The sequence below is a fragment of the Chinchilla lanigera genome, unplaced genomic scaffold, assembly GCF_000276665.1.
Source record: "Chinchilla lanigera isolate Chin_1 unplaced genomic scaffold, ChiLan1.0 scaffold00018, whole genome shotgun sequence".
NCBI classification, from domain to species: Eukaryota; Metazoa; Chordata; class Mammalia; order Rodentia; family Chinchillidae; genus Chinchilla; species Chinchilla lanigera.
This window is the reverse complement of record NW_004955419.1, coordinates 21925460-22069638: the sequence shown is the minus strand read 5'-3', so window position 1 is coordinate 22069638 and position 144179 is coordinate 21925460.

Here is a 144179-nt window from a genome sequence, read left to right as displayed (position 1 = left end):
AAGCGTTTCTCAGATGCAAAATAACCAGCCACAGACAAGATTAGTTTTTTAAAAAAGAATGCACTTGAATAATTGCTTTTTTGAGAGAACCAAAAGTTTAGGTCAGAGTCATTAAGGAGTTGCATTTCAGGACATTGAACTCCTTGTTTAACTCTAACTTGACTCTAATTGCTCAAAAATCTTACATATTGTTTATCTCAGTGTAATACATCCTTTCAAATTCTCTGTTGAGACTTTCTAAATATCAGAAACATCACCAAATGAGCACTCTAACTTTCAAGTAGTTTAAATGAGATGATTTTAAGTTTTTTCAATGGTGTACTATATTCTGCAATCTCAAAGCATGGGATGACTTTTACTAGTCTGCGTATGCTGTGTTGGTGTGTTGCTGGTGTCCTCATAGATAACAACAAAGCAAGAGAAGCTGAAATACTTGCAGCTTGCAGCATATTTCAGGTACATTTCTATTTTGATATCATATTCATTCAAGCAACAGTAGGTACAGTAATTTGCAGTTAGCCTAGCTAATATACCAGAAATTTTTCTAACAGAAAGTTAAATCAAGAAATATAAAATGTTAAGTCTCCAGTCAGGCAGGGATTTTGGTCTATTTATAAATATATCCCTAGCCTTTATGATAGCATTTCAGGAAATAAGAGCTAAATAAATATTGGTTGACTGAATGATTAAAGACATGAATAGAAATTTCAGATTGTTATGTTATATTTTTCTATAAGTTTCATTGGAATTTGAATCCATAATAATTTTAATTTGTTTTTATTGTCTATTGCCACTATACAATTCTGCCACACAAAATAATGCTATAGTCGCATTCTAAAAATTAAAACTTCGTAAAACCTCTTCTCACCTAAATCAATTCATCATGTCAGAAAATCTCGTAACTAAGGAAGATAATCAACTAAAATGATATTGAGAAACCAATTTATACTTCCAATCTTATTTATTAAAATTTTTATGTTCGTCATTTATTTCTCCCACTGGTTTTTTTTTCCTATTCATAAAACCACAGCTAATCAAAAACAGAAGCAAACAGATTGTCAGTTTAAATGGCCCACACCCTTTTGTAACTAAACATGTGAACTCACTTGAGATTTTTCAGCAATGTCAACCAACTCTGAGTACACTCAGATTCTAAAGAACAGCCATTTCTCAAGGTAATTTTCTAAAAAAGCAGAAGAATTACTGCTTTTCTGGAACTCTAGTAGAAATTATTTTGTGGTTGAAACTAGTTAAAGAATAGGAATATAGATATTTAAGGAGAATCAACTTAATTATTATTGTCAATCAGTCTTAAATGTATGATTAATACTAATTAGTTCAGTATTTTTGTTATATTACACACTGAGGTAATTAAACTGCTTTTAAACTGGGCCTGCCTATACATGCCTAGAAAGCAAACATATTTTAAAAATGATTTCTAATGTTAATTTTCAGAAAGATAAAAAGTTCTGAACTTAGAACAGAATTTTGAAAATTAAATTTTAAACTTTCTTTTCTAAATAAAGAATCCAAGACTTATTCTCACATGAAAATAAGGACATATGATTTAGGAAATGCCTGAGTTCCAAATCTATCGTAGAAAAACATAGCTTTACATAATAAATTTTCTTAAATTCCCTTAAGTTAATCATTTAGCTTGCCTAGGAATCTTTTTAAGAATATAATTCTCAGCTAAGCAGAGGAAGGGAATGGGAGAGAGGAAGGAAGAGGAAGGGAAGAATTTTGCCAAGATCTACCAAGCTGTAGTCCAGAAATTTGGATTGTTTTAAAAACTAATTTCTCCAGGTAATTATGATATGCAACCAAGTGTCAGAGTAAAATATTCTAGGTACTTAAGAGAATCCTACTATGACTCCCTATCCTCACTGTCATCCTGTCACATACTGCAAGAAGCAATTCTGTGTGAAAATTAAGCCAGTTAAGAAATCTGAAAAGTTTGGGTTGGTCTAACTTAAACTAGTTTACAAAGGATAGCCAAATTCACTCTATGGCTCATGGGCAGTCCAACCACATGATCTTTCATCATGCATAGCGACTGCAACATCATCAGAGTTGAATGGCCTCTAATCAGAGTTTACATTATAAAGAAAACCCACGGTAAGATTTTAAATATAGACCCAAATTTCAAGGCTTGATACTCTCAACTGCCAACTTTCCTCTGTGCTGCTTTGCTTCTTAAACACCAGCAGCTCTTTTTAGTGTACCACATTGGGAAAGATTTTGGGGATTTCTTAGTAATAAGAAGGTCCCTTAAACCACAATGAGATTCTAGCTGTGAAACATAGAAGCCAGCATATCATTTTGGTAGTCTGGGCTTTCCCAGAAATAAGAGTGTGAGATAAAGTTTTAAGTGCAGGTAATTGGGAAGTAAGCCCTTGAAACAAAAGTCAAGTATCAGGGAATGAAATTAAAAAGAGAAAACAGTCAATACAAGAGGTGTTCTTGAGTTGTTCATTGTAGTGAGCACCAAGCCCGAATTCTGCTGGGATATTCTCAGTAATAATAGAGAATATGTCTCTCTCACAAGAGGACGGAAGAGGAGGGCACTCTTTCAGCAGCACCCACCTGGCATTAATCAAGGATTTTCCAATCAAGTGTCTATTCCCTGGTACCCTAGTTTGTGCACATATGAGTGCTGTTACTTTCCACAAACACCATAATATCAGAGACCCAGCGATGACGGCAGAGGTGAGTTGTTCTCAGATTGCATGTGTGAAACTTGTTACTGTACAATGGCCTGATTAAAAGGTGGGCCAAGAAGATCAGCAATAGCACAGAAGTTTCTAATAACTGTGCACTGAAAGCTACTGCTCCCCAGTGGAGCTGATAGAGTTATGAGGCCCCAAGGAGAGTATACTTATTTACGCATTGAAATGCTTCCAGAATTCTCGGAGTTACCCAAAACAACTGAAGTTATGCTCCTTACATATTGCTACATTGGCAGGCTCTGAGTGAGGTTAATAACCTATTCCATAGAATTTTCCCTTGTGTTCCTACTAAGCATGGCTTTGCATTTCACCTATAACCAATAAAAGCTAATTAACCCACAAATATATGATATGCACTTAGCAAACAGACAAGGTATGCAAATTACATATCCCCTCCTGATGATCTTGGACAAAAGTCTCCTCTATGACTATCAACACCACCAGAGGAAACCTGGTGCTCTTAGAGTTGGCTCCTTGCTTCCCAGGGCATCCAATTAAACCAGAGGGGTGAGCACACTATTCTGAAGATTTGTGATTAATGGCACTTGTGGGAGGAATTTTCACAAAATTTATGCCTGACTTGTGATTATGTTACGTTGTTGGAGGATAATCACTGCTCCTTCTGCTTTCAAACATATTTCCTTGAGGTGATCTTGCTTCGCCTGATGAAACACCATTGTCACCACTTTGTACTTTGAAATTCAACTTTCCATTTAATTCCCAGGACCAGCTATATTGACCTACTTTCTAATTCTACTGTTTGGACATCATCTCTGACTAAAGATCACTCCCCTATAGTCATTGACTGTCTGCATTTGATCGGTTGTCCTGGGTGCTTCTATGCAAATCCTCTTTCTCTTAGCGTGGTTGTCCCTTTATTTCTCACAAAGCATGGGGTCAGCATCTGGAAACCTCTACCTTAGTCCTTTGCTGAGAGATTTGTTGTTACAGGAAATTGTACCTTGGAGTAAAATATATCTGTTGTATAAAGGGATTCAGTATTTCATTGAAATAGAAATGTTAGATTCACTTGTGCTTGTTCAGTTATTAATATGCTATATTACTGTTCAGGAGCTCATCAAATTGAGTCTTATCTAAAATAATATGAAAACAGAAAGAAATATTCACTTCATAACCTCTTCTAGTTTTGCAGTTCATATGGACACCTCACCCTTAATTCCATGATTTAATCATATTAAATCTCACTGCTTTTCTATTTTAAGATGCAGAAAGTTATACTGAGCCTTAAGAATAAAAGAGAGTATTTGAGCTGATATAACCGAACAATTAAGGATGTATTTGACTTCAGATATTACTTTACACCATGTTCAACTATAAGCAAACAGACAGTTCTGTCTATCTTTTTTGATTCGGCTTCCATGGTGTTTTATTCATTTTTGGCAGACTCCCACCTCCGCCCAGTGGCTGTAAGCTGAATATGACACCTCCAACCTCTGCCTGTTCTTGTCTAGAGAAGGAAAAATTTTTGAGCGCATTTCTGAGAATTTACAGCAAGAATCTTCATGAGCCTCACTGAGTCTGACTGGTATATGATTCATACTGGACACTATAAGTTGAATTATATTTCCCAAAATGTCATATGTTGAAGTTCTAGCTCCTGTGTGAATATTATCTTATTTGGAAATAGGATCATTGTGGTTATAATTTGTCAAGATGAGATCCTATGGGAGCAGGGTAGGTCCCTAAGGAAATATTGCTTAGTATCTTTAGGAAAAGGGGTCATTTGAAGATAGACCGAAATGAGAAATGCCATATATAAATTAAAGCAGAAGTCAGCATGAGGCACCAGAACCCAAAGAAAGTGAAACTTGCCTCTGAACTTCAGACAGTGGAAGAGAATTATAGAAAAGATTCTCCTTTAAAGCCTTCAAAGGGAACTAACTCCATTAACATTAGTACCTTGGAACTGTAATGCATTGAATTTCTGTTGCTTGGCTACCCAATTCCGTCCTTTGTAAGGACAATACCAGGAAACTAATACATGACCTCACCATTATGCAACGACAGCCGTAGGACAGGCAAAGGGAAAGGGTAATGTTCAAGGCTAAGTTTGAGCTGGAGGATGAGTGAAAGCTGTGTAGAATAAATTTCACCCCTAAATTACATAGTTCATGAACAATTTTTGGAATGCCAAGGTTTGCTTCCCGCTTTATCTGTGTGATAAATCTTTGTCCTCCTTTCGTCTTTCAATGACACCTGATATTCCCTTCTCTGAACAAAGCCAACTATTTACCACGCTGCAAAACACGTTGTTAATGGCCACGTTTTCCTTCTCAGGGGGGAGGTATATTTTGAATGGAACTCTTTGTGTTCCTTTCTCATCTCAGCTGTCTCCAGCAGCCACTGGAGGCCCAAACAGAAAAACATCCACAGGGGATCCACCTGCATAGGCTCTTTCCAGAGTCTCTGTTGTGGGGTTGAATTGCAGAGAGGCCTTCATTGAAATAACCACAGTGTGAAAGTTGGAGTTTTAGTCCTTATAGACACGGGAAGAGTGTGCTACAAGTCATACCTGGAGGCCACATGCAGAGGTTGGGGAGTGCAGGCAGGGGAGATGAAACTGAACCATTATCCATGCTTTTATGGAGTCCAGGGATTTATCCAAACAGATCTTCTGTGGGGTGTTTAGACTCATGGGGTTAAAGCAAGCAGGTACAGGTTCAGGAGGTCACACGTGACCGAGAAGGAGTGACTACCGCATGTCTGCAGTCCCTGAAAGGAGTGAGGACTAGCTGGGCCAGTCAAGCACATGGCATCTAGGGGTCATCAGGGAGCAATTGTGAGACAGACAGCTGGATCTTCCACAGTGAAGAACTGGGGGGAGGAGTGCAGTACTTAAAACTGACAAAGGCCTCTGAGCCCTGCTTCTGGTGTGAGAAAATCCAATTTTCATTTGAAATGAACAGTGGGACAACAAAATTACAAGCATTTCCCACAAGGCATTAATGGAAGGCAATGATAAAACAAGACCCCTGGTTACAATTATATTTCAGCAATCACAGTACTTGATCAAAAAGTTCTATTTGCTGTTTATAATGAGATAGTTTGCTATATTAAATATACCAATGCAGCAAATGGAATGTCTGTAGAAACCGTGTAGTAGCTGACATTGGGAATGAATGTGCAAAGTAGTTCTCAGGTGGAGACAAATTCTGTGCAGTACTAGTATGTGTGACACATAGAATTGCACTTGAGAGAAGAGTTGAAGTCACTGATATTAATGTGCACGTTGTGATAACAAAGGTTGAGTATATGGATTCATGAAACACACCATTAACATTGTCTTTGTTCTCATATTTAACTCTATAGGGTCTACTAATTTACAATTAAATTAAAAAATCTACAAGGACTAATGAGCTAATAATTGCAAAGAACTCCAAGCAGGGATAAAAGGCACCAAGGGAGGGTAAACCTCTATTTGTGAAAATCAAAACATCTGAGACTTTAATTACATCTCTTACTAAAACTGACTGGTAATCAGCAATGGGGACTCGCTCATTAATACTTTGTGATGGGATTTCTAACGAACGTATCGAAAACCATTTTACTGATCAAATTTGAATATACTTGAAAGCAAGAATTTCCTGATAATTCTGTCCCACCAGAGTAGTTCTTCTGTTTTCATTGAAGTCAATGGAGTCTAGTTAGTTTCATAGTATAAAAAGCCTCTGCATTGTCAGAATTTTCATTTCAGCTATTTTTGAGGAGAAGGTATGTTCCTGGGGTGGTATCTCTAGGAGACAAGGAGAAGGACAAAGAATAAAAGAATCTTTTCATCTCTGTTATAGATGCAGAACAAGACTCAGTATACTGTAGAGCCAGACACCTGACTTTCCATGTTTTAGAACCCTGAAGTTCCCAACAAAGCTGGGAAGAAAGCACCAAAGTTTCTCCAGGGGTAATATTTGTCAACCAGATGTTCTGGATATCTCTGCAGGCTTACATGTATTGCATGTATTTATATAACTGCATACATTATATATGTGTGTGTGTGTGTGTGTATAGTATGCCCATATACATATATATCTACATATATGTGCATATAAAACATCTAATTTGAAAAATTTCAAACCTACAGAAAAAAAGATGTAGTACAATGAATATCCTTATATCACTCACTTTAATTTCACCAGGTATATTTTGATCTATTTTTATAAAAGTCTAAATCAAATATATACAGTATTTCTGTTTATACTTTATATTTACTTTGGAAATAACCAATTGTTACACATCAGAAGTGAAAATGTAGATGATGGTGACTTATTTCAATTGACTGATATGTATATTCTGAAACAATGTCATGTATTACTTGTATGGATGAAAGAAGTCCAAGCAAAACATCTCAGAATGTCATTCTTTCTGTATTATTCATAAACAGTTTCATTAGGGAGCTAGCCAAGGTTAAATAAACAGCATGTTATACATTTTAATCTATGTGTAAAGTTAAGATTTGTGCTCAACTGTGAGTGATAGTGTGAAAAATGGTAAAAACAAGAGGTTTTCATTTTCTTCTGCACAGAGGTGATTGGAAGTAGGAAGTGCAAGGCTAGTGCCCTGCCCCCACAAAATCACACAATGCTTTGGCCGCCCCCATCCTTTCCCGTTATCCCTATGTATTCAAGATCAGACTGTCTTATGTCATATTTTCAGTTCAGTGCAAAAGAATGAAGTACCATCTGGCAGTAAAGTTTGTTTCTTTACAAGGTTTTTCTTTGTTTTTACTTTGTGGTATATCTCAGTGCTTGGAACTGAGCTCTGTAGGCATCTCGGTGTGTAAGGAAAGTTGGGCACAATGCCTCCTCCAATAAAACTAAATATGAAACGCATTATTTTATGTACCACTAAGAAAGAATTAAAACGTTCCTTTGGCTAACACCATTGCATGATTTTTTCTCTTTACTTATTTTATAAACATTGAAAGAGAAATTTTAGGTTTTCTTTTTAGTTTTTTTTTTTTTATTTTATAAACATTGAAAGAGAAATTTTAGGTTTTCTTTTTAGTTTTTTTTTTTAGATTTTTCTTTTACACAAAGAATACTATATCATCCTTTCCTATGGCTAGGACATTGCACATATCCTTTTATTTCAATGGTAAATTATAGCAGTCTTTTAAAAATTAAGGTTCTAACAGTCTTTTTGAGGAAATAAAAGCATCTAAATTCAAGGTGACTGGCACCAATTATAGTTCAGTTGGTGTGATGACAATATTAATAGCACTGACCAAACTGATACAACATAAAGTGGTGACAGTTATGTCATGATGCCTCTTGACCAAAAGGGGGTGGCAAGCCACCAATAATGGCAAGAGCAAGAAGCAAAATCAAGTTTACCCTGGAACTTCTCGGTATGACACCTAAGAATTAGCACCTACACTGCTTTTGGGTAATACAAATTGAACCAGGAATACTTGTGTCTGTGTTGCAGAAGCTTTAAATGCAGTTTGGATTCTTAAAAAACCGTGGTGTTGTCTTTTAATATGGAACTATTTGAGAATTAAATATAATTATACAAAATGAGAGTCTAGAAATAGCATTTTAGATTTCATAAAGAGAATTGGACAAAATAGGGAATGTACCAGGCCCTAAGTAAATAAAAGAAGAATGAATTAGAGGATAGAATAGAAGATATAGTTTCTCTATGCAACTTTGGAGGTGATAAAAGCACTGAAAACAAAGCATACCCAAGCACTGAAATTGCATCCCTGAACATGTAAGGGATACAAAATTCACTGAGAGTTAGGGGCACGGAGGCTGAAAGGATGATGATTATCTCAGACCTCTTCTGTGCTCTTGTACGATTTTCATCAACATAATTAAAGTTACCAGCTCCACCACCTTCACAAAATATCCCATATAGAGCAGGGTTCAAAAGTTTTTTATCACATTAAATTAGAAAATTGATTTTTTATTGGAATGAGGAATAGAAGAATGCATCAGGGTGTTCGTGAGCATTATTTTCAGCAAAATAAGTTAAATACAGGTTATACTTAGGGATATTTATTTGTTTACTTATTCGGTAGGGAGTCATATTCAGGCGGGAGCCAAAAAGGAGGAGTCAAACATGTTTATCAAAGCTAAAGAAATTGGCCTAAGTATTATATGCTGAAAGGACACTTTCGTTTTCTCTCTCCTTACAAGACGACTACAGGGTATATTCTCAGTGAAGGAGTGGATTGTGAATTCACACCGCATGTTATTTAGGCTCATTTGTATGCCCGTGTTATCCGGGTCTTCTTGAATGTGCAACTGTGGGAAGATAACAGGAGAAACTGGTGGCGTGTCAAGAGAGGCGTGCACTCGACGACGGAGCTTTTTGGGTTCTGCTCCAGATCTAAAAAATCAACATTTCTGCAGTTTTGACGCCAGGGCTTGTAATTTGAAACTCTGCCAGTGTGATTTGATTTGCAGCTATGTTTAGGATTCTCCAGACTGGATCATTTCAGCAGTTCTTTCAACTCTCAAATTGTAGATTTTAACACATTCATCATGGATTCAACAAACCTAGTGGTTTTTCACTGGCAGCTGGCAGTTCTGCTAGCTCTTACCTCTGTAAAATATGGAAGAGAATGAAAAATGCACAAATCCACAGAGAGGCTCAGATTTAGGAAGCTCTGGAGCCAACTAAAGTCCCCAGAGATGCGGAGCCTGAAGGATTCTCAGAAGCATGAGAGGAGAGTGAGAGTGCTCCGATCTTATAACGTTAATATTTCCACATGATATCTCCACTTCCTTGCCCATGTGTTTTTCCATAACCTGGTAACTCTTCAGCCACTGCAATCATAATGGTTTCTTCACCATTGGATGAAGGTTGGTCTGGCTACATCGAACTGTTCCCATGGAAGAACAAAATTACTAAACCATAAAGACTATGCTTTCTTAAAAAATATATATATATATATATTTATTTATTTTATTTTTGAGACAGGATCTCACTATGTAGTCCAGGCTGGCCTTGAACTCATTATGTAGCCCAGGCTGAGCTCAAACTTACGGTGATCCTCCTGCCTCAGCTCTCTGAGTGCTGGGATTACAAGTGTGTGTCACCATACCAGGCTAGACTAGGATCTTTTGGTACTCAGCCCACATGGCCTGCAAGGAAACTTTCTGCCAGAAGAGTTAGAGTGGTGGGTTTTATAATTGAGAGTCACATCAGGAGAACTCAATGAATGAATGAATATATATATATATATATGTATGCCTTTAAGTGATAGTAAAGTCAGACATACTTCTGGCAGTCTTTGGAACCATCATATAATAAAACAAACATGGTAGAGTATTTCCTCCAAATTAGGAGGAACAAAACACTGAAACATCAGGTATTCGTGAATATATGCAGTTGTAGCTACACGAAAGGTAATGAAAGAACATTGTGCACTTGTCAAGAATTTTCCAACAAAGAAACTACAAATATGCCATGTAGCTTCTTGAAGCTCAAAAGACCTCTATAGATATAATAATTTCTGAAGAATAAGCAGGAAGTGGCCTGGAGGAAAATCAGGCACAGGATTCTGGAAGATTAAGAATTTGAGACTCGGGGCTGGGGATTTAGCTCAGCGGCAAAAGCGCCTGCCTGGCAAGCGCAAGGTCGTGAGTTCGGTTCCCGGTACCGGAGAAAAACCAAAAAACAACAACAACAAAAAGAATTTGAGACTCTTGAGTAAATAAGACACATTACAGCAAGATATGAAAAATAATGTAAAGTCTTCTTAACTGGAATATTGAAAAAAATCACCTCATGGAGAAAAAATAGAGTGAGATGTTGCTTCTTTTTTCAACATTCCTCCCTGAAAAAAGATTATATTTCATATTTCATTAATATTTTGCTTTCTATGTTACTTCTTTTGCCCAAAAATAAATGGAGATAAAAGTGAGGATTGCCATTTCAATCAAAAGTTTTAAGAACAAGCATGCAGTCCACTATGCATGCATTTTCTTTTCTTGTGCTCAGATTGGATTTGCTCCTTCCATTTGATTCTCAGAATATAACTCTGAAACACAGCCACAGCCAATTTCATGGCTTGTATGATGAGTGAGGGAAAATTGCTGTTACTACATGTCACTGAAATTTGGGGGATGTTTGTTTGGGTTACAAAACCTCACTTAAGATAACTGAAACAAAATGTTTTGTATGTTGATCTAAGAGATGGATTTAACCCAGAAATTTGAAAGGATCACTGAAGTTTTTTAAACTAACTAGCAAAATGAATAGATGCCTCTGTTAAAACTGATGGATAAAGCATAGACTGGAGGCTACTTCTACTACTTGTAAGGTCTAAATATGCTTGCACAATAAATGGTAGTATACTGTACATTACTATGTTTCTCATCTAAAAAATACAGTAAATTACTTAGTGAACAAGTTAGCATATATATATCACACATTCTCATGATTTAGCATTATACCAATTGCTCTATTGCACTACTTTTATTTTTAAACTAGTGCATCTTAATATTAGAGAGTCAAGATGAATTAACAATAATTGTTACTTTTCTCAAATCTGTTTTAACTTTAAGATCACAGGAAGTTCTGTGTTCCTAAGGTGTCAGGTTAAAAATTTGCTCTTCTGGTGACTATTGTATGACCATGGTTTTAAGTGGTATCACTCATTTGAAAGGTAGCACTTGTCTTATGCCTCTTGTTACTATACTAATCTGTTCAGGTTCCTGATGGAAAACAAACACAAGCTGTTTTCTCAAAAAGTAGTATTGACACTCTCAGTTATCTATTAAGGTAATTACCTTAATAGATATTGAAAACAAATAATAGAGACATATAGAAAAGTTCACTTAAATATATTGCATGTATAAATACTGATTGAGATACTCAGATCAAACTATAGAACAATTGCCTAGCTGTTTCCAATAGAACAGTTGCCTAGCTGTTCCCAAAATCCTGGCTATTTAGCAGTTTTATCAATCAAATGTTTGATTATCTTGTGAAAGTTTTCAGTTGTTCTGAACATATTTTATTTGAAAAATGACGTTACCAAAATCAAGAGTAAAGTCCATTCTAACTAAGTAGAGGAAAGGTCTTTTAAAATCAGGCTGACTGTCTAGTTTCATTAGATTTACCAAATGAGTCTGTAGTGCTTCCCTTCACTCTTTTAAACTGCTCTTAAAGGCATAACAAGATTTTCACCTCAAACTAAAGCAGTCTAAAAGGAAATTTCCCAAATTGCAAAATAGGTTCTCAGGAAGTGAGATGCTTCTACAACTGGTATTTGGTGCATACATTCTGAAATGCAAAGGTCTGAATAAACTTTCATCTAACTTACAAAGGCATCTTTAACTTCTTCAGGGATAGTTCCTTGTGCATTTTCCTGCAAGCATGTCCTTAATGATTGCAAAACATAAACTAATTCCTGTATCTTGTAGACTAAATGCAAGCTAGTTTAATGCTAAATCATGAGAATGTATGATATATATATGCTAACTTGTTCACTAAGTAATTTACTGTATTTTTTAGATGAGAAACATAGTAATGTACAGAATACTACCATTTGTTGGATATATGTCTGGGAAAGATGACTAAAGCTTTCTTCTCTAAAGATAAAGATAATCCAATGTGGAAATCATTAGTAGCAGCTGAAACAGGACTGGTGTTCCTAGTTTATTCTGTTTTGAGCCTTGGATTACCTGACCCATAAAATGATTCTGAAAAAGGTTTAAAAACAATATAGAGAATAGTTTAAGAGATAGCTGGTGCTAAAACATGGGAAGGCACTAAGCAAATATCACAAAAGGCTGCTGATAAAAACAAATACGTTCAGAAAGACAGGTAGAAGGGCAGGAGGTAGCTCCTAGGGTAGAAGAAATCAAAGCACTGCTAAAGAAAGGAGCAGAGGTGACTCGGCAGAGGCAAGTTAATAAGACAAAAAGCAATGATGACCTAGAAGGCTCAGTGTGCAGAAACCTTTAGTGAAAAAAACAAATGAAGATATTTCTCAAAGGCAACAATATTCAGAGACTCAAATATCTTCAGCATCTCTGTAGTCACAATATAATTGTATGTGTGTGTCTGAAACCAGAAAATAATTTCTTTTCAAACATATCTAAATCTGGAAACAGTGGCTTATCAGAGGAGAGGAAGGAAAAAAGGAAGAAGAGAAGAGGAGAGGAGAGCAAACGGGGGAGAGGAAATGAAATAGGGGTGACGAGGCACGAGGCTCCAGGATGAAGATGAATGCCACACATTAAAGAAAGGAAAAAAATGTGCCTTCTTTTAAAGTTCACTGGGGCTGAGGATTTAGCTCAGCAGCACAGCACCTGCCTGGCAAGCACAGGGTTTTGAGTTCAATTCTTGGCACCGGAAGAAAAAAGCAAATAAATTTCACTATTTTTATTTTTGGGAAATTACCATAGTTCATTAATTTATATTCCTTTCATTCATTCTGTCACTGAGACATCTTTCTGTGATTTCGTAGTAATGTATTAATTTCCCTCCACCAATAAATATTTAAACCAAGTTCTATTTTTAGCAACAAACCAGGGTGAAAAAAAGCCTGACCTATATATCCACAGAGCAACTAATGAGTCACAGAATGTGTTCGCATTTAACTTGTTTCTCTGAAAGAAAGAAAGTTTCAGTTAATGTTCATAGCAGTAAGGAAAGAGAATTTCCTTTTCTCCACATCTTTAGGGATATTTGGTACTGTATTTTCTGTTGTAAAATAGTGTTTATTCTACATATTTCTTACTGATCTGCGAAGACTGTGTTTGACCTACAAGGATTAAGGGAGGCAATATAGGCAGCAGACAAAGGGAGAGAGAGAGAGATATGAGAGAGAGAGATTTTGGATATATGTCTTACAAACACATCCTCCCAGGGGTGTTTGTTACCTTTATTTGCTCTATATTCTCTAATTTCATTATCTGTGCTGCATTCTGAATGAATAAGTTATGTGTAGATTTTAATCTCTAAATGGTTTGTGTCTATTCTTTTGAATATCACATAGAATTTTTTTCATTAGCGTAAAATTTAGTTTTTAATTTTACTAAATTTGTACATTTCTCTACTAGATTTTCTTTGGTTATTTTCAAATCCACATGTTTTAGTATTTTCCTGTTTTTATGGCTCATTTTCACTTTTTAAATTTTTAATTTGATGACAAATTTTTCATTTTAGTTGTGTTTCTTTTTACCATTCCTCATGAATCTTTGCTTTGTGGTGCGTACCCTGTGATTATGGGTTCATCTTTATTTTGGTTTTATTGTTTCTTTCACCTATTGGAGTCTTGTTTTCTCTAGGTTTAGAGAGTGTCTGTAAGTTGTACTATAATATTACTTGGAACTGTGTTTTGTTGGAACTTGAAAGTTTTAGTAGGGTTTGGCCATTTTTTTCACCTAAAATTTATGACTTTGATTTCTCCTGCCATACTTACACTCCTTGTATAATAAAGCTTTGTATATAGACTTTCTACAGATCCTAGAAGGTAGGTTGCACTTATAGAAAGGGTTTCAGTGGAGATAATTTTTCACTGAGTGCTGTGAGTCTCCACTCCTAGGAGAAGGATGGCTGGTGTTCGTCACTCATCTGAAGCCCACTGATAGCAGCTTCAAGCAATCACTGAGACTTATATGACCACAGGAATTTTCAGGACATAGTGGGTTTGCATATGACTTGAGAAATCTGAAAAGAAACAGGCTGTCAAAACTGACCCACAACATCAGAGTGGAGAGATTCAGTTAGGAAGCAAGTTTACTGCTGTTGACATTAAAGTCTAAGGAGTGGGTTTCACTGCACCAGATACTGATGGTGCTATCAAAATATGTGTTAGGAGCAGCTCTAAGCATTCATCTCCTGGGCAGAAACTTCATATGAAAGGAATCTATATATAAGAAGCCCTCAGATGTTGGTAAACTTCCTAAACAGCTTTCTAACTCAGCACATGATAATTCAAAGAAAATGAGAAGTAGTTCTTATTCTACTATCTTGGGGAATGTGATAAACAACTTAGAATACAGCCAGTCAAGAAAAGCACAGTCTGTTCTGTTGTGGCACCCTCTTTTATCTTGCTTCCTCTGCACATGAAACTTAGACATGTCAAAAACTTTGGTCAGCAGTATGAAAGAAAAAAGATAAAAGTTTTAAATTAGGAAAATGAAGAGGTAGGCATAACCATGATGCCCCTGAACACTGCCATCCCAAAATCAGGCCAAGTTACAGATAAGAAGACATTGTGATCCTGCCCGATGCTTTCAAGTTGAATAAGGACCTGATTATTATTTCTCCACTAATTTCATTTTGCCACGATGTATTATAAAGAAATGAGATAAAGTTTTAAAATATTACAATGAATAATCAAATACCTAGCACCTAGATTCAACATGTGGCTCCCAAGTTTGCCCTGAGCATTGGCATTTAGCCAGCAGATGGAAGAGTGAAGAGGGGAATAGATCTTTGCAAAAGAGGAGAGCACCAAGAGATGAAGGGAACAGTTAATGCTTAATATTTTGATCAATTTTGTATGCCTATATCTGGTAATCTGAACAACTACTTTGAAGATAGCAATATGCAATATAACAACCATTTTTTTATTTGTTATCGTCTTATTTTGAAATTCTGCATCATTTTTAATATTTTTAAAAATTTTCATTCACCTTAAAATTTAAAAAAATTGATGGAGAGAGGAGGGAAAGGGAAAGAAAACTTAATTAAGATGTGTTATACATATGTACCAATTCCTCACAAGGCATATAATCTTTGTCTACAGCAAACAATACTAATAAAAAATAAAAACTGAAACAACAAGAGTGGAGGATATCTTGGCATAATGCTTCAGCACTGGAAGTGGAGTATGTAAACTTTGCTCACATTTCATTGGTAAGAATGCATTCACGTAGCGCTATCTTGTGGCAGTGAGACTATAAAATGTAATAGACTCAGCAACAATTCTAGACTATAGGAGTATGACTTTATACTATTCACATGGCTGCCTCATCACAATTTTTTGATAGTACTATTTCATGCATTTAAAACATATTTGTATGTAGGATATGAGTTAATAATATAGAAATTTAAAGTTTTGATTATTTCCTGTTATTCAATGTGTCATGAACTGAGACTCTTCGGGCTATGAGGACAAGGTGACTGAAGTTTTTGTATTGAATGAGAAATTAGAAAAGCCCTAAGCATAAATTTGGAAATTAAATGAGAGACACAAAATTAACCTCACAAATACAGTCTCAAAAGGTAATAGAGAAAGAGGAAAATAATTTTTTTTCTAATGTCCCTGATCACCCATACTTGTCTGTACCTTAACATTTTTTTTAAAACTGTGCAATCCTTGGTTTTAAATTTAGCATGTCTCTTTTTCTTCTCTAGTGATTCTACATTCAGAATAATTAAAAGGAACAAATCCACATGCAACCATCTCCACTAATTGAAAGACTTTTTTATGTGCGGTAATAAAATGCAAAGATAAAAGGCAAGATCTAATCAGGAAAAAGTCATCCATGTAGGATGTACTGTTTGGTCTTTAATTCAAGTGTTTGGTAGTTAGGTGTTTAACTCTTTTGTGTGTGTGTTGTTTGAGTTAAATGATATTTAATTCTCCTCTCCATAAGAGCTCTATCATATTTAGGACATATCTACTCACAATATACCCTGTGTGCCTGGAAATTTGTGTTGTAAAACTAGCCTAACAATCTGATAAATTCTGTAACAAAACATGTATTACCATCACCATTTTCAAGATATTTTTAGGGCTTTAAAATTCAGTTATTCTGATAAAAAGAATTCCATATTTAAAACCTATGTTTATATTTTATTGTAACATTTGTAAAACATTGTGTCTTAGCTACTTTCTTATTGTTAGAACAAAATACCTGACACCCACAAGTTAAAGGAGGAAAGGTTTATTTTAGCTCACTGTTTGTAGAGGTTTTAGTTCTTAGTTGAATGGCTCCAAAGCAGGGCAGCAGGGCAGAGGGGCACTGAAGAAGAGAAATAGGGCATGGTATGGCAAGCTGGAAGCAGCACAGCAGTAGTGAGACTTCCTCTCTCTTTTATTCCATCCAAGCTACAAGCCTATTAGTTGGTGTCACCTACAACCAGGGGTGGGCCTTCCCATTATCCATACCCAGAACTATACTAAAACAATCAGTGGACTAATTTAGTTCATATACCCTTAATCCATATTTGCACACCCTAGATCCAGCCACCTATGAGCACATGAGTCTTGCGGGGAAGACATCTAGATATAAGTCACAACACACTGATTGTCCTGAAGACAGAAAAATATATGCTTAAATTATACCGAAAAGAATTAAGTTAGAGACTTAAGCCTTCAAAACTATTCAACTATAGAATCACTACAGAGACTTGCAAAGCCTTATTTGGCAATAAGATATGCACTGTCCAGACACAACTCTCAAGTTCCATTTTAAATTCCACGAAGTAAGAATAAGAATTATACCTTGTATTATATTCTTTATTCCTGTTGGGATTAATTAGAGTAAAGTTTTGATTCCCAAAAATGTGATGTAGGGAAATAGTCATATGAAGAATAATCACTGTAGTAAATACATAAAGTCATAAACTTTAAATTTGCCTTTAAAGAAATTGATAGTACATGATAATATTTACAAATATTCCCTTTAATAATAGATTGTGAAGTTATTTTCACCATTCAATACCATTTCTCACACATGCAATGGCCTTCCTTTCTAGAAATAGCCTTTCATGGATAAGTTTTAGATTTAAGTAGAAGTGTTTTTCTGCCTTATTCTTTTCTCTCTTGAATCTAAATAATTAATTGATCAAAGTATAAACAACTGCCCTAAATTTCTCTAATTTTCCCCCTTGGAAAAATCTTGGAGTCTGAAACTTTGAAGCAGAATAGATGGGAACTATGTAAGGTAGCATCTGACATGACTTCCAGTGATCTTCATTCTGGGATTCATGCTATTGCATAATAACTTCCTGAAGTATGGACTGGACCTAGTGATTTGCTACTAATGAATAGAACAGCCCAAGAGATAGCACACGACATTTAAAAAACTGCAGATGTCATGGCAGAAAACTTCAATGGCAGGTAAAAAAGAATTTTATGTACAGAGAAATGAAGTGTATAGAACTCCAACTAGCCAGGATAAAAAAAAAATCTATGTAAAGGCATATCATAGTCAGGATTTTAGAAATTCAGCCCAAGAATAGAAAATTAAAGGCTATTAGAGAAAAGAAGCAAATCACCTATAAAAGAAAGCCCATCAGAGTCACAGCTGACTTCTCAACACAAACATTTAAGTCAAGGTGAGCTTGGAGTGAAATATCTAAAGCTCTAAAAGAAAACAACATCCAACCAACATTGCTAAACCTCACAAAAGTACCTTTTAAAATTGATAAATAAGACACTTCCATACAAAGAACACCTGAGGAAATAATTCATGACCACCAATTAGGACTGCAAAGTGTTCTGAAGGACATTCCAGACAGAGATAACCAAGACTACAACTCCATGAACCCCAAAAGAATCTAACAGACAAGGCAAACAAGTAAACAGAGCAGAAAAAAAGGAGCCACTATCAGGAAAATAACATGACAAGGATAAATCAGTACATATCAGTTAAAACTGTCAAAGTTAATGGTCTCAATTCACCAATAAAAACAAACAGATTGGCAAAATGGATCAAGAGGCAAGATCCAACAATGCACTGCATACAAGAAACATATTTAATTTTAAAATATTCAAGGGGCTGGGGATTTAGCTCAGCAGCAAAAGCGCCCGGCTGGCAAGCGCAAGGTCGTGAGTTCGGTTCCCGGTACCGGAGAATAACCAAAAAAAAAAATATTCAAAGAACAAAAGCCAAAGGATGGAAAATAATACTCCATGTGACAGGAACCTAGAAAAAGCAGAGGTAGTTATTCTTTTTACAGGCAAAGTGGATTTTAAGCTAAGACTGGTTAAGAGGGACAAAGAAGGTCCTTACATCCTTGTAAAGGAGCAATCCAAGAGGAAGGACTAACAATCATAAATATATATATACAAAAAATACCAGTGCATACAGCTATATAAAACAAATACTAATAGACATGAAAAATCAAATAAGCACTAATACAATTGCACTGGGGGAGCTCAATGCCCCACTGTCACAGACAGCTCAACTAGACAAAAAAATCAACAATTAAATATTAGAATTGAACCAAAGTTTTGAACATGGACTTACTATATTTCTACAGAGTGTTCTACTACACAACATCAGAACACACATTCTTCTCAGCTGCACAGACCACATACTACCTCATAGAATGTACTTTAGTAAATGCAAAGAAATTGAAATTATCTCATGCATATTATCAGATCATAGTGCAATGAAATTGGAAATCAATGACAAAAGAAAGCACAAGAACTTTATAATTGACTGGAAATTAAATACCAATCTCATGAACAACCAGTAGATAGCAAATAAGAGTAAAAAAGAAATTAGAAAGTTTCTACAACTAAATGATAGCACCAGTAAAACATATTGGAACTTATGGGACACAATGAAAGCAGTACTAGAAAGGAAATTTAGAGCAGTGAATTCTCACATCAGGAAAATAGAGCAAACTCAAATAAGCAATTTAATGTTGAACTTCAAGCTTCTAGAAAAGGAAGAGCAAGTCAAGCTCAAAGCTCATATGAAGGAGGAAATTATAAAGATCAGAGCAGAAATTAATGGAATGGAGAATAAGACAGCAACACAGAGAATCAAATTATTGAAGAGATGGCTCTTTGAAAGATTAAAAAAAAACTGACAAACCCTTAGCCAACCTTATCAAATCAGGAAAGAAAAATTCAAATCCATGTAATTAGGAATGAAAAGGGTTAAATCAGAACAGACCCTGCAGAAATCCAAAGATCACCTATACTTACTTTAAGAACTTATATTATGATAAGATAGAAAAATGCAGAAGAAATGGACAGATTCCTACATATATATGAACTACTAAAGCTGAATCCAGAAAGTATGAAAATCTAAGGAAACCAATATCAATGAAATGGAAGGTGTAATGTAAAACCTACTATCAAATAAAAGCCCAGGTTCTGATGGATTCACTGCTGAATTCTACAAAAATTCAGAAAAGACTTAGTACTGCTACTTCTCAGACTATTTAATGAAGTTGAAAGAGAAGCAGCTCTCTCAACTTTATTCCTGGGAGCAAACATTATCCTGATACCAAAACCAAAGAAGGAACCAACTAAGAAAGAGAACCACAGGACAATCTCACTAATGAACATAGATACAAAAATCGCCAATAAGATACTGGCAAATAGAATGCAGCAAGTCACCAAGAAGACTGTACACCATGATCAAGTAGGATTCATCCCAAGGATCCAGGGATGGTTCAACATATACAAATCAATAAATGTAATGTACCATATTAACATAGCCAAAGACAAAAGATATGTGATCATCTTAATAGATGCAGAAAAAGCATTTGACAAAGTTCAACAACCATTCATGATAAAAACTTTATAGAAAATTAGAATAGCTGGTCTTAATCTCAATCTAATAAAACCATCTATGACAAACCAACAGCCAACATCATAATATATGGAAGAAAACCCAAAGCTTTCACTCTAAAATCAGAAACAAGAAAACGATGTCCACTGTCACCACTTTTATTCAATATAGTTCTGGAAATATTAGCCACAGCAATAAGATAAGAGAAAGAAATAAAGGAATAAGGACAGAAAAGGAAGCAGTGAAATTTTCATTATTTACAGGATACTCTACATAAGAGACCACAAAAGTCCCCCAAAATACCTCCAGATTTAATAGTTTCAGCAGTGTAGCAGGAAACAAAGTCAGCCCTCAAAAATCAATAACATTCTTGTATACAAACAACAAAATCACTGAGAGAGAAATTAGGAAAACATCTTTCATAATAGCATCAAAAAAAATGAAGTACCTAGGAATCAATCTAACAAAGGATGTAAAAGACCTCTGCCTTGAAAACTATAGTACTTTGCAAAAGGAGATTGAAGAGGATATCAGAAGATGGAAAGATATCTCTTGTTTTTGGGTAGGAAGAGACAGTATAGTGAAAATGGCCATACTTCCAAAATTATTATACATATTTAATGTAATTTTGATCAAAATTCCAATAGCTTATCTCACAGAATTAGAGAAAACAACCCCAAAATTCATATGAAAGCAGAAGAGACCTAGAATAACAAAGGAAATTCTGGGCAACAAAAGCAAGGCAGGATGCATTATAATCCCAAAGTTCAAATTATACTACAAAGATACTGGGATAAAAACAGAATGATACTGGTGGGAAGCAGACCCAAGAATCCATGGAACAGATTAGAAGATGCAGAAGCAACTCCAGACATACTTAGTCACCTTACCTTTAACAAAGGTGCCAAACACATTCACTGGAAGAAAGATAACCTCTTTAATAAATGGTGTTGGAAAAACTGGCTCTCAATATGCCAAAGATTAAAATTAGATTCATATCTTTCACCATGCACTAAAGAGGAAATGGATTGAAGACCTAAATATTAAAACAGAAGCATTAATTTGCTGGATGATTAAATAGGTAGAACTCTTGAAGATATTGGTGTAGACTTTATGAGCAAAACCCCCAGTTGCACAGAAACTATCACAAAGAATTAACAACTGGGTTCTCCTCTTGTTAAAAAACTTAAACACAGCAAAAGAAACCACCAACAAAGTGAAGAAACAACCCAAAGTGTGGGAAGAAACTGTTGCTAGCTGTTTCTCAAAGGATTATTATCTAGAATAAAGAACTGAAAAAAATCAGATACAATTTTGAAGACCTAATCCAGAAATGGGCATCTGGGGGTTGGGGATTTAGCTCAGCAGCACAGCGCCTGCCTGGCAAGTGCAAGGTCGTGAGTTCAGTTCCTGGTACGGGGAAAAAAAACCCAAAAAGGAAAAACAAAAATGGGTATCTGAAATGAATGCATACTTCTCACATGAAGAAATACAAATGGCAAATAAATATATGAAATGTGTTCAGCATCATTGGTAATTCATGAAATGTAAATTGAGGTAACTCTGAGATTCCATCTCACCCTATAAGGAAAGGCTCTTATCAAGAAATCAAACAATAATAAAAGTTGGTAGGGCTGCAGGGAAAGAAGAACCCTTCTCCACTGTTGATGGGAGTGTAGACTGGTGCTACTGTCTAAATCAGTGTGGAGCTTCCTCAGAAAACTAGGAATAGAGGTCCCATTTGACCCACCTATTCCCCTTCTTGGTATCTTCACAAAAGAATTGAAAGCATCAGACCAGAGTGATATATGCACACACATGTTTATAGCAACACAGTTTGTAAAAGCTAAATCTTGGAAAGAGTCCAAATGCCCATCAACTGGTGAATGGATAAAGAAGATGTGGTTTATTTTTTTAATACAATGGATTACTACTCTTCCATAAAGAAGGATAAGTTTGAGACATTTCAAGGTAAAAGGATGCACCTTGAGACCATAATCTTAAGTGAAATAAATCAGACATATGTGTAAATACTGCATTATTTCTCTGGTGTAAGAAACCAAATTGTAAATAAGGACCAAATGTATAATAGATATTGTGAAATAGGAAGTAAATGTTCAAAGGGAAAGGGAACAAAGGAGGAGGGAGGAGAGAGGAGGAAAGGAAGGAAGGGAAAAGTAGAAGAAGAAAAGAAAGAAAAAATGGTAACAAAGCTTTTGTAAATAAGGAGGGCAAGAGGGGTTGAAGGGATGGTAGGGGAGTGTGAACAAAAAGAATCAAGTTATATCATGAACAGGTACAAATTCCCTATGATGAATGTGATCGTTATGTATACCTAAGAAGTACCAATAAAAATCATTTTCTTTGAAAAAAATGATTGAATAAAATCACTACTTCCTATTTTACTACTGCATGAGCATGTAATTTGCTTTGGCTTTTTGGTTTTTTTTCTTTTTTTTTGGTACCAAGAATCGAGCTCACAACCTCGCCCTTGCCAGGCAAGCGCTTGCACCGCTGAGCTATATCCCTGGCCCTGAGCATGTAATTTGATTTTAGCAACGAATTAAGTAAACTTGTGCCAATAGAGCCGCAAGTCATTCGTATGACAAACCTAGAGATGTAGTTCACGAATTCTCATGACACCTGCATTTTTACCTTATATTTTGGTAACATATACTTTTAAAATTGGCTTCACTTTTGTGTTACAATTCTGTCCCTGTGACAATACCTAGAAAAATAATTTACAGAAGAAAAGTTTGAGCTCACAATTCCTGAGGCTTCAGTCTATGGTAAACTGGCTCCATTAAAAAAAGAATGTGTCAAAGGAAAGCTGTTCACCTTAGGAATGAGATAGAGAGAGAAAAATAGTCAGAGTGGTGTGGGGGGGCGTGCTGCAGATAAGAATGTAACTTTTTAGTTATGCCCCAGTGACCTACTTTCTCTGATTATGCCCCACCTTTTAAAAGCGCACTCAGCTATGAATTCATGAACTGATTAACCCATCCATGAAGTTACCATTCAATGATCTCATCACTTTCCAAGATCCCTCCCTGTGAACACTTGAGCCTTTTGGGATCATTTGTTGATCGAAACCATTGTTTAACCTGATTTAAACATTAGCTGATGTCTACATGTTTTAGACATTACATAGTACCTCATGATCATGTGCAACTTTTATGATTTTATGCATCAGTTAAAAATTAAAAATTAGAAAGAAAATGATTTTTAAATGGAACCCTTTCTTCTGTGATTTTTGGTAAAATGCTATGAATAGCCAGCATTTATCAGTAGAGCAATGTAGGTTAATGCTCAGATTGTGGAAAATAATGTCCAGTCAGTTAGAAAGACGATCTTCAATTATTTTGACATCAAATCCATAAAAGCATAGCTGTAGACCTGCTTAGGATCACTTAGAGATCCGAAGATCAAAAATGGTAGTTTAAAAACATTCAACAATTTCTTTAAAAAAGAATAAAAGTCAACAAACCAGATCTTGTTCTTCTTTACATTATGTTTTATCTATTTTTCCATTCAAATTTTTATCCTAATTTTAACTGGCATTAAAATGCTGCTCAAACTGTTTTTCCTTTGGGGAAATTAAGTTGAAACATTGGCCTAACAACATTCAAGACATTTTTGTTCCTCTAAGTCTCTTCCTCTCTTTTCAAAAGCTTGGCTACTTACTTTGACAAAAGATTCCTACTGCTATCAATATATCTGCTGGTTCAAAAAATTCCATTCCTAACGAAGGACAATTCTGTGAAGAATGCTTTAAATCCTCTTTATAATATTACAGCGTCAAGGATGGGAATTTGGGGTTTGTATTCCTAGAACAGAATTATTTCAAGTTTTTCTTCAATTCTTCTGCATCCACCTCCTCATTCCTGTTGAGATAAATGTTGGAATGAAAGAAAAGCCTATTGGAAAGGAGAAAATTTAAGACTATCTAGTCTCACCCAAGGGTTCTTCAGAGTTCTACACAGTCTATTCTACCATATTACTACCAAAGTTCCATATTGGAGCTTGAGAACAAATCTCAGGGAATAACAAAGTATCACTCCCATGATCTTGTCATCCATTCATACATAGTTCTTTTCAAAATTCCCTAATGGGAAAACATTAAACTGTGGGTGATTACTGTGCCTCGGCGGTATGCTCAAACAAAAGTACATTTTATATATTTTCATGGAACAGGTGAGAATATATATTAAGGACAAAACTTTGAGATACAGACAATACAAATTTTAAAAAGTTATTTTTCTGTCTGATTCTAAATCATGGGAGCTAGGCCATCATTATATTTGGTTTACATCCAAAGTGAATCTTTCAAATTAGGCTTGTATAGCAAAAAGCTCCTTTGCCTATTGCAATACAATATTTCATAATTCCTTTCTAAGTTAGTGCCTTTTTTTACCATTGATTCAGTAGTGTTCATTTTAAACATTAACAGGAAATAAGAGTTAGCATTAATGTATTAGAATCAGTATGCACCATTAGAGAATTAGAGAAATTTACTTGGAGAATTTTCTTTGTATATTTTTTTCTTAGCTCTCAATATTCGGTGGTATTCTATTTTACATCTTTAGTTTGCTTGGGTTACCCCTATACAAACAGGGTTAATACAGCAAAAAAATTTTAAAATAAGAGAGGACATATACAGTCACTAACAAAAAGAAAAGAAACATTCCAAAACAAAAAGAAGCATGGACTATCACTTGATATTTATTTTAGTAGACAAAGAAATAAAAGGTACTTTTAAAAGTGCCAGAAACTTTCTTTATCTTGAAGTGGCTTTTATTTCAGGACACTGCTACTTGAGCTTTGAGCCAGAAAATCTCCGCAATGCTGAATAAAATCCATTTTGACACAGAAAAAAAAAGTTCTTCTTTTATATCAATCTTTACATCTTGCTTTATTGAGGGTAGGCCATTTGCTCAAACAAATAACTTCAATATCTTAGTGTCTTTAAAAAAAAGATTTCTAGCTTTTACTCATGAGAAGTCTAGTAGGACATAGAGAAAAAAGAAAAGTTAGTTCTGCTACATGGAATCCCTCAGGAACTCAGAACCTTCCTAGTGTGTAGCACAATTGTTTCCTAAGGCAGTGAAAAATCCCATTTTTGAATGAGAGAAAGAAGAAGAGGAACACACACAGAGGATCACGCTTCGGCATTTTAATGAGCAAGGCCTCTGGGTGCGATACATGTTACATTTACTCATATACCAGATGACAGGCTTCTGTAGCTGAAAAGAGACCAAGAAATGTAATCTAATTGTTAGCCCAGGAGGGGAAGGGTAGCTTTTTGTGAAAATGTAGTCTCTGACATACTTCTACTTATTGTAGCACCAGTGCTCATATTCATTTCCAAGATCCTAGAAGACTCACTTCAGAATTGTCAGAATTCCTATGTAAAGGTTTTTGACTTTCAGATTGATGTATTTTTTATAAAATCTTTTTGTCATTTTTTTTCCTGTCTGCAGCTATGTTCTGAGGGACCAATTTATTGCTAAATCTTGATAACGGCATAGACTTAAGAAGACTCAGATCCCCAAGGATGCCTTGTAGCACAGTTCTTTTCTGGAGTTCACCAATAAAGATAAAGAGGAATGTGACTCATTACTCTATAGAAGTTGTACTGTCTTCTTACAGTGAGGTGAAGGAAAATTGAGTGCATTTATAAAAAATTCAATTGCTATGAAGAGAATAAATGGTGCATTATCCACCACAGTGACTCTAGTTATCAGAATTGCTGATAAGCAAATGGATAAACTACCACCAGCAAGGGGGAAGACTGGCAAAAATAAAACCTGTTGTTTGTATTTTGTAAGGAAATTATCGGGCCATGTGTGGTGGCGCACGCCTGTAATCCCAGCACTCTGGAGGGTGAGACAGGGAGAGCGTTTGAGTTTGAGACCAGCCTGGGCTACAACGTGAGCTCAATACCAGCCTGAACTGCATAGTGAGACCTTGTCTCAAAAAGACAAAAAAAAAAAAAAAAGAAAAAAGAAAGAAAGAAAGAAAGAAAGAAAGAAAGAAAAAACAAAAGAAAATTAACGGAAGCTTGAGGAGTAAAGAAACCCTCTTATAAAATGTTTTGATCTGTCAGGTAAAATATGACATGTGGGAAATAGTAAAAGAAAGGAAGAAAGACATTCAGACTCAGCATCCATTAGTTATACATACAGTCAAGGAGAAATCGATCAAATTAAGCAACACATTGAGAAACACATTGAACTGCTAAGATCTCAACTGGCTTTTTCCAAAGGGTATTGAGAGACACCAAAGGGAAGAAATGGATTTGTAGAGTGAAAGTGATCAGATTTCTCTGCTATAAATAACAAAATATCAATGCGAGGAATATTTTCTTCTGCAAGCAGAATGGAGAAGTTTCTGAAGGTCAAGGCATACCAGGAAAGATATAAGACCTAACCCCAAGGCCCAGGTTAGGAATGCCAAGGGAAAAGCACGTACAGTTTGTAATTTTGTCCTCCAGCTAGAACAAATGTGAAGCCAGGGAGAAGTCTTCTCCGGGAGAATCCAAGAGCTAAGAAATTCAGAAGATGAGGATCTGATTCTGCAGCTATTGCTACACAGTAATATAAATGTCAGCAAATGACTAATGAACGAGATGATTTTTGCAGAGATGGAACAAAATTAGAGAGAAGCAAGAATTTTGGAAAGTAGGAAATGTGCTGCCACATATTATGTTGGTCTTTGTTCTTAATAAAATTTTGAGCTCATGTGAGAATGAAAATTCTAGACCCAATCAGAAATTCAGATTCCAAGAACTCTGGAGTAAAAAAGAATTTTAAAGACCAATCAGCTATTTATGACATGTAGGGCAAAAGTTGGCTTTAATATCAAGAAATTTCTGAATGCTGTGCTCTCCCTTTCAAGCAGTGGGTTATTTTAACACATCACAACTTAATTTATGGTTGCAGGAATTATTTTTAAATTATTTCCTCCTCTTATTTTTTATTATTCCCTCAGAGCATAAGAAGCAGATCGTCACAACTTCTGAGTGTGAGATTATTCTCATATAAGGATTAAATTCACAGACTCTGGACTCAAGAAACATGACATTCTGGAAAAGTTTAAATAAACTGACAATGATTTTTTCTCTGAATTCTAATTTTTTCTTCTTGTCTTCTCAATTATTAAAATGTCTATGATATTTTCCATTATTTGTAATAGATGGTGAGTCTGTCTTATGATAGCTTTTGTTTTTTAGAAATATGGTTTTCTCCCCTAGAAAATACTTTTGTTCATGGAAATATGCTTACATTTTAGGGCCTCCCAACGTCACATCTGTCCCAAGAGTTTTGTAGAGTCCCTCAGGAACTCAGCACCTTTCTGGTGCTGGGATACTCTTGTGTATGCTATGTTATGTGTTTTATGTGTAGTAGCCAGAATATCTGACTGCACATATAAACTTTGAAAGAATATGGAAGAGTATTCCAGTCAGAAGTAGTCTGTGTACATGTGCTAAAAAGGAATCTGTATCAGTTCTAAAGGAAAGGAACCCAGGGCATTGCTGATGAGACCAAATTATTTTTCTACCAAGACATTTAAGTGACTTATCTTTTAAAGGAGACTCATTAAAATAAGAAGACAGTGAAGGAAAGAAGACGCCTTCCAACATAATTTGGGACATTACTCTCTATGTAAAAGGAGACAAGGTTTCATTTCGGTTGTTAAATTTCCCAGTGGTAAAATAAGACAAGGTTTGTATACTAACATGAGGGTTAATACTTTTAAAGTGCACAGATTTAGCATCCACTTTGGGGCCTGTTTTAGGGCTCTGCTATTTGCTATACCATGCATAGACTTGCCTGGTAAGTAAGTAGGAAGGGGAAATAGAAGCCTGGATAATTCATCCTAATGTGTGGCATACCCTTGGGATCACACATTAATTCCTGTACTGACCCATTTTAGAGGCTTTGGGGACAAAATTAAAAGAAATTTTCATGAAGGCCTAAGGGGATGATCATTCTAATTGGCCCCTGCTAGACTGTAAGCTCCATGAAAATCAAAATTAGGAAGTTCTAATTATGCTGATATGCTCTAGTTATAAAAATGTAGGTTAAATCATATTTATGGACATAAGTAGTTGAAGAATGCAAATACTCTGCTGAAAATGTCCTTCCAAGCAAGACAAGAAGTTGAAAGAATGAGAACTTATATATTTTGTAACCACAGGAGTAATATAAATGGAGATGCTAGCCAGACGGAAAATGGTTTTCTGAAAGATGAAATTGTGCGTGTTTCATTTCTTGTCATTGTTGATTAAGAGACCTTTTCTATATTAATCAATAATTAGTGTAACAAAAAAGACTTTGTGAGCAGCTAGAATATCGGACTACACATGTAAATGTCAGAGTTTACACTCTTAGTTTTCTAAGCATTTCTGTGATAGAAGGGTATACATGTTTGCTTAAATTATATATTGGTATTAAAACATGTATTTCCTCTCTTACTTTGTAAATAACTGTGTTAAGATTGTTTTAATGAATTTCATATTAACCCTGGGGTTAAGTCTCTTTTTCTAATTAGTACATGTTTGCAGTATATAATGATTACATTTATCATGGGCATTGGTATAAATCTCTTTTTAGACTAATACAATTTTGGTCTCCTACATTATTCTTGATTTTGTGCTTTTTAAATCCCCTCTGACTGATTTGACCTGAGCACAATTTGAAGCCTAATTTATTTAGTTGCTCCCTGCAAGCTAAACCTAGTTTTGTTTTGTCCTCCGCACTGCATTCCTAATGCTTGAAACAAATTAGATGTTCAAATGTTCAAAGTGTGGGACTACATATGATTTGTTAAAAATTAGTAAAGGGGCCATATGCATATGCAAGAGGGCATTTGCTAATATTTGCTGGTCTTTGATACCCTTTTCCAAATGGCTCAGCAATGTCTCTAGTTGACTGCTGATCTCTCTGTTAAGCTCCTTAAATTATTAAAAGAAATGATAAAGTTGACCTCTGAAGGCTGCCCTGGCTTCTTTTTGTAGCCCATTGTCACTGGTCCTTAAGAATGAGATAAAATCAAGGAAGTACATGACTGTATGTTGCTAGGGTCATAAGATATGTATCTCCATGGTATATTCTTTTCTTCTTCACAGCTAAAAGAAAAAAATATAGGGAGCTCGTTGGTCTCTCGGTGTATTCCAGAAATGAATGGCTGCTGTGGGTATGAGGAAAAAATAGACAAGAGACAAGAGCTGAGTCAGGCAGAGGTGACCTCTACCCGGTAGGTAAGAAGACCCAAACAACAGTGGGGACATTTATTTATACTCTTGCAAAGTTACCTTTAGGAGTCAAGATTGCCTAGGGACTAACAACTGGATTGTGTAGGCTGGATGCTTTTCTCAAGACTGAGATGGCTTGACTGTTTGAGGCACAATGGCTCTGTCCTGTCCTCACACACATGATCAATTTCCAGCTCCAATGGTACCCAACAAAAAAAAAGCTGCCAAGTTTCTTTACCTAAAAGACCTTGTTTTGTGATATGAGCGTCGATAACTCCAATATCTCTGACAAATCATTTCTAGTTGTCTTGTAATTACCTTTAACTAGTGGTCTTGTAATTACCATCATATGTTAAACCTTGGATTTGTCCTTCTTAGTCAGAATACAAGAATCCTGGCCTTCCCATTAATGGTGGAGGCCATTTAGGCTTACACACAGTGTAGGCAATAGGAGTCATCCAAAAAGATCAACCCTGACTCCCCATACCTTGAGTTATGGGGCAGAATTTCTTTGGGAATGGTGCTCAGGCTACTTGAAGGATCATTTATATCAAAAAAAGTTTCCTAAATCACACATTCAGAATTAACCAGGTCCTCCCTTGAAGCATCCTGGCAAATTTGTATCTCTATATTTATTTTATCCAATATATTTATACTTCCCATATATAAGACATTGTTGTAAGAGCTTTATAAATATTGACACAACCCTAAATTTTAATACTATCATTACCTTCAATTTAGAGATGAAGAAATTGACCCTCAGAAGTATTAAGCAATTTGCTTAATGTCAGAGAGCTAATAAATGACAAGCAATGTAAATCCTACACCTGTGCCTTTAACCAAAAAGCTAAGCTCCCACACTCTTACCCTTCTTGTCTAGTTGTGGTATCTGTGACTATACTATTATCTCTGAATTTCTTCTTCCTTTTCAAAGAATACCATCAATGCTCTTTTCATAAATGTATTCTTGCTAGTTGTGTTGCATATTCACTTAATAGAGTAATAAAAAAGCTGAAGAAAACTACAATATATTTTAACTGATAATCTAGGCCTCTAGCTTTATAGTAGGGAAGCAGTATAATCTAGTGACCAGGACCTATAGTCTACAGTTATAAATATGAGACTTCCCACTGATCTTTCACATATTGGTTATCTTCTAAGAAAATCTCATTTCCCCCATGTAAAAAAATGAAAATAATAAGTAACTATAACACTCTATTCAGTGCATCACTGTGAAGATGAAAAGAAACTTAGTACGTTGCGTACGCTGTGATGTGTTATTTATCCAATGAAAGAACTTAGTATATTGCATACGCTGTGATAAGTGTTGATCAGCAGTCAGCTGTTGTTGCCTCTGTATCATTTCACACTCCACTGGAGTCAATCATCTTGTGTAGGTACACCCTGGAATCATTTAGATTTTACTATTATGTATCCTTAAATTTCTAATCACCAGAAATTTTTGTGTGATTGATTTTGGGTAGTTCTAAAATGAGAATACTAAAAACTTTGTTCTTCCACAATATTTTGTACATAGTAGGAGCATGCACTATAAATAGCCATTAAATAAAATGAGCATATTTGAAAATTCTAACAGTGGAGACAAAACACTCAGCAATCTTTAGTTGGAGACTAGCAGGTGTTTATTTATTTATAAGGAAAAGACCAGTGTTCAAAGGGCAGAGCAAAGAGCAGCAGTGGGTGAAAGGACTATGTCCAAATAAACACATCAGCCAAACATACTAATCAGCCATCAGGTGATATACCATCCCCATGAACACTTTTACAGGTATATGGAGGAAGATCTTAAAATATTGTAAAAATTTTTTTTGGATGTTATTACTTATAATCATTATATGAATGATGGACTAATTATGTGGAGTTATAGGGTCAGAAAACCTGGTTTCTCATAAGTCGCATTTTTTACCTATGAGACCAAGTTCAGGTTCTTCTTTGCAAAATCTTATTAATATCTATACTACATGGTCCCTGAAATGTGATGGGATATACAGTGTAAACCACTGTACATTGATAAAGTTTATACACATTACATCTTTCTTCAGTATATTTTACATGCTCTACCTGGCCCTTTAGTCTTACCCATCAGTCTGTGCTCTGTTCCATAACTCCTTGTTTAAACCACTGCAAAGGGCTACTTTCTTTTATCAATATGGATGCTTCTTCTTCTCTTCCTCACCTCCACCTAGGTCAAGAACTGACCTTTTTAAGTTCTATATGCCCAGAATCCAAATCATGACTGGGTTCATAAAATATGTTTAATAAATGTTTGATGAAAGAACAAATGGAAATCAAGAAACCATAATTATGAGCAAGTACATTTTTACCAAGGCCATTTCATTGGAATAAAATTGTCAGGTTATACAAATATGACTGGAGAATAGCAGCTCCAAGACCTGATTTGGTTTCCCTGGCATTCAAAATTGATAATTGTTTTGAAGGTAAGACTTTAGAAACTGCCATCTCAATTCACAATTCATTCAAGTCTCATTTATGAGGTATGATAAAACTCAGGATTTAAGACCCTGGCTAATTAACTAAGTGTGCTTTCTTTTTCAATCCCTGTTACCTACAAATATTTGAATTAGCATTTAATATTTATTTGGAGTTATCACTTCTATTCTTAGACCTGTGCAACTCAGTGAGAATTGCTTTTCATTTCCTTCTAGTTTAACCAAAGGAAAAACATGGAGTCTCAGGAGAAGAGAGACAGTTTAGATCCAACAGTCCATAATTGGAATTAATATTCATGTAAGTTTATTCCTAGGACTTGCATAGTTCTTCATATCCACTGCCTCTGGCCTTCTGCCACTAAATGCCACACCGAAGTCAAACTATTTTATTGATCTTTTAATATTCAAAGTAAGTGTACTTTCCTTCCCCTGTTTTATATCTCACTCTTTGAGATCATATACTTTCCACATTTGCTTTATAATAATAAAAAATTGGATTATGGCTCTAGAACTCTAGAGATCTTTGCTTTTTTTCAGCTACATCCTCCATCAGTTACTGAACCTTAATGTACCTTTAAACCATCTGAGGATCACATTAAAATGCAAATTCTGATGCTGTAGGTCTGTGGTGAGGTCTGAGATTCTGAATTTTTAACATATTCCTGGTCAGTATTGATGATGGTGAGCTGGGACATTTTTAGTACTGTATGTAGATAATATCAATTGTTTGAACTTATTCTTCCAGATACCTTGATTTTTTATGTTGAAAGCCATTTGATTTTATTCTAGTGATAACAACATCCCTTAGGTGGAATCCTTGGACCATCTACTCAACCAGTTTTGATTCTGATTGCCCCATCTCCTACGTCTCACTCCTATGAGATTGTATATCAAGGTAGAGTCACACAAGCAGAAAGTAGAAATTCAGTGACAGTGACTGCTGAGACAAATCAGTCTGTCTGCATCCCAGGTTCCTTTTTCCTTTGAAACAAGATATGCAATTTTAAAACATACTCTGAATTCTTGAAAAATATGTATGCATTTCTAAATTTGCAAATTGTGTTAAGTTCTGTATCTTGTGTTTCAATTGTAGCTCAGACAAAAATGAGTTTTGGTTTCAAAAGTATATTATTTAAGTTTTCATGTGTTTATCACATTGTTTTCAATTATACATTTTCTAATACATCATGTATTTTGTCTTGTTTTTTAAAGTTTAAGAAAATGAAACACTCCACACTGTGTGCTCATTGTCTTTTTTAAAAAGGATACCAGATTAATCTTATAATATTTGGATAGATTTTACAGAGGAAAAATTTCTCTAAAAGGCTAAGATACTATCAACTTATGGTTATAATGGTCAGTTCCCAAGACAGGAGACTTGGAGTGTATCAGTGTTATGTTTGATACATTGTGTCAACTTGAGGGGTCTAAAAGCTTGGCTAAGTGTTTCAGCAGTTCTACATTCTGAGCCTGTGCAAGAAGAGGCCACAGCAATGGTGTGGGTGTGGTCCAGCAGCCAATGTACAATATCAGGAGAGAAAAGAGGCTTGCTCCCCCACTCCCTTTTTGCTCTTGCTGCTTTTCCTGTCTTCAGCTGCCTTGGACTGCTGCCGTTGTACCATGACACCCTGCCTTGGAGCGAAGTGCTTATGGACTGAAACTGCCAAAAACTGAGCTAAATAAAACTTTCTTTCCTTAATTTTGGGTGTTGGGTATTTTGTCTTAGCAATGAGAGACAAATAACTAAGATAATCAGGAAGTGATAAATGATGAAGAATAAATTTAAGTAAGAGGCATAACTCTTATTAGATATTTGTTAGGTTTGCCCTCTTGAAGCGAGAGTTCTTTTTTTTTTTTTTTTTTTTTTTTTGGTGTTTTTTTTCTCCGGTACCGGGAACCGAACTCACGACTTTGCGCTTGCCAGGCAGGCGCTTTTGCCGCTGAGCTAAATCCCCAGCCCCGAGAGTTCTAATATAAATAAAGATTAATTTTTTATGTTCTAGTTACTTATACATTGCACTATTCACATTTATATTTACTAAAGTTTCACCTTTATGTTAAAGATACTTGTTTTAAAACTTAGATTGGCTTTATATGTACAAAATGAAAATTTATAACAGAGAAATGGTAATGCAATATAAACTTGGGTCTTGGTTGGGGAAAATACATTTGGATATCTCAGGGTCAGAGATTCTATCTGTGACTCCAGACAGAAGATGCAAGTGCAAGGAATTTGAAGGCTTAACATTCTGCGCAATTATGGTGTGTGGTGGACACATATTAGGAAACTAGTGAAGAATCCTAACACACCCATCATTCTTTAGCCAGAATACCTCAAATGGCATGTGTGCTACTGAAGCATATACTTCTTTCTAACACATACACACAGAAATAGGAAAAGTCAGAACTGACCCAACTATGATCAAGACTAAAAGTGTGAAATAGGCTCACAATATTAAAGGCACTATTTCAAATTGGAAGAGACAGAAAGCTACAGTCTGCAGTTTAATTTTTTCTACTATAAACATGGAAGAGCAGAAAGCTCATGAGCTAGGTGAGAGGTGTTATAAAAATAAATTCTTCTGGACTCAAATCTGAATCGACTTTTCCTCTTAGGTTCACTTTCTTTCAAAAAAAAGTGAGAGATTTTAACAAATATTTATTTCTGGATCTAATCCCCAGAGTCTTGGAGTTGATTTGGGATAGTACCAAGCATGTAGATCAAAATTTTCAATGAGTGATTTTAATGTGAAATAAATAGAACCACTTTCCTAGTTTACATTTCTCCCTATTGGTAAATAGCAATTTTTGTCTTTCTGCTCCAGACCTCTTTTTTAAGATCGAGATTGCTGGAATTCTATTGACTACATTGCAGAAGAGTTTACACTGTACTGTCTCCTGTCAATAACAATTATAAACCCTATGCAGACACAGATATACCTATGTCTATATCTTTATTTAAATCAACTAAAGCCAGGTGTAAGCTGGAACTGATACTCTGAAAAATGAAACCACACTGGAAGATCTATATTTAGCTGGCTGTTCTCATGACAGCACTCCCAGTCTGCTTAATGCAAAGATTAAGTGCATAAAAGGATGGAGTCATAGAGAGGGTAGTCTCCACATGTGCATGTAAACTCCCCCCAGAGTTGGCTGGATGTGTGTAGTGAGATTCCAATGAATCTCACAGAAAGCTACTTGAAAGGCAGAAAAGCTGCATGTGGGGTGGTGCAGTTTGAAGTGTAAATCATGCCTGATGAAATGATTTTAATCTAAGACTTATCACTGATATCCTAGAAAGTCTGCAGCTTATAGTATTAATGATCATTCCCAAAACTAAAGTCCATATCTTGGGACTAAAACAGCAAATTTCTGTTACATTTGTAAAACCAAAACATAGGGTCAAATTGTTCTTCCAGCACTGAATTAGCTCTATACGAAAATTAACACTGTAATAGGCTATCTTTAACTTATTCAGGAAGATACCTAGAAGGGGAAGAGCTGAGTCAAATGGAATTTATAGTTTATGTTCCCACCAACAAAGTAGAGGATTCCTTTTTCCCCCGTGTCCTTATCAGCATTTGTTACTATTGGAGTTCTCGATGATGGGCATTCTTTCTGGAGTAAGATGGAATCTTGGCATTGTTTCAATTAAAGGAGCACAATACATAATATCTACATCTTGGAAATGGCCTATACGACCATCAACAGATGAATGGATAGAGAAAATATAGTAGTTACACTAAATGCAGTGCTACTCTGCCAGTAAGGATAAATTTCAGTCATTTGTAGGAAAATGGAGGCACCTTGAGGCCATATGTTACATGAAATGAAGCAGTCATGCAAGCTTAAATATCACACAATTTATCTTATATGAGAAACTCAAAACAAGTGGATTAATTAAAGAGCAAGAATAAGGCCAGGCATAGTAGCACACACCTGTAGTTCCAGCACCTGGAAGGCTGAGGCAGGAGGCCAGCCTGGGGTACAAAGTAAGTTCAAGGCCAGCCTGAACTACATAGTGAAATGCTGTCTTGAAAAGACCAAAAAAAAAGAAAGGTATGTAATAAAAAACAGGGAAAGAGATATTTTACAAAAGGAAAGGTGACCAAGAGATGTAGGTAGGGGAAAGGGAGAGGTGGAGAAGGGAACAGAAAAAAGAATATGCATTACGCACATGTACCAGCTCCCCACAATGAATATAATCATCACCTACTGCAATAACACACTAATAAATAAATGAAAAAAGAAAAAAAAACACTCTGTTTTCAAGTAGTAAAAGCAGAAAAAGAAAAAGGAAATTATCTTTAAGAAGTTAACTGAATTCAGAACCTTTGCAAAATATCAACCTATGTACAATAAAATTTTGAACATATAAAGAAGCAGAAAATTTGACCCATGCTCTAAAAAAAAATCATTCAATAAATCACATGCACATACATATAAGATATCAGAATTAGGAAATAATTTTAGATGTCTGTTATAAATAAATATATGGAAGAGTTAGGAGGAAAAGATGATATGAATACAATTATAGGATTTTTAGAAAAATATACCAAATCTGAAAACAAACCAAATGGTTATCCTGGAACTGAAAAATACAATACCTAAGATTAAAATTAAAAGGACTTTTAGAGGCAAATTATCAATGCAACTGAAAACCAAATACATGGCAGTGACCAAATTCATACATAGAAATAAAAATATGAAATAAACTGGGCATAGTGAGGTACAACTGTAATCCCAGCACTTGGGAGATTGAGGCAACAAGATTATCACAAGTTCAAGGCCAGCCTGGGTTACATAGTGAGGTCCTCTCTCAAAAACAAAACAAAACAAGTGAAACAATTGAACACAGGCTCAATGACCTGTGGAATAATGTCAAAAGTCCACAATACAGAAAATAGGAATTCCAGAAATGGAAGAGATAATGGAACAGAACAAGTACCATTTAAGAGACAATTATTGAACTAACCCAAATGTGATGAAAATAACCAATAGATCCCCCAAAATCAACAAATTTCAAATAACATATATTTACTGACAACCAATCCTTTCAATTTAAGCTAATCATAGATCGTAAAGTGAGCGAATTCAAAAATGATGTCTCAGTATGTCTTTGATATGGCCTCATCCTTCAGTCCTGCCTACTTATCCCCCACTATTTCTGATTTAGTGAAAGAAATTGCTCTCATCCTGTTGTTCAAAATAAAATTCTGTAAATCATTGTGTTAGTTTCCTGCATTGGTTATAACAAATTACTACTAACTTTGTCGTTTAACACAACACAAAGCTACTACCTTACACTCCTGGAAACCAGAAACCCTACCATGGATTTCACTGTGCTACAATCAAGGAAGCAGCAGGGCTGCACACCCCTGGAGAGTAAGAGTAAGGACAGGGAAAAATCCTTTTCCTTTCTTTTCCAGTTTCCAGTAGCCACTGCATTCTTCGGCTCACAGCACAGCCTCCATGTTCAAACTCCCTCTACCATCCTTCTCTGACCTGCTTCCCTCTATTTCTGTCATAGGGCTTTCTCACACGTATAAAACTTTCTGCTTCCCTCTCAGAAAGATATTTTTTATTGCAGTTTTGGCCTACCTGAACAATCCAAGAAAATCCTCCCCACTTGATAATCCCCAACTTTATCATATCTGCAAAATCTCTTTTTGAAGAGGCAGTGACACTCACAGGTCCCAAGGATAGGTGCCCATTTGGGCCCATTATTCAGCTTGCCACACTGTCTTGGAAGGTTCCTCTCCTGTCCCAGCATTCTGTTTTTTCATAAGTGATTCCTTTTGGTTCTACTTTAAAAGTACATCTTGAGTTCATCCTCTTAATATAGTGGTGATATAGGACCTCAAAATAATCCAAATAATACAAGGGAAAATATTATAACTCCCAACCTGCTAGATGTCTGATATGCCGAGTTCGTGTTCCCCAAAATCAAAGAATGAATTCTGAGGAACAACAGAGGTTCTGAGTAGGACATATTTGTTAATTAATGGTGGGTTAGGAAACACCGGGAGACCGAGACTGTGGGAAACACTAGGTTTCATTCCATCTACATACAGGTAGACTGCAATTGGAGTGCTACCAGTGAATGTCTGCAGGGGAGGATATGTGTATATATAGGGTTTGGGTTTGTGAGTCATAGTCCCAAAGAATCTAGATAGAATGGTTGAGGTCTGTTGGGGACTACTACAAAGTGGCTCTGAGCTGGATTTAATATTAACCAATTGGCTTTCCCTGTTTAATTGTGGGTTGTCTGAAGCTTAGGCACCTTGTCTGAAAATAGGCAATGGACTCATAGTAAATAAACCTCTGTGAGTCCCTGGTCACCCTGAGGCCTGTATTTACCTGTAAAGCTGTGATTCCTCAAAGGACAAGATAAGGCCACAGCTGAGGACATTTGCCTCCAACCCCAATGAACAACAAGGAGACTGTAGCTACAGGCATCTCACTCCTGCTGTGAAGGCCTTCCTGGAGATATCATAGTTCTCTAAATTAACATAATGTGTTACTTGGAAAAGTTCTGCCCAGATTCCTGCCTTTTCTTGAGTATCCTCCTCCTTTGTTTGTAAACCAAACAAATACAGGCTGCCCAGAGAAGTCTTGACTAAACTCAGAGAATATGGAATCTGTAAAAGAGTTATTCCCTCCTGGAGCCCTGAAATCATTTCCATTTTCTCATTTATTTAAGCTTTCATTGTCCACTCACTTGGGAGATTGCAGGCCTGATCAGCCCGCAATAACTAAGGGTTATTTAACCTGATATTCAATAGAGGTTAAAGCTTCAAGGATAATCAGCACAGGTGTGCATATAAAGCTGGACCTTCCAGTATCAGAGAGATGGCAAGTCCAGTCCTAAATTTCTTTATAGCCATCAATTCTTGTTTGCTGAGGGCAGCATGGATTCCTGTTGTTTATAGAAGGCACCATGTGGTTTGGGAAGGTCCTTCTCAGGTCAGGAGAATATTTACTGAGGGAAAGACAACTTCTATCTATGAGAGCTAGCAGGGGACCTGGAAAGTGGGTTGCTGTGGAGTCCATTTACAGGGGAGGCTTTATAGAGCAAAAATCAGAAGGTAGATATGAAATGAGGGGGGTGTAGGGTAGGACAAAACTATGATCAACCAATAAGATTACAAGTGTAGCTGCTTATGTAATATGGACCCAATGGAAAATCATGAGGTGGGCATAAGATGGGACAAAACTACGATCAACCAATAAGATTACAAGTATAGTCATTTAGGTAATATTGGTCCAGTGGGAAAGCAAGGCAACTAACAAGTGCACATAGAAAGAACAGGGCTTTTTCCTGGAAGGCATGGGTCAATGTCCTGGTCCCCCTCTCAGGTGATTGGTGCCTACTTAGAATATCAGTCATTATTGTTGATCCCTAGGGGCAGCATGTAGGTGTAGTCATTGTGTCTTGGTCTTGAGACCTGGCCTTTGAGGAATTTGCCTCCCCCCATAATTGTAATGTGTCTTCACTGACTCTCTCAAAGGCCTAGCCCTGTCTGACTACCTATAATATTTCTACCTAAGTTAGCTGTCTTCATCTCTGATGCCATGCCTCTAATCCTAGCTACCACTAATCGTCATTCACAGAAGATTCCCTCTCCCTGAAACCCACTTCTTTCAGATCTTCTTATTTTTATCTCCTTATGATCTTGGCTGAACCTCAAACAGCTCTGCTTTTAAGAGGTTTTGATAAATTTAAAGAACTCCATTTTACTTTGTTTATTTCCTTCAAAGCAGTTGACTCTTTAAAGTCAACATTAATTTCTTTCCTCTATCAATTACATTAGACTAGAAAAATAGAAATCCTTTTAAGATTTTTAAACAGAAGGAATTGTCCCAATAGTGTTGGAAGATTAGAAGAGTGAAAATGATGAGAGATTCTGGAGGAATAAAATGAAGGAATAGTAACCAGAGATGACTTGCACAAAGCAGGTATCTCTCCTCAAGATACTGAATAACTGAGTCAAAGAAGAATTGAAAACATCATACCACAGCGGTATATGTGCACCCATGTTTATAGCAGCACAATTTATAATAGCTAAATCTTGGAAACAACCCAAATGCCCATCAACTGAGGAATGGATAAAAAAGATACGGTATTTTTATATAATAGAGTACTATTCCACTATAAAGAAAGATTAACTCGAGGCTTTTATAGGTAAATGGATGCAAGTAAAGGCCATGCTCATAAGTGAAATAAATCAGATTCACATGTGCAAACATTATATTGTCTCCCCAGTGTAAGAAACTGAAAGACCCAGACTGTCCAATAGATGAAGAGAGGGAAAGAAACAGTTACTTTGAAGATATGCAGTATAACAACCACTGTTAATTTCCTATCATCTTGTTTGAAATTCTGTATCATTTTTACTGTTTTCTTCTCCTTTAAAATAAAATAACACACTGAATAAAAGGAGAAATGGTGAAAAGGAAGAGAACAGAAGGAAGAAGCTTTGCAGGAGGAAAGCCCAGGAGGAGTTGCACTCCTGGGAGTGCTCACAGAAACCTCAAGAACCACTCGTGAAGATGAGCTAGAAACACAGGAAGAGTATTACTCATTGTTTGAATTTTAGTAAAGCACTAATTTGAGTGGCCTATATTGTCAGTAAATGGCACATTTGGGTGGGCGGCATCTACTGAGTAAATATGGGACTGTTTAGATGTGGAATGACAACCACAGTGCAGGAACATTGATTTTTTTCTGAGAGCTGTTAGTCCTCAGTAGTAAATATGTTTGGAAAACTCCCTTTAAAAGCATCAGATGATCTCTGTTTCCCTTCCGGAATCTATCCATAACAATTGACCCTGCTGTTCTAAATGCTGATTTTAGAGTAACATTTCCTGAGAAGAACTTTTAAAAATGTAGAGGTTTAAGCAGCATGAACAGACTCGGGTGAATTTATCTTGTTTCCCAATAAAGGAAAATTACAATTGGCAAAACAAGTTTGTAATACTGTAGACAGGGATCAAAATATATCTCTTCCCACCACCAGAAGTCTTGCTCATTATAGCAGGAGCCCCATGGAAGATCTCAGTTGGGATCTTGGCCTTTTAGAACAAGATGTTAAATAATTTGCATTACCATAGCAATAGGAGCTGAAAAGAAGCTGTATTAACAGATCACCTCCTGTGCAAAGAAAGCAGCTAACAGAAGAACAGCACAGGGGCTTAGAAGATCGATGTTCATGGAATACCTACTATGTGTAGGAATTTTAAAAGTTATCTTTATTTAATTGAAATAATATCCAGGGGGAGGAGGAAGGGATGAAGAGTGAATTAAAATGCATTATGTACATGTACCAATTCCCCACAAGGGATGTAGTAATGTACTGCAAAACAAAAATAACGATAAAAATAAAAACTGAAAACAATTCAAATATGAAATACAGAACATGGGAACAAGAATCAAAATACCTTTACCTAGGTCCCTAGTCTGCCATTTTAAAGCTCCATAATTCTAGGAGATGCATTCAATCTTTCAACTTCAGTTTTTTAAGGCATACAGTGGGAGTAAAAGCTGGTATCATGTACAGGTTGTGTGACAACTTAAACTTAAGTGACTGTAAAATTGCTATATGAATATTTCTGTTGAAAAGTATAAATTACTACTTAAGTGTTCTATTCTATGATTGTTAACATATGAGTTTTGGGTTTTTTGGTTTTTTGGGGTTTTTTGGTTTTTTTGTTTTGTTTTGTTTTGTTTTTTGGCTTTTTGAGACAGGGTTTGGCTATGCAGTTCAGGCTGAACTTGAACTCACTTTGTAGCCCAGGCTGACCTCAAACTTGTGGCAATCCTCCTGCCTCTGCCTCCCAGGTGCTGGGATTATAAGTTTGGACAGCAGTGCCTGGCCATATTAATTTTTTTAAAAGCTAACCATTTTTGATGTTTGGATGTAAAAACAAATGGTGATGGTTAAGACGGTATTTTGAAGGTATTTGTTGGTATTGTGGCCAAAAATGTAGACACCTGAATCCATTCTGCAAATCAAAATCTATCCCTATAGATTCTACAGGGTGACAGACACTGGAAACAAAGCCAAGGGGAAATAAATATTACGTTATTATGGCTTGAGCAAGTACCTAATTCTCACAGTGTGAAATGTTTGTGAAGCTGCGTGTGAGGTCTGCAACTCTTTTCCTGCCCCTACTGTAATTTCACACCTTAAATTTTTATCAGTTGACCAGCCACATTGTGCGGGACCTGACACACTGACTAGGTGGCCAGGGTGGTTTTGGGGAAGAGTCAAGTGTGTCAGAATTCCTCTCAATAACAAAGTAGGAAAAATCAAAATTGAAAGAGAAAAGGTATAGCATTGTTTTTTGTTATTTATAGCAGTGTTCCTACCTACTAACAAATGTGGATGAAACTATGGCACAGAATTTGATGAATAAGCTTAGTAATTTTTTCTTCATTGGAGGGATTGGGAGCTAGAGTGCATATGGACAGAAACAAGCTAAAATTCCTTCCCTGCCTTTGGAAGTCCACAGTCCTAGAGGGCCCTTCCAGGACCTAGGCCAACTATCTCTATTTGGACATTCACACCTATATAAATCACAAGGTAAGATTACACACTTGATGCATTCCAAAGCGAAAACTACATTAGTTTGGATAATCATTTCAATGCCTCTCAGCTCCAAATCTATTTTTCATTTCTTGATTTGTGCAATTGACTTGGGATCTTGAGTTATGTTTTCTTTGCTCTATGGGACACTGTTAAGCTCTGCTGATAGGTTGCTGGAGAGACAATTAATGGAGGAGGAAAGGGATTGACCTTCTTTCTAGTTCCAGCATGCTCTACTCCATGATCTCCTGCATGTGTGGAGATGTTTTGGTGCCCAGTCCCTGCAGTGCACACAGCATCTCCAATCCTGGCTCTTGCAGCACAGGAAGCTTCTCCAGCACTTCACTCCTACCACGCATGGCTTCTCCAGCACACAGTTCCTACAACAATGAGGCTCCTCCAGCACCAGTGTTCTGTAGCCCAGTGTTATGGTTTGTGTCTGGGTGTCCCCCCAAAGCCTCATGTGGTCATGGGGCAGGCTTTTAGAGTTTGATTGATTATGGGTGTGAGAGCCGCACCAGCCCTGGGGTGGATAGTTTGCATATGTAAGGGAGAGCAAGAGGCTGCTTGCGGGCATTCCTGACTTTTGTGCTTGTTGCTTTGCTGTGTTCTGCTGCCATGAGCTGTAGCCCTCTGCCATGTGCCACTCTGCCTTGTAACCTGCCAAGTATGGACTAAAACCTCCACAAACTGTAAGAGAAATAAACCTTTCCTTCCTTAATTTTGGGCATCAGGTATTTTGTCCCAGCAACGAGAGAAAAGTAACCAAGACACCCAGATAACTTCCCCACCACCTAGAACATTCAGTGCACAGTGACCAACAGCACAAAACCAGCAGCTTCCTCCACCACCCTTTGAGGTTTGCAACGGACTCCATCAGCCAAGATATCTCCCATGAACAGTTTTCCCAACATCAGAGAGGACAGATTGCAGTTATTTTCCCAGGGTGTGGCACATGGCAACTTCTCTGCTCTCCAGTGGTTCAGAGCCACTCCTCCAACATGAGACCTATGTGAAGCATTGCATCCTCATTATTTTACTGAATCATCATAGCAACGTAATGGTGCAAAATACTCTTATTAGTGTGATTTTGCATTTTAGGACCTCAAAGCTCAGAAATATAGGTGAGATTCCAAGGTCCTTCAGTGGCTAAACTGCAGAGTTTGGGATTAGGTTCATATTTGCCTGGATTAACACCTATGCTAGTAGAACCAGTCATTTTCCAATAGTCACTTGAACTATTCTTTAGGTTTACTTCCTTAATCAGCAAGATGCCCTTTCTAGTTCTCATGGAAGTAGCAATTATATTCTTTTGTAACAAGGAGAAATTGATTTTTATTAGTTAGGTGTTTTTTACCACCAACCTGTACACCCCTCTCCTGGTGTGATAAGGACGCTTTAGGAGCAGCATGGGTCGAGCTATTGATAGCCAAGCTTCAGAGCAATCATCACTATGTTTCCTTTTTTTACTGATCTTTTAACTCCAATTGATTTTTCAAACTTTACCATTTCTCCTTGATTCCCTATTTCCTTGTACTTCTATCTTCCTCCTAACATCACAAACTTTATTTTATATGCTGTGGCCCAGTGGGGTGATCGCTCCAATGCAGTAACTTGTTTTCTTTCTCTAGTTCTAAAATCATCAGAGGAACTAGTAGCATGAAAGGGAATTTGTGCAATGTATTTTGAGGATCATAAATTACTCATTGGAAAGAAAATGATGGCTATGTTTTTCTATTCTCTGAATATATTTCACATTTCTCAAGCCTCATTTTTAAAATGAAGCTTCTATAAAGCTTCCCTTGAATATTCCAAACATAGTTGGGTAGTCACTAACTTATAACTTCTTTACATATCATTCCTCTTTTAAATTTAACTAAGTCTATTGGTGCAGTTTAGGTACCTGCTATGATCACATTCATCATAGGGAATTTGTACCTGTACATGATATACCTTGATTTACCTTTTTTTTCATTCTGATCAAATGTTCCAGGATATGAGTGCAATATTATCAAATAATTTCATCTCCTTTTATCTGAATGCCACACAATGTTAAAAGTAGTTCTTAGGTATGTTTTCCCATTTCACACATAAGCAAATGAACTAAAAAAGAGGAAAATTTCCTGCAGAAATACCAAAAAATAGTCAAAAACAGGATTTCTGACTTGCTCTAATTCTTTCCTTTGATATGACAACCTGAAGCTAATAAAGTTAATTGATCTTGTCCTAATGTGGACAAGATTAAGTAGTTTACTTTTGGGTTTATACGTATGATATTTTTTCCTTGGCTACTAATATTTACCAATATAGTAAAAATAACATACATATTCTAGTTGTAGGGCTTACAGCTAGAGATATATATTTAAATATCAATTATATTTTTCAAATTATTTATGTACTTATTTCATATCTGCTTTTTTTATATGCAATGACAGAAACTGGGTTCTTAAACTTGCTCACTCTAATAGTAATTTTTTTCAGCTTTAAATCTCTGATGTTTTTGTTTTACTGTTCTGTATTTACTCTTATTATTATAATAAAATGATTTGCTTAATAGTAAGTGTGATAGACATTTAGAAAAATATTCTTCCATGTTGGTAGATGTCCTGTATAAAACCTGAAATTTTGAAGTGTGTGTATGTATATATATATATATATATATATATACACACACACATATATATATATTACCCTGCTTGCAGTTTTCTTTTCCACATCTCCAAAATCTTTCAAATTTACCAGCTCTCATGAATGTTGAGGACATTACGTTAGTGAAGTAAGTCAGACACAAAAAGATAGACTGCATACAATACCTGATCATATATGGTTCCCAAAGTAATCAAATTTATAGAGACAGAAAGTAGAATAGTGGTTTCCAGCGAATGAGAAATGGACAGGCTAGCTGGGGATTTAGCTCAGCGGCACAGCTCCTGCCTGGCAAGTGCAAAGTCGTGAGTTTGATTCCCGGTACCAAAAAAAAAAAAAAAAGAAATGGACAGGCTATAAAGAATGGGAAATTGCTTAACAAGTATATGATTTCAGTTTTATAAAGTAAGAAGAATTCTGGAGGTTGGTTGAATGCTAATATGAATATATTAGCACTACTACACTTTATGCTACAAGGGTTAAGATGGTAAATTTTTGTTATGTACACCTTACAACAATTTAAACAACAGAAAACAAGAAATTTTCCATCTCAGAGTTGTGTTTAATAACTCTAATCCTGACTTTTCTCTCTATCAATTCTGGACACCCAATACCTGTACTTTTATTTATCACTTTATCACTGCATTATATATTGTCAGAATCTCAACTTGTTTCACAGTGAATGACAGCACCCGGACACCTAGTAAAAGACTCATTCTCTTATTTCTATTCTAATCATAAATTGGCATGGGAGTCTCAGAGGACAATTGCTGACAGAATTAAAAGTCTATGTAAACAAAAAGATTTTGAAATTTCCAGTGCCACAAATTCAGTAACTGCACATTTTTGTTGATGCAATCTGGACAAGTGCTTGTAGAAATGGTTTTAGCCGGGTTAATTAGTGTTTCCTGTCCTCCGCTATGTCCAGCCTAATGTGTATAAGTTTAGGCAAGTCATGCAGGAAATGCTGAAGTCACTGCTTTAGTTCACATTCAATTCGGAGAACAGAATTCCCCTTTGTTGTCCGCATTTGTAGGAGTTTAAAACACAGATTAGACCCTCATAAACCCACTGAGCAACCTGGGCCAGCTAAAGTCAGAAAAGTTACCACCAAAGGTCTCAGTTTGTTCTGCTGAACTGGATGGCTGGTTCTGCTCCCTAGGGAACTGTTATGAATGTCTTATCTAATTAGATGTCTGCCTGCAAGTCTCCAAGAAACACTTTCTAAATAGTTCTCACTGGCATATTTTAAATCTGAGCCAGGGAAGAAGAGCAGATGAATTTGCTGCTTGTCTTCTACTGTCATTAGAAATGATATTTGAAAGAGATGGTGGTGATGCATACTTAATCTTGGAAATTCAGTACAGTCACACAGACTACATACAATGACTAGAATATACCTCATACTCTGCTTTGTTGAATCTTTCCCTCCTATACCGCTATTCTTAATCAAAGGCTTTGGCAGATACATAGTTTCTTTACCCTCCAGGGTTTCCAAAGTGTCAGGTCCATCCAAAGTCATTGATACAGCCATGCAAAAACCTTGTGCAAGTCATTCCTCAAATTTCTAACTCCTGTTCTTGATATTTAAGACATCCAGGTTTTTGTAAAAGCCAGGTCTTCTGACACTGTTATAGACAACTAAGATAAAAATATTATAGGCAGTCAGATAGGGCCAGCCCCTCAAAGGAGTCAGTGCAGAAGATGAGACACCTTACAACTATGGGAGAGACAGGCACCTTTGCTGTGGGTCCGACCTCAAGATAAAAGATAAAAACAAATGCACCCACATACTTTCTAAAGATAAACGTCAGTGACTGATATTCTAAATAGGTATTGATCACTCCGAGAAAGCCATGTAGAGCCAGCCCCCTCAGGAAAAGCCCCTGCTCTGAATTCATGCCTTCTTGCCACATGACTTGCTTTCCCATTTGATCCTGATTTAATCAATTTTACCTGAGTAATAATACTCATAATCTTATGGGTTGACCATAGTACCGTCTCACCTCATGCCCACCTTGTGATTTCCCATTTTTCCTTACCATGGACCCGCCTCACCTTGTGGATTTGCTCTATAAAAATCCCTAGAAAAGGCAGAGTCCTTGGCAACCCACTCAGGACCCCTTCTGTCTCTTTCTCGAACAGAAGCTATCTTTCCCTCAGTGAATGAATATATGCTGCTCTTAACCTCCATTGTTCCTAAAATTCATTCTTCAGTTTTAAAGAACATGAACTCATACTGGACATCCAGCAGGTTGGGAGTTTCTTTCTAACTCTTGTCCTTGATATGTAAGCTGTCCAAGTTTTTGCAAGAGCCAGACCTTCTGAGACCATCTCCAGTTAGTGGCACTTGTCCCAATCCTTGTAGCCAAGGAGACACACTGGCATCTCCCCCACAGTACTTCGGTACAGTACTCTGACCGCTAGAGTAGATTCGCTGGTCTACCTCAGTATTAATGGTGGAGTCACACACGACAGTCTCTCCATTAATTTCACAAGCACCAGGACATTGACATAGCCTCTCACAGTGAAGCAAACAAATCCAGCACGTGCTTCACTACATTCTGAGTAATCCCAAAGAAAGCTACAAACACCACATTCCCGCAACTGAATGAGACAAACTACTCTTCCCACCCAGAGCTCTAGATAATTTCTCTTTGCTCCAACAATGAGAGATAGCAATCTCATTCATAGTAGTGACCCAGAGTGAAGGGGACCACCTATTCATGTTGCTGGGCAAACTGTGGCCTTGGTCATCTCACCCTGAGGTCTTTCAGTCTCCTCCACAATCTAGTTCCTGAGACTCACCGTTCCCTCCCCTGTTTCTGATACATTTGAACATCCAGTCCTTCCTCACTCAGGGCTGCAGAAACACTGGCCCTTGACCTGTGAGTTCTTCAAACATCTGAGCTTCTCTCCTGAAAACTTTTATCCTGTGTTGTCCATGTTCTGCCTCCCAACACCAGAATTTATCAGTCACTCCCTTGTCAAATGCTGCAGAAACCTGGCTCCTTTCATATTCAGTGGGGCAAGCAAGTCCTCCCCTCTGACCATACCTTCAGGCTTTCTTAGCTTTATTCATCCAGTTAAGCTTAAATGTCTACTTGATTGGTTTGGAAAGCACCTAGGGGTTTAGGAAGGTACACTTCTGGGTATGTCTGGGTGGGCTATGGAGGCCTGATCGTGGATACTCCGTCTGGTCCCAGGTCCCTTTCTCTCTGGCACTCTTCCCCTGCTCTTCTTCCCAGCCATGGTGATGTGAGCACCTTTGCTTTCCAGACCGTCCTGCCTCTGCTGTAGTGTTCTTGCTCTGGAGCCAGCTGCTCAGAGACGGAAATCTTTGAAACCATGAACCGAGGAAATCATTTTTTTTGAAGTTGTGCGTATCAAGTATTTAGACTCAGAGACAAGAAACGTGACTAATGTCCCCCCTTTCCCACCTATGCTGAAGTCACACAGAACTCTAAATATTGCATTGCCAAGAAGTGCAGAGAAACCAACCATTGCCTCTGCAGGGCTACTGATATCTCTGCACTCCAGCGCATGTGTCAAATGGACTTGGCTTCCCTACCTACTGTACACACTCCACTTTCATATTGCTGTCCTCACCCACAACTCCAGAAATCTCTGCTGAACTAGTTTAAGAAATATCCTGGACATCTGCTGTGGTGGATTGACAACTGGTGGTCAACTTATCACACCCAGGTGAACTGCATCATCACGATGCTGGGTGTGGCTGGCCCACCTGAGGATTGTTGCCAACATCGTAAAAGGGAGAACTGAAGAGGAAGAGGTGCTGTGAGGTGTCGGTTGGTTCTTCTGGAGGACCTTGTCATGCTGGCTTTCCTGATGTGAGCTCAGCAGTTCTCATCATTGAAGGAGCTCAGGACCTTGTTGCTGAGGTTGGCTGAGGTACTTTTAGGGGGATCTTTGGTCCTCACTTTGAGTATTGTTTCTTGGATCCAGTGCAGATCCCTCTGCCTGCTGGCACAGACTTTCTAGCTCCCACCACTGACCTTAGGGCCTTTCTAGCACAAATCTGTGAAAAGAACTTGCATAAGGCATTGTCATGGGCTCTAGGTCTTCAGCTAGACTCATGCATGACATTATCATGGGATCTAGATCCTCAGCTGGATTCTTTGGGTCTTTAGTGTATGGACAGATTTCCTGCACTCTCTTTATATATGACTCTTTGGGAGACTCTTATAAAATAATCCTATAAATTATGTGTTTTGTATTGTTGCTCCAGCAAACCCTAACTACAACATCTATTCTCAGATGCACATTGGCTATTTTTTCAAGTTGTGAATATTAGACTTACTCAAGATCACCAAACTCATTACATAAAAATCTTTCACAGAATCTCCATTGTCTTTGAATATATTGTTTTAAGGACATCTAATCTAGGTTTTGCTTACTATCAACATTATCATTTCTACCGGGCATGGTGACACATGCCTATAATCCCAGCACTCAGAAGGCTGAGGCAGGAGGATCGTTGTGAGTTTGAGACCAGCCTGTGCTACAAAGTGAGCTCAAGACCAGCCTAAACCACCTAATGAGACCCTGTCTCAAAAGGACAAAACCAAAAGTATCATTTCTGTTTCCCTTTAGAATTCCATGAGCCATGTTAAACTTCTTGCACTCCCCTACGTGTACAATGTTATGTGTAGCAGACACAATCTCTTAATTGTTTTATTTATCTTCTCTCTTCCAACCACCACACCTATGTTTCTTCATGGCCAACAGAACCTTAGGTTTGTTTAGATAACCTTATACTTAGATCTAGAAAAAGCTTTGTAATTGGTCTAAGAGAATCAAGGAAACTCCATACATTTCTCCCACAGGTTGGCTAGAGTTTAAAAAATCTGGTTCTGGCCAAAAACAATGTGAGAAATGTGAGCTAGAAGATATCTATACAGAGTATTCTCCCTAAAATAAAGAACAAAAAAGAGGTGCAGGAAAGGGAGATTCCTCCCCACTTTCTCATTTAGTTCTGGACGTTGTTACAGGAGATACAATGCTGAAGAATCCGTGGGGAGTTGTTGAACAAATGACTTCTTTTTTGGAAAAACCACATTGTTTCTAGTTGACTTGGTATGTTTTAAAAACAATTTTCCACAATCTGTTTTGGTAGTCAAGAGAAAGAAGACTCAATCCCCAAGTGATCCTTTAGTAGTCCCTCTGGAAGAAACCAATTAGAATTAGATTGAGATGGAATTTAAGTTAAATAAATGCAGAACGCATGAGAGAGAGTAGTCACTTGGGTTATTCTTCATTGTAAGACACCCTGATGTAGTCTTAAGTAATAAAAGAAAACCCTGTGGGGCTTTGTTTCTTTATCTTTAATATTTACTGAATTCCAGAAAGAAATTTTCAGATCATCTGCATTTTAGCTCTCTCTTTTTACATCTTGCTTTCAGAATAATCTTAAAATTGGGGGGAAGGGACATGTGCCAACTATCACGACAAAGAAAGATGCTAAAATAAAATTGCATTTCTGAATCCATCAGAGATATTATATTTACCAAAAGTATTCAAGAAACAAAAATACACAATTTCAAAGATCAAGGGTTTCCTTAGAATTTAATTCAATTTCTTTCCCCAATCTTTGAGTTATCCAGAGCTATTAGTTGATAAAGTCATTAAAGGCAGAGAAATCTGGCGCTTATCTGTGTGGGTTTTGGACGTGGCTAAGGGTCATACCAAGTAGCAATTTGTGCATTGTTTCCACTTACCTACATGAATACTTTTGCAAATTGAAACAAAACAGCCCATGAAAGGATTAAATTATGTTGTGACCCTATTTCAAAAGAAAATTATGAGATATTTTCTGGAGGTATTGGCCTGAGGAGTGGTTCTTGCTATACAGGCATTACCGTATCTTTAATTCTTTTTTTTTTTTTTTTTTTTTGGCTCAACAGCAGAAGCATTTTTGCAGGTTCTCTTGGTAAAGATGTTCCATGTAAAAGAAGTCCAACAGCTCTCAGTTGTGGTTAGAAAGCTTTATGTGAATATACAGCACTACTCAGGGAAAGGAGAAATGTACAAGTCTCACTTCTGTCATCTGTGTATTTATTTGTAGCTGTGCATATGTTCTAAAGCCATGAGGCTAGAAGGAAGGAGGAGAGAAAGAATATCGGAATCCTACAGCAAAGTGCTGCAATTACCTTTAAGTTTCCATATGCAGACCTTTATGGACTCACAGCTTAAAATAAAATTTTTTATTGATTTTGCTATAGTGATTTACGGTTCCAAGATAATCAAATTGGCAGGTAACTGTTGAAATTGTCACAGATATATACAAGACACAGGCACAGAAATGCACTTTCATTAGTAATATCAATCTAAGAATTCCTAAAGCTGACATGCCTTTTCTTGGCAAATATCTGCAGATGTAACAATCATTCTAGGTGCCACCTTCAGGACCACTAGCTAGGGAGTATGCCTCCAGAAGAAAGAGTAATGTAGAGCTATTGCCATCTAGTGGCTAGTAATAGAATCGTCAGATGCCTTTTCACTGCCTTCACAGAGAAAATATTTTTATGAAGGTGTAAACATTGTGCAATTTTATCCCACTGCTCTGTGCATGCATGGCTGAATTAAAGCATTTCTGAAATAATTCAAGGGTACTTATTTCTATATAAGAACAGGTGCAACCTCTAGCCATTTTTAAACTTTTATTCATTTACCAAAAATTTATTGATCATAGCAAGGCTTCATGCCTAGCACTAGGGATATAGTGATGAGCTAGCATCAGAAACACTTCAAGTGGTAGTTCAAAAGCCATGGCTAGTTATTCTAGAACTCATATCCATCTCTGCATTTTTTTTATTTTATAGGTAGACATGGACATAGCTAGATAAATGCACATAGGAAACATGCATGCTTATGTAAAACAGTACTAGATATAATGCACACTGCAAGCCATTAATCAAAGTGGGTATTATACAAAGAATAAAATTAATATAAATATTTAAACCTATAAACTACATTAATTAATCTAGCAAAAATCTGCATTTGAAACCTCACTACAGCAGGGAGTGGTGGCACACACCTCTAATCCCAGCACTCCGGAGGCTGAGGCAGGAGGATCATTGCAAGTTCGAGGCCAGCCTGGGCTTGAAGTAAGTTCAAGACCAGTCTGAACTGCATTGTAAGACCCTGTCTCAAAAAGAAAAAAAAAAACTTCACCAAAATTAATATTTTAATAGGTGTTATTATAAAATGTCCTTCATTATTTAGACAAAATTTTGATTTTATGTTTTATGTTGCAGAAATTGAAGGAATGTGTTCATTTTACTTTAGTACTTGGCTTTTATGACCACTATAGCTGCAAAATATTTCTCAAAAGATCTGTGGACCCAACAGAAGAGATGAAGGATTAGCTACTCTTTCTAAATCCTATTAATTTCTTAGCCTCCCTGACAACATATCTTACTATCACTTGTACTGTTAAAACTTAATAAATTTACTCTTCCTTGATGTCAAAATCAGATTTTAAAATATATATTTAAAATAGTTTTAACTTTTGATTGACAAATAATGATTACATATAGTTTTAAAGAAACAGTCTAATGTTTCAATACAAGTATACATTGTGGAATCAGATTCTTGTAAATAAATCAGAAGAGATACTTCATTTTAAGATTTTCATCAAATGTCTTCAAAATCTCCTGAAAACCTTCATCTGAAATGTCTTAAAATGAATTAGAAAAATATCTCAACTTTTTAAAATGGATGATATGACAAGTTAAGTGTAAGAAATGAGCTTTATCATTTTTTACAGTCATGATATAAACATTTCCAAAATCCATTTCCAACATTCTTTTCCCAAAGTAGTATTTTTACAAAGTAGTATTTTTATTTTACAAAACAAATCGTTACTTTTCTTTCACTATTAGACCATCACTTTTACCTTGAAAGGAGACTATACCCAGTGTCTTAATCTATTCTGAGAATTTCTTGCAGGTAGTGGTCTATTAATACCTACTCACTGTCACAGAAAAGGTCACCAAATGTGAAACTCTTGTCATTTAGTGTAAGAAAAATGTTATTCTTTCATTTTTTTGCCAAAAGATAACAAAGGAACTGTACTGTTTAAAGCAAAAAAAGGTATGAAATACATTTATGTGGTCAAATTTTATGTCATTAAAAATTCCAGTGCTGTGTTGTGTTATAGTGAGTGTACACTTTTGGAGCCCAAATTCATAAATCCACAAGATCGTGTGCATATGAACTGCTGTGATGTGAACGAACTGCAGTGTACCCTGTGAATCTGAGCAGATGTGTGAGTGTGCAGCCATTAACCTCTTGGAGTTCTCAAATTTACTTTCCATCCTCTGGATACAAACTTTAGCTTAGAGGTACATGAACGAAATGAGGAACCCACTATTGATCATATATATTGTTAAAAATAATTTTTTTCATTCGAAATAAATATAAATAGCAATTTTAACATTGTCTTCCTGTGCGTCACTTTGGAGATCTTTGAGAGACCTTTGAAACGTTTCCTGGTTTTGATACTTCTTTCCCAGCCCTCAGGGTCAAAGACCTCTCCCTGATCTGAGTCTCAGCGGGAAGCTCCCAAGTAGAAGCTGTTGTCTCTGAAGATACGTTGAACTTAAGCCAGTCCTAAGTATAGTTAAGTATCTCTCGGGGCTGGGGATTTAGCTCAGCGGCAAAGCGCCTGCTTAGCAAGCGCAAGGTCGTGAGTTCGGTTCCCGGTACCGGAGAAAAACCAAAAAAAAAAAAAAAAACAAAGTATCTTTCAAAGACCGAGATATGCCTGTGGATAGTTTGCTGGTGTTCTGTGTTGCACAGGAGCTAACTTTAAATCTTCGTGAACTATTGGAAGCTTCCTTTTATGACTGGTTCAAGGGGGCAAGCTGTCTCCCCAGAGTTGCCCCTCTTAGAGAGCATGGGCCTCTGAAGCCTGTTGCAGGCCCTCCAAGTGGTGCTCCGCTTTCCTCCGGGATGAATTTTCAGCATTCAGTGCATGGGAGTGTCAGGCACCTTGTCTGAAGAAGGCGGCCTGTTGGCTCAGATTTCTGGGGCTGCTCATCTTGCAAGTTCTAGGGCAGAATTAGAAAGAGGCTTCCAACTCAGATGCATCAGCAAGTCTGACAGCTCTTGGGCTTCCAGAAAAGCAAGATTCTAATCACCAGGGAGCTCTGCACTCTGATGGGGCTGCCCCAAAAGCCAGCAGGACTCGGGAGAAGCTGGCAACTCAGGACAGCTGCTTGTACTGAAAGCTGGATACAAGGGAATTTTTTTTTTAATTTGAATGAAGTCCAGCCTACAGATAGAGAAGAATTCAGGCCAGCTTCTTCTAGTTGGGCGGGCCAAAGCCAGCAGGATCACCTGCATCTTCAATCTTTAAAGGTTCTGAGATTCTAGGTGAATCCTAGCAGAGCGTTGCCTGGAACTTGAGCAAGCAGGAACACTTCATTACATTTTTTATAAAAAGGCTGTAAACCAAATACCTTTATTGGGCAATAACTTTATTGATAGCAAAAGATGTGCCTGTTGTTCCAAATGATTAGTCTGTCCTCACAAAAATATGATATATTTATTCTGTTTCTATATGAGGATGACTGAATTCAAGTATTTTGAATTCTAGTAATTTTGTTTATATCCAAAATAGCTGTAGGATCTTGATTAAATGTGGAACATGCACATCACACACGTTGCCACTTCTTCTGTCTCATCCCATGGCTGGCAATGCCACTTAGACACTTTCTTGACACTGTACTTTTAGGCTCTTTCCCCCATGGCCTGCATGGACCTTTGATCTACATAATAGAGGTGCATAAATCGCTACCAAACTGCATTGTCTTTTTAAATGTTCTATTATGAAAAATTGCAAACTTACTAGCAAAGAGAATGGTATGCATCCCCACATAGCCGTCATTTCTTGTCAACATTATTTCCAACATCATTTCATCTATCCAACCCTCTTCATAAGCATACTTGCATATATTACTGTTTTTAAATAAAATTAAATTTGACTTCAAGTTTCTACCTGTTATCTGTTCAGAATACTAACCTTTTGGACAACTTTCTTCCTGCCTTTGCCTTGATGGGAAGGTGGTGATGGGGTTCCTCCAAAGTGGTACTTCACAGAGACCTCCCCTGCCTTCGGGAAATCTTGGAAAAGTTAAAAAATCCATTACTCATCCTGCACTGAACTTACAGTTCTGTTGCTCTGGAGACCTTCTGTACAGGTCAAGATACCTGAATTTGGCCTGTGTTCGAGCTCCAGTGTATAGGGTCGGTCTGGTCTCAAGAGAGTTATCAAGTGGTCATTCACCCTCAGAGATCCTCCTTCCTCCCAGGAGTATTGTAATGGAGATGATGTCACATCCAGAATATTCCATACATTAGCAAAATTAGCAAATTATCATCTGCCCTTGGACTCTTGTACACTCCAACTCTTTCATTGCTTTTAGCTATTTCACCCCATTCTGGAAATTCTCATTTCTCTTCCCTCCTGCTCATGTTATCCTCCGTGAATTTAAGCCTCCACAAAGACCATAAAAAGTTATTTTCTTCTGGTAATTTTGCTTTGACTCAGCAATTTCACCCAAGGGAAGGGAATGCAAATTTCTGTTGCCTTTTTGGAATGAGTGGAGGAAAATAGAAAACATAAAACATAAATTCTGCTCATTCATTTTCTTACATTTTTATGGTCAGAAAAGCAAAACACAATTTAATATTTCAAAAAATTACCTGTCATACCAGCTTTTCATGATTAAAAACAATGCCTCTATAAATGCGCTTTGTACTTTACCACAGTGTCTCATGTATGCTTTGTTCCAGCCAGCCAACAATCCATTCTTGTAGTCACGTGGGCAATTTTTTCAAAGTCTTTATTATTCTGGAGCAACACACTGAGGAAAAGCAGGAACAACTGCTGGTGGATCTGAGGCACGGAGTGAAATACTTACAATTGGAAAAGAATCTACTCAGCGGCTACCTGGGTGACTTGGCAAATCACTTTACAACTCTGGGCCCTAAGATCCTTAAAATTTAATAATAATTATAATGCTGTTGGTGATAATAGTAATATATGCCATAAACCAGTAAAAATATCAAGTAAATCAATACACATGAAGTCACCTTTTAAGAAAACATAATACTAAATTTAGCTATTATTTGTGTGAAACTTAAAGTTATATTTCTTTAAATGTGAACTTTTCTAATGTTTTGAAAGCTCAAAAAATGATGAGCTTTTTCTGATTCAGAGTAGAGTTCACATGTACTTAAGAATATACTAAAAAGCACAGGGGTTGGCTCAGTATACCCAAGTGGAAGTGTCTGCCTGACTGGGTGCTACCGCTGCGCACAGAGAATCATCATTCATACTTAGAACTTTCTGTTAGCGCTAGGAAATGCAATTGGCCTCTGAAGAAAGGCTTTATTCGGTCACAGTATTTGCCATATCAAAGTCTTTGTTATTATGCTTCCCTGAAATTGAAGATGTGCATATCTGGCTCACTGTTAGACAGACTCTAAGCTTTTATTTTTTTTACATGTGTGTGCCCAAAGTACGTATTTAAGGTGAAAATAGGGAAGTCACTCCTATGTTAGTCAAATAGCCTAGAAAATAAAACATCATGATGGGGCTGGGGATTTAGCTCAGCGGCAAAAGCACCTGCCTGGCAAGCGCAAGGTCGTGAGTTCGGTTCCCGGTACTGGAGAAAAACCAAAAAACCAAAAAAAAATAAATAAATAAATTAAAATAAAACATCATGATTGGTTAAGTTTAACATAGTTACCTGTCACAAACCATCCCTGGAAACAGAAGAACCACAGGAAAGAAACCAAGCACAGGAGAAGCTAAGCTTTTCATAGTCAAAGTGAGGCACTAAAAACTTGAGACCAGATAGATGTGGGTTCAGATTTGATCTCTGACTCTTCTTAACTTGGGCTGAGCTTAAGTCTATAAAATGGAGATTATAACAGTCCCTCAAATAGGGTTGTTGTGAAAATAAAAAATATATAATGTTGACATAGTCAATAAAAGCATCCATCATTGTCATGAGCATGCTAACCAGGACATCATGATTCCTTTGCCTAGCTCCCTAATAGGTGAAAAAGGGGAAGGCAGAGAGCTCGTGTCATAAGTCCTCCCTTACTTGGTCCTATATTTTCCCCAATAGATTAATGTTATTTAGGATGGTGACCTGTGGACCACTAAGGTTCTCCAGGCTATTCATTAAACAGAATTCCCTTTCTCTACTAGATTCTGAAAAAATATGAGCAATAGACAAAATAACGAAATTGAAGGCTAAAATATTATCTAAAATACTGGTGAAGCTAGGTAGAAAAATATACTTGGTAGGGAAAAACCAAACACATCAACTAAAACAGCTCCAGAATGGAAAAGTTGAATACCCCCAATTCAGGCAGCATTGGACTTTGGCAACAGGGAAGCCTAAACAAATCAAATAACAGTACAAGATCAGCTCATGCCATGTGGAGGTAAGCCATTCCCAATCTTAGCAAAGACTGTTACATGAGAGTAGCCTGGACTTCTAGTTTGGAAGCAGTATATAAGGATAGATGTGGTCCCTGTGGAAGACCACTGAACTTGATTGCTTAACTGAACTTTGAGTGTGGATTCCAACTTAAGAGCACAACCAGAAGTGGTGAGTGTACTCCTCAGAGAGAATCTTGAAATGCCTTTCAGAACCCAGGAACCAAACAGGAAATGCTAAGTGGTTAGCCGTGGGATACCTCCCTCACAGGAAGGAATTACAAGTAAGGGGTTCCGGTAAGTTTCCAAGAAACTCTTAAAGTGCTCTATCAGAAAAGAATGAGTGTTTCAGTATTTGCCACATTCAGAGTGTACTCATGCCAGATTATGATCACACCATACACAAAGCCTTTCCTGTCCTTATTTCTCTTTGTTCTCTCATTCCAACACAAGAGAAGATAAAAAACGGAAAACGGCAAGGAAATCAACATTGTATTTTCCCACTGCAGAATTTCCTGTTGAAGGATAGTTAAGCAGGAGAATGCAGAACACTTTAAAGTAAATGAAACATTGATGCTTTAATATATGTCTGGATTTTTTAACACTGGGAAATGACACTAGATTTTATTAACCAACAGCCAGAGAACATGTCAGAAATTTCATCCAGAGATGAAGAGAAATGTTTCTAAAAAGAAGACTGGAAAAGACAATTAACTGGAGTGACTGGCTTTTCTGTAAACTATTTTCTTTTGGTTTTTGGAGTTATTTTATTTTTAAAATTGACATACAATTGTACGCGTTTATTGTGTATAGCACGATATTTTGAAGAGTGCATGTGGAATGACTAGACCTGGCTAGTAAACATGCGCTTTAACTCACATAATTATCATTTTGGTAGTAAGAGCGCTTATTCACTCTCTTAGCTTTTTCAAAAATACAATATATTGTTACTAATTACAGTTAGCATGATGTACAGCAAATCTGTTGAAGTGATATCCCTAAGTAAATTCAATTTTGTACCCTTTGACCAAAGTCTCCTTTGTCCTCACTACCACTGCCTCAGCCCTGGATAACCATCGTTCTGTTCTCTTCTTAAATGAGTACAACTTCTTTAGATTCCTTGTAGGAGTGAGACCACGTGATGTTTGACTTTCGGTGCCTGGCGTATTTCACTTTCCATAGTGTACTGCGGATTTATCCATGCTGTCCTAAATGACATTATTTCCTTCTTTTTATGCTAAATAGTATTTCATTGTGTTTATATCCCACATTTTTTTGTCCAATAATCTGTTGATGGACACTTAGGTTATTCTGTATCCTGGCTATTGTAAATAATGTTGCTCTAAGTATGGAAGTATAGACATATTTGACATACTGACTGTATCTAGCTAGCTAGCTAACTAGCTATCCATTGATCCATATGCCAGGAGGAATATAGTGGGATAGCTGGAACATATGGTAGTTCTATTTCTATTTTTTGAGAAACTTTCATAACCTCCATAAAGGCTATAATTACACACCCACTATCAGTATGTAAGCATTCTCTTTTCTCCGCCAACACTTGTTATCTTTCGCCTGTTTGACAATAACCATTCTAACAGATATACAGTGATATCTCAGTGTGGTTTTGATTTTCATTTTTCTGACAATTAGTAAGGTTGAACATTTTTTACATTAGCCATTTGTGTATTTTCTTTTAAGAAGTGTCTATTCAGGTCTTATGCCTATTTCTTTTTCTTTAATTAATACAAAGGAGTACATATTTATGAGGTAAATGTGATGTTTTGTCCAATCTACATATTGAATAATAAGCAAATCACAATAACTAGCACATTCATAAACTAGCACTTTTATCCTTTTATCCTTCCTTCCTTTCTTTTTTCCCCCCAGGGAATTAAATCTAAGGCCTTTATGCTGAGCTACATCCCAGTTCATTTTTAATTTTCTTTATTTTGAGACAGTCTTCTAAAATCACTAAATTGCCCAGGCTGGATTTGAGTTTGCGTTCTTCCTGCCTCAGCCTCCTAGAGTGCTAGGACTACTGGCATACATCACTAGGGCTAACTTTTATCATTTTCTTATGGTGAATACATTCAAAATCCTCTAGTTATTTTAAGATATACAAAAAACATCACATTAAGTGTAATAAGTCAGACGTAGAAAACAAATACCACCAAAGAGACAACATCATACAAGAAAGAGACAACATCATACAAGTTTTCCAAGAAATTTTAAGAGTTTCTTGGAAACTTACTGGGTTTCATGGAAGCTGAGAGTAGGATAGTCAATATCCAAGGCTAAAGTGAACAGAGAGGAGTAGAGAGGAATAGAGAGGAGCAGAAGCTCCTCGAGGGGTGCACTGCTACCGTTAGACAGAAGGGCAGAGTCTTGGTAGTCTGTTGCACAGCGCAGTGAGTATAGTTACCAATAATGTCTTCACCTTTTTACTGAGGTGCTTATTCTCACTACCAAGTTGAATTAGTCACACATTTTTAATATTAACCCTTTACGGATCTAAACTTTGCAAATATTTTGAACCATTCTGTATGCTCTCTATTGTTCTGTTGATTATTCTCTTGGCTGAGCAGAAAAGTTTAGTTTTTAGTTTGATGCATGCTCATTGTTTTTGGTGTTTTCTTGACTTTTGGGGTAAATATATATTTATATATTATATTATTAAATATTATATATTTATATTATGTATAATATATAATTGATTTAATTTATATATATATATATATATATATATATATATATATATATGAAATCCTGCCACTTGTAAAGAGATGAATGAACCTGGAGAACATCTGGCTAATTGAAATGAAGCAGACATAGAAAGACAAAGACAAATACTACATGATATGACTTATATGTGATATTTTAAAAAGTCAAGTTCACATAAGCAGAGAGCAGAATAATGTTTACTAGAGGCTGGAAAATGAGAGGATGTTTTTTAAAGGATAGATATAGAATGTCTAGCTGTAAAAGGGGAGTAAGTTCTGAACATATCTTGTAAACCATTGTCACAGTGGTTAATAACGTAGTAAGTACTTGAAAACTGCTAAGAGAATAGATCTTACTTATTTTCACCACACAGAAAACAGTGAGAGGTGTATGAGGTGTTAGATGTGTTAAATTAACTTGACTTAGTTTTTGCACAGTGTATACATATACCAAAACACTGTTTACACTATAAACATATAATTTTAATTTGTGAATTAAATTCACAAATTTCAGCTTAATAAAACTGAAAATCAAATAAGCAAATAAATAAAAGCATACGTTACTGGGGGTGGTGGTGCACACCTGTGATCCTAGTACTCAGGAGGAAGAGGCAGGAGGATCGCTGTGAGTTCAAAGCCAGCCTGGACTACATAGTGTTCACAGTAAGGTGGATGAAGACACAGAATAATGTTCTTACGAGCCTGTCTTCCATTGGGTGGCAGGTGGCAGCAGTATTCACTGACTTTTGATCACACCTCATAATACCAGTCACAAAAGAGGACTTCTGGAACTGCTTCAAAAGGTGGAAAGAATGACAATATATGTGTGTCTGAAGCAAGGGAGAGTACGTTGAGAAGGATTAATGGGGACTTGTCTTACTATAACAATTTTTAAACTTTCACCATGTATTTTGTATGACGTTGTCTCTTTGGTGTTTTAGTGGAACTTGTGGCAAAAAAAATAGCAGAGACTGCATTTTTCCTCTACAGAGCCTAATTATGTAATAGATTCTTTTTAGAAATCAGTTGAGTGAAACATTCAGAATTTGGAGAAAGATGACAGCCAGAAATCTTCCTCGGCAAAAGTAACCACTTTCTGCAACACTGAGTAGCAATCATATGGACCACACACTTATTTTTCAGCACTCTGATAGGGAATATTTCCTACCTGATTTCAAGTCTGAGCAGACCTGGAGAACATGCTGTCTTGTCAGTCATCCAGCTGTCGGCTACCTTTAAGAAGGTGGATAAACAAGGTTCGTTGGCAGTCCAGCTACATAGACATAACCTTGTATTTCTTTCTTCCAAAAAGTGACCTTCCTCCATTTACACCCCGTGACTACAGTGATATCATTTGGAATGTAGAAGCACCTGGTTCTTTCTCTAATGGAGCTATTATAAAGTAGCAATCATGTCAGAATGTTCATGACATCATGAAAAATGTATTAGGAGACTTACATGCTCTCACTCTATTTCTTGTTATGACAAATAAATTACCTCAATGGAATGAAACAAAATAAGGTTTGCTGTACAATCCCTTCCACATAGCAGTTTAATCAGGCTTGTTTGTTCTCAGATGAAGGACATGCTGACACATGGCAAATGACCCAGAAATAGCTGAGCTACTCAGGCAGGTTTGAACAAGAACCCTTGTATATCAAAGCACTGGAAACTCCGTGTCTGCTTGATGGTTTTGACATTGCATGATGTGTATCAAACTCAGTGTCTCAAAAAGAACACGATAGGGTTCTCAAATCTAAGATGATTAGCTGTGTTCTTACCTGATATTGGTGATTTCAACCTTCTCTCTTCCATGTCAGTCTTGGAAGAGGGCTGTTCATTATAATAATCCTTTCAAAGGGCAAATTCTTTATTTCATTGAATTTCTCTATTGGTTTATCTTCAATGTCATTGATTTCCGATATTGTCTTTATTATTTCTTCCATCTGCTTGCTCCATGTTTACCTTGCTTATCCATTTTTAGGTTCTGAATCTGGGATCTTAGAGTACTGAGTGAACATATTTGCTTCTTGGTGCTGAGCCTGCACGCTACCACTGAGCTATGCCTTCAGCCCCATGTTTCCTATTTTCTAATGGGTACACTTAGTGCCATAAATTTCCCTCTCAGCATTGTTTAAACCACGCCCTCACTTTTTAATATAATAAAATATACATGATATAAACTTTGCGATTTTAACCATTTTTACTTGCACAGTTTTATTGTAGTACATTCACGTTGTTGCACAAACATTACCACTATCCATCTCCAGAGTTATTCATCTTCTCAGAGTGAGACTGTGCACCCATCAAACTAATTTCCCATTCTCCTTTCCTTCATATGCTGCATATTACCATTCTACTTTCTGTGTCCAATTTGACTATTGTGAATACCTCGTGCAAGCTAGAATTGTACAATGCTTGCCCTTTTGTGATCAGTGTGTACATTTTACTTAGCCTGTCTCAAGGTTCATTCATGTTGTAGCAAGTGTCACAATTTATTTCTTTTTTAAAGTGAATAATATTTCATGATATGGACCACATTTTGTGTGCCTACTCATTTGTCAGTGGACACTTAGGTTACATCTACCTTTTAGCTATTGTGAATTCTACTGTTATGAATGTAGGTGCATGCATATCTATGCAAGTCCTTGTTTTCAGTTATTTTCAGTATATACTCAGAAGCGGGATTTTTTAAAATTTATTTATTTTTGGTACTGGGAATTGAATTCAGTACCTTGTGCTTGCCAGGCATGCACTTGTGTCAGGAATTGTTGACTCATATATTAATTCTATGTTTAATAATTTGAGGACCAGCCATACTGTTTTCCAAACTTGCTACACTATTTTACATTTCAGGCAACAATGCACAGGGTTTTAAAGTTCTTCATATCTTTCTGAACACTTGTTATTTTCTGTTTGTTTAACAATAACATTCTAGTGGTCATTGTCAAACGTTCTATCACATTGTGATTTTGATTTTCATTTTCTCTAATGATTAGTCAAGTTTAGTGTATTTTCATGTGCTTGTTGGCCACCTGTGTGTCTTCTTTGGAGAAATGGTTACTCAAGTCATTTTCCCATTTTCTAATTTTTTTATTCAGTCTGTTCTATACATTTTAATGTTTTATATTTTTATTTTCATTCTGTTCTATGCAATTTTTCAGTGACACTTCTTTGATCCACAGGATTTTTCAAAAACTATTATTTTATTTTTAACAGTTTGGAGAGTTCCCAGTATTTTTCTGTCATGGATTTCAAATTTGCCTTTGCACAGTTAGTGAACATACTCTGTATAATTTTTATTCTTTTACGTTTGATGAGTATTGGGCTAAATTACAGTCTATATAAACCAATTTTTTATTAAATACGAGGTCCTATAAATTTTAGTTGCATACTGTTTATCCATGGTGGTGTCCAGTTTTGTTTTGTTTTATGTTTACACTTATTAGTATATGTTTGCAGTACAAAATATTACATCGGGGAATTGGTACATATGCATGACACATTTCAACTCTTCATTTTCCCTTTCCCTCCCCCACCCTTTTATTTTGCTAGCATCAGATGCATTTGTCTTATAAGACCTTCAGAAAGTTAATTACCATATATACAGCTTAAACAAAGGACTAAAAGGCCAAAAATCATATTAAAAATGTAAAGCAATTGAACTAAGTCCAGGTACACTTTTAGATACATTGTCCACACTAGATTACGATATTTTTTTCTCTCTCTTTTTTCCTATTATCGGTGGTGTTCAGATTTATTCCTCCATTTTCTATGCACATGTTCTATCAATTTATGATAGAAGGATGATGAAATTTCCAATTTTAACTGTGGATTTGTTTCTTTCTTTTTTTAATTCATATGTTTCTTGACATATTTTGCAACTCTGTTTTTTAATTAATTTAGCATTGCTAAACCTTCCTTGTACACTAATATTTTTGTAATGATATAGTTTTCTTTCCTTCTCTAATAATTTTCTTTTGCTCCAAAGTCTGTGATGTTGTTTCTATGGGAACTGGAGATTGAACTTGGATATTTGTGTATTCTAAACAAACATTCTTCCACTGAATTATACCTTAAGATTTTTCTTTCTTTTTTAAAATTTTATTTCTCACTGGACTACCCAGATTGGACTTGAACTTGTGATCTTCCTTTCTCAGCCTCCCCCTGAGTACCTGGGATTATAGGTGTGCACTGTTGCTCTGCCTTCTGATAGCCATTTCTGTTTTCCTTTGAATAGTGTTTGCAAGATATATCTTTTTTTCATCCTTTTAACTAACCTATGTCATTATATTTGAAGTGTATTTCAGCTAAAAGGCAAGTAATTATAATTAGCTATTGAATTCACTCTGCCAATTTCTTTTAATTGAATTTTACATAATTTTTGGTATGTTGCACCTTAAATCCACCATTTCATTTTTATTTTCTTTCTTTTTAAAGTATTTTTTTGTTCTACCTATAATGGAACAATTTTACAACCCACTTTGATTTGTTGAAATCAATGGACTTATGTGGTATAATGGTTTGTGTCTGGATGTCGCCTCAAAGCCTCATGAGGCAATGGGGGGCAGATTTTATGCAGGAAGCTGAATCTAGAGCTTGTGATTGGTTCATTGTCTAGTACTGGCATTGGGGGTGTAAGTGCTGCACCTGCTTAGGGTGGGTGGCCTGCATACAGTACAAGGAAGGAAAAGAGTCTTGTTCCTCCTCTTGCTTTTGTTGCTCTTGCTGTCTTCTGCCACCATAAACAATTGCCAAGCCACCTGCCTTGGAGTCAGCCAGTTATGCACTGAGACCTACAAACTGTGAGCTAAGCAAATCTTGTCCCTTTAGCTTTGGGTGTTGGGTATTCTTCTCAGCAACAAGAGAAAATTAACTAAGATAATGTAGTTTGCTATTTAGAAATTTTCATCCACTGATCTTTTGAATATTTCTTAACCCCTACATTCTCCCTTTTCCTTCTGGACTCAAATGCTAGAGCTTGTGTTATTTAGGCTCTGTTCATTTTCCTAAAGTTGATATTATTGCTCTTGTTCAAACTGAGCTGTTTCTATAGGTATGTCAGCCAGCTTATTCTTTTCATGTCTCTATATGTTGTTTTTGAGCACATTCTTTGAGTTTTTAGATTTCATTTATTGTATTTTTTCAGTTTTAAAATGTTTATTGTGAGGGAAGGAGGAATGGAGAAAAATTGATCAATGGGTACTAAATTGCTGGGATAGAAGTGTTAATGTGTTACTGTATCATAGAATAAATATAGGTACAAACTGTACTGTATATTTCAGGAAGTTAGAAGTAAGGATTTTGAATGTTTTCTTCATGAAGAATTGGTGCTTGAGGAGAGAGATGTTTAACTAGTTTATGTAATATGCATGCATTAAAATTGCACGTTACCCCCTTAATATATACAATTTTTATGTTTTTAAGTATCTGTTAAAAAGTCAATTTAATTTAAAAAAGCAAACTCTTCATTTGGCCTTCTTTGTATGCCTTGCTTCAATTTTAAGGTTGAATGTTACTGCTTACAATTTTTTACATTGACAAATAACATATCTATGGAGTACGATGCAATTCTCTGATTCATGTGTACATCGTAGAAAAATATAATGTATAAAATCTAATGAATTTATTTACCTCACCTGCTTATATTTTATAGTAAGAATATTTAAAATTTATTCTTTTAGAAACTCTGAGCTTTTTCTTTCATTTCTTTGCTAATGTTTTCTATTTCTTTGCTGAGACTTATTTCATCTGTTTTAAGCATATTCACAATTTCTTTCATTTGCCTTTTTAGTAGTTTTCTATTTTCAGATTTAGGATAGCTCCTTCTCACTCTCGGTGCCTGACATTTCTCTTGGCCCCCTTGGCTCTCCTTCAGCTGTAATAAGCAAGGGTAAGGCAGATGCCAGTTGGACCACGGTGCCAGCATCTATCAATTTTTCACATTTGCTCAGTAATAGTGAAGTCTCAGCTTTTTCTTTAGGTAATGTTTAGGATATGACTTTGTTTGATATGAAGCTATTTCATGTATTTTGTGGAATAAGTATTAGGAGGTAATTTATTATCTTCATTATTTCCAACTAACTGAATGACAGGTTTGTTTCTTATTAATTAAACCCCAAAGCTTGACTTTTTTATTTTCTCAGATATATTCTTACCCCTCAGTTCACTGGTTTGTTCCTAAGTTAACTAACCTAGAAAATTCCTGTAGCATTCAAACTTTGAAAGAAATTTTGCAAGTAACTTTGAGGATTGCTTTTTCAGATTGTGTTGGTTTATTTCTAAAGAATAAGACATTAGCTAGAACATGACCAGATTCTTATCTATTACAATGATAGAAGACATTTAGCATAAGTTAGAATCAGTAAAAGGAATTCATTACTTAAAGAAAGGTGGTCACAAAGTCAGTCTCTTTGGATTTGAGTCATATCATTACCTAATTTTCAATTCATTAATGTTTTAACCCCTGCACATGTAGAGGCATTATTTGGTTGAACTATCTAGTCTACTAATATTCTCATCTATTCTGAATTCATAACATTGTCTTGTAATCTAAACGATAATACATTTCTTCATAGTAACAAAAACTAAATTGTTGGTACAAATGAAATACTTTATATAAAATTAAAATAAACAAACAGGAGATGTCTGGGAACTGTAGCCAATATCAAAGCTTGAATCAAAGTTATAAAATATTACAGGGAGTCCTTGAATGTGAAGATGTGATTTTATAAAGGTCTTAATTAATCCTTAGATAATTAAGGAATTATCATATTCTCAGTATCAAAATTATACATAGATACATTTGAAAATAGCTAAAATAATTTAGGAAGAAAAAGTGGACTTGAAGAAGTTGGTAAACATTTTTCAAAGACTACTAAATGAGATTTACACCACTATAGATGTATAATCTTAAAAAATGAGGTGACAGCAGAAGTCATAGAAATGGAAGTGAATTAGAAAAGGACAAATTAAAATAATATAATAAAGTAATGCAAATTAATATTAAAATTATGAATTTCAGTCAGCTAAGGTGTCATAACAACCATGGACTGAATGGCTTAAACAACAGAAATTTATTTTCTCACAATACTGGAGACTGGAAGTTCAAGATCAAAGTACTGGCTGGGTCAGTTCCTCGGGAGGGCTCTCCTCCTGCCTCGCAGTTGGCTGCTTCTTGTTCTGTCTGTGTCCTTGTATGTCTCTTATTCTTCCTTATGAGCACTGTACCTGTCCGACTGGGGACCCACCCTTATGATCTCATTTTACTTTAACTCTTTACATGCCCTGACTCCCTACACAGTCATGTGAGGGTTTAGAGGGGTAAAAAATTGGAGGATGTGGGACAGAATTCAGTTTCTAGCAATCAGATGGTAGGAAGCATTAAATGTAAGAGTTAGGGGCACATAACATTGACACAAAATTGATTTTTGTAGAAATAAAATGATTTTAATTTCAGTACATCAGCAGATAAATTTGAGGCGAAATATATCTCTGGCTCTTTTTCCATTAAATACAGCATGTAGAATTTTGTAATTATCAGCAGTATTTACCCACATATCATTCTTGCTCTTTATGCACATAAATGCTTGCCTATAATTGGAAAAGTGCAAGAAGAAACAGAGCACTATCAGTCTTCTACGACTGCCATGTTGTTTTTTGCATCTGCTCCTTGAATGGGTGGAGAGGGAGAGGTATCCATGAGGTATGAAGTAGGTAGCACATGGTCCAGCCTCTAGCTGTACAGAACCTCCAGGAAAAAGCTGCACCTGCTTAGGTTGATGTTTCTCCAAAATTCAGGCTAAGGTGGAAAGGATAAAAATGTATTTTAGACTGATATTTAATTCTTGTCAATCTTGTTTTTCTCTCACAAAGCTTCAATACGTAGTCATAATTGTGTTTCTCAATCCAGTTTTATCTGCTTCAGGTGGTTCATGGAAACTCCTCTGCTCCTCTTTTCAATGGTTGACAAATATCCTTAGTTCTCACAATGAGTTTCCAGTGTTATCTTTAACTGTCTTTGTGAGTATTTTATTGGAAGAGGTACTGATAAGTTTAGAATACAAGCTCCAATTTAATTTCTATTTAAAACTTTCTTAAAACTCTTAAATAAAAGGAAAACTCAAGCCATGACCTTGCTTATTCATTATTCTCTCCCAAGTCAGACCGAGACCAGCTTCTTAATTTGCATTGCTGTATTGTTCATTTTTGATCTGTATCATCATGTCAGTCATTATGCCATCGTTCTTATGCTATTAAGTTCATAGAACAGAACAAAGAAAATGACCTTGGAACTATTTCTTATTTTTCTCACACTCTTAGTCTTGTCTGATAGCCCTTCAGGACTATAGGCCCTTGACATCCTTTAATACCAAGGTAAATTTTAATGAGCAATTAATCATTTTTGCTTAGCTTCCCATTTGCCCTGCACATTAATTTTGTGTCAGGAATTTGTCTACAATTTTTCCACTTAACACCTCATCTCTCCTCTCTCTTTCATTATTTTTGGCCTTGGCCAAAACCTAAAACACTGTAATAGCCAAGTCATCGAGATCAGCAGTTCCTGAAAAACAAAAACCCTTCATTTCGCTGTTTGCCTCATTTGACATCATGTTAGAAGAAGTTCTTTCTCCTAAGTGGTTTGTTTTTACCTTTTAAAGAAAAGTGGACAACTCAGACAGGTTGACTGGTAGCACAGGGGCAAAAAACACACTGCAAAGCAATAAATATGAAATTAGAATCTTGTCTGTAGCTACCGCACTTAAACGTCTATTAACTCCTAACTTTAGCTTCCTCGTGTAACATAGACTCTGAAAGTAAAGCTAATTATGTGGGCCAAGCACCTGACATAGTGCTATTTTCTTCTTCTTTTCTATCCATAGTTTGTGTAGTGTGCTTTTTGAGATACACATTGATGTATCCGTCTTGTCTGTATTTAAATATAAATCACATATAATTTTTAATCTCATATTAATATGATGAAATTAGATATAAGACTTACTGGAACTTCATTCTCAGGATTAGATGAGAAAAATGAAAAATGAACCAGAAAGAAGCCAAGGGTTCAGGGCACTAATGAAGCTGGACAGGTCAACTAATTTAAAGTCCAATCCAAGTATCTAATATAGATTTTTTAGTGGTTAGGTGCAGAGCCAACATCAGTTTCTATTGGTGTCCTGTTCAGATATCCTGATAACCATTAATCTTTTCAATACACTGTGTGCCAGTCATAGTTGTAAATGCAGCAGCTGTTTGGATAGTAATCAATAAATAAATCCAGCTGACCACAGTTATATACTTCCAGCTGGTAGGTCCCTTTCAAGGCAGAAGCTAGTGAGCTGACCCAAGCAAGGCAACTTGGTACCCTTAGAAGAACACTAGCAAGACACAACAGAGTCTGACAGGGGCTGCATTGCAGATGGGATCCAGTTTCAACAGGTGAAATGAAAACCAGATTTGAAGAAGAGGGAGGTAACCAGTGTAGGTTTGCCCAGAAATGTGAATACTGAATCCACAACAGCAGGCTTAACTGCAAACTTCCTATCATTAGAAAGTCCTCATTAGTTAGTAAATGCTTGTAGTAAATATACCTTTGCCCAGATCAATATTGAGAACTTCACAGGAGTAAGTTATGAAATGAGATCATCTCTCCCCTGAGCACATGAGAAAACAGAGGCCCATGGACATAGGCAATTGAAAAAATGATTAATGTGCCTGTGATAGTTAATATCGATTGGCAACTTGATTGGGTTTAGGGATGCCTTGGAGATTAGCAAAGCACACTTGTGGGTATGCTGTGACACATTGCCAGAGATGATTGGCGTGCAAGTTGCAAACTGAGGAGAAGATCCACACTGCTGTTGGTGCCACGTCCAATATGCTTGGTCCAATATGCTTGTAGGCTGGATGGAAGGAAAAGGGAAAGAGGAAGTCATCTAGGGTTTAAAACTTTGGTCCTCCTGGCACAGATGTGACTTTTGCATCTGCCATGCCGTGTGGACATCAGACTTCAGCTTCTTCAGGCTTTCAATATAGACTTACACTACTGAGTCTCCTAGGAGTTCTGAGGCTTTCAGCCTTAGCTACATTCTTGGTCCCTCTTGTTCAGTCTATCACATTTTAATGAGGGATTAGACAAATAAGTGTAGTTTATAACAACTTCTTCTGTAGTTCATATTTTGTGGGACAAATCAGATGACCATATTGGTGGAGTAGAGTTATAGTTCTCTTGTTTGTAATTTTTTTTTAACTCAGGGCCTTACTATGTATTTCAGGTGGACCTTGAACTCATGGTAATCCTTCTGCCTCAGCCTCCTGCATGCTGAGATAACAGGCATGTGTCACCACTGGCTGTAGATACAGTTCTTTACAATTGACCCATGATCTTATCACAATGACCCTAAAAGATTCAACCTGACTTTGAATCACTCTAAAATGCATTTTGTCAGGTAAGACCTGGAGCCCTGCTTTTGAGTAGCTGCACACAAATCTCTTAGGGTTGCCTCGGAAATGTGAATTTTTAGGGAGTATTTTACGTAATACACTGTACTCTGTGGTTTGAGAACCACTACTCTGTTACTTCTGTGAATCAAATTTTTATTGCTCCTCTCCAGACCCTGTCCCAAATATATATCATTTTCACAGTGTTTTAGCTATAGTATAGACAAACACTTATATTCTGCTTAAATAATTCAAAAGAGTAGTCTTGTTGTTACAGTCTTTTTAATAGTCATTTTAGTGGCTACATATTATTTTATTGTGATATAGGTCATATTGCCACTCTCAATAAATCATTTATAATTCTTCACCCCACATGTTCTTCTTTAACTGCTTTTGGATTAAGTTTGATGAAGTCTCAGAAAATAGGTTTACTGGGTCAATGATTTGACCACAATTTTTAACAACTAGACTCAAATATATGTACAGTATCTATAAAAGCCATCGCTTTTCATTTCACATTTATAAAGTGCGGCATAAAATTTAAAACATTTTTATCTAGGAAGATATTTGGCCAGAAGTAGAGAGAGTCAGGGGAGGAGGAGAGCACGTGACATACATAACTTAAATCTGTATCATAAAGGAGGTTCATGCTACTCTCTCTGGATGGAAAGAATAGAATTGCTTTGCAGATGTAAATGAGGGAAAAATGAAACCTCAAAGTGTAAACAATTTCCTAGAAGTCAGTTATAGAATTCCTTACTCTACCAAGAGACTATATCACATATTTTTATAAACTTTTAAAAAATTATCCTTCTTTCATGATTCTAACCAGTACTGTGGCTGCTGGTCTTGACCATACTGTTTTAGTTTCTTTTCTCTCATTGCTGAGGCAGAATACCAAACGCCCAAACTTAAAGGAGGAAAAGTTTATTTAGCTCATAGTCTGTGGAGGTTTTGATCCATAATTGGCTGGCTCCAAGGCAGGGTGGCATGTGGCAGAGGGGCAACCATTCATGGTGGGCAAAGTCAGTAAAAGTAACAGCCAGAATGACAGGGGACAGGCTTCTTTCTGTTCCTTATATTGTATGCAGGCTACACGCCCTAGAGCAGGTATAGCACTCATACCCTTAATCCCAGCATTAGACCATGAGTCAATCACAAACTCTAGCTTCATTCATTTCTGAAAATCCCATGCCCCATAACTGTATGAGGCTTTTGGGGGTATATCTAGACAAAAACCGTAACACATACCAATCCACTTTCTTCTCTGTAGCTAGGGGGATCATCTTTCTTAGTCATATGAACATCTTTGATCATTACTCTATTTTTCTCTAGATAAAACTCTAACATTTATTTGCACCTTGCTACATACAAGGTTTTGTGTTAGATCCTTCCTTCTACATACCTGTTCAGTGACTTTATTGAAGTACTCCAATGTATCATTTCAACTTACTTTTGATAAATGGAATAGCAATCCTTTTTCAGCCATTGTATCTCAAATTATCTCCTCTTGTCATTTACTTCTGCTACTAGTTTTATTTTGGGTGTTGAGATTATTTTCAAATATTTGCAGTCATTTCATTTTTTTCAGTGGGATTTGTTTCTTTACTATCTTAAGAATTGAAAGACATTTTCCCAAATAAACATGGGATAAATATTGATCTACTTTTTATGCTATTATATATGGTTCTCAGTTGTTTTTTCCTCAGAGCTATAAATTTATGCAGGACTTTTTTCACTGCACAATACAAGAAAGTGACCTAAGTTGTGTTCTCAATTTTTAATGAAATGTTTCCACACATGTGTTGGGGATACTGAACTCTTGAGCAGGCTCTTCCGTGGAAGAGTTCATAGCTGAATGTGCTGTTACACGATGAAGTCTGGTCTGAGGAGGTGTGTCACTGGAGGTGTGAGCAAGAAGGATATGTTCTTGTCTCTGTCTCTCCCTTCTCTTTCTGTCTCTGCTTCCTGGCTACATGGTTTGAGCAGCTTCCCTCCACCATGCTCTTCTGCCTTGTTCTTTCTGCCTTGGAGACAACCAACCATGGACTGAATCCTCTAAAACATTGAGCCAAAATAAACCTATCATCCTTTAAATTATGGTTGTTAAATATTGTGTTTCAACAGTAAGAGAACTTACTAATTTAGAAATTGATTATAGGAGTGGGGTAATTGTTAAATGTATCTGAAATGTATTCAGGATCCTTTAGAACTTGTGAGAGGAGTTTGGGAAGGTTGAGAGAAGTGTAGCAGAGAATGCTTAGGGTGCTGTGAGAAGAGCTGGAGGGATGATTCTGATTGGAATGCAGAAGATCAGAATGCTGACAGAAATGTGGACAGTAATCTTGAGGTTTCAGATGGGAATGAGGATTATATTAGAAACTGAACTAGTGGCTGTGCATGCTACATTCTGGCAAGGAACTTGTTTACATTTTCTACAGCCTAAGTTTTCATGCGAAGCTAAATTTAAAGGTGGCAGACTAACCAATCTACCAAAGAAAACTTGCAATATTTAGGCAGTGGCATGGGTATTGCTGGCTGTACCAGATCTAGCCAGACCTACCGTGAAAATCAGGAGCAAAAATGCAGATGTGTAAAGTTTGCAATTTCACCAGAAAGGAAGAAGCTGCAGATCTGGGAACAAGGAGACCGTGCTTGCTGAAGAGATTGTAATTAAAAAGAAGCCAAGAACTCTGCATCAGTACAGTAGGAAAGATGGCTTTAAGGAATTTTAAGAATTGGCCAGACTCTATACTTCATAGGCTCAATGGTATAAAAAGGGAAACATCTTTGAAACACTGTTTTGAAAAGAGAGTTCCAGGTCATCCAGCTCATTTAGGGATACCTAGGGGAGTATTTCTCTAAATTCAGCCATCTAGCCACTCAGAACTGGCTACCACCATGATAAAAGGGGCGAGGCTACTGCTTGAGCTGATGACAGACTTTGGTGTCATCTACCTGGTCTCATTTTTTTCATCTATGCATAATGCAAGAGTTATGGGATTGGAGAGGCTTTCACCCAGATATCAGAGGAAGGTCTGGGAAGCCAGGCAAAAATATGCAACAGGGCCACAGTTATTGCTAGAAGCACCTAAAAGCCAGTGAAAGAGTCTGAGGATGAAGCCAAAAATACAATGGAGACCCCAAGAAGTTGGAAATGCCAGGATGTGGAATGTCTATCAAGGAAAACTTCAGGCAGCTAGTGGGTCCCGCTCAAGACAGAGGCCATTTGGCCTGCCACTGACAATGCCATAGGAGCTTCCCACGCCCTTTGGAGTTCTCATTTTGCCACCATGCACTTAAAATGCTAGTCATGGAATTATAGGGTTTAATGTTTTCCCTGATGGATTTCATTCTTGCTTTGGTCTGATTCCTTTCTATTCCCATATTCCTCTGGTTTTGAACAGTAATGTTTACTTTGGGCCTCTGTGTACTAGAATTATTTAGCTCTCTTTTATTTTTATGGTGTCTCATAACAAGGAGTATGCCTTGAGCCTCAGAGGAGACTTTGTACTTGAACTTTTCAATAATGTTGGAACTTTTCTGACTCTGGGGACTCTATTTTTTGGTAACTCTTAGAGATGGACTAAATGTGTTTTACATAATGAGATAGACACAAGTCTTTGGGGGGCCAGGAGTAGAATGCTATGGATCAGAGTGTGAATATTGCCTAAAAGTGTCAGATGTTCAGAGATGGGGCTTTCAAAAGCTGATTTGATCTTGGGGGCACTATACTCATCAGTAATGAGTTCATAGCTGAATCTGGTGTTGCAAGGTAAGGCCTGGTCTGAAGTGGTAGATCACTGAGGGGGCGTGGTCTAGAAGATTGTATTGTTGTTCCTGGTTCTTCCCTTCTCTTCTGCTTTCTCTGCTTCTGGGTTACCGTGTGTTGAACAGCTTTCTCCTGCCATGCTCCTCTTTCATGCTATTTCTGCACTTGGAGCCAAACAATTATGAGCTGAATCCTCAGAAACTTGAGCCACAATAAACCTCACCTCCTTGTAGATGACTAGTATTTGTGTCTCCACCAGCAGAAAGCTAACTAATGCAGTCCTCCAGTTTCATCCATGTTGTAGTGAATGACTGGATATCATCCCTTTTAATAGTTGAGTCGTATTCCATGGTTAGTACATTGCTTGTATAATCTACTTTTCTTCCTCTTTTATGTCACTTCATTGTACAAGATAAAATCGAGGTTTTATTCATAACTATTTCTTCTCCCTCAGCTTCTTTACAAACTCTTACCCAATCCTTATCCAAGCACTCATATTTCTACATCACTTTAGGTTCCCCAAGATCAATTGGCCCAAGTGTCATTTTTCACCTAACCACTGCCAAACCTCATATGTGTGTTCTTCTCACTTTGGTGTCTTCTCCAATAAGTTTATCACAGATTGTCAAGATTTTTTTTAAAAAAAGTATATTAAATCATGTTATCTCTGTTTCCCACATAAAATTCTTTCATTCCCTCAAATTAATTTTGTAATAAAAATCCAGATTCAGTTCCAGGTTATAAGACCAAGTACATCTACTAATGAAACTATTAAAGAAACTAAATATGTAACTCAAAATATTTCCCATCAGGAAATCCTCAGGTGAAGTACTAGATTTTGCCAAATGTAGGCAAGAAATAACTACAACATTAGACTTACTCTTAAAACAGAGAATTCTCTCAATCTGTTTTATGAGGCCAGCAAAAATTAAATACTAAAATCTGAGGAAGTGATTAAAATAAAGAGTGTAACCCATTTTTTTCATAAGCAGACATGTTAAAACTCTAAATAAAATACCAGCAAATTAAATGCAAAAATATTTTTTTAAAAAAATGTCAACACTTAAGAACTATATTGACTTTATTTCTAGGAATAGTGATCTTGCACAAATACATGAGATCATTACCTTCCCTAGCTATCTATTGCTTAACACTTTGCAAAGGACTCATATTTCCTGTCCTGCAGTATGTAAAGTCTAACTAACCTCTACCTTTCTGTCCTTTTCTCCTTCCACCTGCTTCATATCTTCATTATTCCAGTTCCAGGCATTGAAAGTTGTACAACATGCTTTGTCTTACTGTAACTTCGTGCCTGTGAATTTACCATTTCCTATAATTGGATTCTCTCGTGCGCATTTCTGTTTCACTCACTCTTCAAACTCACTGGTATCTACAGATGTATTTAGTATGGCCTCTTTTGTTTCCTGATAGCACTTTGAAAACTTCATTAACATTTTCAGTGTATTTTCCTTATGCTGTGCCAGGTTGTATATACTGTGGGAAAAGAAGTAATTATATTTTAATACCTAACCCAGTGCTTGATGTTTAGGAGTCAATGCAAACAAAGACTAAGAAACCAAAAGTTGCCTTTCCTATGTTAGAATTGTAATACTTTTTTATATTAGTGTAGTCTAACTTAATGATGTTGGAGGTTAAAAGTAGTTTGGTGTCCAAATAACACTGCTAAATGCCTTCTTTTTAAAGATCATGACTTAAACCATTCACATCAAGATGTGAATTTTATGACACCAGTGTATGACTCCCCAAAACATATGATTGGACAATATAATAAGAACCAAAGGCCATTTACTAATCTGGCTCCTTTTCTGTGAATTTTCAATCACTCCCCAAGCTATCCAAGTTTTGTGTGATAGACTCTCTTATGCATCTCCCAGTAAACACTATGATACTCAAAAGGAGATATCACTGTCCCTGGACTTACCCTTTCTCATTATGCATTTCTCCAAGTCTGAATCCTGATACCTGAAGAAGCCTCCTGATCCATTAATAAAATAATTGATGATGCCTTTTCACCTGAGACTGACAGTCTTATCCAAGGCTAAGGATTGAAACAGGGGCTGTGAATTTTCAAATCCCCTCCTCTATGGAGATGTGATGACTTTTGAATAGTCACTTAGTATGTTGCATGCACACAAGTTTTCTTATCCTAGCCCCATTAGACCAAGCCACTATTTTCCTATGTCAAATCTAGTCAAAATCACCATTAATGAAGAAAATAAGCCTACTCGGCTTTTGCAAAGGGCTTTATCTTTTCCCTATACATGTTAGTCACTTCCTTATCACCAACACAGGATGCTAACACCTGCAAATTAAAGTAGGAAAGATTTATTTTGGCTTACAGTTTGTACAGGTTTTGGTTCACAGTCTACTGGCTCCAAGGCAGGAAAGTAGAGGGGCACAGTATAAGCAAGGCTGCTCATCTCATAGCAGCCCGGAAGCAGAGAAATATGGGAGGGCTCAAGGAAGGAGATATATTTTTTCAGGCCACAGCCCCAGTAACGTGTGTCTTCCTATCAGGTTCCACCTTCCCATGGCATATTTAGCTATAAACTCATCCGTAGACTAATCCATTGGTGAGTATACTGTCCCCATGATCCAGTTGCCTCCCAAAAGCCTAGCTATAAGCACATGAGGCTTTAGTGGGGCATCTTGATTCACACCTTAACACTAAAACTGAACCCATTATTGTATAAAATATGATAGAAACTTCTGTTTCTCTACCTGGCAGCTAACTAACATTAAGGATAAAATCTCCTGGTAAAAATATGGCCTTCAGATCAATTCTTCTGGGGAGGCCTTCATTAAACTAATCTAGTTCAATCTTGTTCTAGAAATGATAAGCAGTAATAACCAAATTTTCTCTTAAGCTACATGAATTCAAAAATATTTATCAAATAATGTTTATTATCAAAGTTTGTAAATCAACCCCCTAATCTTTGGGCAACAAAGATATTCTTTACAATATTTTACATTTCATTCCCTGAATTTTGTAAAGAAAAATAAACTTTCTCGTCTCAACTCTAACTTCTATGGATATAAAACTTTTCATGATGACAAACATAATTTGTTCAGATCATTTTGGGTATTTATTTTGTCCTCAAAATTTCAACAAATACTTTATATAGACATCAAAATTTATACAACATTTGATAAGTAATGATAGCCTCATTTTATAGCTATGCAAACAACTTAAGAGATTGAACTTCAGTTTTATTTTTCTCCCAAGTCAATTCATCACAGTAGCCAAGAAGGGATGACAGGCAGCCATCCCCTCAGAGATCAGGTAGAAACATCTTTTAATTCTGTTAAAAGGGGCTTATGAAGACAAGGTCTTTCATCTTCCTGCTCACTGAAACACAGAGTCAAGTAATAGAGGTGACTGTAGAGACAGAGTGATTGAAGGGTGTCTAGAAACCTTCTCACAAACTATTGATTTTTTGGTATGTTCTCTGGGGTGAGTGGATTTTGATATTTTTCCTTTGTCTTCTCATATTCTGGCTTTACTCAGTGAGACACCTATGTGCTATGTTCTCTTAAGATACACAGTACTCATTTGCAATTAGAAAAACTTCTCATTTGCAAATCTCAGTTAAAACTACAAGAATGGCAGCATTCTTCCTACCAGTGTGGTGACTAATGACTTAAACTATTCCGTGTAGGTGTGTGTGATTGTCATGTAAAATTGTTTTGCCCTCAGAGCACTACTTAGCCAGGGACAGGTCAGTTCTGATCCTGAACTCATCCTTGAAGAGTTAAGCTTAATTATCTTATAATTGTGTAGAAAACCCAAGCAGAGCTTCTTCTCGTGAGAAGCAGCTACAGCACTACAGCGCACATAGCAGATCAGAAACTTTCTTCAAATTATGTAGCAAATGTCATGAGAGAAAGAAGGACAGGTAACTATTCTGTGTACTGCACTTAATTTTTTTGTCTTTTTAAGCCATTTTTATACATATCAATATGCATTGCCCTAATTGTAATATTCATGGACATTTTCACAAAACAATATCATTAAAATATATTTATACACAAAATAAGATAAGATAGTAATACAGCTAATTTCTATTAGTTCATGGAAAAAAAAGGTTTGTGCTAATATTGTTTGGACAAGATCTCATGTCTCTATCTTGTACTCTGAGTAACTATTAAGAAGACAGCAATACTCAATGCATTAGTTATTGTAGCTCTTCCACTAATCTGTTTTGAAACTCTGTTTTATTGGTTTTTTTTTTCTGTTTAAAATTTTAAAATAAAGCAGTGTAGCAAGTACAGCAAAAGAGGTTAGGGTTTTAAAGGAATTTGCTTCTGGAAAAAAATCCCATGGAACCATGGGAAATTTGCTTTCTCAATTTAAATTTAAAAGCATACTTTATGGGGAAACTCACTAAGACAAAACATCTCATTACTGGTGCATCCAATGGGATTGAATTATGGCTCCGTAATTTAGACATAAACAAATTGATTTAATTGTTAATTTGATGATTCACAATGCTGTTTTCCTCCTGTTGAATTTAAACTGGGATTATTTAACTCCCAAACATTGCATACTCAAAGAATATAAATATAGTAGCTACGAACCCCTTATTTTTAATTCTATTCATGAAGGTAATTACCTTTTCCTGTGTACTAGGAATCTGGCTGTGTTCTATTGATGGCAGATGCTATATTCCCCTTCTTTTCATTTGCTCTATCCATTGTAATTCTCTGTTTTCTGCCCTTTAAATGGCATTTCTCATCATTGGCTACTTCCTAACCATTTAAGTATTATTTAATAAAGGCATCCAAAAGGCTATGATATAAGATACTCACTCTCTCAGTCACTACCAACGGCCAGTAGATAATATTATACTCATCTTAAAAATGGGAAAACTGACACAGAGGAGCTTTGACAATAGGGTCTACAGTTAGGAAAAGGAAGTACTCTCCTTTCCCCCAGAAATCTTTCAATAGTACCATAAGTCATCTCCCTACAGTCCTCCTTCACTGGGACTACAGGTCTCTTTGATAAATAACTCCTTGGATAACTTCTCCTCACACCTTGCTCAGTTATGTTTCCCTTTTAATTTATCTTCCCATTTCTCATTCCCACCACACCTTTATTTATAAAGAAAAATTAAATACATCACATTGATCCATTCAGAGCTCTTCTTCATTTTTTCTAAAAAAACATGACATTTTGGGTAACTTTTGCTAAGAAGATATGCTTTATTTTACTAAAGCATTTATCATGTGTGTTTTTACATGTGTGTGTGTGTGTGTGTGTGTGTGTGTAACATATCCACTAATATGTAAAGAACATATAGGGTACATATACTTTATGTGAAAACAATTTCATATTTTGCATAACCTTTCCTAGCAATTTCTTTCTTTTTTTATTTTAAAGAGAGTAATAAACGAGAAACAAACAAAAAAATAGAACAGTAGCAGCATACCAGTATCATGAACATAAATAAATCAGAGCAAGAACATTCAAAGTGATACAGGGTCTCAAGGCAAAATAAAACAAATCAACAGTGGTTGGTACATTGCATATTGCTATCCTCAACTACATTGCTCAGATTACCAGATGTAAGAATGAAAGATTGCTCAAATCATTAAAAAGAATAAGAAAATAATTATTCGGTAAAACATTAGAGATAATACAGAGTATCACTAGACAAGATGGTAGGAGTTCACCATTGTAATTCCATCGCATACTGTTACCTTCAAATCAGTTGCTCAGACCACCAGGCACAAGCATGCAAAATTGATCAGAACACAAAAAACTGTAAGCATTAACCGTTCATTTCAATACACCATCAGACATCAGCAATACAGTTATTCCAGCTATTCATATATATATTTATATTTTGCATTCCTTCTTTCTTTTTTCTTCTTTCCCTCATCCCAGTCATTCCTTCCTTTGAGCAATTTCTTTCCCTTTTCTATCATCTATTGTACATTTTGAGTTTTACCTAGTCTTTCAGGCTCCTACACCAAGGAGGCAATATGATGTTTACCCATCTGGGTCTGATTTATTTCACTTAAGAGTATGGTCTCTAGTTGCACCCATTTACCTACAAAAGCCTCGAGATTATCTTTTTTAATAGCTGAGTAATACTCCATTGTATAAAAATACCACATCTTTTTTATCCATTCCTCAGTGGATGGGCATCTGGTTTGTTTCCAAGATTTAGCTATAACAAATTGTGCTGTTATAAACATGGGTGCACATATATTGCTATGGTATGATGTCTTTAATTCTTCTGGGAAAATACCCAGAAACTGGGTTAAATGGGACGTCCAATCCTAGTTTTGTAAGGAATCTCCAAACTGATTTCCACAGTGGTTTCACCAATCTGCACTCCCACCAGCAGTGGAGTAAGGTTCCTTTCTCCCCACCGCTTCTCCAGCATTTGTTATTTGTTGATTTCTTGATGATAGCCATTCTTTCTGGGGTGAGATGGAATCTCAGTGTTGTTTTAATTTAGCAGTCTCTTTCAATGGCTTACTTTCAAGTCTTTAATCCCTAGATTATAGGAAGAATTTTTTAATTGACCTCTTTACCCTCAAGGATTTCTCACTTCGAATCTAGACTGAGACTAGTGGATTCATTTTTCTGAAACACAAGAAAAATCTTATCAGCTTGTAGTTCAGACACTTTGTTGGTTCCAAATTGATTATCAGTACCATACCTTTTAATGATTAGCTTGGTAAACTGGTGAATCAGTAAACTGGTAAACCGGTGAACCTATACCATACCTTTTAATGACTAATTTGGCTTCAAGCTTTTTTTTTTAACCTTATTTTATACCACTTTTCTTAATGCCGTAACCAGATAGAACTAGCTAGTCTCTTCATGACTAAAAAATAAATACTAAGCATGCTGATGACATCTGTCTTTTTAACAGTTTCCTTAATGCTTACCCCTTGATAAGTTTCTCACATTTTGATAGTACTAAGCTAAACTATCAGATTTGCTATGGAATGTACTGTTCATATTTAGAAAAGACCTGTCTCACCTCTAAATTTGCATAGGATTGCCTGCATTGTTTTCATAAAATTTGCAACTTTCTATACTGTATTGTTGATATCTTTATTGTCATATTAGAAATAGGTAGAAAATTATATCTGACTATTTTGGATTTGGTTTCTTATTTAAAAAAATAGTAAAGTCAAAATTTTTTTAATCACCATTTTCATTAAAATAATTATGCAAACTAGTCCATAGGCATTTAGTCCATTGTCTAAATGTAGACAGAGACATTTAGTCCAATAGTCCATTGGTTATTAAAAAATATTGAAGCACTAAATTGTGAAATCCTTGAGTAAGGGAACTATAATCCTTCATATACATACACTCCTTGAGACAGCAACTATATGTTTTGTAGCACTCTGATTCTTCTCCATACTATACTACTTATTACATTGTATTATAAATATTTAATTTCTGTCTTTTACTTGTACTCTAAATTTCTCAAAATAAAAGCCATGTGTTACTTAGCTTCTTGTTCCAAGATTTTAAAATTCAGTTCTAACTTGCTACTCAAATGAGCAGTCAGACTAAAATTTTATTGTTGTTGTTTTTTTTTTTGGCTTTTTCTCCGGTACCGGGAACCGAACTCACGACCTTGCGCTTGCCAGGCAGGCGCTTTTGCCACTGAGCTAAATCCCCAGCCCCCAGACTAAAATTTTAATAGCAAAATAATTATCAATACTTTGGTCAAATCCCACTAAATATTCAGAAGTCATAAGAAAACACATTAAGATTAATTATTAATTAAAATCTCAAAGAAAAATGTTCTCAAAATAGTTTTATTAAATGTTTTTGAAAATAAATAAAATGATATCACTGACAACTTTCACATTTCCAGTCAAATACTAGTCCTAAAAATAAAATAGAGAATAAGTTTGTTGAAAAAAATCATTTTTTTAAAGATCACAGCATAAAGTGCTTCCAGCGGAATAACCCCAACTAATATTACCAAAAGATTCTAACAACTGACAGAACAAAGGCTTCTTGGAACGTTGCAATACCATTTTAGAAACTATTTTAAATAGCCCTGAATTTGGAGTCATGAGGTCTGGATTGGAGTCTTCCTCGTGAAATTGTAAACTCTTTAGTTTTAGAAAACCATTTATCTTCTCTGAGATTGTTTTCTTGCCTATAAACTAAGGTAATTTTCTGATACTATCTCTGTGTTATACACTTCTGTTATTTTAAGCATGCATGTCATAATCTCTAGTTTAAAACTTTACATTAATTTGTAAATGGAAAGCTACATTAAATTGACTTTTAGAGTCAATCGACCTATTTGGGAAAAGTGCATACAGTTAATCATTTATTCATTTCCTTCACTGGGCCACAGAATTTTTGCTTTTCTTTTCTGCTTCCAAGTCTATTGTGTTTTGTGTGTTTACTTGAAAGAGATATAAATATATGGGAACAGTCCAACTTGAATTTTTGTTCTTAGTAACAGCTGCTAGGAAATGTTATTAGAGGAATGCTCTATAACCTCCAGGTCCAGCAGTTAAAGAGTCTCACTGTGACACTGTACCCTGAAATCATGTTCATCTGAGTGAAGTTAGAGCCTACTTAGCACACAAACATAAGCATGTCTACTTTGTACCTGTCAAATTTTGTCAGTGTTGATCTTCAGCTCTGCTTTTATTATATAATCTCACCCTAACAAAGATTGAGGCAATCAGTAGCTTTCTTTAAGAATTTGGAATGAATAGGGTGAGTGGGAATGAATAACCTCATTTCCTGCCCTGAAAAATTGGTAAACACTTTCTACTTAGGTCTTTTGGAGCTCCTCTGATGTCTGTTCATGTTGGCCATCTAGTCGTCTTTTGGATTTACTAATGTATTATAAATCTTTTTTGAAAATTTCACTTTATAGAAGCATAACTGGATTAAAATCCATTCCTTATAACCTAAGGAGACCTCAAGTAGTACAAGGATGTAAAATTATAGTCAAGGAATGATGATCGTAAAAGTGTGCTTATTTTCTCCTTAGCCAAAAAACTTGGTATTTATAAAAAATTAGAGTTTTAAATGTTGTTTAATTTTATACTGTTGTCTATTAGGAAAATTGATAATTTCATCTTCCTTATTTCATTCTCCCACTCTGTCATAACTTCTAATTGTATCCACCTGGTTCAAGGATATGTGATGTTTCCTTTACTGAAAATCTATAGATAGCAACAGTATTGTTTATTGATGAAGATAACCATTCAAACATATTATGCTTTTTCCACTTCCCAAATTACAATGACTAAAAACTCAGCTTCTAATATACATATAACTCAGGGCATTGACTGACACAAAATAGATTTCTATAAATGAAATACATTTGCATGAATTTCTAAGATAGGGAGATGTGGGCATTATTCTGTTATTATACACAGAGAGTGCATATTAAGAGAAGGCTGTAGTGGAGACAAGCAAAGCGTGGGAGAGGCTTGATGTAGCTAAGTACCAAAGGTGATCTAGAAAAAACTGATAATAGAAAAGGGTCATCCATGGTGGGATACACCTGACTTCTCATCAACAACACTGGAAATACAGAAAGATGGAGTCCTAAGGGCAGCGTCTTCACAAATAGAAGACTGAATGAATTTGACCCTCGATTTCCCACCCAGCCAAACTGCAAATAAATGTGAAGATAAAAATAACAATGCAGAAACATAAGAGCTAAATTTATCCTCTTTGTATCTACAACTCATTTAGGATGAACTATTGCAGAATGAAAGCTATATCCATAAAAAGAAAATGACATAGAATCCAAGAAAGACTTAAACTATCCCAAGAGTGAAATGAATAGCCAGCTGTGCAGTAGGCGTAGAAAACAAAGTTTAAACTAGAAAGATAATTTGGAAACTTTAGGAGGAAAATGGATGCACAGAAACTGGAAGAGGCGAAGGACACCATCCCCTCAAGACTCTAGAGGAAGTAGCACCCTGACAACTCCTTGGTTTTTCCTAGCAAAAATAAGTTGAACCTCTAGCCTTTGGAAGGAACCATGGGAAAATAAGGATTTTATAAAAGTGAACAAATTTCTCACAATTGGTTAAATCAGCATAGAAAACTAATATATATTGCTTTTAATCTTTATCAGCTTTATTGAGCCTTTAATTGACTCTTACAGTTGCATACATTGAAGGTATACAATGCAGCCAGGTGTGGAGGTTCATTCCTATAAACCTGTCACTCTGGGAAGCTGAGAAAAGAGAATTGCAAGTTCAAGCCCCTCCTTGGCAATTTAATGCCTTAGCAAAAACCAGTCTCAAAATAAAAACAAATAAAAAAATAAAAATAGGCTGGGAATGTAGTTCATTGCCATGGCCTGGCTTCAGAGCTCAGCACCCACCCAACCACAAACACACACGTATACAACGTGATGCTAGGATGTACATACACATTGTGAAACGACTGCCCCAGTCAAGCTAATTTATATGTCACTTTTCCTTCCCTGTGATTTTCTTGTTTCTGTGTCTCACTAAATTTCCAGGTACTCTGCCAACTGTAAGCTCTGACCACAGATATTTAAAGCAGTAAGGTTTCCATTTGCAACTACAAATGTGAGCAATCAAGTCATGAAAGGCACAGCCAACTGTCAGTCTTACTAGAAGTCATCCTATTTCCTTCTTCATTGTCAGGAATCTGAGGTTCTCCCACATTCATGCATAGTTTACCATTCTGTAAGTGATTTGAGCAGGGTTTAAACTCACATTTTGGGTCTCACTCTTACCAAGGATCCCTCGCTTCTAGAGTTCTCTCCTTAAAGATTCAGCTGTCCTTCTGCCCTGAACTCCATCACCTGCTCTCTCGAGCCAGTAGAGCTGTGGTTTTCTACTCTCAGTGTAGAAGTAGTGGTAGAGTGACTCCAGGCAAAAAGCAAGAAAGCAGGAAAACAAGCAAGCAAGCAAGCAAGCAAGAAAGAAAGAAAGAAAGAAAGAAAGAAAGAAAGAAAGAAAGAAAGAAAGAACGGTAATGAACCTGCAGTTCTTAGTTGATTCAGAAGTATTTTGAGACCAAATATTTCTCATGTTTCTGCTTGCCTTTTATCCTTTTACATTGTTTCTGGGTAATGGTTTTAAATAATTCTGGGTGGTGGTTTTAAATAATATATTAGTTTTCTGAATCTTTAGAATCTATTTTATAATTCTATTTGTTTTAAAATATACTACATGAAAATCTTTTTTCATGTTAAGCCAAGTTTAATCTTCAGAATGTATATTTAACCTATCATATTTGTGTTCCTATCTTTTCCCACATGATTTATACGTGTATTAGTACAACTCTTATCCCAAAGTCCTGATAAATTCTTGCAAATATGGCTATTGCCTTTCATTTATCCGTGTGTTTTTTTGTTTCTTCCTTTGTTTAACCAGTGAAAGACACCAGCCTGAATGAGTACTACTTACTCATTTATTTAAAAGTGTTACTCTGCTGTTAACAGATTTGTGTATGGACTGTTGTAGCATGGGTTCTAGTCAAGGTTACTTACAAAATAGTTCCTTGAAATACTCACCTACAAAATAAAGATTATAATAAACGTGATTGTTCTGAGAATCCAGTGGGTTAGTATTATCAACTGTTTCAAACACTTAAAATCAACATAATATTAGCTGATTAATAAGGCTGACTTATTTTAACTGCCCCTTTCATTTTTATCTCCATGTCACCAACAAGAATTACATTGGGGTTTTTCAATTTGATCATTTCTTATCCACTTATATACAGTTATATCAATACAAGATGTTACAGTACTTAAACCAGACTTTTATTACTTTAAATTGCAGCCAAATTGTTAGGTTTAGTAATTTATGTTTGTCTTGTTGGCTCTAATGTTCACTATATTAATATGATAAAAATAAAAATCTAGTAACATGTTCATGAGGTGTGATCCTATTGCTAATGATGTGTTTATATAATGCATTAAATAACAAATAATTTAAAGTATCTTTCTTGCTGTATGCCTATTAATATCAGATAGATATTGTTAGGAGAAAGATGGAAAATCTTTTACCACTGTACAGATCTGATACCTATAAAAACAATGGGGGAAGAGTGTAGACTTGGGCAGGGGATGCTACAATCCATGAGGTAGATCTGTTAAAGACTCAGTTGATCCTAAAATGGGACAAGTATGCTCTGAGACACAAGACATTGGTTCCTGGATCTTAAACCAAGACCTGCTATTCACTGAAGATGGAAACATCTTTTTCTCCATCCTCCATCATTTTCCTCTATCCTCCCTTGCTAATAATGCATGGAATGCAGCCCCTCCTTAAACCCTACTCCTACAGCAAGGACCAGGTGTGCTGAAACTGCCCGCGGGGGTGGAAGGGAAATTCCAGGCTGTCTCCAACAGTGAGAATTGCCATTCATCCATTTTAGAAGAGAAAGTGCAATAAAATATGAGAGAGAAGTGAGTTTCTCAAACGGGAAGGAAATCAAGAGATGGAGGGGGGAGAGGATGCAGATTTTTTTTAAAAGGAATAGAGATATGTTATGTATATGTACTCCGCAAAACAAACGTAAACATTATGCTTTGAAAACATGTAAAAAAAAAAGGAAAGAGGTCAAGAGATGTGGATGTGGATGGGGACAGGGATGGGGATAGGGGTGGAGCAGGGGAGGGAGGGAAGGAAAGGAAAGAGGAGGAAAAAGGAAGTAAGGCGTGCTATGTACATGCACCAACTTCCCACAAGGAAGGTAAACACGTACTCCACACATGTACTAACAAAACTAACAAACTAAAGTAACAAATTAAAATAAAGTTTTAAAAATTTAAAAACTAATGAACTAAACTAAAATAAAGTTTTATTACTAAACAACTAAAATAAAATAAAACTAAAATAACTAATATAAACTAAACTAACAAACTAAACTATCAAACAAAATAAAGTTTTAAAACAAACAAGCTTGAAATTACTAAAAATTACTGTAAGCCCTGACCACAGGTATTTAAAGCAGTAAGGTTTCCATCTGCAGTGGCAAATGTGAGCAAGCAAGCAAGCCATCAAAGGCGCAGCCAACTGTCAGTCTTCCTCGAAGTCATCCTATTTCTTTAAATTACTAAATAAAAGAAAAACAAGCTCTACCATTCTTCTGAAGGTCAAGGTGAACTAGTAGAGACAGCTTTAGCATCAGACAAATACGAGTCTAAATACTTACACACACCTTTTCTTATGTTGAGTATGTTGGCTAATGTTTCTGAGTACCATTTCTATTTATTTATTTATTTTTGGGATACTGAGAATTGAACTCAGGGACCTCACGCTTACCAGCCAGGCACTGTGCCTCTAAGCTAAACCCCCGGCCCCTCAGAGTATCATTTTTAATCAGTAATAATAACCTTATGGTTATCTGTTGAATAAATGACTAAAACTGTTTTAAGGATTAACTGAGATAACCCTTGGGAAGAGCCAAATATAGTGTTTAGCATATAGTGGATTTTCAGTAGATGCAGTAAAGTAACAAATCACCTTAATTTTTGGTTTGCAAAAGTTGAGACACTAGTCCTCAGCTTTGATGGAGTATCTTAAATAATTCCCCTTCTCCTGAACATTTTATGCTTAATAACATCACTAAGACACACACACACACACACACACATCTCATTTGTCTGGATTTTCCTTTTTGTTACTATTCAAGTTCCTTTGTCCATTCTGATGAGCTAGTTAATCAGTACAGGAAGTAATGAAGGAAAGTACCACCATCTTACTCTAAGTATATTACTTGGCAGGGAGCCAGCATTTTGACAGTATTAGAATTTCTGGCATAAGAACAACTATGTGTAATTCTCTCTGGAAGAATTTCCTTGGATAAGCAATTCTAGTGAAATTCTACTTAAACCAGCTCTATTCTCCGGCAAGTTTCCATCTATGTGCCCACTCACACATACAGGGAAGAATCTCATTAATTTATTGGCATAAAGTCACTTTAGTTCATTAAATGACTTTTCATTCCATCTGCAATTGACCCTTTAACTTAAAGCCATGAAACTTATTATTGTAGTTGTTCTTTAATCTTAGCATCTTACATAATTATAATTATTATTCTCTATACTATTACTAATACCTAAAGCTATGATAATTATAATTGTAAGGATAAATTTATAGTAATTCATAGCACCTTTGTTTGAGATATATTGCTTATACCTTAATGTTACCAAATAATCTTGGTATAAAATATATGTATATGTGTTGGTTTTATATTTTTTTAAGTATTTCTTTGGAAGTTTTTCACAGAATAGTATTATTAGGTCAGAAAATATTAATATTTATAAGATTAGGTACTGGGGCTGGGGATTTAGCTCAGCGGCAAAGCGCCTGCCTGGCAAGCGCAAGGTGGTGAGTTCGGTTCCCGGTACCAGAAAAAAAAAAAAAAAAAAAAAAAAGATTAGGTACTTATTACCAAACCATTATCTGTCTATTATATATAATCATAAGTAAACAATAATTTAGCATCTATTCACTACTACAGAGAAGATCTTGGACAGAGCCTGAATTGCAGTGAAATACTGGGTCTTTGAATGGATTGCCTTGAATACATAAGTGTTTTTCTTATGGAAGGCAATTCTTTCAACTATGTGTATTCAACTACAGAAAAGCAAAACAGAGTATTCCAGTCATTAAAAAATTTAAGCTCATTGAACTAATGCATGTATCACTTGTTAGTAATAAATCTTTGCTTTTTTCCATGGTGGACTATCTTATTATAAGATGAAAAGCCAGTTCCTAATGTGCCTCCATCTCTCTCTTTGATAGTTAAAGAAGAACTCACACCAGTCTTATTTATTTTCATGCTCTCAATACTGTCTTGAGTCAATGTTCAGTTGAATACATAAGTATTTTCCCGGTCTTGGACACTGTGACCATAGGAGTCAAGAGCAATGAGGCAACCTCAGATGCTCTCATGGTTGCCAAGGCTGCTTGGAAAATGTAAGACTCCACATACAGAAACGCAGAGAAAAACAGTGGCTAGAAAGTGCCTTGACCATTTTCAAAGACCAAAGGCTAACTGAGGCTAACTCTTCCATCATAGTATTCATCCTCTCTTTCTATTATTATTGCCCTCAGTGGAGATCTCATTTTCAAATGGCATATTTTATAACACAATTGCTTATAAAATCTACCCTCCATATGAATATCAGTGTTATCTTTTAAAAATAATGAGGAAATAATCTTAATTTTAAAAACTTCTTTTTGCCCTCTTTTGTATAGAAAAGAATGTATTTCCCTTTGTTTGCATGGTATTTCCTTACATTATTTTCCACAATAAATCAAATTTATACATCATTTTAAAAGCAGTGAACTAAATGCTCCATTAAAAGTGGAGGAAGGAGGGGCTGGGGATTTAGCTCAGCGGCAAAAACGCCTGACTGGCAAGCACAAGGTCGTGAGTTCGGTTCCCGGTACCGGAGAAAAACCAAAAAAAAAAAAAAAAAAGTGGAGGAAGGGCAGACTGTTATAATGATTGGAAATGCAAAACTTGGAAAAAACCATATCTTAAATGCAAAATTACAAAAGGTTGAAAAAATAAGAAACAAGTACCAAAAACAAAAATAAAATAAGGTAAAACAGAATCAAACTAAAGAAATAGAGTTTAGGTTAAGCATGTCATAAAAGCTCAATAAACATTATTTTTATTAGGAAAAGTGTTCAATGTTAAAATAATATTTTAACCCTTGGAGACTAAAATTCATGTGCTCTTAAATACTAAAATGAAACACAGGTAAAACACTATAAACAAAAGAGGGAATAAAAAGGAAAATATTGACAGATTTGAATACAGCAAAATATGAAATAATATAAAATGTCTGTATATAAAAAGTCATCATTACAAAAGAGAAAAGCTAACAATCACCAATTATTTTTAATTTGTTATAGTCTCTGGATATAACTACCAGCCTATAAGTATTACAAAGGATCACATTGAGAGACCTCACATGCAATCAGCGAAGTATAATGCTGCTTGTTTTTGAAATCCATCTGTACTTGCTAAACATGGACCCTGCCATACATAAGCTACTCTCCACCAACTGTGAGGCAAATCACTTCATGAGACAGACTGTTACTTTGTCTGTAGATTTTGGTGCCAGGAATCCAAAAGTGTTATTGAAGTTTTCACAAACTGAATATTAGTCTAAAATGCTACTACTCAATTTATACTGTGGTCTGACAGTTTTCCCAGCTTCTCTGACCCCTTCCCATTTTAACACAGTCATTTTACCTAATATAACCTTGTTTTGGCATCAGCTTCTTGGTGTACCCATAACTAACACATCTTATCAGTAAGATCATGTTATGGCTATCTACTTCTCTATCTTAACATTCTCTCTGGTATGCTCTTCAAAGAGGACATTAGCTTTCTGTTATTTTATTTTAAAATTCTTTCACATCTTTTCCTGGTTAATTCCCACTGTTTCTTCAACTCTAAGTTTCAGAATATCATTTTGGGGAAATCTTGTACTGTATATTATGAATATCTATGGTAATCTGAACAACTAATTTGAAGACAATAATATGCAATATAACAACCATTGTTGAATTCCTATCATTTTGTTTAGTGAAATTCTGTATCGTTTCTAATTGTCTTATTGTTTTTTATTCTCTTTAAAAAATAAAAACTCTAAAAATGAATAGATCTTATATTTATAATGATATTGTTGCATTTGAAATTTAACACATTTTAGTATTTTATTAATTATTCTCTCTCCCACCAGACTACAAATGTATAAATGATTGTGTAAACAGCCAAGGAAATAACACTGTAGTCCCAATATATTATAAACCATCTGACATAATAAGTGCTTAACCAATTTATACTGAATGAATTAATGAAAATCAGCAATATCAATACCTTACATTTTTACAGCTGGCAAATTGTACTTCAGTCTAGAAAACATTAATCCTTCAATGATCAAATATTCTTCTCCATCCTTTTCTTCCCCTCACTTCCATTCATCCACTAAATTCATGTTCGTACTTTTAATCTCAACATGAACTTTCTTCTTCAGAAAAGGCTTTAGTGAAGTCAATCTTACTGCCCACCCTCAGCCGAAGGCATAATTATGTACTCTTACAGTCCTGAGACTCTTCTGCATGTAGCTCATCACAATTAAAAACCTTTCCACAGTGGTTTATATAGGTATTTACTTGCATAATAATCAGTTTGACTGATTCATTTCTCCCTTAGACACTTCTCATAAGCTCTAAACTCCCTGACGACAGGGATGCAACAAATATTAATTGAATGAGAGAATGAAGATTGCCTCTCCATTTAATACTAAAGATTTAGGGGACAATATATATTTAGGGGAAATACATCTTATGTTTGTACTGGTGAAGGATAAAGTGAGCAACTGCTAGCTACACAAATCATCAGAATCAATACAGAGGTAAAATTCAGGTGACAGATATGGCAGTTAGAGCACTGTTATAGTCATAAATACCAAAAGAGTATAAAACATATACCAAAAAAAAGTTGTCACTAACTGAAGTGCAAAATGTTCCCTAAAGGTAAAATCAAATATGAATCAAGTTCAAGAAAATAAATTTTGCATTTTTAGATCCATCATGTGCCAGTAACCAGCCAGAAGCAAGTCCTCTCTGGCATGATGCTGTGAGGAAGATTGGTCATTGGGAATCATAGTCCTGACCGTGAGTTCAACTGGTTTATTTATTTCTCCATCACTATACCTTAAGGAGTTAGTTTTAAGTGATTTTTCCAAAAGGACATATACTGAAATAATAATGGCAACAGATTATTTATGGAGCACCAAGTGTTTGATGTAACATAAATATACATGGGATGCTTATTTAACCCAAAGCAAGTACATCCCTCATCTTTATACAGAAGAGAAGATCTGCACTACTTCTTCAGCTGGTGAGCATCGCTGGATGTCATATATGTGAACAACCACACAGCTGAAGCACATGGAGCTGGGCAAAGTGTCAGGCAATAATCAAGGATAAAATATTTCCTGAAAGGTTAGTAGGCTAGATTTAAGCTAATTATAAGTACAATTCCACATTAGAAATGGACAGACCATGCAGACAGTATCACAGACATTGGATAGGTTCAGTGCAAGGTAGGTGCTCTGCCACAGACGACTTAGCTTCCACAGTGCTCCTGGATACTTAGTGCCTCACATCAGACCCCTCTGCTCTCCCTTTGTACTTTGGTTCCTGCTAAGGATGTGCAGCGTTTCTCTTCAAGACGATGTGTGGTGCATCTGCCCGAGTGTCTGCAGTTGTTTCTATCTCAGAACTTGTCACGTTCTAGCACTCTGTCAATTTCCTCGTTTCTAGGATTCTCCAATCCAGTTTCTTATCTTATCCCTGCTGACTCTAAGCTAACAAAATCTATTTTAAGTCTAGGGAAGTATTTATCAAAAGTACTTAGCATAATCTTTTTGATGAGCTTGAATTTTTAGAACTTTCCACTAGAAATGATCAACTCTAAGTGCTGGTCTGAGCTAAATTTGACCTTTGATTTGGATATTCAGAGGCTACAGAGTTTCAAAGGCTGGCAAATGGTCATGCGTTCTTTATTCCCCATTATCTTGGGAACTTTGAAGACAATTTTTCATTTATTTTCCTGTCTTTGTTTTGCTAACCAGAGTTTCAAACTACCCTATTTCTCATTGTCTCACTCCATCTTTCTGACACTATAAATGTGTGTGATCAACAGCACAACCAAGAACTAGCCATATGTCAAGTTAATAGTGCCTTTGCCTTGAAAAGAAATGGAAATAGTTCTTGTTCCTTCTCTCTGCCTTTCACAGACCCCTTGAACCATCCTAATCTCCTTTTTCTTGCCATTGCATTTCTGGACAAGGGCTCAAATATGAGAGATGATGCCTTTTGATTTTTACCTTTTACTACTTTTGCACTATGAAAATTAGAACTTGACTCTAACAAAATACAACTCTTAGATTTTTGACCTTTGCTTCATTTAACCTCTACTTTCTATTTTAAAGCTGCTATTTTATTCCAGACTTTCCTAGGCCTACACTGGTCATATGGAACTTTCTGTTAATGATGAGTATCTATCTAGTACAGATTAAAAGACTAAAACGTAGCATCATAAAGCCTAATTAGCTCTTTGTGGCTCCAGAATACACACTATTTTGCTTTTCATAATCAGTATTTCCAGAAGCAATCCATGGATATAAAAAACAAATTTGGAGTATGTGGTTATGAACAAAACTTCTACTAATTTAGAATAATTCTACTCGTATAACGTATCCTTTAGGGTAGGGTGGTTGTCTTGGTTACTTTTCTCTACTTGCTGAGACCAATACCTGATACCCAAAATTAAGGAAGAGAAGGTTTTTTTAGCTCACAGGTTGTGGAGGTTTCAGCCTATATTCAGCTGGCTCCAAGGCAGAGTGGCACATGGCAGAGTGGCAACCATGCATGGTGGCTGGGGCAGTGGGAGACAGTAAAAAGCAACAAAAGCAAAAAGGGAAACAAGCCTTTTTTGCCCCTTTTATTTTATCCAGACTGCTGGGAACAGGGTTGTGCCTCTCTAATCAGTGTAATGACCCAGTAATCACTCACAGTTAATCCCAGCACCCTTAATCCCAGCATTGCACTCTGCATCAATCACAAACTCTAGAGTCAGCTGCCTCCACAAAAACCCTCCCCCTGTGACTGCATGAGGCTTTGGGGAGGACCTCCAGACACAAACCATAATAGTAGTTAAGAAGGGACAGCTGCTCTGAGAAGCCAAAACTCACATCTTAGAAGGAAAGCCAGAGTTCCAACACTAAGCCAATTTATACATGTTTAGTTACTTCTGAAGAATAAGCACGAGCATTCTAACTTAGCATCCTAAGGTAAGGCAGGAGTTCCAGATCTTGGTGAACAGAGGATCCACACAAGAAGTTCAAACATGGAACAAAGGACAATTTCAGTTATAGCCAGGGCTGCACTTCCCATAACATTGTTACTTTTATTCTCATTTTATAGATTGTAAATCAGGGTTAATAAGATTCCAATGACTTGCTCAATCAATTAAAAATTACTGCTTCAATAATCCTTGCTCTTCGCATTCAACTGTGGTATATTTTATCTCTTCGTCATGCTCATTATCTGCTATAGTGGCTGACACCCTTATGAAAGGAGTGAACGGATTAATTCAAATATTGAATATTTATATATTGGGTTCTGTTTTAAGCATTGGAAATACAGTAGTCAGTCCAGCAGAAATCTTTGTCCTCATGGTGCTGACTTTCTGTTAAAGCAGATAAAAAGTAAAGGGAGGGAGGAAATAAGAGAAAGAAAAGAAGGAAGGTTGATGAAAATGAACATATAAAGTATTCAAACAAAGCAAGAAAATCAAAATAATGACAATGTAAAAAATGAATTAAGGGGATAGTAAATAAGAGGTATAATGTTTAGATAAAATGATGACATATCTGTGGAAGAGTACTCTGGGGAAAGCGAGTGCCAAGTCTGAGTTTATTTATGAAGACAAAGGTAGCATGGGGGCCAATACAACTGCAGGGAAGTGAATGTGAAAGTGGTAGAAAGTAGTAAGGTCTAACGACAGCTAAGGGACACACTGTGCAGAACTTTGTAGAAAAAGACAATGTCTTTTACTTACATAGCATAAGAAACAATTTTTAAACAGTTACATTTTTAAAATACCCCTTCTGGCTGTTGTAAGGAAAGTAGAATTTCATGGCCATTAGTGAAAGGAGGAGGCCAGTAATACAACAAGAGTTGATATAAATTTAGACCAAGGTGGTCTCAGTGAGGATTAGAGTCTGAATATACATTAAGCTGATATGTTGGCCCTCAGACTGGATGTAAATTGGAAGAGACAGGCAAGAGACATAAATGACTCTAAGTTTGAGCTGGAGCAACTGGGAAAATGGGGGTCTGTCCATCAAATGAATTGGTCTTCTCTTGATTCAAGTGTTATTAGCCTTATCATGGAATATAGATATGAAATGGGATCCCAGAGCTGAATTGATTTTATTTAAACTCTTATACAAGTTGTCCTTCCTTTGCTCCTGCTTCTCTTCCAGTCAGGGCTCTGCCCAGCCCTTATGGTTCATTTGCATGCAATAGAAAATGAGATCCTCTACTTCAGGCCATCCAAATTACTAACTATTGCTGATTTTTCACCATGTTTTCCCACTGTTTAAATAAACTTCAGTCTTAATCACATTTTGGCCACACCAAAGGTACTGGCACATGGTTACCATAGAGTTGGCATAGATATTATGTTATTAATAAATCTAAGTCACCAAAGGCAAAGTGTGTGTGTTGGGGGAGTGGGGTGAGGAACAGCTATGTAGTCAAAAGGCAAGAAAAAGAAATATCATTACATTTTCAAAAAAAGTTTAAATTTGAACTTTGTAAATACTGCCAAACTTGAGAGCTAAACAATATGACTGTCCTTTTATTATCTAAAATAAAGTAGAGGAAGTTTTGTTCAGTGCAATAAAACTTTTGTATCCTAATTTAACAGAGAATCACACAATCAGGAACACATTTTTATATATGGTTTCTGTCACACATGCCTTTCCCAGTAAATTCTCCCCCAAATATATCTTAGTTGCAAGTTGAGTCATTTACTAAAAATAGTGAAAAAATATTAACCTTTCATGCTGGAATTATGAGGGAAATCTGTGATATGTGATACCAAAGTGCAGCTCAGTCTGCAGGTATCCTTCATGACCCTAAGTTCATCATGAGTTTACAAGCAGAATTCTCAGTTGAAAATCTACAATTGACAATGACGAGACAGTTGGCGCACATGGAATATTAATCTACCACACACTGATGCCGACATGTACTCCATGGATGAACTCAACACCTTTTCTTCAACAAAGCAGCCGCTATTTTGTGTTTAAATATTCACATACAGGGGGAGGGAATAATATCAGACATGACAGAAGCGTAAAAATATGTACATTGTGTATAGATAAACACAGATCGATGTAATCATTATACCTGAATAAACTTTCATCATTAAATTGTTCAAAGCAATATACTAGTAAATTTTCCACCCTTGATGTGTTGGAGAAATACAACTGGAAAAAAGAATCATCTTCCAAACCAGAAAAAATTTTCACAAAGTTAAAAGAAATCTTTTCATTATTTCATAAGTTCTTAACTAGGATGTGATGCACATCACAGGTAACTTGCTAAGAGACTGCAAAAATAAAGAAACCTTACTCTTTTATATAGCAGAGCAAATATAACCCCTTACATAATTGTTTTGAAGATTATCTAGTCTTGAAACATGGGGGCTTGACAGCTCATGATGTCATATATAGTTTATCCTAAATTCAGCTGACTGTATTAGTTAATTGGCTTTGTCCAACAGAAAACCAAATTTCTAATATCTGTGTGATATGAGGTAATTTTGCAATCCAGAGCAAGATATTTGTCAAAATTAGACTCCTATACTACCACAGAGAGAGATAAGGGTGCTACATTCATTGATGTTAACATCTCAAAAAGATGATTCTCAGGATTTTTGAAATGGGTTTCCTACATGAAAAGTCTGGCAAGGAGCTCCTTAGCTTTTAAAAGACATATCCATCATAAAGAGGAAAGATGTATCTTAATTATACATTTTCCAAAAGTAAATATAAACTCAAGTGAAGGGGAGTTGTCTTATTTGCAATGAAGAGAATTATGTATTCTGCACATAGCCTTACTTATAAAACCCAATATGTATGTGCTCAATACATATTTTGTATTGCTTCTTGTTGACATTATTAACAAGGTGAGTAACTCCCAAACTGCGGGAGACAACATAGGCTAATGAATCATAATTCTTAGAACAAATATTAGAAATTCATGATACAGCAAGAAAGCATATATAGACAATGTACTGTGAAATGCTGGAGAACAACGTGCTTTATTTATATAGACAATGATCTTGGGGTGCCATGTGAGTTTCGATTATGTGGAAACCTTGTCTCTGTCATTTCCTTTAAGTGTGACCTCCGACAAGCTGTTAAATCTTGTTAACTCCATCCCTTCATGTGTGAAACAGTTATTATGTATCTCATCTAATCCAAGATGTTATCCACTGTAATTGGCATAATTTTATAAAAAAGGAAAAATACTTGCTATTGAGGTAGAAAGTAATGAGACCTCTTTGACAACCAGGACTGGCTGCTGTCCCAACCCTCCCATATTCCTAGGTGCTCCAGGTGCTGCTGCTGCCTCTCTGAAGAGCAGTTGGAAAACTGTACCTGACAGGGCAAAAATCAGGGAGGTACATAGGAGACATGGCAGACATCCCCCAAACCCCCAAACCCCAACGGGCCATAACCAACACTGCAGTGTCTCTCGGAGACTCCTTGAAAGCCAAAGCAATCACACTTTTAACCCCATCATTTTCTGGACACAGGTGAGCTGTCAATCAAGCAGCTGGTTCTCCTGAAATTCTACAGAGGTGTTGCCCTGACGGCTGAGGTGGTCCTAGACACTATGACCACAGAGAGATATTGGTCTTGACTTCCCCAAACCTCAGACATATACCTATTCTAGATGACTCTGGGCTGCAGCCACTATGAATTACTCCATCCTGTAACCTAGACATGACCTGCCCCTTCTGCTACTACTCTCAAAGTCCACAAATACATAGATCCCCCAAATGAAGAAACTGCACATTTACAGCCCACTCCTTTTCTGTATAAAACAGTGTTCTCTCACATTCTTCAGGTTAATAAAAAAAATTCCTGGAATGTGATAACCCTCGTGCTACACGAAATATTTGTACCTTATAAAACATGTTATGGTTTAGATCTAAAGTGTCCCCCCAAAGCCTCATGTGTTTGGAAGGTGAGTGCATCATTGATGAGCTCAGTAGCTGAATGTGGTTAGGACCTGGGGCCTGGCTGGATGAGGCAGACTGTTGGAAATTTAATCTAGAGGGATGTATTCTTGTACTTGGCTGGCCACCATGGTAGGAGCTGTGCTCCTCCACTATGCCTTTCCACAATGAGATGTCTGCCTTGAGGCCAGCAAACCATGGACTGAACCCAGTAAAACTGTGAGCTATAATACACTTCTCCTCCTTTAAACTGCAAATGCTGGGTATTTTGGCCCAAAGATGGAAAATTAATACAGCATCTATTTATGTTTTATAAGCAATGGGATAATGATTAAGTGCAAACATAAACGTGAAAGCTCTCCTTTTAGATAGATTTCCACAGGAAAAGAACCACTGGGAGATGTAAAGGCAGGAATATTATCCATTTTGGAGCAATACTGTTTCTCACACTGCAGGATTAAAATAGTTATTTTGACATATATAACTTTGAAAACCCCTCCAATATTTATTTCCTTTCTGCTGTTTACTTGATTTTATTTCTAGAATATCAATTATTTTATTCAATTTTAAAAATAGACTTTGATAGACTTAGCAATTTTTTCTTGACCTATTTTTAAAAATTCTCTTTCTTTTTAGTTACTTCCTTATTTTCATTTCTCATTTTGTTGTGTTTTTCCTGGTTAGAGCATTTAATGGTTCAGATGTTTTGTTGTACTGTTTTTAATAATGTTTCTGAATCTATGAATTAGTTGTGCTAAAGATTTTTATTTGTTAGTTGGTTAGCTGATTTCCAGACTCAATAATTCTAACTTCATTTACTCCTTTTCCTTTCCCTGGCTTTGTTCACTTTTTTTGTTTATCCAGTTATTTATTTAATTCATTTTACTATTGAAATTGAATAGATTTACTTGTTTCTACTCTTGGGAAGATGTTGAAGGTAGTAATTTTTTTTTAATCCAGTTTTAGTCATATTCTGGATATATCAATAGAGTATTTTTAAAAATCACTTTTTCCTGGGGGCTGGGGATTTAGCTCAGCGGCAAAGCACCTGCCTGGCAAGCGCAAAGTCGTGAGTTCGGTTCCCGGTACCAGAGAAAAAACAAAAACAAAACAAAACAAAACAAAAAAAAAATCACTTTTTCCTGAGGATTCTTAAATTTTGGTTTAATTGCTTGTTTGTTTGAATTTAGAGTTACCTTTTAAGAAAGTTTTTGTGATATTCAGGGGACAGAGTGTTTTTAGATAAATATAGTTTTCCAGTATTTTTATCCCTACATTAATAATTTTGGGCTCATTTTCCCTGGAAAATAGGGTGTCCCCCTTTTTAAGATCCTGACCCTTTATTGTAAAAATTATTTTTCCCATTGTCAAATATTTTATCCATTTGTATTTCACTGCTCTTCAGTGTGTCAATTCTATGAATGCTGGATTTTTTTCTGTTGTTCATATCTACCATTTTCTCTAATCATTTTAGCATATTTTAAATTTTTACAACTAATTAATGTAATATAAAATATATATATCTGTAAGATAAACAATTGTAGAGATTTAATGTACAACATGAATAATATAGGTAATAAAATTGAACTGTAGTTGAGATTTCTGCTAAATAAGTTAATTTTACCTGCTTTGCCACTAAAACAAAAAAATAGATAAAAATATGAGATTATGTATGTTAATATGTTCTACTATAGTAATCATTTTGTTACCCATATCTATTCCATTATAACATATTATATACCTTATATATAAATAAAACTTATCTTTTAAAAATGCAGAATTGTCTTCAGTTTTTTTGCCTTTTGAGCAATGTATACACCCATGTAACTACCACACAAAGCAAGACACAGATCATTCTCTCTCCCAGCAATTTTCTCTACACTCCCATTTATCCAATTTTCTGCCTCCCCTAAAACAAACCACTTTCTACATTTCATCACCAAAATAGGATAATAATGTTGATATTTTTGATTGTTTATACTTTATTTGGAGTGATTTTTCAAAACTATTCTCCAATATTAATGGACCAATATATGGTCTCTATTACTTCTGTTGGTTGCTTCAAAAGAGGCTTTCATGTTGATAATGATTTTATTTTTATCATCCATTTCTTTTGGGTTCTGCCATCTTTCTTCTGTTTGCTGCTGGTGTTACAGTGTCTTAATAACTCTTTTTCTTCTCTGTATAATCTTCTGACATTTTTATCACAAATCTATCCTTCCTTTAGTTTTTATTTTCAAGGAAAGGAGAATTCTTGACTAAAATTTTCAGTTTCCTGATGTACATTTTTTCATTTACCCTTTGCTTATGCTTCCTTTCTTTTTTTCCCAGTTTTTATTCATAATTCTTGTGTAAAGAGTGCTTCCTATCAGAGGCAGCAATAGTCAAACAAGCTATTGATTGAAAACAAATGTGAATGACTTTTCATCTCATTCCTGATATTTTTTTTTGATCTTGCATCACCTATCCCTTTGTGCTAAGTGTACCAAATATTCCCAAGTTTCTGTTTTACATTTCTTTGGTAACAGAATACTTGATCAACTATGATTACAGAAGTAAGGATTTGGTTTCCTCATGTAGCACAAAGTCTAGAAGTTAACAGTTACTGGTTTGGGCTCAATAAGTTAGAGATGTCATTTCAGACCCCAGTTCCTTTGTGTGCTGTGCTTCCCTATCCTCAGGTGCTGGCTTGTCCTTCCCCCATGCGTTTCCTCAACAGATAAAATGACATTATGATTCCAGCAATCACACTTATCCCTAAAGAAGGACAATGGAAAATAAGCAAAGTTAGTGCTTTCCCTTATATTCTGCCAGGAGCACAAATGCTTTTCCATAATTCTAGTTACATCTTATTGATCAGAAATAGCAGCTCTACATGTCTTAGAGGCTGGGGATACTGGTGTATGGGGTATGAGTTTTTGGGGGTGGGTACTGGAAAATGAACTGAGGACCTTGCACTTGCCAAGCAGGCACTTGTGCCACTGAGCTATATCCCCGGCCAGTGTATGGTGTTTTCAAACATGCATTGCTACACTTTATACAATCTATGATAGGCAGAAAGTAAGAAAGAATGGGGCTAGAAGTTGCCGTTCACTTGGAAAATCAACAGTGTTTTCTTCATGCATATTTGTGGTGTGAGAACAACTCTCATGCAAGTAAGGTCCTTGTATGATTGGCTTACTGAGTGGAGATATATATGTCTTCGTTTCTGAGATCTATCCATATTAGTTTTTAAACATCAAATATACTGCTTCTCAGTGTTGGCTCCACCCCTGTGATCTGTGCCTACTACCTTGCCCACTCCCTCAGACCGTCTTCACTTCTTTCTGTTCCAGTAATGTCATCATGAACATCTTGAACATATTTGCTATGTTCATAATGATTACGTTCATCATGGGGAGTTGGTCCCTGTGCATAGCACATCTTCCTTTATTCATCCCCTTCGCCTCTCCTCCTTCCATCTCTTGGTCCATCCTTTTTTATTAAGACATGACAGCCTTTAATTTATTAATATGGCTTACCTTCAGACAGGCTTTGGCATCGAGAGTTTTTTACTTATTTCTAAAATTTTTACATATTTTCATTTTTATAGACTCAAATTGATGGATTTATTCTCCATATTTTTATCTTAGGGCTTTTGTACTTAAAAAGCCTTCTCATTTATTTACAATGTTAGAGGAAAATTATACTAAATATGATTATGATACTTATAAACAGTAAAATTTTATTATAATAATCAGGGAATATGAGATGCAGAAAATTTTTCCATCCTTCAGCCTCGGATTTTGGAGTGACCAAAATAGACAGAAAGAACAAGGAACTGGGAAAGGTTCAGCAGTGAGGTAATGTCTGTCATGCATATTCTTTGACAATAAAGTAACTGAGTTTTTACACCTTGAGGTTATTATGTTTTTAAATTATACATTGAGCCACATCAAGATGTCCCTGTCATGAATTTTCTAATGGTGAAAGTTATGATCCCAAATAGAAAATTCCACAATTATAAACCATGATGTGCTGAAGCAATTCCTATTCATCCATTCCATACATAACCAGAAATATAAATAAAATAGCTGTTCATTTTTTATTATATGAGAGAAAAATCTTAGGAAAAAGTAATTGTATTAACATCTTATATTCATCTATACAATAGCACCATAGGTTATCATATGAGTTGTACTGCAGTCTTTCTGGTGAGCAATGTTTTATCTCACAGAATCTATAAACTCTATTCTTTGTTCATTTTAGTATATTGTTTTCCTTCTGAGGTATTATTTGTAATGATTTTTTTCTTTTTCTTGCCATCTCACAATATTTTCAGACTCAAAAAGTGTACTTTGGTACCCTTATGTGTGAGTCATATTGATATTTTATATGAAAGTAGAATCCCAGAGCAAAGATACAGAAAACAAGTCAATAGCCTGCCACATTCTGCTTGTGAGCCAAAAAACCTAATGATTCACCAAACAAAGTGCATAATACACACAAAGAGTAAATGACTGGTTAGCCTTGGTGAAAGTTTTGTTATTTTTGTCAGATGAAATAAACCAAGTAGCCATGAGAGATAAAGTTTCTAATCACATATACTAATTATTTTTTGTGGTTATTTTTGCAATAAAATATTGAAACAGATTAAAAACTCCACTTTAAATCCAAATTCTATAAACTGGAAGCTTCTTAAATGTACAAAACTTCAGGATTTTGGAGTGTATGTATTTTAGAGTATGTCTTATTTACTTTCTTGTTGCTGAGGCAAAATATCCAGCACCCACAAGTTAAAGAAGGAGAGGTTTATTCTACCTCACAGTTTATAGGGACTTCATAGTCAGCTGGCTCCGTGGCAGGGCAACATGGCACGGGGGGTAAAAATTCATGGTATGTTGGGCAAGAAGTAGTAGCCATCAAGGGAGGAGGAGACAAATATACCATTCCAGTTCACATCCACAGTGAGCCACTTTTCCTACCAGGCTTCATCTCACAACATAAACCCATCAGTGAACTAATCCAGTGGCACATGCCCATGGTCCAGTAATCACATACTCACGATCAAATCACCTCCCAAAATCCCTACCTATGAGCTCATGAGGCTTTGGGGGGACAGCTAGATGTAAGCCACAACAGTATTTTCCTTAAATTGTTTCTTTGGAATAGAAAATAAGTTTAGAATGGAAATTTTGAACTTTGAATCTGGCACACAGAAGTAAACTTTTTCTCCAAAAATTAGGTATGGCATAATAAACCTTTGAAAACTCCTGAAAATTTTATAAAGTCTTTTTTTCTCTTTGCTTTCTGCTTTTTATTTTTTAAATTCGTTATTTACAGTGAAGATGGAAAAGTTGATAACAGATAATTCCCTTTATTTCTACTATTTTTCATCTGAAACAATGCAATGAGCAGCAATTATTTGTACCCTGAGGTTTCATGTCAGTATTAATTAAATGTGTTCTAAGTACTCCATGTGTGTCTGGTCGTTGTTGTCTACTTATCTGTTTTTATCTCTTTCTTTACCCCTAACCACCACAGCATGCCTCTCCTTTTGTCCTTTTTTTCTTGTCATCCCCATCCCCATCCCCATCCCCGTAACTGGGCACAGCAAAACACCTTGGAAGGTCCCAATTGTATGAAAGGAGTTCTGTGATGAGGAGACAGGTGAACCTGTGATGGGATTCTGAAGAATCCCAGAGGGTCTGACCCTCCCTGGAAGGGCACACCACAGACATAAGGAAGGGGGAGGCCAGTTCCTATTTCCGGGCAAACCCTCCTGTGTTGCCTGGTCCCAAGCGGCTGCCCCAGTTGCTCCTCCAGCTAAGAAGCTGACCGGTCCTTGTCAGTGGTAGGTGGAGGAGAGCAGACCTTGCATCTGAGCCAGGGCAGTGCAAAGACTCCCAAGCTTCCATCCTCCCAGTTTGCTCCTCAGTCATCACGGTCCTCAAGTAGCTGGGTTCAGCAGTCCCACCTGGCTCCCAAGAAGTTTTCTTTGCATAATCATGGTCAGATATTTATATTTGTTTAGGATTTATATCCCTAAGATTTGTTTGTAATTCAAATCTATCTCCAAGATAAATCTAGATGTCTTTTCTAAGTAAATACAATTAAAAAAAAAAAAAAAAAAAAACAAAACAGCTAGAGGAAGAAGGTAGCATTGAAATTACCAAAAAGGAGCCAAAGAATTAGATGTTACCAGACTCTGAAATCATTGAAACAATGAGGCCTGACTTTCAGTGAGGGCAGAGGAAAAACCTGGAAAATCTATGAACTATGGAAGCCATAGCTCATATCATGTGACAATACAAAGCACACACAACCTCTGCACTACCTGACCACACTACTTCCTAGAACACACTCAAAGAGGAATTTACTTCCTGGCCTGTTGTTTAAGTGCATGCTGGAAAGCTCATTGAACAAAACCTTCAAATAAAGTCAGGCAAAAAGATAAACCCTGTGACAAAAACTACTGAATTTTTCTGAGAGGATGACAGAAAATTACAGAGGCAGACTCAAGATTTGGTTACCACCTTTTAAATTGGACTTAACATCACCTTTTAAAAACTACCTTTTAAATAAAATATTACAAAAATATTGCATGCTCCTTACAGGAAATTCATAACATATGAATTAAAGAGAGAAACCTATAATTTTACCATTCATTTAACCCCTGTTGACATTGTAGCGTCATCCTCCTATGTTTTTGTCATAGAAGTGCAAGTATAGTTTACAAACATAAAAATTGTTACCTGTGATCTTTTTTATTTTAAAGAGAATGCAAAAACAATAACAAAATAACAACAACATAGACAACAATAAAACAGAAAAGCAATAAAATTGATACTGTGATTCTTAAACATTTAAAAAAATTTAATATTATTCTAAGAATATTTGGCGTTCAATGAAAGGTCTCTACAATGTCATATTGAGTGGGTGTGCAGGGATCTAGCTTGACATGACTGTAGCCGCCTTGGTCCTAACTGCATTATTCCCACCAGATAACCTCGGTACTTACAGTTCCCAATCTTATAGGACAAATAGAGTAGCTCAGTCAGCTGAGTGTGTTGTACTGACCACTCAGGCCCAAACTGCTTTGTAACTGATGCGTGATCATGTTAAGAGAAAAATTACTCTTCACCAAAGCCCATCTTTGTCTAGCTTTGCATATAAACCTCTTTCTCCTGCCTGAGGGTATGGAAATCTTGTTGCTGCCCAAGATTGACTTTTGTCCATAAATCTAAATAAATTATACTCTGTGAAATTCTGGACCTGTCTGCCAATTTCTTTTTATTTTTTATTAAGTTTGTTGGTACAACTTAGATATACATAATGATCACACTCATCATAGGAAATTTGTACCTATACACCATTCGTCCAGGTTCCTCTGTTTTTATCCACTCCCCTCCCCTTCCTTCAACCCCTCTTTCTCTCCTTATTTATAAAGCTTTATTTCCATTTATCCTTCTTTTATTGCATTTTTGTTTTTTCCCTTACTTTTCCCACTCACCTCTTCCTTGTTCCCCTTTCTTTTGAACAATTTCTTCTTATTTTGCAATACTTATTATATACTTTGGTCCTTATTTACACTTTCGTTTTCTCACACCAAAGAAACAATGCCATATTCACACATGTGTATCTGATTCATTTCACTTGAGTGTGATCTCAAGGTGCATCCACTTACCTAGGAATGTCTTAAGTTTATCCTTCTTTATGGCTGATTAGTACTCCATTGTATAAGAAAACCACATCTTTTTTATCTGTTTCTCAGTTGATGGGCATTTGGATTGTTTCCTTCCAAGATTTAACTATTACAGACTGTGCTGCTGCAAACTTGGGTGCACACATATTGCTGTGATATGATATTTTTAATTCTCTGGGAGGATACCCAGCAGGGGAACTGCTGGATCAAAGAGGACATCTACTCCTAGTTTTTTTAGGGCCCTTCCCTGTTGGTTGCTTCGTTTTTTCTTCCCCCCACCGTTGGGGAATTTTTCTTTTTTCCCCAAGTCCCCCCCGGCTTTTTTTTTTGTTTGTTTTTTCATTATTTGCCTTTTTTTTTGCTGTGACATGGAATCAGTGTTGTTTTAATTTGCATTTCTTGAATGACCAGTGATGCTGAACATTTTTTTATAGATTTATTTGCCATTTCCATTTCTTGCTCTGAGAGTATATATTCATCTCAGATGCCTATTTTTGGATTGGGTCTTTTTGATTTGGGGGGTCTAATTTATTTCAATTCTTTATATGCTCTAGATATCAGTCTTTTGTCTGAGGGACCACTGGCTAATTTTTTTCCAATGTATGAGCTGCCTTTTGACTTTATTGGTAAATTTCTTTTGCTGTGCAAAAGCTTATTAATAGCATGAAATCCCAGTTGTTGATTCTCTGTATTATTTCCCATGTCATAGCAGTTATGTTCATGAAATCTTTAACTGCACCTATATCTTCAAGAATTCTACCTACTCTGTCTTCCAGCAGATTTAGTGTTTCTGTTTTAATATTTAAACCTTTGACCCATTTTTAGTTTAGCTTAATGTGTTGTGAAAGTGCAAGGTCTACTTACAGTCTTTGGCATGTGAATAGACAGTTTCTCTGGCACCAATTATGTATAAAGGAGGCTATCTTTCTTCCAGTGAATGAGTTTGGCCCCTTTGTCAAAGATAAGGTGGCTCTTTGGAGTCGGGTCTGAATCTTGCAGTCTGTTCCATTGATCCTCAAATCTGTTTTATTTTTTTTGCCATTACCATGCTATTTTATCCCAGTGGCACTGTAGTATAATTTTAAGTCAGGGATTGCGATTGTTTTCTGCAGTTCTGTGAGGTATGCTAATGGCATTTTGATTGGTATCTTCACTAAACCTGTATAGCAATTTGGGGAATATGGCCATTTTCTGCTCTGTTGGTTCTTCTCACTCAGGAGCAGGGATATCTTTCTATTTTCTGATCCTGTCTGATCTCCTTTTTTAGAGTGATACAGCTAGTCCATCAGGAAAGACACTCACAAGAAAACCAAAAAAGCATGAATGAGCAAACTTTATTGGAGCCGGCTAATGGATTGTCTCTAACCCAGAGTCAGAAAAGATGTCTGTGCTTCTCTGAGTCTCACTTCTGGTTTTAGTACATCCAGGTTTCCATAGTAACCGTTACTTCATTTTCAGAAATCTCACAAAAATGTCACATAATTAGCACAAAGTTTACCTTTCTCCCAGGAGGTTAGACAAACAAATTCCAATGACCATAGGGGGTTAACCTTTAACCTGCTTCCCAATTTGCTCTACTTGTTCTGTTCTCAATTTACAGCTTTGCTCTACCTTTAAGCAAGTTGATAAGGGGACTAAGGTGTTTGAGGTTTCAACTACAGTTTAAGTGAACTTTAAGTGACCTCTCTTACTATGAAGTTAAAACCAAAAAAATAGTTTCTCTTGCCCTATCAAGAGTACTGTAATTTTCAGTATAAAGATCTTTTACTTCCTTTGCTAGTTTGATTTCTAAGTATTTCATTTGTTTTGATTCTATTGTGAAGGGTGTTTTTTCCCTAATTTCTGTCTTAGTGAGTTCATTATTTGTACACAGGAATACTATTGATTTTTGAGTGTTGACTTTATATTCAGCTATGCTACTGAAATTGACTATTAAATCTAGGAGTCTTTTGGTGGAGTTTTTGGGATCTTTTATATAAAGTATCATATCGTTTGAAAATAATGAAAATTTAATTTCTTCTTGTCCTATCCTTACTCTTTTTATTTGTTCTTCTTGTCTAATTGCTTTGGTTAATGTTTCCAAAGCTATATTAAATAGAAGTGGTGATAGTAGAACATCCTTGTCTTGTTCCTGATTTTATAGTGAAAGCTTTCAGTTTTTGACCACTAAGTATGATGTTGGTTGTTGGTTTGTCATAAATGGCTTTTATCAGATTGCGGTAAAGACCTTCTATTCTGATTTCCTGTAGGGTTTTTATCATGAGTGGGTGTTGGAATATATCAAATGCTTTCTCTGTGTCTATTATCATGTGATTTTTAACCTTGGCTCTGTTCAATGCTCAAAGCAGAGCTCCCCCAAAGTGAACAGAAGCTATTTTCAGGGCCAACAAGGTCCCAAGCCCCTTGGAGGATGAAAACAGCCAAGTTCATTAGCAAAGCCAGCATGACAAGCTCCTCCAAAAGAATCAACAGCTCCTTACAGCTTCTACCAGCTCCCAACGGCCTTTCTCAGTTCCCCACAGCCCGACTTCTTCTCCAGTTTTGCCTCTTTTGCTGTTGGCAACAATCTTCAGGTGGGCCTCCTACACCCAGCACCACGCTTACTTAGTTCAGCTGGGTGTTATAAGTTGACCACCAGTTGTCAATCTACTACAAAGGATGAAACTTGTCCTCTATTCCTAAACCAAAACCAAATATTTACTGATTCTATATGATTGTATTCTTAGATGAATAAATGCAGCACTCAAGTTTTCTAAGTAGTAGAACAAACAGAAATGGAAGAATCCTATCCCAGGAAGATTTAAATTCTCCCATCACTAATCACAAGCTATATCTTTCCTACAACTACATCTTTCCAACTACATCTTTCCTATATCTTCTCTTTTCTATAATTTTAGACTTTCCCAACATGAAGTTTAGGTTTTCAAAGCCATAAAAGGCTAAAACTACTATTTGTGATGGTTTACATCCAAGTACATGTAACAAATATAAACTGTAGAGGACGAATTCCCCCCTAAAACTAATGAAATTCTTCATTAAATACCAGAATACTGATGGCATTAGGAATGAAATCCGTTCAAAGCTTTGAAACTTGTGGAAATGAACTAGAAGTTCATTACTCAGGCATAGATCTCATTAACTAGCTCAGTTTTTTAGTATAAGAACTGCTACTTGAAATGTATATCATTTTTTAAGTAAAAGCACCAGTTTTCTTGAATTGTTAAGTGCAGAATTAACAATGGTCCTTTAAGAATCAATAATGTGCCTACCCATCTTCAATCAGGCATATGCTTGATCAGTAAAGAAAACGGTTATCCTAGGGTTAAGTAAAATGGAAACACATTGCAGCAATAATTGGAATAGTCATCACTAACTTATCTAGAAGAAAAATTTTTAAGTTTGTAGACATTTTTATAAGTCAGCCTCGATTTTTTTCCTTAAATACTACACAATCTCAATAAATCACTAATTCCTGTGTATTTTACCTTCTAAAATCTCTGTGATGTCTTTCTCTTTATTCTCACAGCTAAAACCTTCTGAATATTATACCCCATCACTAGAACCATTATAGCCATCTTCCAACTGCTTTTCTGACTGCTTTTCTGACTTTTCTGACTGATTCTCTCTGTTCCGATATATTTCTATACTACAGTCCAAGTCTAGCTTAACCACGTGATTTCTTTGATTAAAATTCTCCTTTTCTATGCTGTTGTCTGGATTGAGTCCAAATCTGTTGGCATATGATACAAGGCTGTCCATTACCTAAACTCTATTTTTATTCCAACTCCATATACCTTCCAAATAGAACCGTTACCTTTAGCTAGAGGACCAGAGATCTAGGTCTATCCAAACACATATTTCCATGGGCATCTTATTCATGATTTCTCTTCATGATGTTTTTGTGCCTAGAACAGTCTTACAAATTCGGAAATGTTCCTCATTATTCTTCCTTTGGCATCTCAGACAGAGGTAACTTGCTGTCAGAAAACTTCCCAGACATCTGCTAATAGAGTATCTAATAAGAGAATCTCTTATCATTGCCAAGAACAAATCATTCAATAGTTACAGAAAGCCTACGAAGCAGGGTCAATTGTTATCTTCATTTTACAGGTGAGAAAGCTGAAATTCATGAAGAAAATTGAAATTCATAGAAATCAGGATGTTATTTAATACCACATAGATATAAGTAGTCTGAGCTCTGCCAGTATGGAAATCTAGCATATCCACTTGTTTTATTGTCCCTCCATCTTTTCTGATTTTTATCCAAATGATTCTTGGTCCACTAAATTTTATGACACTGTCCTCTACTTGACCACAAGTCCTTCAGGGCAGGGACAATGTCTGTTTTATCCTTCCTCTGTCACCAGCATTCTGTGTGACCTTAATACACAGTAGATACTTCAATGAATTAAAATGGCTCATGAATAATTCATCTCTTTCCTTACCTTGCTTTTTTGTGTTCATTAATTGTCCCATGAGTATGGTCCCCTAAAACACAAACTAAAGAGTGAAATAGATATGAGTTATAAATCAGCCCAACCAGTACTTGTTTAAGGTTCTGTAAGAAGTTTATGTGGGAAATTATAAAAACAATTGATTTATAACAATCTACATGCATTCTTGAAGAACTCTTTTGTTATCAAAATTTTGTATTTAAATTTGACCTTAGCATATTTTTATCTTCCTAGCTAGATCAATAACTCCTGGTCTTCATGCTGTTCACGTTTCTTAGTAATAAGGTATGTATAGGAGCTATAAAGTAAATATTTGCTGAGCAAATGAACCAATTATCTAATTAATTTCAGCTTTTTAATACAAGGCCATGATTTTGTTAGCATACTGGTAGTATTTGAATAGGAAAAAAGATATTTTTGTCAAGAAGTTATCTTCATCTTCCTTTCTTAGAGCTTTCAACTTTCATCTTTCCTTTCATAATCATTTCATCACTTTACATTTTGGAGGATTGTATATTAACTTTCTAATAGATTTAAAAATCTCACTCAGTGGATACTACTGAGATAAGTGATAATATAAAGTGTTTTAGATTCCCATACTAATATTATGGTTTGTCTAGATGCCCTCTCAAAGTCTTATGTGGTCATAGATGGGGCTTTTTCAGAGCTGGCTGGATCTATGGTATGTGATTGATTCATGGTGTAATGCTAGGATTAAGGGTGCTGGTATTAAAAGTGGGTGATTACCAAATTAATCCACTGATCGCTTTGGCATCACCCTAATCCTGCAGCCTAGATAGAATATAAAAGTGGCAGGAAAAAGCTGCTAAGTTCCCTTGCTTGCTTTGCTACCTTCTGCCCACCATGAAGTGCTTCTTCTCTGCAATGCCCATCTGCCATGCCACCCTATGCTGGAGCTAGCAGATTATGGACTGAAACTTCACAAACCATAAGCTTCTATTTGGGGTATTGGGTATTTTTCGCACCAATGAGGAAAGTAACTGAGACAAATAAGTGTTAACTATAACAGGTGCTCACTTGCACATCTTGAGGTTAAGAAATCAAGGAGACCTGCTACCAAATTCCAACTCTGCAATTTACCAGGTGTGGAATCTGGGGCTAGTTACTTCCTCTCTCTTAGCTCTGTATTTGTCTATAAGATGGTTTTACTGAATAAAGTACTTAATTCATATTTGTCCCATAGAAAATACACTATCATGAGAATTTCTTTCTGCTAAAATTCAGGAAATGCAGTTTCTTCTCAGCTCTGAAAATAGCAAGATACATAATAATAGATAAATAAGATCATGATTGAGCCTCACTTGCTGTTCCTTAATCAGCATTAATAGTACTGAATTAGTTGTGTGAAGGAGAGCTGGTAAATGAGTGGCCTTACCTTGAATCACAATCTTAGCTAACTACAAAGTCTTTTACATAAATATTAATATTTCATCAAACTCCAGGCTAAGAAGATTTTGTGTGGATTTTATGGCTTATTTTTTTCATTTCATTTTTTTCTGCAAGTACGTGTTAGTCACCTACATCTGACATTCACTATCATAATCACTGAGTAATGAACAAATGGAAAGCATCCCTGAGTTAATGCAGCTTCCAATACTTGGGATAATAATCACGTATTTATAAGCATCAGGCAGTTATCAGTGCTATAATATAAAAGTATAGTTATAGATAAGAGAGACTGGGGGAGTTACTCTGTGAACATGGGGATCTAAGGAAGCCTATTGGAGATGACATTTGAGTACAGACATGTGACAGAAGGGTGCAAACCACATAGTAAGTCAGCAAAGAACTTCCCAGACAGGAGCCCAATACATGCAATGTCTCTGAGGTAGGACTATGCGTGGAATATATGGTGTACAATGAGAAAACCAGAGGGTCTGCAGAAGACTGAGTGAAGGTAAGAATTGCAGGGTATGAAACAAAAGAGGTAACCAAGGGCCTGGCTATGTAGGGCCACAAAGGCCAAATGGGGACTTAAAATTTTCTTTAATGGCAAGAGAAGGACCCTGAAGGTTTTTGCTCCTCCCATTTTAGGGATCAGTCTGGGGCTGTGTGGCGAAATAGACAGTACACTCTCCACTGTCCAGCAGCTCCAAATTTGCTGACCTCTATTTCCACTCATATAAGTTCCTCATCAATATAAACCTAGTCAGATGGAAAGTTGGAGCAGGCTGACAGCTCCATGGAGACAGTACGTTTCAGATACCTGTAGCAACAATGAACCAGCCATGTAGAGCCCACTGTATGTCCAAGGAGGAGGAACAAGTAAAAAAATCAGAAGTTGTAAACACTTAGGGCACAGAACTGAGACTAAAATGGAGCTGAGTGAACAAGTGAAGGAAGATACCGAGTTCAGGCAGTCATCAGACCATGCAGTCTTTGAGCCACACGGAGTTTGAGTTGTATTCTGAAAGCAATCCTAAGAAGTCTTCAGCACTTTTAAAGAGGAGAATGATCTGAACTATAATCTAAAAATCTAACTGCAGTGGTGTGAATATAAAATAACTATTATTATTGATCCAGAGTTTGAGACTACTGTCTTGCACAAGTGACATAGGGGATATTGTCACTTTTTCCTCAAGCCTATATCCAGTCTTATTAATACTGCTTTATATTTCTTGAATATAGTGCTTTGTATCCAGTTTAGTCCAGGCCTTGGTATCAAGTCTAACTGATTTTTCTAGTGGAATCCAAGCTGGTTTCTCCTACAGAGTAATTCTCATCATACACATCGCTCCTTAAAACTCTTTAATGTAGCCCTAATCCTTAAAGGTAACATAGATCCTAGTGTACCCAGGACATTCTCAGCCTCTATCGTTTTCTCGGGAGTAATTATTAATAGTCAACTCTGCCTCTCAACAGTTTTATAACTCATATGGCAAATTATATAGTTATTCTAATATGTTTAGTTTTAAAACCACACTCTTCAGCAAGACATAGAGTCTTGTATTCCTCCACCCTTATTTACCCTTACCCTCTGCTCTGTATTTTCCTGGCATGCTTAAATATGTATAGTGTTTTGTTGCTCCTGTTTGTGGTACTAGAGATTAAAACCAAGTCCTAACATGTGTTTGATTAGCATTGTACCATTGAACTACATTCCCAAGCCAAATATATATATATTCCCAAACCAAATATATATATATATATATATATATAGTTTCAAAAGCATAACACACACACACTCTGTCCTCTTCATCTTTGCACATTGTTCATATATCTCCTTCACTTCTTTCCTCAAGTAGCTCGTGTATGATCTTCAAAATTCAGCGCATGATGCAATTCCTTCTAGAATACTTTCTTGTCCACCACTTAGGTTGTATCCTTCTACTTCTAATATCATATCTCTTCTTATTTCTAATAACTACTGCAAATCCAGGCAACAAGAAGGAAGGCAGCCAAGAAATATGGAAAAGAAGGGAAGAAAGAAGGAAGGAAGGAAGGGAGAGAGGGAGAAGGGAGGGAAGGAGGGATGGAGGAAGGGAAATGTCTGACATATCAGTATTTAATAAATTTTGTCTCTCATCCACATATAGTCTTCCCTTAAATCTAACTACCATATCATTATCAAATGTTTATTGATTTTTCATCTAAAATAAATGTCTTATGACTGATATTTTGTCATATTCACACAGTCATAATTGATGGTGTTGGTTCCATTAATTTTACTGATAAAGAATAATTTCTTCCTATAACTTCTAATTGCTTTTAAGTACTATTTTCATCATTATTGAATTAAAACCAAGTTATATCTAGGATGTAGCTATGCACTTTTTAATATTCTGATAAAGGACAACTGAGTACAAACTTTGGTTTCTCAATTTATATTATCACACCTTTCACCCATAGGTTTTTCTTAGTTAACTCTTCTTTCCCCAGGATAGTTCAATTGAATTCATAGGCTTGTGCATTTCAAGTTCAAGTTGAAGGATGGATATCTGATATCAGAGAAGAGCCGCTGGCATATAATACACAGATAGTAACTGAGGTGGAAAGTGATCAGACTGAAGCTAAAATTAGTTAGGACACTGCACTGATCATTTTTCATTTCCCTGTACCTGTCCAAGATTCATTCCCTGCTTTTCTTTGTATGGCTGTTCCCTGGAAGCTGATATGGATGGATTCCATCTACAAGTCCTGCCCAGACCTTCCCAGCTGAGTTTGAACACTAAAGATGCAGGCAGGCAATCCAAAGGCAGAAAGAGAGAGATGATAGCTTTTCTTCTTTTTCCTATTCTACTTCCTTTCCATGCTTCTGGCTGGCTGAGACACCTTTGTGCATTTAAACTCTACCTACAGTCACACACCTTCATAGCTTCTGCTTTCACTGAGGTAAAATAATTCATTACTTTTCCCTCATTCGTTTGATTTTAAGTATGATCATTGTTTTCTTTTCCTTTTCATATCTATGTGTTGTGTCACATTCGTTTCTTCCCTTAGACCTACCCAGGTTATATAATTCCTTCATTAAATTCTCTTTATTGAATCATTTTGGGTGAATGGTACTTCTTACAGGGATCCTGAGTGAAACAGCCATGGTGTCTTAATAAGTGATATTTCCAAAATTTCTAATATAGAAAGTATAAAGTGAGATTCTATCAGAACATAACAAAACACTTTGCTTGAAGATTTAAATGAATCAAAGTTTATTAATTTCATTTAACAAAAAGTGTGGAAAAAGATGGGTACTGATACATTTTGGAGTCTATAACAGTAGACATATGTTCGACATATGTTCTACTACTCATTTACCCTTTAATTCAAGATCATATGATGAGTGTTCAGAACCTTAACATATCTTCACTGAATCAAGAAAAATGACAGAAGAGGGGTCATAGGATCTGTGTCTGTCCTTCATAGTTAAAATTTAGTTTCCTGGAGGACGCTTTCTGCAGACTTTTGTTTAGCACCTCTTACATAATGAATTGTCTCCCTAAAATTCTTAAGTTAAAGCCCTAACCTCCAATACCTCAAATGAAACTATGTGTGGAGATAGGGCCAGTAAATAGATAAATAATTTTTTTTTGTTTGTTTGTTTGTTTTTTTGGTTTTTGGTTTTTCTCTGGTACCAGGAACCGAACTCACGACCTTGCGCTTGCCAGGCAGGCGCTTTGCCGCTGAGCTAAATCCCCAGCCCCAATAGATAAATAATTTGAAATAAATTCATATGACTAAGCCTTAATCCAATCAGACTTCTACCTTTATAAGAATCAGAAATTTAGACACACAAGAGATACCAAGGATGTGCAAGGGCAGAAGAAAGGCCAGGTGAGGTCACATCAAGAATCAGCATCTGCAAACCAAAGAGAGGCCTCAGGATGGAAGATACTGTGATTGGACTTCACGCCCCAGAACTGTGAGAAACTTAATTTCTGTTTTAAACCACTGATCTGTAGTCTTTTATTTTGACAGCGCTCGCAAACAAAACAGCATCTAATCAACCAGGATTATTTTTCTATGACATTTCAGCTTCCAGGAAAGCTAGGGAAAATATTTAGATTTCTAACTCATTAAAGGAGTGACAAGAAGAAGGAAGCTGAGATTGAGCAGCTACGGCACATTTGCTCTGAAAATGTTGTGATGTCATTTTCATTGAATTGAAAGATTTTATTTTAAAATCTTGCTGCAGACTTTAACCAAAATAAATCCCTTAGTCTGTTGACAGGCTTAATGTTTCAAATGATGTGGATTCTTCAGACCAAAACAATACAGTAAGGGAGTATTTGTGAAAGACAGTTATAAAAAGGACTTGGTGGTGTTTGCTATTCACTTATACAGGAACTAATTATACTAATGCTCACATAAATTCCTCCTAAAAATAATGTAAGCATCCTGTAGAAGCAGACAAGTGAGTACCTGAGGCCATGAGTTCCTCAAAGAGCTAAGGCAAGAAAAGGTGTCTGTGTGAAAAAGTGAAAGGAATACATTACGGATCTGAGAGAGAGGAGAGAGGAAAAGTAGCATATTGAGGAAGATACATACAAGAAGAATGTTATGCAAGAAAGTGGGCACCATTTGCAGGGACATCAATGCCCACTGAAAAACTTTAGCAGGTGAACAATCAATAGAAATAAGGTTAGAAATATCTGCTGAGTCTGTATAAATTGTTGTTGTACGTTATATTCCCCATCATCCATAAATTCTCTCAAAATGCTCTAAAATAGATAATCATTGAGTGTTCAAACTTATTTGGGATGAAGTGACATATACAGAAAAGGGTTTTGTTTTATGTTTCTATTGGCTCATAGATTAGCAAATACCATTGCAAGAGTTGAAGAGGCACACAAAAATTCATTGAAGACAGGTAATAAGAATTGTAAGTGGCCATGAGAAAACAAGCAGATATTGTACAGTCAGTGCTTGCTATAGAAACAGCTATAATACTAGATATACAAATATATATGAATTTACAAGATTGCCTTACAAGGGCCGCCCACAAAGTTGGATGTGGAAGAGTGCACAGGGTCTGTCTGCACACTGGCGATGGAAGAATCCAGTCAAAGGTCTGGAGCTCACTGCAGTGTTGAGTTCTAATCCCTATTAGAAGTCTGATGGCTGCAGTGGAAGGCTGAAGAGTCTGTGCCATAAGGCTATAGAAGCTGAAGAGTTTGCACTGAAAGCCAAGAGATGAGATCCAAAGTGAAGGTGAAGAAACGGAAGCAGATCTGCCCATCCTCATTCTCCCTTTATATCACCCAGGGAACAATCCATCCTAGGGTGGGTCTTCCACACCCTAGGGCATGTAATTGCTGAACAAGTTTAGTTGAGCTTCACTGACTCAAATTGACATACTCAATCAACCATCACCGATATTTTAGATAAGATTTGGGCTTCAACAATGTGGTAGACAGAATACTACCTTCAAAAAATGTCTATATCCTAACCCTTGGGGCTTCTGGAAATGTTACATTACACAGAAGAGAACTAAAATTGTGATGGAATCAAATTTGCTAATTAGCTGATATTTAGATAGGGACATTACCTTGGATTATCCAAATGTAATCAAGCAATTACAAGTTTCCCCAAAGATGTAGAAGAGAAAGTCAGGGAGATATGGCACTAAGGGAATTTAGCATGCCATCCTGGTATTGAAGAAGAAGGAATAGTGCCACAAGAGAAGAAATGTAAGCTGTTTCTAGTAGCAGGAGAAGGTCAGTGTATATTTTGTCTCTAGAGACTCTAAAAAGGAATGCACTTTCAGTTTCTCACACCAGTGAAACAATGCAATATTTGCACATGTGTGTCCAATTTATTTCACTTAAGAATATGGTCTCAAGGTGAATCCATTTACCTAGAAATGTCTGCAGGTTATCCTTCTTTAAGGTTTAGTAGTACTCCATTGTATAAAAAATATCTTTTTGATCCATTGCTCAGTTCATGGCAAATTGGGCTGTTTCCAGTATTTTGCTATTACAAACTGTGCTGCTATAAACATGGATGTGCATATATCACTGTGGCATTATGCTTTTAATGCTTTTGGGAAGATGCCAAAAAGGGGAATAGTTGAGTCACATGGAACCTCTAATTCTACTTTTATGAGGAATCTCCACACTGTTTGTGACAGTGGTTGCACCAGTCTACATTCCCTGTGTATAAGAGCTCCTTGTCCCTCACTTGAGCCTGGCCAGTATTTGTCGTTGGCTGATTTCTTGATAATGGCCATTCTTTCTGGAATGAGATGGAATCTTAGTGTTGTTTTATTTTTTGTTGTTGTTGTTGTTGGGTTTTTTTGGTTTTTTTTCCAGTACCGGGAATCGAACTCACAACCTTGCACTTGCCAGGCAGGCACTGTGCCGCTGAGCTAAATCCCCAGCCCCTCTTAGTGTTGTTTTAATTTGCAACTTTTGAATAACCTCTGATGCTAAACATTTTTTCATATATTTATTTTCCATTTCTAGTTCTCCATCTGAAAAATGTCTATTTCAGAAGCCCATTTTTGGAATGGGTCTTTAAATTTGAGGGGTATGATTTTTTGAGTTATTTATATATTCTAGATATCAGTCTGAGGAACAGTTGGCAAAATTTTTTGCCATTCTATAGGTTTTCTCCACTTTGTTGGTAGTTTTTTGCTGTGCAAAAGCTTTGTAGTAAGATGACATCTCGGTTATTGATGCTTGGTAATATTTCCCATGTGATCAGGATTTTGTTCATAAAGTCTTTACCTACACCTATGTCTTCAAGAGTTTTATCTATTTTCTCTTCCAGTAGATTCAGTGTTTCTGTTTTGATATTTCAAGCTTTGATCCATTTTTATTTTAGTTTAGTGCATGGTTAGATACATCGGTCTAGTTTTAGTTTTCAGCATGTGGATGGCCAATTTTTTCTAGCACCACTTATTACAGAGGTTCTCTTCTAGTGAACATGTTTGAACCCTTTGTCAAATATAAGGTGACTGAGTGTGTTCAGAATTGTTTCTGCATCTTCTAATATGTTCCACTGATCCTCAGTTCTGTGTTTTGCCAATACCATGTTTCTTTTATCACAGCAGCTTGATAATATAATTTCAGATAAGGGGCTGTGCTGCCTCTAGCCTTACCTTTGTTGCCCAAAATTGTTCTTGCTATTCTAGGTCTCTTCTGGTTCCAAGTGAATTTTAGGATTGTTTTCTCTAATTCTGTGAGGTATGCCAATGGTATTTTGATCAGGATTTTGTTAAGTCTGTATAAGAATTTTGGAAGTATGGCAATTTTTACTATGTCAGGTTCTTTCTACCTAAGAATAAGGGATATCTTTCCATTTTCAGATATATTCTTCAATATCCTTTTTCAGAGTACTATAGTTTTCAATGTAGAGATCATTTCCTCCCTTGTTAGAGTCATTCCTAAGTACTTCATGTGTTCTGATGCTATTGTGAAAGGCATGGTTTCCCTAATTTCTCTCTCAGGGAGTTTGTTACTTGTATACAGAAATGTTATTGATTTTGAAGTGCTGACTTTGTATCCAGTTATGCCATTAAATTCAGCTTTTAAAACTAGAAGTTTTTGGGGTCTTCTATGTAGAGTATCATAGAATCTGCAAGTAATGCTAATTTAACTTCTTTCTTCCCTATCCTCATTCTTTTTATTTCTTCTTCTTGTCTAATTGCTCTGGCTAGTGTTTTCAGAAATATATTGAATAGTTGTGGTCATAGTGGAACGTCTTTCTCTTGTTCCTGATTTTAGAGTGAAAGCTTTCAGTTTTTGACTATTTTAGTATAATGTTCGTTGTTGGCTTGTCATAAATGGCTCTTATCAGATTGAGATAAAAACCACCTATTCTGATTTTCTGTAAGGTTTTTTATCATGGAATGGGTGTTGGACTTTCAAATGCTTTTTCTGAATGTATTGAGATGATGATGTGACTTTTGTCTTTGGCTCTGTTGATATGATGTATTACATTTATTGATTTGCATATGTTGCACCATTCGTGCATCCCTGGGTTGAATCCTACTTGGTCATGGTGTATATTCTTCCTGATGATGTGCTGCATTCTGTTTGCCAGTATCTTATTGAGGCTTTTTGCATGTTGTTCATTAGGAAGATTTGCCTGTATTTCTCTTTTTTGGTTGGATCCTTGTCTGGTTTTGGTATGAGGGTAACACTTGCTTCCAGGAATGACTTTGGGAATATTGCTTCCTTTTTAATTTCATTAAAAAGTTTGAGAAGTAGTGGCATTAGATCGTCTCTAAATTTCTTGTAGTCTTCAGCAGTGAATCCATCAGTACCTGGGCACTTCTTTGTTGTGAAATAGGAAGAAATGTTCAAAAAGGAAGGTGAGCTGGGGGCGGGAGAGAAAAAGAGGAAAAAAATGAGAAAAGAAAGAAAAATGGAAACAAAGCTTTTATAAAGAAAGAGGGGAAAATAAGTTGGGGGGACAATAGGGGAATGGGAGAAAAAGAAGAATCAGGACACATCATGTACAGTACAAATTCCCTATGATGAGTGTGCTCATTATCTATATCTAACATGTACCAATAATCTTATTTAATTTAAAATAATAAAATAAAATAAAAAGGCAGAACAAAAAGGAATGCAAACTTGTTAACTCCTTGATTTTAATCTAGTGAAACCATGTCATGTTCTGACCTACAGAATTATGGTATAATATTGGGCTGTTCATGTTACTGTTTGTGGTGATTTGTTATAGCAGAAAAATAAAACTAATACACATAGTTTCAGGGACAATAACTCAAAAGCATTTCACTTTTATCTATATTATCCTTTCTCAACTCATAGCCATAGCACAGCTATAGTTCTCTCTAGGTCATGGCAGCACTATTGATCTTTAACCACTTCAAGTCTACAGATACTAATATTTCTGGTGTGATCACTCTGGGTGCTTTATCATCCTTTGTTAATTATCTAAATCATGCTATTTCAGGGATGCAGGTCATTCTGATGATTCAACATTTAAAGATTAATTCATGCAGTTCACCATTATCAACAAAGAATAAACATATAATGAGATTACCTGAGCTGAAAAAGCATTTGACAAAACACAACAATGATTCATAATAAAAACTCAATAAATAAAACAGAAACACTAAATATATTGGAAGAGAAAGTAGGTAAAAACCTTGAAGACATAGAAAGCAGGTAAAATTCTTGAAGACATAGTTCATGAACAAAAATCAAACTGCATGGGAAACACTTCAAAAAATCAACAACTGGGATCTCACCCTACTGAAAAGTTTTTGCACATCTAAAGAAATCACCAGCAGAGAAAAAAGAAAACCTACAAACCTGGAAAAAATTTTAGCTGACTGTCTCTCAGACAAAGGGCTTCTATGTAGAAAATATAGAGAATTAAAAAATATCAGCCCCCTCAAATTCAAAAACCAATCCAAAAATGGGCAGAATTCAGTTGCCCTTTACCCTTCTGTATATTCATCAGAGATGAATATACACTTCTCAGATAAAGAAATACAAATGGCAAATAAATACATGAGAAAATGTTCAACATCATTAGTCATTTGAGGAATGCAAATTGAAACAACACTGAGATTTCATCTCACCCCAGTAAGAATGGCTAGCATTAAACACATGACAAATGCTGGCGAGGCCGTGGAAAAATAGGAACTTTTCACTGCTAATGGGAATGCAGACTGGTGAAACCACTGTGGAAATCAGTTTGGAGATTTCTCAGCAAACTAGGACTAGAGGTTCCATTCAACCCAACTATTCCCCTTCTGGGTATTTTCCCAGATCTAAAAACATCATATCACAGCGATATATGTGCACCTGTGTTAATAGCAGCACAATTTGTAATTGCTAAATTGTGGAAGCAACCCAAATGTCCATCCACTGAGGATTGGATAAGAAAATTGTGGGACTTTTATATAATGGAATATTACTTATCTATAAAGAAAGATAAACTCGAGGCTTTTATAGGTAAATGGTCACAACTAGAGACCATACTCATAACTGAAATAAATCAGACCTGCATGTGCAAGCACTGCATTGTCTCAGTAGTGTAAAACCTGAAAGAGTTAATAAAAACTTGGAGGTATGAGAGACATTGTGAAATGAAAGGAAAATGCTCAAGGGTAAAGGGCAACTGGGATGTGAGAAAAGAGAAGGGAAAGAAGGAGAAATTTTGTATGTATGTATATACAGGATACTTAACAAGTTAATCTACTGTCTTCTATTTCTTTGCTGAAAGAAACAATTAATGAGTCCTTGATTGATCAATACTGCATGTCTCTATTTGTTTTCATGAGAAACCACCTTGAAGATATCAATAGGTAATACAAGTATTGTTAATTTCCTACCACTTTGTCTGTAACTCTGTATTGTTTGTATTGTTCTTTTGCTGTTTTGTAAATGGTTGTCTGTCTGTTAATGTTTTTCTCCTTTTATTTTTAAAGTTTAAAAAAACTCAATTAAATGGGAATAGCAGGGAATTTCCTTGATTTTATGAAAAATATTTACAAAAAGCTTACGGATATGCTGCTATAGTTCTATTTTTGTTTGTGTCTCATTTACTATTCTCTTTCAAATAAAAAAGAAAGAAAAAAAAAGAAAAGCAATACCACACTGAGCACTATCCTACATATAAATAAATAAAGGTTAACCAAGAATAAAAAAAAAGCTTACAAATAATGTAATTCTGAATGGCAAAACGATATACATTTTCCTCCTAATCTCAGGAAAAAAGAAAGATGGTCTCTCTCAATGGCCCTATTCAACACCATACAGAGCACACAATTTAAAGCAACAATACAAGGAAAGAAAATACAAATCAAGGGATAAGAATAAAACTGATCATGCTTTTGGGGATTTGTTTTGTTTTGTAAATGATGTGACTGTCTACATAGAAAATTCCAAAGAATGACTAACCAAAACATCTTGTAACTAATGAGCAATTACAGGAAGACAGCAGCCTACAAGGTTAACACAAAGATTCAATTGTTCTTCTATATACTGGCAATGGGAAATTGGGATTTTTGAATGGAAACATGATACCACTTAACCTAGAACTAAAAATGAAATATTTTAGAATAATTCTAAGAACTTATAGGATCAAGAAGTAAAAGAAGCAGAACAGCCAACATAATACTGAAGCAGAAAGAGAATAAAGTAGAGGAGTAGCACTACCTGACTCACTCTAAAATTACAGTAATCAACCAGATCTTGCTGCACATTCCTGCCATACCTACCCTCTGAAAGACTGAGGCAAAATGATCACAAAATCAAGCCCAATCTAAGCAATTTGGCAGTTTACCAAAACCCTGCCACAAAATAAAAAAGGATAAATGCCTAGGGATGTAACTCAGTGTGAAGGCTGTGGATTCAATCCCCAGTACCCACATCTGCAGGAAAAAAAAAAAAAAAACAAATAGTTAAAGCGGAGTGAGTTGGTGTGTGGTTTTGGTAAAAAATACAAAATGAACAATGGACCAGAGTAGGAATCTCACACAAAAATACACGTAGCAGTATAGCCACTTGAGCTAAAGCAATTTAATGGAAAGAGGATAATTTTTCTAACAAAGTTGTACTGGAACAACTGTGCATCTACATGCAAAAAGAAAGAGAGGAATCTAAACTTTGGGAATTTTGGTGGGAGGCTAAATTAAAAATAAAAAGCCCTTTTAATTCTGCATGGATCTAGTGGTCTTGTACATTAATTTTATTTCTTTATATTATCCATATATATTTATGTTATGTATACTATTATCAATCTCAGAATTTAAAGTGTTTCAGATCTTAGAATGATGACACAATGTTATATAATGAACTAGGAGGTCATGATATCTGATTAATATCATTTATTAAAACATTGGTACTGAGAAAATGAATATCACTGAGTTATGTTTCTTCATTTGTAAACTGGAAATGAAGACATTGCTTTCTGATATGGCCACAGGAGTGTAATTAAATAATGCATATGAAACAATAACCACAACATAAATATCTCCTGTATTAGATTAAATTTAAGAAACAAGAATACAAATTTAAAACCAGATAGGTTTAGAAAATAATTGCCACTGACCAATATATCCACCATCCACTACCTCATTGAGAATTTCCCATATAAAGTAAAATTTGAGAAATGTCTCTTGAAATACACGACTGAGAAAAAAGTTGTGTTTTCCTTTACAAAATAATATTTTGCACTTGGAAAAATTTCAGGATTTATTGTGCATGATTAAGCCATGATTTAGAAATTTTCATTGCTGTTTGGGGCCACCTTCCTGGGATCAGGGTGTTTCCTTGCTTCTCACATTGGATCTGCCCGTGTGGGTAACTGTAGACAAGGCAACACTAGTGCACATGGCAGAGCAAAAGGCTTGAAAAGCACCTACGATATCATATTTGTCTGTTTGACTGCGACATCAGCATGAACACGATTTGGGTAATGTACTTGTTCAAGGAGACTGAAAAACACTGGAGCAGATCCTCCCACCCACAGCTGGAAGGGAAACACATCACCAAAATCTGTATTAATCAATACCCAGCCACCCACAGGTCTCAAGTACAGCACAGATTACTTTGACCAAGAGATTTGTGAAAGTAAACAGTATAGACCGCTAAGATACTGTGATTATTTTTTACCTTCCATTGTTGTTGGCAAAAGTAGCTAATATACTAAATACCCTATGTTAATTCTTTGCCTGCTAGAAAGCCCAGAGCTATATTTGCAGCCCAGTTATTTCCTTTAGCAATCTGCATATTTTGGCGTTTATTTTATAGAATTTCAAGTTTTTCACTTTATTTGCATTTCCACATTTGAATTCTATATTTTGACTTATGATTTGTCTCTCTTATTAATTTTATTTTGTTATAAGCTGCTTTCATGCTGTTAAGAACAAAAGTATTCATAGGAAAATGCTGAGTATTTACCACGTGTCAGGAATTATAAATATGAATACAACATCTTCCTTGTTCTTGAGGATGTATAGACTTGTAAAAGCAACAAACATCTAATAATAAATAAACATAAATTATAATATAATATTATAGGTATAATGATTGTAGTTATATTAGTAATAGTTACATTAATAATAGTTATATTAGAGCACAATATACATATAAATATATATACAGAAACCTTTAAATATAAAACAAACGTAAAAAGAAGCTATTAACTATGCCAAGGAGGGGTGAGGTCAGATCAGAAGCCCTTTACAGACAAATATTTGACCTCAATATTAAAAATGAGAATTTTACTAAATAAGAAATTAGAAAGTTTTTTTGCAAAAAAAAAAAAGAAAAATTTAGTGGGACTGTCATATGAAACCAAAAGGGACCAAAAATGGAACTTATGGGACTTTTTTTTACCCCACAAGAGTTTAGATATAATATCCAAAGGTGAAAATGGTTAATCTTAACAGAGATGAAAACTATTTTTAAAAAGGAAAAAAGTCAGAAATTTTGTTTAAAGAGTAAAAAGTTACATTGAAATGATAAAAAGTAATTATGATAAGAAATACAGACTTACCTATACTTTGCTATCACTGAGATTGAAGGAATAGAACTGAAAGTACTTTTCCTGCAATTGCCAGTATTTAGTTTCTTAGATTAGGCGCAACATATTGAATTTTATCCTTGGCATTTTCCCAAAGTTTCCTGACATGCTAAGTCGGGAGCTACTACAGAACTAAGAATATTAAATAAGGAAAAGCCATATGTTAGGTTTGAGTCTTTTTTGGCAGACGCCATCTCACTTGATCTTTCACATCCTCACTAATAGCCCATTATTTGACAATAAAAAAGATCAGTTGAGCTTTTTCATAAATCAAAATTTACAAATGAAATAAAACAGGTTTCCCTTGGCTGCTTTGGTGTCCTTTGGCTCACAATTTGTAGAGGTTTCAGTACGTAGTCACTAGGTTAGCTCCAAGGCAGGTGTTGGCATGTCAGAGGGGCACTGCAGAGGAGAAATAGTCTATGGCAGGGCACTTAAGTGAGGGCACATTAGCCCTCTTTCTGTCCCTTATATTTTATGCAGGCTACCTGCTCTAGAGTGTAGCACTCACACCCTTAATCCTAGCCAGAACTGTGCCAAACCCATCAGCGGACTGATTTTGTAATCACATACACTTGGTCCCAGCACCGTACACTCTAGTTCCAGCTGCTGAGAGATTTTCATGTAGAGAGATAGGACATAGAGGACATTTATGCCTTTTATGGGATGCTTTGTTTGTGCTAACACTGACTCAGTAGATTTGTACCCAAACGCTGAATGACAAACACGGCGTAGTTGAACACTTTTATATAATTTTTGTGTCTTTGCCCCCCTTTTATGGGCATACACTAACATTCTACAGTCTAGTTGGATATAGATTAACATTCTGTAGTCTGGACTGGGTGTGACTTATGCTACAGTTACATCAGAAGTATACATGCATACTCAGAAGCTAATACCACTACACTGTAAAAAGTTCATGCCCCCATATGTGGTGAGGGGCCCTACCACACAGCCATCTCTGAAAATTCTCCTGTGACTGCATGAGGCTTTGGGGCGGGGGCGGGGGGATCTACACACAAGCCCCAACAGCATTTTATATGATTTTGGTAGATGCTTGCCTCACAGTGCTCTTTTTTTGTTGTTGTTTCTTTGTTTTGTTTTACCATATTGGCAGTGGAGACATCAGCCCATTATCCCACCATTTTCAGTCAAGTGGAATTCAGTGCAAAATAGGGCTGCTGAAACCAAAAGGTTCCCTTGCCTCAGTTTTCAGGATCTTGAGGCATTTGGGAGAACATCACAGTACTGTTGTGGATTCATCTAAAAGGCAGAAGCAAGGCATTGATTATTAACCTTTCGAACAGCCTTTAAGCTATTAACCTTTTTTTCTTTTAAAGAGAATAAAAAAAAAACAACATAGACAAAAACAAAACAAAGCACAAACAATAAAAATGATACAGGGTTTCAAAACAAAATGATGGTAATTAACAGTGGCTGTTGTACAGTAGATATTATGAAAGGGAAAAAAATTGCTATTAACCTTTTTTAAAAAGTGAGTTTCATTGGGTTTTCACTGCTAAACAAATGAATATGAGCTTATGTATATTTTAACATGCACATTGCAAGCTATAAGTAATACTTGATTTCTAAGATGTAATAATCTAAAAATTAACCTAATGATCTATGCTCAAAAGGTGAGAGGAGAAAATAACAATTTAAACTATGCAACTCATCCCATAGTTGCCACCATCAACAAATAAAATCTTAAGTCACAGTCACAAAGCTTGGCTATCTCTACTGATTCATTTATTTGGGTGAGCAAGATTAGTATCAGATGCTGCTCTACAAGTCCTACACAACAAGTGTTAATGAGTTTTTACTAAGTGTTCTCCCTCAAACTCCCTGCAGTTAGGAAATGGTGCTAATGCACTAAAGAAATTTTAAAGTTTCAGAATGAAGTTTAAGAATATTTTCACAAGTGTTTGCCAACTGGTGAGGTGTAGAAACAGATGGTAGATAATGCAAGTTTATCCTTCCTCCTTCAGAATTCTGTAGGTGTCCCAATTCAGACTACCCCCTCTGTACACAGTGATAAAGTCTCTTTCCCTATCTTCCTATTTCCGTCTTGATACCAAAGTATCATTGCACCACTTTTCTTAACAGGCTTATTCTAACACATACACACATTTTAATCACCTATCTTCTCTGTTCCTAGGACTTTCATCTGTGTTATTCTCTCTTTGAGGCAACGAGAACTCTGCACAAGAGTTTTAGCCTCAGATGCACTTGGCAATAAATATGCTAGGGGAAAGCTAAGGACTATATTTGACACTATGGGAAGGTACTTTTTTTTTAATTATCATAGTAGATTCCTATATTATTTTTAACATTCTTTAATATTTCAGTTTTTTACTCAAGCAATTTATTTGCAAACAATTCATTGTTTGCAGACTACATTTTGGACTTCAACTCCATTACATTCGTTAAAGGTAATGCTTCTTTGCATTACTATTTTTATAACTTACTTTTCTCCACTTTTTATGCAAGCAAATATTTATTTTCATATACTTCCTGCTATTCCTGTAGCTTCAGACTCTGTTAGTTGAAGTGCAAAAAAAGAAACATCAAACATAAAGTAAAAACACTTGCGCATCGATGCTCTGTCATTTTATCTTTATGTGATCTTGGGAAGGAACTTGAGCACTTGGATGCTTTAGATTCAGGGTCCTCACTCCCAAAATGAGCATGCAAAACCTTGCTTAGCTCATAGAGCTGCTGTAAAATTAAGTTAGATGGTATAAGTGAAAGTTTCCAATATTGGGTGCTCTATAAGTATTTGTTAACATTCAGTTGAGTACTCTCACTGCCATTAACGTAGCTTCCAGAACGTTTAGAGCCATTACGGTGTGAAGGTGCTTGCTCAGACAAGACTAAGCAGAGCTATAAATTCGTTCAGGCATTTATATTTTCCAAGGGAACTAATCCAAAACTTTCCTTCAAAATTATAACTCTCCATGTGTATAATGACTGCTTAGGATAATGGTGGACTTTAGAGAAAGTTCCTCCAAAGAACAACGATATTTTCGTAAGGAAAGGGCAAAAGGAAAATTGTCATACTGAGAACCATCCACGTACTATCAACTCACCAGCATTCTCTTCCTTTGCATTGACTCCTTACCACCTCGTTTAATACTCCCATCTTCAAACTCACATTTTTTCTGCATTTGTAGCTTTTATATCCTCACAGATAGCCCTGTGAAATTCAAACTCCAAGTTCTCAGCAAGTACCAGCTCCTACCTCTAGCCCTCTGCAACTCCAAGTGTGGTCCATTGATGACCAACGTTATTATGAACCTAAACTTGTTAGAAAAGCAGAATTTCTGACTCTCCCTAGACCTGTGGAATCAGAATCTGCCTTTTAACAAGATTCTCAGGTAAGTCTTATGTATATTGAAACCTGAGAAATACAAACAATTCTGGTTCTCTACACTTGTTGCCCATTAGAAACATTCCCTGCCCTCACAAAAGATTCTAACTTAATTGGTGTCAGTGGGCACTAAGCATTATTACTGTTAAAAGGCTGCAGGTGTTTTTAATGTTCTAGCATGTTCGTGAATGTCTTTTCCATCTGTCATGCTTTCCACCTAGCATGCTTCTCATGCTTTCATATCATAATGCTTTAAAAATCATCTCCTTTATCGATGAGCATTTACACACTAAAAAAAAACAGCTTTAGCTACCACCCACTTAGCAGCACCAAAAAGACTATAAAAAAGAGATATATTTTTAAAAAACTTTTCATTATTACTTATAACGGCATGTGAACATACAATTTAGACTTTGTCTAAATTCCACCATTATCCCATCCATTTTTTTTTCAAAAATTTAGAATAAAAAATTTTAAATATGCATAGATACTTATTTTGCATATTTATGTGATAGATATTTGATCTGCATATCCACAGTTCACATATATACTGTTGCAATTTTAAAAAAAAATAAAGGTTGCACTATGAGAATGTAACTCAGAGAATTTCCAATGAAGTATGAAAGCTTCTCTTTTCAACCATTATCTTCTCAAAGACAGTAACTGTCTTTATTGTCATCTTCTAGTGGAAAAAAAGATGCCACATAAATGGATTCTTTTTATTTACAGAAAGCAGAATCACAATCCCCACTGTGCTGTTTACATTATCTTTTACATTTAATGCATTTTGCAAACCCTTCCTCTTCAGTATATACCTTATTCTTTTCAATAACTCAATTTTTTTTGGTGTTTTTTTCCAGTACCAGGAATCGAACTCACAACCTCACACTTTCCAGGCAGGCGCTGTGCCACTGAGCTAAATCCCCAGCCTAATAACTCAATTTTTAATTCTCTGTTTCTTGAGATCCTAGACATACCTGGTTCTTTTTGATGTTTTTCTTTGTTTGTAGATGGTTGTTGATCATTTTTATACATCACAATATTAGATGACTATTAAATACATATCTTAGCATAGTTTAGGAAGGTATGTTTTAAGGGTGTAATTCCCCAAATAAAAGGTACGTGAATTTTAATTCATACATATGCTGCAAATAAACATTAAGGAGATACACAGTTACTCTTAGCACTAGTATATGCTTCTGCACAGTTTTATTCTTAGCAGCTCAAGATATCATCACACCTTTTAGCTTTTGTCGATATGATAGAAAATAAGTGAAATTCTATAGTTATTTAATATATTCCGTTTCTTGATGTATGAAAAGATCTGACATCTTTTCATATATTTTTGGTTATCTGCTTTTCTTATTTTGTATGCTATACCCCTCTCTGATTTTTATATTCAATCCAGATGAGTTAAGTTCAGAAATCAAATGTTTAGAGGTGGTGCTGCTATGAGCATGTGCTGGAAAAGAACACTACAGAAAAACCAGGACAACGAAGGGAGTCCCCAGCCGGTACCATTCCAGCTTACACAGAAACATGTAAAAGGTCCCATAGTTCACAAGGTTGGTTTCTTCAACTCTATGGTCAGTGACCGAGGGTGAGCAGAGTTTGAAACAGAAGCTAGAGAAAGTCAGCTATGGAAAGCAGAGGCGGGATTAATGAGGCTGCAAAAAGCCAGTTCTACTCTCTCTAAGCCAATGACTCAGCATCAAGTCCTATACCACCTTAGGACTGAGATGGCCTTTAGCAGAAACGGGGTCATCCTGACTGAGAAATGCTATGAATGCTTAAAAGAAAGCTCAAGATTTAAGTCTTAGAGATGGAAAGCTCCAAGACAAACTCCAAACATATGGCTGCTGCATCCAAAATGCCTTTACATAGATCTAGCTGGGAAATCTTATAAACCATTTAGCAGTGGTTGGAAAATGATTTTCTTCACTTCTGACACCCTGCCCAAGGAGAAGAGACAGGGCAATTCTATTAAAAATCTTTTAAAATTTTTTATTAGTAGGTTTTCAATACATATTGAATCCATTTATCCTTGGGAATTGGTACATATTTACTGCATTTCAACACTTTCTACCTTCCCTTCCTCTCCTCTACCTTCCATTTCCCTCCATTCCCAGATCCCTTCCATGTCTCTACAAAGTTTATTTCCTTGTTTCCTATCATTTGCTCTTTAAATTATTTATAGTTTGGGTTTCCCACATAAGAGAAACCTGCAATATTTAATGTTCTGTGTCTGATTTATTTCACTTAGGATTATGGACTCCAGATGCAACTATTCTCCTTCAAATAACTCAAGTGTATCCTTCTTTATGGCTGAGTAGTATTCTATTGTATATAAATACCACACTTTCTTTAGCCTTTCATTTGTTGATGGGCGTAGAGGCAACTTCCAAAATTTAGTTGTTATAAGTTATGGTGCTTATAAACATGGTTATGCATGTGTCACTATAATATTTCCATTGCATACTCTATTGATAATTTATTATTAGATTTTATTAGTAAGGCCCTTTCAAATAATTATAAGAAATTACTAGGAAAAAAGTACATAAGTCCCAGTTTATGCCTCAACATTATATTTTCTTGAAAGCATATTGTCCAAAAAAAATTAATTATAAAGATAGCCAGGCATTAGGAAGCTGAATTATCCCAACCAAAGTCCCTGAAGATGCAGAGTGATCCCAGATATGACAGATTGTACCTGGTAAATCATTTTCTAGTCCAAGCCCTATTGGATGTATGCCTAAATTCTATGAGAGAACCATCAATAAAACCAAAAAAGGTCTGTTTACAAAAATCCTTATAACAGACTAGGATGTCCATTGCATTCCTCTTTAGACTTAAGAATGTAATTTTAAGAAAGAAAAAGAAGCGATTTCACCTCTAAGAGAATTTCCTCTCTTCTTTTAAATTAATTAATAATTAACAGTCAGCTTTTTATCTTGGCCTCACTATAGGAACTAAGGCACCCAGGAGAGCCCTGGGGCAAAGGAGGTGTAGGGCAGGGATTCTAAAGGCAGCATCTCTTCAAAAGAGGTAGCATGTTGTAGAAGTGAGCTTGTAGCCAGATAAATGTGTGTTAGGCAAAGAGGAGGTTCCCAGCCTCGTTATGGTGTCTGTGGGGCACAGGAAAGTGAGGTGAGGGAATGTAGTGCAGTTTAAAGGGCAGAGATAGGACGGCTGGACGTAGGCAAGCAAGGAAAAAGCAAAGATGGCTCGGTAAACCCCAGACCACGCATGGTGATAAACGCACCCCGTACGCAGCCATGAGGCTACGATGACACCAAGGGAAGGTGAGATTTTGCACTAGAAAGTGGAAACTGAAACTAGTGACGTAAAAGCTACAATTTATTAGCATACTACCACAGTGCACTAAGGAAACATATGTACCTCTATGAACTTATTTATAACCAGAATATGTAATAATATTTCAAAAAGTATGACATATGATAAAATATCCAAATATTTAAAAGTTTAGGAAATTTTTATAAGGTAAGGAAGAAAAGACTACTGAACTATATATAATACCTACAAATACTTGTTTAAAACTGGAGATAAAATATATCAAAATATTAATGCTACTACTTTATCATAGAAAAATTATGTTGTTTGCTATGGTGTTTCTTTATTTTAAAATCATGCAAATAATGACCCTAAAAGACTAACTGTTAAAAGTTAGAGCAGACAAATGTAAACAGTGCTGTGAGTAATATTCTTACACATTCTTGTTGCTTATTGAGCTCATTCTTGTTTTATGTAAAATGACATAAATTTCAGGCCAAAAAAAAGCTACAAAAGCTATACAATCTGTAATTTACACACATACTGAATGATGCTCAGAAAAACGCTATTGAGGCTCGTCTCTAGATAGAAGAATGTATTTTAATTTTTGTAGATTTTTAAAAAAACTTTCACCTCTCTTCTTCCTTTCTCTTTCTCTTTCTTCTTGAAACTAATCAAGAAAATGAATGTTTTTGATTCATTAAAAACATGTCTATATTTTTACATCACAAATGCTCTTCTGCCTGCGTGTGACATTATAGGAAGCAAAGATACCATATATTTTAGTATGCATTTGAATCTCATCCAGCCCATGAAATGTCCCACGTGACTGCTCTTCCCAGTTCCCACAGCACTCCTGGAAACAGCAGATATGTAGACTATAATGTGCTGTATCCAAAAGTGACACTAGAACACGCACCCTATAAAGGTAGAGTTCCTCACTCGATCTCCTTAGTTCATGGAACAAAATAGTTTCCTAATACCAGGTAGGCAATTATACCATTCAGTGCTCATAGGTATTGTTAATCCTACTTCATCATTTTAATCCCAGATTATTTTTAAAATACTTCAAGGAAAACTCATGTATTTTGCCTATTGATCCAAACGCAGCATTTTAAGACTATCAGGCAGTTTTGGTGCTTATCAATTATTTTGCCAAACTTGTACCCCAGAGGACAGGAAAGAGCTTCTGGTTTCTGAGATAGTCGTGTTTACATTACTTTTCTCTCCAAATCTTGTATGTCATGAAGAATGGGCATTTTTAAAGTATTTGTTAATGAAGCATTTCTACATATTGAATGTAGGTTTTATGTACATTTATTCCTTCAACACAATTCATACTGAATTTTTAAGTGTTATTTATCATGATAATGTCCTTTATATTCATTCCCATCTCTTCAATTGCCATTTGCCAAGATTACCATATTTACCAGCTCTCAATTACACTACCCTACCTCAAATTTTTTTTTATATCTATGCGTACACATTTGCAGTAAATAATAATTGCATTCATTGTAGGGAGCTGGTACATGTACGGAGCACATCTTAATTCTTTTTACATCCCCTTCTTCCTCCTTCTGTCTCTAGGTTCCCTTTTCATTTGCAAAAGATCTGTCTTTAATCAGGGTCCATAACGTGATCAGAATGAAAAAGATGCTTTCAAATATGTAAATCTGTCCTTTTCACGTTGGTCTTTAAAAACCTTCAGTGGTCTTTTTGACTATAGGAAATTGTTTACAGTTCTCATTTAGCCAAACAAGAATTTCACAGTGTTACCTGTCAAGCTAGATCCTGAGTAGTGACCAAGATCACCAGGACAGGTAAGATTGAAGCAAACAGAGACATCTTTTTTTCAGGCTGGGTGCAGCCTGACCAAGCGTGAAAACACCGTTGGCTCTGAACAAAGGAAGGGGCACTACTTTATAGACTATTCTAGGTATGGGAGAGGGACAGTTCACTGAAAAAGGTGGAAAATTTAAGTTTCTCAGGGTGATTGGTGGGTCCGGTGCCTCTGGGGTAGGGAAGTACAGGAAGACCGTGGCATGTTGCTGATTTACAGTGTGGCATTCTGTAGACCTACAAGATTTCCTGTAAGCCTGAGAACTAGGCCTGGGAACCATCCTGATAAACAGATCTATTTTAGTCTCTCAAGTTGAGTGAGGGGTTTCTGTTTGAACAGACCGGTTTTCTGTCTGAGTTTTTCTCTTCAAGTTGGGTGGGGTACAATGTGAGGGACCTAACATTACCCACTTCATCTTTTGTACTTTTCCCAGCTATTACTCTGATAATACACTTAATTAATATGTTTATTTACTATTAATTGAATATATGAAGGAATATTTTCAATTATATATTTATAACTACCTGTTTTTATCCCAGCTGTTTTATCCTCTCAACCCTTTTTAACCTGATCTTTTATAAATGAAACATGCTGCTATAAGTACCCCTAAGTTAACCTGACTTTGTAATCATTTTAAGACTTGATTTAAGCATCATCTGTGCTAAGAAGTTCCCCTCTGAATTAAAGCTGTCATCCTCCGCCCTCATCTTCCTATAATATCCTGTGCATGCCTTTGTCTTATTGGCCACTACTGTAACTTTTTGGTTGCATGTGTATCCCTACAATTAGAATGTGGGCAAACTGAAGATAATTTCTACTGTTTGATTCATACTTTTATTGCTAACAAGAATTACAGTTGATTATATTTAATGGAGTATTGAAAGGTCATTTATTGAATAAATGCAACATAAAATCTTTAAAAATACCTTGCTGCTAAATGTACTAATAAAATTGTCACTTTCTATGGTGCATATGGTAGGAGAGAAAATCAAGATGTTGTGTTACTCTCAGAATCCATAACTTCTTTCCTATAGCCTAGGGCAAGGAGTGGCAAAAGCTATAGATTGCATCAGAATTATCTAGCTTCCTTCTCAGAAAGTCTCAATCATCAAGGTTAGTGTCTAGTTTGGGAATCTCCCTTTTAACAAATGATCCAGAACACACAGACAGTTTAAGAACTAGGCATATGGAGAATGCCTTGAAGACTTTCTATTTGTTTTATAATTATATGTAAAAGACTTTAAGTAGACATACAGTGCTGCTTTGTTTTCATCAATACATTCTATTCTATCTTCTGGGGCAAGTATTATCTTAGCCACTGTCAAGTCAATAATTTCTAGTTTTGATCTGTTAAGAAAAACATCCTTCTCAACACTTCCCTCTATTTATCTCAATTACAGCACAAATATTTGGTCCTGGAAACTCCAGGTCTCATATTAGTCACCCTTCTGGTGACATCAACTGTGGATTGAACATCTCCCCTCTTGGATTCTGCTGCTCACTTATAGAGATAACTGTGTATGGCATTTTCCAAGAGGCTTTCAAAATTACCCAAACTTAAAAATTTTGGAGCTATATTCTATAACATACAATATTTTGTACAGCATGCCTCGCTACCCCAGCAAAATCTTCATTCACTTATAAAACTTACATGAAGTGATGTAAAGGAATACTTGATCTGATACAATAACATAATGCCCTAAGGGAAGGCATTTTTAGAAATAAAAATCAATTATATTCCACTTGGACTATCTTTACAGACTTAAAGCACAATTGAAACAAAGTCCAACTGGTCTTTTTAATTTACCTTTTGTGCTAGTAAATTATCTGGAGTTTTATTACCACTCTGCAGTACTTCAGAGTATTTATAAATATACGTAATAGCAGCCTTCATTGTTTCATTTAGAACTATAAATACATTTCCTTTACCATAGAAACAAAAATAGCTAGGAGTAAGAAGTTAACTATGCTTATTGTCAAAAGTACATTCAGATATGATTGATGTCTTCTATGAAATTGTGCATTGTACTCGTTAATCTACAAGTGCCAAGTGTCAATATACCAACTCTTTAAAATAGTACAGAAAACTTATTAAAGCCAACTGTTCGCATCATATTTACATTAATAAGTTCTTTGTCTCGAAATCTGTATTTCAAGAACAAAAGAACATGTAATTTCATTTGAACAGGATTAGCAGACAGCCTGCCTTATAGTGTTTCCTGTGTTACACAAGGAGGATGTTTTCTATCACCCCTGGAGGTACGAACTTCTGATATCAGACACAAAACATCAGCCACTGGTGTCCCCACTCAGAATTCAGGGAGCCCGGGAACTAAGGATTCATGCCAATCCTTTGCACCAGGAAGCTTGTCTTTAAAAGCTACTTGAGTTAAAGATCAGTAGCAAGCACATAGACATTAAAATTCTCTAAGACAATTTATGAAGAAGCAAAGCATATGCCAGAAAATTCAGGAATTTTCCTTTGGCTATTACCTAAAAGACACGCTACCCTTTTCTCTGTTACAACTATTTTGCAATAATAATGTAATTAAAAGTTTCTCAAAGTCTTGCTTCTTTTTTGTGGTTATGGTTTTTTATTGGTTTTGTTGTTGTTGTTGTTTGTTTGTTTGGGGGTTTTTTGTACCAAAGATTAAGCCCAGGGCCTTCGTGTGTCAATACCAGCTCTTTAAAATAGTATAGAAAACATATCAGATCAATAGTTTACATCATATTTGTGTTAACAAGTTCTCCTGCATCCACAGCTCTTTTTTTAAAGTTCGGAGCCCAGGTTGAACATGTGATCTTCCTGCCCTCAGACTATCAGAGTGCTAGACTTACAGGCGTGTACCTCCGTTCTCAGCTTCTCAAAATCTTGACCAATTTTATCTCTAAAGTTCAGTTCCATGTGGACAAATGACACTTCATTTTGGAAGGAATCTAGCAACCTAAACCTCTCCACTTAAATTTCAGTGTTCACTCATATCTGAATGGTGTAATCATTCCACTGTAAACTCCAAAAGGTTTATGAAAACAAGGAAAATGTGTTGCTATTTTTTAGAGGCCACATATAGGAAACAATACATCTACTCATTTAGAATAAGATCCAAGTTCCTAAAACTTCCATGAGAGACACACAAACCCTATTATAAAACCAGGAGGGTGAGGCCTGAAGAAGATAACCACTTTGTCAAGGAGTATAACACCAGCACTCCCAAGAATTGTGCTTCTCTGCCTGAGTTTTCTAGACAGCCAGCAATCTGTGAAACTAGCACAGGCCCTTAATAAAAGGAGCTCACCAAGGCTTAGCATCCTAAGTATCTGTGGCTTGCTTCCCTAGAGAACTGTGATAATTCTCAAGTCCTAATATTTTCAGATTTGGGCCATAAACCTCCTAGTAAACTCCTGTAAATATGTGATACCCAAAATCAAAGTGGCTGTTTGAAAGCTGCTTTTTCAAGATCACTATTCAAATTTCAGGAAGCTTTGATTTGGATGTACCATTCTGCGCAATGAATGGGCCATATGTATTCCTATGTTGCTGATCTTGCCTAGAGAGATTACTTTCTCCTCAATAAAGCCTATTCCGTATATCTATTCACCATAAGCTGATGGAATTCATTCCAGTCCTCTGAATGACAGGTGATAGATTTCCTTTAAAAAGCTCACTTGATACCACAATGCCTTAATACCTTGAATGGAGAGTTTGCTAGGATAAGTTATTCTAAATTTCTTTTGATTGAAAAAAGAATTTGTAATTTGATTCTCTGAGCAACAAAATGATTCCTACATTTGTTCATAAACACAGCCATCATTACTATCGCTAGGATAGTGCCATTAAATCATTCCAATTTTATTTCTCTAATTGCTCAACTTTCCCACCACACAGTAAAATTGAAGCACACACATATTAATATTTGTTATTTCTACATCTATGTTAATCTGTTAGAAACAAAGTATCTTAGTTTTTAAATTTTTTTTTTTCCTTCTGTAGTGCTGGAGATCCAGTCCATGGCCTCCAGGGTGATAGGCAATCTGCCACTGAGCTCATCTCCTGAGGAATTTTCAAAGAGATTATCATGTTGACACTATAGAAAATGACCAGAGCCTTTTTCTCCTCCTTTTCTCATCCTACAGCTATTTTATTTGTTTCATAACTGAGGTGGCTTTACAATTCCTTTCCCTCTTGGATTTCCCATATCCGTATGGCTTATATACTTCCAGAACTTGCAAATGCATGAATTCCCCAGACTTTTACTATTTTATTAAACAAATGTTTTCTGGGCAACTACGATATACCAGCTACTGTGATAATTGTGGAGCATATATTCGAAAATAAAACTATCATAGCTCCTATATTGTTGGAGCTTACATTCTAGTGTAAGAGAGGGATAATAAGCAATCAGACAAGTAAATGTTTATACAATATTGATTTATAAATGTTTTATGAAGGAAAAGAAAAGAAAGAAGTAGTAGAAAGAAAAGTAGAAAGATCATTCCAGCCTGGTTGTTCCTCTATACCAGTGATAGCAAATCTTTTAGAGACAATTGACCAAACTGCAACTATCCAACCACTTATCTCAAAGTGCCAACGCAGTAATTAAACCTGAATACTGAGGTTTTAGTTTACAAAAAACAACTCACACATTAACATCTTTTGTCTTAAAAGAAAAACAACGCAGTACCAGAGGCCTGCTCTATACCCTCTCTTCCTCTTGGGGACTACTAATCAGCTACTTTCCCTTTGCTGTTTTCAGAGCCACTACCTCTAACTATTTTCCTCCTTCACCCCAAGCTATTCCGGTTCCCTAAAAGCTTCCAGAAATGTGCTTTAAATTAATTCTTCTAGTTAGTTTTAATGGATTTGAAGTCATTTTCAAAAAATTAAATGCAATCACATTGGGAACAAGTCGCAAAGGAAAGGAATTTGATCTGTAAGACATCATGGTACAATCACTGGACTTCTAAGCCTTTAATGGTCTATAAATTCACATGCACAACCCCATCTGGAGAGGGAACTATCAGCCAAACAAAGCCAGGTTTACACATACTTTTTGGAACTGATGCTCAAAGAGTAATTTCAAACATTTAAACCCAGTGTTACCTTTCAAAACATGAAGTGTGCAAGTGCAATTGAAGTGAGCTAATGACTTTCGGGGTAGTTTTAAATTAATCAGAAGTGTTCTTATTGTTTGCAAATGGACTTTATAGAAATGGCTTCACAAAGTTTTGCTTACCAGTGCTGGCAGTTGGAAGCAGCGTAATTTATTTGCATAGCATCCTTTATGCAAACCATATCCATTCCCCAAATGTTCCCTTGAATTAAATAAGGCAGGAGTGTAGACGGAATAAATTAAAGAAAATCATAGCATGCAAATATTGTAGAAGGAATTAATTCAAACCAGCACTGCATTTGGCCAGAAACAGAGAGGGAGAAACTACTAAGTATATTAGGAGCAGGGAAAAAACTTCAGATGATATTTGGGGGAAATGGAATGTTGAAAACGATAGTGAATAGCTGAAATGGATCATTATGAAAGGAGCACTAGGCTATTTTACCAAAAAGAGTTTAAATAGGATTCAGAGTTAAATGGGACTTCAATATTAGATGAGTCTATACTTAAGTGAAAAACAGGACTTTTTTTCCTTAGAAATTGTCACAAATTGCATTCAGCTAAAATATAGTTGTAGCATATTATGACAGGGAGAATTTTAATGAAGTGGACTTCTAGGTTTCCTGTAGCATATTCAATTTCATTTCAGAAGTATAATCATGCTAATGAAATAAAAGAATACACTGCATCTACTTGATGAGTTCTGCCTAAATATGTCTGGGTTAAGTCAGAATAGTTACATGTTCTTCCAAAACAATGCCATAATTTTTACTCTAAGAGAATTAAGAAGTTAGGTCTGTAGAATTATTAAGTTCTCTGGTTAACTACAGGTTCAGGATGATCCTTTCTATACTAAGTCTACATAAAGATTGCTGTTAACTAAGATGTGCTGAACAAACTCATGGTCTATGCTAGAAATGATCAAGTAGTTGATTGTAGGACACTATAAGAGGCATGAGGGTTTCATGAAGTTCTTGGACAGCACAGAAGAGGGATTTCTAAAGCTGTCTGGAGGAGTCAGGGTTGATTGCATGGTTTATAAGACATCTGCAATGAGTTGAAAAGATTACCAATAATATGACATTGACAAGGACATTTTAGGTCTAAATAAGAGCATGTGCAGAAAGGTGGAGGTCTCTGTTTAAATACTTGGCAATTATTGGCAATGTGTGAGCCTGACAAGAAGTCACAAGGGCACAGGGAAAGGAACCGGAAGTCATAGTGTGGTCAGGTGGATCAGCCTCAGTTCAGGGAGACCAGACAGTTGGCATAGGCCAAGCAGAGGCCCAGGCTGGAGAGGGGAGAGTCTGTGCTACGCAGGAGATCCTGGATTCTTTCCCGGAGGAGGAATCCCCTGACCAGCATTAGCTGTATGTTACGTTTTGTGAACACAAGACTGTATATGAAATGTTCCAGTGTTTAAATATAGGACTTAATTCAAATTTTAGAAGTTAGATTACACCCAAAATTACAATTTATGTGGACAAATTCCCACTGAACGGGCTGCCACTGTGTAAGCTTTGCTTTAATGTATATGTGATTAAAACATAAAATGATTTAATCCTAACTCATGTTTTACTCAATCTACTAGATTTAGAAACCAGTCATATAACTCTATATTAATGTTATAAATATATTGTCTTAGAGCTTTTTATTTTAAAGTGAAAAAAGATTGAATTATATAAGAGTTCCTATTGATCAATATAACTTACAGTTTTTTGAATTTTATTCTATAGGGCAAGGATCTGGGCTATTGTGTATATAACAATCTCATAGAATGTTTGTTAGAATCAAATTCCTGATGTTATACTAATAACATCAGAATCCTAGGACCCAGGAAACTATTTTTTAAGCAAGTCTTCCAGATTTTGAATTGACACTCGTCTGATAAACATTATTGGCAACTTCTTATTTAAAGAATGTTTAGTGTGAATTAAAAGATCCATCCTTTTTCCATTGCATACATTGTACATGACCTGAACCTACGTTTAGTAAAATTCCAGAGAGCTGGAGTAGTCAGGCCTTAAATTTACACCCGACTTGATAATGTGGGCCTGAGTCTGTCTCACCAACTCCTTTCCTTTAGTCTGGTAATCATGGACAGACAGAAAATGTGTAGATGGCACACAGTCAGCATATTAGCATGTCAAACATCACATTCTGGCTCTAGGTTACAAGCTACCTTAATTTCTAAAGAATATTTTCATACTTACCAAAAACAAAACAAACAAGAAACTACTACACTGAATTTATTATTCTATGGACTTACAGGATGTTCTCACATGTCGATATTTTTGCAAAAACTGGATCCACTTCCTGCAAAGCCCCACCCTTTATCCAGATTTCTAACCTGTCCTGTTAGGTAGACCTCACTGAACTGATGCTTCCTCACTGGTACAGCTCTACGGAGAGCTTAGGTGACTCACTGCCCTTCCCTCTGGTTCCCACAGCAATATAGTTGCAACAACAGTTTTATCGTAATTGTATTTATTTCACTATCTGTTTTATGAGATCATAAGCAATTGAGAATATTGGTCTAAATGATAAATCCCATAGACCTTCACAGACACTAGGCATGAAGTCAACTTTAAATGTATATGCGTAAAGACTTCCAAAACAGAGGGCTGTATTGCAATTAGGCCACAAACAATCCAGCCCAACCATCAATGAGGTAATTAAAAATCAAAAATCTTTTAGTTAAATGGAATTCTATTGAGAAGTTATAAATCAGTTTAGTCATTACATGCTGCTTTCTGTATTCCATTGTCTTAATTGGTGAGATCTATCCCATTGCAACATCTAGGTCATTTGCAATATAGGTGTTTATGTCACCATAAAGTTATTGCAGTCTAAAGGACAAAATATCTATTAAAACTCATTTAATAAACTAAAGTCAGCAAGCCATACCATAAAGAGCACAGATTTGGAGTGAGATAAGTCTCATTTCAAACTATAAATTTTCCACTGCATCTTTGAACAAGTTAACTATCAAAACTCTCTATGACTTGATCTGTAAAATGGAAATTTCTTCACAGGGTAAAGCACTAATCAGATAATAAAATGGGTAGGAAATATTCAGCATCTTGGCTAACTCATGATAACCACTCACTTAAAATTTTTATTGTTGTAATTGTTTTACTGATTTTGCTTTATAAAGCCTGAAGAGAGTAGTTTGGGAGGTGATGGAGCCCTGCTTTACAGGGAGGCCTTTAGCAGCAGAATCACACTGGCATCCTATCAAAACATGTCTTGCAAATAAGATTTATAAGGAACTTGAACTCATCCATGTACTTTTAAGTTAGTAAACTTAAAATTAAAATTATGTCTAAGAAACTTTGGGTGCTTAAAGTCACATCTCATTAATGTGTTGTCATGATTATAACATGGTAACTGTAGAAAGAACATCTTATGAGACAGACAGGGAAGAAGTGGCCTCTGCAGTTCTCAGAGCCTCCTTCGGGGGCCCTGAATGGCCCAAAGACTGGCCATTCACTTTTCAGTCCCAGAAATTTGAACTTCATATGCAAAGAATTGCCTAGTCTCTTACAGGCTGATTCATAACAATCAGCTTCTCAAGAAACGAATAGCAAACCAGACACTAGCAGATCTATTAATTTTCCAAGAAGAATAAACACATCCAACAGCTCTATGGCATTCCAGCCAGGCTATTAGATATCACAAACTGACGTAATTTGGAAATAAATGTATTGTTAGAAGTTTGCACATAACAAGGAATCAGAGCAAAAGAGTGGGATGCTCTTATAGAATGTTCTAATACACATAGAAAAGCTCTTGGTCTCTACTTGTCTCCCAGCCCTGCTCAATTTCAAGTGGTCAGACTGTGTCTTTTAGATAAAGTGTCTCCATCTGGTTTAAAATTCTTCCTCTTTTAGACTGCGCTTTTGTCAACAGATTTGAGCACACTGCAGAAAATTCAGTGCTAACTTCCTCTTGTTATAGCCTGGTCACTTTAGACAAGCTTGGACATTGTTCATAACTAAGTCTACACAGGTTCATAACTAAACTACACAGGTTTATCTTCACAGAATTGAAATCTCAGATCCTCTGTGCTGAACCTTCTGCGTGACCCACACGGAGGATTGAAGGCACCATGTCTGACTCATAAAGCACTAAGGCTCATGGGTCTCACTAGCACACATAAAATATTCTCATTTTATACTCCAGAACTGGCAACTAATTTTTATCATATGACTTTATGGCAACTGCTCCAGTCATAATTGTTACTTTGAGTTGTGTTCTTGTCACCTCTAGTAAATAATTTATAGAAACATTTAAATATATCTCAGAAAGTTAAACATGTCAGCACATGTCAAAATACTTAAATTATAATGAGAGTGTATGACCTTAACACAAATGTAGTGTCAATGTTAAAGACCTCCTGCTATCATCAGTGTCCTCCATGAGTTAAGTCTCTTTGAAATGACTTTTTAACCAAGTTCTTTAAAAAGTTTACTGCAAAACTGTATTTCTTAACTGAAGTATCTGTTACATTAATTTTTATAGAATTAAAGATTTTTAAAGGCTAGAAATTCTTTGATCATTCTTATATTGAAGGATTTTGTTTCCAAATGGAGCTGAATAAAAGGAATCTTTGCCATTATTGACAAAGACAATATATGATATGATTTTGTATCAGCATGTTAAAATTTATTTTTGAATAACGAATTAAATTCAGGAAAGGAAATTGCATCATACAGCTGGATATTTGGTAGATAGCAAAAACTCAATTTATGCTAAGTAGAAGGCTTACATGTGTCTTTATAATATAAAGTTTTCATTGTGAAAGAATTTTCATTGATTTTGCCTTGAGTAATTTTTGGATATTTCTCCTCTAACTTCAAATTAGTAAATGGTTACCGAGCAACAAGTGCTAGTAAATGTCCTGGTTAGTCAGACATGCTGTTAGGCACTATAGTATACGAATTCCTATATATGATGGTTAGTCTAGATTATCAACTTCATGGGCTTGTGAGACACCTAGGATATTAGTAAACACACTTCCAAGTGCACCTTTAGGGACTGTGTATGGTGCTGACTCT